This window comes from Coregonus clupeaformis, chromosome 40, assembly GCF_020615455.1.
Source record: "Coregonus clupeaformis isolate EN_2021a chromosome 40, ASM2061545v1, whole genome shotgun sequence".
In the NCBI taxonomy this organism is placed as follows: Eukaryota; Metazoa; Chordata; class Actinopteri; order Salmoniformes; family Salmonidae; genus Coregonus; species Coregonus clupeaformis.
Window position 1 is genome coordinate 31,147,323 of NC_059231.1, and position 134,899 is coordinate 31,282,221.

At 43.5% G+C, this 134,899-nt stretch overlaps 1 protein-coding gene across 1 annotated transcript; it reads right to left on the reverse strand.

Annotated features, from left to right (window-relative positions):
- Positions 1-50,826: 50,826 nt before the first annotated feature.
- On the reverse strand, positions 50,827-121,357 carry LOC121551204 (Krueppel-like factor 12). The gene is made up of 4 exons (XM_045212127.1): positions 120,078-121,357; positions 110,829-110,964; positions 60,371-60,528; positions 50,827-52,913 (listed from the first exon to the last, which is right to left on the reverse strand). Exons 1-4 carry the CDS (start codon positions 120,622-120,624, stop codon positions 52,732-52,734), a joined length of 1,023 nt encoding a protein of 340 aa, XP_045068062.1. The 5' UTR covers positions 120,625-121,357; the 3' UTR covers positions 50,827-52,731.
- Between the last annotated feature and the right edge of the window lie 13,542 nt (positions 121,358-134,899).

Genomic DNA, 134,899 nt, shown 5'->3' on the forward strand with positions numbered 1-134,899 from the left:
TAGTAAAAAAAATACTAGCATATAACAATGGACAATCTTTAAGTAAAAAACAGCATGGTATGTCTAATTAAACAGTATAGTATGTAATGAATATTAATTTCCTCCACTTATCCTCTCTTTTGAGACAAAGTCTCAACCTAAAAGGCAATTAATTACAAGCATTTTCATCAAACAAGCATTAACATGAGGGGAAAGGACATATGAATTAAACATCAGTACATACTTCCTTACCACACACAAAGCAATCGCTTCATTGACACTGTCCATAACTCTACCTTGGTAGCACCATTTACAGAACCCTCATTGTGGGCATGGCCTATGGACATGCTGCACCATTAACTCAATGTTTTTACCTTGGTGTTATGGATTATCATCGTCTTCATCAGACACGTAATCAGGCATAGTATATCAATCAGGTAAATAGGGTTCTGAGGCGTCTCCTTCAGGGGTCAGTAATGGCATGGCAAGAATAGTCTCAATGGCTTTGCTGCACAGTTTCTTAACACAAGTTAATTCTAAGCATTATTGTAAAAAAGATAACTAAGCCATAAATCAACCAATAAAATATTGTAGCTTCCATAACACAAAGTAATGAATGAACCCATCCAAACGGATTCCAATCGTTGTCTGGTTGGTGTTCGTTTGCGAGATCACTGCTAAGCTCTTTCAGATGTTCCACTACGATAGTCAAGTTACCCTCACCCCGGGGTATGAATGTACAGCAATGGTAATCTATCATTTGGCACACTCCCCCCTCCCGTGCTAACAACATGTCAAGTGCTACCCTATTCCATATAGCCGTGAGGCGAGTGGCTTGCAATTCCGGTTTCATTATTGACAATCCTGAAGTGGTTACATTTACAAAATATTCTAAATGATATCCTAATCGATCTAAATCATGGCCATTTTTTTTACAATGCCCCATACCAAGGAATTAACCCGCGCCAAAACCTTTCAAGTTTCGAGGATTGTCGTGACTCAATTGGAATGTCATTCAATTGTGAAATGCTCCTTCTAACCCGTCTTAATCTGCTTGGAATGGTGGAGTTGGTTTTATGCATTACAACAATGGAGATATTTAGTTTACCAAAAACACAGCACCCTGTCAAATTTGTTGGTAAATAAAGATATGCCTTATCACCACAGATCCAATAATGATCAGTAAACGTGGCTGAGCCATATTGATGTGGAGAGCGAGTGTCTGTTTCTGTCTGAATAATGGTGTACCCCACATTCAGTTTAACGGGAATGCTAGAAGCGCATGTTCCATTTATCCAGCTACATCCAATTGGGAAGACACTGTAATTAACACATGTTGACATTCCCAGATAGGATTAATTGAATAGTGGTATGGAGATATTACTTGGCTTGTGACAATGGCAGGTTCGGAATGGTGTTTGCCGTGGTTGAATTAGAATAGGTTCTGGTACATGATGTCTGGGTTCTAAAATAATTTTGGTGCACCAATGTGCACAATCAAATCTGCCTCTCATTTTCTTTTTCGATGAAAAATCACCATTAATGTATTTGTCTCTGAAAGTTTTACCCATTTGATAAGAGCACCTCCAGCGCACATAGAGTGTCATTAATACTGGCCTCTACTGAATACTGTAGGAAGGGTGAGATCGCTGAGTGGGAAAAATACTACACACATAGCAGGAGGTGTTTTCTACCATCTGTTCAGTTTTTACTGTATGATTAAGCAATGACCACCAAGTTTTTCCCTTGTGATTCTAGCTGTGATGCTCGTCAAGTGGATGCATCGACCTCCTGCTTCTTCTGGTGGCGGGGCGGCTATTGTTTGCTTGACTCCCGTCCTGAGCCTGCCGTTGGCTCGAGCTGGAGCGGCTGTTATTTATGTCCTGCCATGGGACTATGCTGGTGTTGTATAATTCAGTTGCATTGTGGCCACATCTCGCTCTGTGCTGTTCTGCTCCTCCCAGGGCCCATACAACAGCTGCAATGAGAAGACTGACCACGAAAGCAACAAACATGATGCGTAGAGTCCGGTCCTAATCCTCCCATGGCCACTGGGGTTGCCTACGACGGGACATCGGCTCGTACATCTTCATCTGGGTTGTGGGGCACCTTCCTGCAGTGGCTGGTGTGAACCCACGTAGACCATTCTGCAACTTTATTCTGGGGCCGCGGGAAACCTGATGGACGACAACGGAGCGGAATTATGACGTGGGGAACCGTGAGCTGCTAGCGGTCAAGCTCGCCCTGGGGGAGTGGAGGCATTGGCTAGAGGGGGCCGCCCATCTATTCGTTGTATGGACTGACCACATGAACTTAGCCTACATTCAGGGGGCCAAGAGGCTCAACTCGTGCCAGGCCAGGTGGGCGTTGTTCTTCACTAGGTTCTGGTTCACCATCTCATACTGTCCGGGATCGAAGAACACCAAGCCTGACGTGCTCTCCCGGCAGTTCGACCCTGTGGACCTGGTGAATAGGGACGACCCCATTGTTCCCAACGCCCTGAATGATGCCCCAGTTTCGTGGGGAATCGATAGGCTGGTCAGAGCAGCGCTATGGCGGGAGCCTGAATCGGGCGGAGGTCCATCGGGGAGGATGTACAGTTGAAGTCGGAAGTTTACATACACCTTAGCCAAATACATTTAAACTCAGTTTTTCACAATTCTTGACATTTAATCCTAGTAAAAATTCCCTGTTTTAGGTCAGTTAGGATCACCACTTTATTATAAGAATGTAAAAATGTCAAAATAATAGTAGAGAGAATGATTTATTTCAGCTTTTATTTCTTTCATGACGTTCCCAGTGGGTCAGACGTTTACATACACTCAATTAGTATTTGGTAGCATTGCCTTTAAATTATTTAACTTGGGTCAAACGTTTCGGGTAGCCTTCCACAAGCTTCCCACAATAAGTTGGGTGAATTTTGGCCCATTCCTCCTGACAGAGCTGGTGTAACTGAATCAGATTTGTAGGCCTCCTTGCTCATACACACTTTTTCAGTTCTGCCACAAATTTTCTATACGATTAAGGTCAGGGCTTTGTGATGGCCACTCCAATACCTTGACGTTGTTGTCCTTAAGCCATATTGCCACAACTTTGGAAGTATGCTTGGGGTCATTGTCCATTTGGAAGACCCATTTGCGACCAAGCTTTAACTTTCTGACTGATGTCTTGAGATGTTGCTTCAATATATCCACATAATTTTCCTTCCTCATGATGCCATCTATTTTGTGAAGTGCACCAGTCCCTCCTGCAGCAAAGCACCCCCACAATATGATGCTGCCACCCCTGTGCTTCACGGTTGGGATGGTGTTCTTCGGCTTGCAAGCGACCCCCTTTTTCTTAAAGTAATGATGGACTGTCGTTTCTCTTTGCTTATTTGAGATGTTCTTGTCATAATATGGACTTGTTTTTTTACCATATAGGGCTATCTTCTGTTTACCTTGTCACAAAACAACTGATTGGTTCAAACGCATTAAGAAGGAAAGAAATTCCACAAATTAACTTTTAAGAAGGCACACCTGTTAGTTGAAATGCATTCCATGTGACTACCTCATGAAGCTGGTTGAGAGAATGCCAAGAGTGTGCAAAGCTGTCATCAAGGCAAAGGGTGGCTATTTGAAGAATCTCAAATCTCAAATATATTTTGATTTGTTTAACACTTTTTTGGTTACTACATGATTCCATACGTGTTATTTCATAGTTTTGATGTCTTCAGTATTATTCTACAATGTAAAAAATAGTAAAAATAAAGAAAACCCCTTGAATGAGTAGGTGTGTCCAAACTTTTGACATCAGAGCCAGCGGCATTACTGTTACCCATGGCAATCCGGTCACAGCCAACAGTTTAGTCAATTTAATTTTCAGCGTTTTATTGGCTCTCTCTACGAGACCTCCACTGGCCGGATGATAACTACAATGTGTTCGCAGGTCAATCTGCAAACTTTCAGAGATGCTCTGAATAACACTATTTACAAAATGAGAGCCGTAGTCTGACATTAATTTGGACAGCAGACACCACCTAGGGATGATTTCCCTTAGTAGGTTCTTTGCTACAGCCTTTGCTGTGACATGCTTACAAGGAAACGCTGTAGCTCAGCTGGTAGAGCAAGGTGCTTGTAACGCCAGGGTAGTGGGTTCGATCCCTGGGACCACCCATACACAAAAAATATATATAATAATAATGTATGCACGCATGACTGTAAGTCGCTTTGGATAAAAGCGTCTGCTAAATGGCATATTATTTATATTATTACCCATTTGGAGAAGACATCAACCAAAACCAGGAAGTACTTATACCCCTGGCATGGAGTAAGCTCAATGAAGTTCATCATTATGTACTCAAAGGAACCTTCAGGCCTTGTGTGGGCTGACATAGGCATCGGAATGCCTCTGCCTGTATTGTTAGTCATACAAATTAAACACTTCGCACAAAATTGCTCTGCAAAAACAGAAAATCCAAGAACAAACCAAAAATTATGTACAACCCAACACCCCCCCCCTTTGACACATGGTGCCAACTTAGCCACATAGGGGAAGTAAGATCTGTGTAAAACGGGAAGGCCGTTTGGCCCCAGCCAGAGGTTCCTCTGTGTGTCAAAGGAACACTTCTTCCTCCACTTTCTCACCTCCCCAGGCCCTGCACCTGATTGCAGATCAGAAACATCCTGTAATGAAAACATATTCGCAGCAGAAACAGGAAGTGAAACCATTTGGAGAGTGTGGGAAACAATTGACATGGCAGCTGCTTTTGCAGCTATATCAGCCATAGCATTTCCTTTAGAGAAATTATCAGATGCATTAGTGTGAGCTTGACACTTGCAGACAGAAATGTGGGCAAGAGAATGGCTTCCAACAGGTTCGCAATCAGTTTAGAATGTGAAATCGTATTACCAGATGAAGTAAGGAACCCACGATGCTGCCACAATGTTCTAAAACCGTGCACCACCCCGATCGCGTGTCTGCTATCAGTGTAAATGGTAACAGTTGTATTCTTAGCTAGAATGCGCGCCCTATTCAGTGTAAACAATTCTGCAGCCTGAGCTGACAGATGTGATGGCAGTTTTGCACTTTCTAGAGTATCTACAGCAGTAGTGACTGTGTATGCCACTAATGGTTCACCCTGTGGTGACTTTTGGGCGGAGCCAACAACAAACAGCTCTAGGTCAGCATTCAGTAATGGCACATCAGAGAGGTCAGGGCGGGGTTTACAGACCTGTTCCACAAGGACAGCACAATCATGTGGTTCCCCATAATCGTCAGTTGGCAAAAGAGTAGCAGGGTTAAGAACAGTACAACGTTTAAGAGTCACGTGAGTCATTGTCAACAACACATTCTGATAATGCAGGAGCCGTGCTGGAGTGAGATGGGCGGTCCGTGCCTGTGAGATAAGAGCATGGACAGTGTGAGGAACTTGAAAGGTTAATGGGCACATTGCAACAATGTTAGCACAAGCTAACACTGCTTCTGTAGCAGCCGCTACAGCCCTGAGACAACATGCCAATCCTCTTACCACACTGTCAAGTCTTTTAGAATAGTTAGCAACAGGCCGTTGCTTCCCACCATGGTCCTGAGTGAGGACGGATGACATTAAACCATTTTTCTCGAAAACAAACAGATTAAATGGTTTAGAGTGATCTGGCAGTCCTAAACAAGGATAAGAGGTTAGCAATTGTTTCAATTTGTCAAGTGCCTGCAGTCCTTCAGGTGTCCACTTTATCTTATCATTCATCGCCATCTTGTGGCCGTGAATGAGATCAGAAAGTGGCTGAGTGACCTCAGCGTAATCAGGTAGCCAGGCTCTGCAATAGCCTGCCATTCCTGTGAGTGTAATCATATGCTGTTTTGTAACTGCCTGCGGTATCGATAGAATTGCAGCCACACACTCCAAACCCAATTTCCTACCATTATATGAAATGTCATGTCCCAGATATTTAACTGTTTGAGAGACAAGTTGTAACTTTTTCTTAGAAACTTTGTGGCCATTTTCAGCAAGAAACACTAACAGAGCTCTGGTGTCGACTTCGCATGCTTGTTGGGTTTCAGAACACAGTAACAGGTCGTCGACATACTGTATTAACATACTCCCATAAACCCTATAAATGTTGCTCCAAAGCAGCAGAAAATACTGCAGGAGATTCCGAATAACCTTGGGGGCAAACCGTCCAAGTCCAACGCTTGTTTAAAAACATAAACGCGAACCAGAACTGTCATTCTGGTGTGACAGGAATGCTAAAAAAAGCATTAGCCAAATCAAGAACTGAAAACCATTTAGCCGACAACGGCACAGCAGATAGAATCGTAATAGGGTTTGGCACAACAGGAGCCCTTGCATAAACTGCATCATTAACAGGTCTAAGATCTTGAACAAAACGCCAATCACCTGAGGCTTTTCGGACAGGAAGAATGTTGGTATTACAGGGAGTGTCTGGACAAGGCACAATAGCTCTTCTTTCTACCAATGAAGCATGAACAGGGGTAATTCTCACAGAGCTTCCTGACTTAGGGGATACTGAGTTCTGCTTTGTCTGTATGTGCCCTTAGGTGTGACAGTAAGTGGTTCAACCCCCCCCCATTCGCCCAATGTCATACTTATCTTTAGCCCACAGAGAGTCCGGGAGACCAACCAACAAGGGTGTCTCATTCTCCACAGAAATCATCTGTTTAGTTGGTTTAGTGCTATCAAGGCCATGTACACCTCATTGAACATGTACAGCCAAAAAAAATGGGACACACAAAGTATGTATGCTGGGGAGAATTTAGACCCATCCACTCTAAGTTCCCAGTCAAATACCAGTATCCTCCCAAGCAACATCATCTGTCTTAGCTACCGAAACATGTGACAACCTGTCACTAAATAAATACAACAAAGCCTGTTCTTTAGTCAATTTAACACTCATAGCGCAAAATTGGGGCCCACTGTACATGTCACTGCACAGTAAGCTCTCTTGGGGTACGGTCCGTGTCAGCCAATTTTGTTCATAATATAAATCTCTTGTCAATGGTGAGAAATGGGCGGTGAAATATAAGCCAGTCTGTGACATAAAACTGCCTTTCTGTTTCCAACAACTGCGAGCAGTTGAGAAGATTTTGTCAGTCGGGTCATAATGTGACCCATCAATATCCTGTACGTCCCATACATAGTACCGATCACATGTTGAGACCGTGTCGGACAGAATCATGAGATGCCATGTTTTTGGTGGGGGTCCCGTCATCCAACCACCCTCTGCTGCTCCCTGCACACTTGGGTTTGGACATTTTCTAGCGAAATGTCCTTATTTTCCAAAGTTGTAACAAACAAAGTTCCTGTCCAGTTGTTGCTGTTGTCTGGCCCACCCGTCAGCACCGGTTCCCCCTCCTCTTCCTCTATCCCTTCCTCTTCCCCTCCGTCCATCATTTGAAGGTCTTCCCTGAGCCTGTCGCTGCTGGCCCTGTCCTTGATAAAAAGCCAGCTGTGTAGTTTCTAACTTCACTCCTTCTTTTTCTATTCTCTGTTTTGTCTTGTCTTCTTGAGACAGTTGCTGGCTCTCAGCGTGTTTACAGTGTTCAATAACCACCTGTAGACTGGTAGTTTCCCAGCCAATGCAGGTCGTCATAACTTGTTTACCAAGGGTTGGCAAAGTCCATTCATAAGGGAAGCTTTCAAGAGGCTGTCGTAGTCATCATTGCGGCGGCCATCAGTCATGCTTACGGTAGCAGGGTCTCCAGCCTATGTTTGTAGTCTTCCAATGACCCTTTAGCTTTCTGCGTGCAACTATGGATAGCTGCCCAATCAGTCATGGGCGGGTAATGTTATTTTATGCGATCACACATTGTAGTCAGTTGGGTCTGATAGGCTCCACCCTCTTCCCATTGGTCATTTTCATCAGCGTCCTTTGTAGGATCTGGAAGTTCTTTAGCAATGTCCTTCATTTAATCCTGTCTCCAAGTCTTCTGGATGTCGACGAGCGGGTGCCATTCGTCATGGCCCTCTTCACCATCCGCAGGTCGCGGATGTGGATTAGGGAACGTTACCAAAGGTGCCTGGAGAAAAGTTCTGTCTGGGTCCCCTTTTGGACCTGTTCTGGTCGTGACCGTTGGGGGTGAGGGACTTAGCTGCGTGGTAGGGGTCGACGTCGATGGTGGACTAAGTTCCCAGAGTCCATCAACACCAGAGACGGGACTCAATGTGGGCGGTGTATGGAACGGATTTCCACAGCTCATGGGCCACCTCCAAGGGGTCTGCTGGTCCCGGAGTTGTATCAGGTGGAGCTGCAGTGGGGGAGACGACTGAGCGAGCTGCTGTCAGACAACCAGGGCTGGTGCTGGTGCAGTGGATACAGGGGTATAATAGGGGGGTGGAAAGACATTATCATCATCATCCCTGTTTCTCCTTATTTTCTTATCTTCCTCCATCTGTTTCTTCTTGTTACTTTCTTTAACCATTATTCCTTTAACTTTCCTGTCTGACTGTCTTTCGGCTTCCCTCTCCCACTTTCTAAACTTACCACAATCTATTCGCCATTTCTTGCCTTTCTTGGTTTCCTCAAACTTCTCTAGTTAAAAATGGCGCCGGTCCAGCCAGTTGAGTTCTCAGTTCATCGCGCAGACAGGAATAAATATATCTCTGGGAAGCAGAAGGGCGGATGTGTATGTTTTATGATTAACGACTCATGGTGTAATTGTGATAACATACAGGAACTAAAGTCCTTTTGTACACCTGACCGAAGGCCCTCAAAGAACTTCACTGGACTTTATGCAAACTGGAAACCACATATCCTGAGGCTACATTTATTGTAGCTGGGGATTTTAACAAAGCAAATTTGAAGAAAAGGCTGCTGAAGTTCTATCAACACATCAACTGTAGTACTTGCGCTGCTAAAACACTCGACCACTGCTACTCCAACTTCCGGGATGCATACAAGGCCCTCCCCCGCCCTCCTTTCGGTAAATCTGACCGTGACTCCATTGTGCTCCTACCTCCCTATAGGCAGAAGCTCAAACAGGAAGTACCCATGCTAAGGATTATTCAACGTTGGTCTGACCAATCGGAATGTTTTGATCACGCAGACTGGGATATGTTCCGGGTAGCTTCAGAGAATAATATCGACGTATATACTGATACGGTGACTGAGTTTATCAGGAAGTGTATAGGATATGTTTTACCCACTGTGACTATTAAAACCTACCCTAACCAGAAACCGTGGATAGATGGCAGCATTCGTGCAAAATTGAAAGCGCAAACCACCGCATTTAACCATGGCAAGGTGACTGGGAATATGGCAGAATACAAACAGTGTAGTTATTCACTCCACAAGGCAATCAAACAGGCAAAACGTCAGGAAAGGGACAAAGTGGAGTCGCAATTCATATCACGTCTACCTTACCTGCACCCTAGTCCCACTTCAATTTGCTTACCACCCCAATAGATCCACAGACGATGCAATCGGCATCACACTGCACACTGCCCTATCCCATCTGGACAAGAGGAATACCTATGTAAGAATGCTGTTCATTGACTATAGCTCAGCATTCAACACCATAGTACCCTCCAAGCTCATCATTAAGCTCGAGGCCCTGGGTCTGAACCCCGCCCTGTGCAACTGGGTCCTGGACTTCGTGACGGGCCGTCCCCAAGTGGTCGCTGATCCTCAACACTGGGGCCCCACAAGGGTGCGTGCTCAGCCCCTTCCTGTACTCCCTGTTCACCCATGACTGCGTGGCCAAGCACGCCTCCAACTAAATCATCAAGTTTGCAGACGACACAACAGTAGTAAGCTTGATTACCAACAATGATGAGACAGCCTACAGAGAGGAGGTGAGGGCTCTGGGAGTGTGGTGCCAGGAAAATAACCTCTCATGCAAACAAAGGAGATGATCGGGGACTTCAGGAAACAGCAGAGGGAGCACCCTCCTATACACATCGACAGGACAGCAGTGGAGAAGGTGGAAAGCTTCAAGTTCCTCGGCGTAATAATAATAATAATAATAATAATAATAATATGCCATTTAGCAGATGCTTTTATCCAAAGCGACTTACAGTCATGCGTGCATACATTTTTGTGTATGGGTGGTCCCGGGGATCGAACCCACTACCTTGGCGTTACAAGCGCTGTGCACTACCAGCTGCGCTACAGAGGACCGCGTACACATCAATGACAAACTGAAATGGTCCACCCACACAGACAGTGTGGTGAAGAAGGTGCAACAGCGCCTCTTCAACCTCAGGAGGCTGAAGAAATTTGGCTTGGCACCTAAAACCCTCACAAACTTTTACAGATGCACAATTGAGAGCATCCTGTCGGGCTGTATCACCGCCTTGTACGGCAACTGCACCGCCCGCAAATGCAGGGCTCTCCAGAGGGTGGTGTGGTCTGCCCAACGCATCACCGGGGGCAAACTACCTGCCCCCCAGGACACCTACAGCACCTGATGTCACAGGAAGTACAGGTGCATCAAAGCTGGGACCGAGAGACTGAAAAACAGCTTCTATCTCAAGGCAATCAGATTTTTAAATAGCCTTCACTAGCACATTATATATATAGATAAAAAAATCACTGGCCACTTTATTAAATGGAGCACTAGTCACTTTAATAATGTTTACATATCTTGCATTACTCATCTCATATGTATATACTGTATTCTATACTATTCTACTGTATCTTAGTCTATGCCGCTCTGACATTGCTCGTCCATATATTTATTTATATATTCTTAATTCCATTGCTTTACTTAGATTTGTGTGTATTGGGTATATGTTATGAAATTGTTAGATATTACTTGTTAGATATTACTGCACTGTCGGAGATAGAAACACAAGCATTTCGCTACACCCGCAATAACATCTGCTAAACACGTGTAAATGACCAATAAAATTTGACTTGATTTTGATTTTGAACATCTTTCCACATTCTGATAATAAAACTTCACTCAATGTGCCTTTTAAGGGAAAATCTGATACTTTGTGCCAAAGCGGTACCAGTTCCAGAATGTCCCTGCCCCACTTATCTGCCATTACCTTCACCCGTCCAATCAAGGGATCGGGCAGGCTTTGTTCTCCCTTGCTGTTCTTGGCTCCCATTGTGAAACTCCACTATACACTCAGACAGAGACACAAACACAAAAAAACAACAGTATTTAATTAGGAATGTCTTCCTTTCTTATCATTCAAAATATCTATTGTTTTGAATTAATAAATATATATACACTACCAGTCAAAAGTTTTAGAACATCTACTCATTCAAGGGTTTTTCTATATTTTTACTATTTTCTACATTGCAGAATAATAGTAAAGACATCAAAATGATGAAATGACACATATGGAATCATGTAGTAACAAAAAAAGTGTTAAACAAATCAAAATATATTTTATAGTTGAGATTCTTCAAATTGCCACTCTTTGCCTTGATGACAGCTTTGCACACCCTTGGCATTCTCTCAATCAGCTTCACCTGGAATGCTTTTCCAACAGTCATGAAGGAGTTCCCACATATGCTGAGCACTTGTTGGCTGCTTTTCCTTCATTTTGCTGTCCGACTCATCCCAAACCATTTCAATTTGGTTGAGGTTGTGGGATTGTGGCCCGGTCATGCAGCACTCCATCACTCTCCTTCTTGGTAAAATAGCCCTTACATAGCCTGGAGGTGTGTTGGCTCATTGTCCTGTTGAAAAACAAATGATAGTCCCAAACCAGATGGGATGGCGTATCGCTGCAGAATACTGTGGTAGCCATGCTGGTTAAGTTTGCCTTGAATTCTAAATAAATCACAGACAGTGTCACCAGCAAAGCACCCCCACACCATAACTCCTCCTCCTCCATGCTTTACGGTGGGAAATACACATGCAGAGATCATCCATTCACCCACACCGCGTCTCACAAAGACACAGCAGTTGGAACCAAAAATCTCAAATTTGGACTCCAGACCAAAGGACACATTTCCACCGGTCTAATGTTCATTGCTCGTGTTTCTTGGCCCAAGCATGTCTCCTTCTTATTGGTGTCCTTTAGTAGGGGGTTCTTTGCAGCAATTCAACCATGAAGGCCTGATTCACACAGTCACCTCTGAACAGTTGATGTTGAGATGTGTCTGTTACTTGAACTCTGTGAAGCATTTATTTGGGCTGCAATTTCTGAGGCTGGTAACTCTAATGAACTTATCCTCTGAAGCAGAGGTAACTCTAGGTCTTCCATTCCTGTGGCGATCCTCATGAGAGCCAGTTTCATCATAGCGCTTGATGGTTTTTGCGACTGCACTTGAAGAATCTTTCAAAGTTCTTGAAATGTTCTGTATTGACTGACCTTCATGTCTTAAAGTAATGATGGACTGTCGTTTCTCTTTGCTTATTTGAGATGTTCTTGCCATAATATGGACTTGGTTTTTTACCAAATAGGGCTATCTTCTGTCTACCTTGTCACAAAACAACTGATTGGTTCAAACGCATTAAGAAGGAAAGAAATTCTACACATTAACTTCTAAGAAGGCACACCTGTTAATTGAAATGCATTCCAGGTGACTACTTCATGAGGCTGGTTGAGAGAATGCCAAGCGTGTGCAAAGCTGTCATCAAGGCAAAGGGTGGCTATTTGAAGAATCTCAAATCTCAAATATATTTTGATTTGTTTAACACTTTTTTGGTTACTACATGATTCCATTTGTGTGATTTCAGAATGTTGATGTCTTCACTATTATTCTATAATGTAGAAAATAGTAAAAATAAAGAAAACCCCTCGCACCAAAGTACGTTCATCTCTAGGAGACAGAATGTGTCTCCTTCCTGAGCGGTATGACAGCTGCGTGGTCCCATGATGTTTATGCTTGCATACTATTGTTTGTACAGATGAATGTGGTACCTTCAGGCATTTGGAAATTGCTCCCATGGATGAACCAGACTTGTGGAGGTCTACAATTTTTTTCTGAGGTCTTGGCTGATTTCTTTTGATTTTCCCATGATGTCAAGCAAAGAGGCACTGAGTTTGAAGGTAGGCCTTGAAATACATCCACAGGTACACCTCCAATTGACTGAAATGATGTCAATTAGCCTATCAGAACCTTCTAAAGCCATGACATAATTTCCAGGAATTTTCCAAGCTGTTTAAAAGCACAGTCAACTTAGTGTATGTAAACTTGAATTGTGATACAGTGAATTCTAAGTGAAATAATCTATCTGTTAACAATTGTTGGAAAAATAACTTGTGTCATGCAGAAAGTATATGTCCTAACCGACTTGCCAAAACTATAGTTTGTTAACAAAAAATGGTGGAGTGGTTGAGAAACAAGTTTTAATGACTCCAACCTAAGTGTATGTAAACTTCCGACTTCAACTGTAGCAGTCTTATAACTTGGTTTTGAAGCTGTTCAGGGCCCTGTTGGTTCCATACTTGGTGCATTGGTACCGCTTCCCATACGGTAGCAGAGAGAACAGTGTACGACTTGGGTGGCTGGAGTCTTTGAAAAATGTTTGTGCCTTCCTCTGACACCGCCTGATATAGAGGTCCTAGATGGCAGGGAGCTTGGCCCCAGTGATATACTGGGCCGTAAGCACTAACCTCTCTAGCACCTTGCAGTCTGAAGCCAAGCAGTTGCCATTACAAGCGATGATGCAGCCAGTCAAGATTCTCTCAATGGTGCAGCTGTAGAACTTTTTGAGGATCTGAGGGCCCATGCCAAATCTTTTCATGCCTCCTGATGGGGTAGAGGCATTGTCATTCCCTCTTCACGACTGTGTTGGTGTGTGTTGACCATGATAGATCCTTAGTGATGTGAACACAGAGGAACTTGAAGCTTTCGACCAGCTCCACTGCAGCCTTGTTGATGTGAATGGGGGTGTGCTCGGCCCTCCGTTTCCTGTAGTCCACAATCAGCTCCTTTGTCTTGCCCATGTTGAGGGAGAGGTCTCTGACCTCCTCCTTATAGGCTGTCTCATCGTCGTCGGTGATCAAGCCTACCACCGTTGTGTTGTCATTTAAACGTAAGGATGATGTTGGAGACATGCACAGCCACGTATTCATGGGTGAACAGGGCATAGAGGGGAGTAAGCGCGCACCGCTGAAGGGCCCCCTTGTTGAGGGTCAACATGGCGGGTATGTTGTTGCCTACCCTCATCACCTGGGAGCGGCCCGTCAGGAAGTCCAGGATCCAGTTGGTGAGGGAGGTGATCAGTCCCAGGGTCCTTAGCTTAGTCATGAGCTTGGAGGGCACTATGATGTTGAACGCTGAGCTGTAGTAAATGAACAGCATTCTCACATAGGTGTTCATATTGTCCAGGTAGGAGAGGGCAGTGTGGAGTGCAATAGAGATTGCGTCATCTATGGATCTGTTGGGGCGGTATATGAATTGGAGTGGGTCCAGTGTGTCTGGGATGATGGTGTGGATGTGAGCCATGACAAGCCTTTCAAAGCATTTCATGGCTACAGATGTGAGTGCTATGGGGCGATAATAATTTAGACAAGATACCTTGGCGTTCTTGGACACATGGTCTATGGTGGTCAGCTTGAAACATGTAGGTATTACAGACTAGGTCAGTGAAGACACTTGCCTGCTGGTCAGCGCATGCTCTGAGTACGCGTCCTGGTTATCCGTCTGGCCTTGTGAATGTTAACCTTTTTAAAGGTCTTACAGAGAACGTGATCACACGGACTTCCGGAAAAACAGCTGGTGCTCTCATGAATGGTTCAGTGTTGCTTGCCTCGAAGCACGCTTCAAAGGCATTTCGCTAATCTGGTGGCTCCCGTCACTGGGCAGCTGGCGGCTGGATTTCCCTTTGTAATCCGTGATAGTTTGTAGGCCCTGCCACATCGGACGATCTTAGTCCTGTAATGATGCAGGATGTTCATTTTCTAACTCACAAGCTACATTCCTTTGCTGTGATTATTAAACTTGTCTCACATGATCTATTCAGCTCTCCTATGTCCTGCTCCCAGAGATCAACCAAGTGCTTTTCACCAACCATGAGCTGATTCACTCACCTGTGAGGAGAACCATCCTACTGCAGTTTGAACTATCCCTGACATCACTATTTAGACATTGGGACAACATTTGCATTTGCCTGTTGTCTTTTCTTTGTGGATTTTGTCTTACACAGTCTAGTGCATTTTAAGGTTGAAGAATACACACTACAGATACACATGCTTGTTAGAGCATCTTTTTTCATTATTGTCTCTCACTTTGTCTCCCATGATCTATTCACAAAGTCCTGCATTTTGAACTAGCCCTGCTGTCACTATTTAGACAAGCTTTAGATTGCATTCTGCTAAGGCACTGGTCTCGCTCTACATCGGTCAGCTATATTGCTGACCATAGTGGGATCCTTTCGATACGCCTATGGGGCCTGAGCATACAAATGCTCCAAGAGAGAAGGGGGAATACTGATGCATGCGTTGATGACAGTTCTACGGTCTCCATCAGAGGCCCAGGTTTTTGGCATAGATGGTAATGGTCTTATTTCTGGACTGCAACATTGTAAGATTGTGCCCTCCACAGCTCTTGATATACATTGATTGGTAGGTTACACTATATTTAGATACTTCAAATACTGCCTGAGACACCTTTGCTATTTGTCTCCGTACTCAATAAATGGTGAAACACTATTTGTGATGGTGTTCTTTGTTCGAATGTACAGTTGAAGTCGGAAGTGTACATACACTTAGGTTGGAGTCATTAAAACTAGTTTTTCAACCACTCCACAAATGTCTTGTTAACAAACTATAGTTTTGGCAAGTCGGTTAGGACATCTACTTTGTGCATGACACAAGTAATTTTTCCAACAATTGTTTACAGACAGATTATTTCACTTATAATTCACTGTATCACAATTCCAGTGGGTTTACATACACTAAATTGACTGTCTAAAAGCCAGACTACGGTTTGAAACTGCACATGGGGACAAATATCGTACTTTTTGGAGAAATGTCCTCTGGTCTGATGAAACAAAAATAGAACTGTTTGGCCATAATGACCATCGTTATGTTTGGAGGAAAAAGGGGGATGCTTGCAAGCCGAAGAACACCATCCCAACCGTGAAGCACGGAGGTGGCAGCATCATACTGTGGGGGTGCTTTGCTGCAGGAGGGACTGGTGCACTTCACAAAATAGATGGCATCATGAGGAAGGAGAATTATGTAGATATATTGAAGCAACATCTCAAGACATCAGTCAGGAAGTTAAAGCTTGGTCGCAAATGGGTCTTCCAAATGGACAATGACCCCAAGCATACTTCCAAAGTTGTGACAAAATGGCTTAAGGACAACATCATCAAGGTATTGGAGTGGCCATCACAAAGCCCTGACCTCAATCCTATAGAACATTTGTGGGCAGAACTGAAAAAGCGCGTGCGAGTAAGGAGGCCTAGAAACCTGACTCAGTTACACCAGCTCTGTCAGGAGGAATGGGCCAAAATTCAGCCAACTTATTGTGGGAAGCTTGTGGAAGGTTACCCAAAACGTTTGACCCAAGTTAAATAATTTAAAGGCAATGCTACCAAATACGAATTGAGTGTATTTAAACTTCTGACTCACTGGGAATGTGATGAAAGAAATAAAAGCTGAAATAAATCATTCTCTGTACTATTATTCTGACATTTCACATTCTTAAAATAAAGTGGTGATCCTAACTGACCTAAGACAGGGAATATTTACTAGGATTAAATTTCAGGAATTGTGAAAAACTGAGATTAAATGTATTTGGCTAAGGTGTATGTAAACTTTCGACTTCAACTGTGTATGCATGAAACGTACATTATGGAAAACGTCTCACACTTAGTCAAGATTTTGGCACCGTTAACTTTTAGAAGGTTAGTAGGAAAGTTATTCATTTATACCACCTAAATATACTCACATTCATTGGACATTTAGTATTTGAAACTCAAATTCATTTATCAACTGCTTTTTCTATAATCTTACAGGCTCTTTATCATTCTCCATACCTTATAATCCAATGCATCCAACATTATGCATGCCCACCATAGTATTGTGCAGCTGCTATTTGAGAACTCATCTGGTTTGGAAATCAAACTCTGGTTATCTTATTGCAGAGCACATTGTACAACTGTTTTCAGATGAGACTGTATTGCTATATGTGTAGGCTTTGCAGTTGACATTTTTAAACCTCCATTCTAGCATACATGACACAAACACACCTTTCTATCTATATGTTTTTATTTGGGTTTCTATGAAAATTTTATGATTGAGTGTTTCTTTAAACCTGCAGCTAGTTACTTTAAATAAGACTTGATTCAAAATTTAATTCACTGACAGAGAGATAGCTAATGAAACACTAGCTTCCTGAGCAGGCACATTGACGTTTACAGTATTAGCTGACTAGGCTAGTCAACTGTAACATTGGCTAGCTTTCAATAAATTGGCTAAATGGTCTACGGAGTTACCTCTTCATATGATCAAGACCATTCGTATTGCATGCTGCATATTTCAAGTGCATTCGAAAACAGATATTTATCTTATTTCAGTCTTTGGGAGCAAATGTTAGTTTCTCTTAACCCTCCTTTAAAGAAAGTATCACTGCCTCCTTCTCACAAATGATCCAAAAAATATAGAAATTAAATAAAGTTGGTTCAACACAGTGGCGGGTCATTTTGACCCTAGGAAAACGGGAGGGTTAACACATTGACAGCAGATCAGAATTTCATGTGAGGCTGTGTTTACATCTTAGATAGAAGTAGTACGGGAGTTCTGATTGGTTCCAAGTTTAGTGGTTTGCAAATTTGCTTGAGCAGACAGAATGTTGAAATATACTTTTTTTGAGCATTTGTATGCATGCACATGTGTTTCAGTGGAGGATCCTCCTCAGTGAATAAAAAAAAAAAAGAAACATTGAAAAAGTTATCCTTTTTAGATAAAACTATACGAAATATATTCACGTCACCAAATAATTGATTAAAACACACTGTTTTGCAATGGTCTACAGTAGCCTCAATGGCACTCTGTAGGATTGTAAGGGTTGGTGTGAGGTGTGACCCAGGTGCGGTGCAGGATATACAGTAGGCAGTAGGCAGAAATGGGGAAACAAGGATCTTTACTGGTGGTCCCGAAGCCAAAATACAAAATAACGGACTTATAACGATAAAAGAAAGTCTGAGCAAATAAGTCTCCAAAAACTGGCTGACAGCCAAAATACGAAATACTACCTACGACTGAAACAAATAACGAAACAGGGAGAACACTTCTCAAGTACCTGTACATAGGTCTCCGATCAGACACCGAGTAGTACTGCTGGACATAGAGAAACTAACAGAGAAAACTGAGCAAGGGAACACAGGGAAGTGAGGGCATAAATATACAGGTGAACAGGTAGACACAGGTGACACCAATAGGATACTGATTAGTCCAGACTGTGTCGGAGGATGACACCTAGTGGGTCGCTCCGGAACTGCGACCCCGTCCTGTAACATAGGGTAGCACCATGGTGTAAGGACAGCTAGCTTCCGTCCTCCTCTTGGTACATTGACTTCAATACAAAACCTAGGAGGCTCTTGGTTCTCACCCACTTCCATAGACTTACACAGTAATTATGACAACTTCCGAAGGACGTCCTCCAACCTATCAGAGCTCTTGCAGCATGAACTGACATGTTGTCCACCCAATCAAAGGATCAGTGAATTAATCTAGTATTGAAAGCCTAAGCTACAGCTAGCTAGCACTGCAGTACATAAATGTGGTGAGTAGTTGACTCAAAGAGAGAGAAAGACAGTAATTTAACAGTGTTCAACAAATTAATTTCTTAAAAGATGAAGGAGAAGCAAGAGAGAGAGAGAGATTTCGTTGTTATTTTTCACTTTCAATTTCACTTATTTAGCTAGGAAATGCAGCTGGCTAGTTTAGTTACTCAAACACCCGGCTCAAACAGAGGGATGCTATGTTAGCTAGCTGGTAATGACTATCCAACACAACACTGGAACTCTTCCAAGTCAAGGTAAGCTATTGGTTTTATTAATTTATTGCCACCGGGGCCCGCCAGTGTAACTGCTTGTAGCGGGTTTACTAACGTATTAGTTCTATTAACTATGTTGACTAGGACGTTCCTTTAGCTAATATGGGGACAATGATGTAGGCTGTGTGTAGCGGTTATGACATGATTTCGCCTGGTCACATACAGCTGATGTGTCGATCATTGAAGTCCACAAACGAAGGGAAAAAGTGAGAGGAGGAGAGTGCATAGAGGCGAGAAGGAATACAACGTAGCTGCTATGAAAGTGAACTGTGTTTATGCGTGCCCAGGGGTATATTCATTCTGCCGATTCTGTTGAAAAACGTTTCTTAAACGGAAGCAAATGAAACTGGGATAACAATACCTGAATTTGTCCAATAGAAACACTCCTTTGCAATTGTTGGACTAATGATTACACCCTAGATAAGCTAGATGCAGGCAAGAGTGTGCAAGGTGGTATTGAATATGTCACTGTCTGTCCATGTGTCACTCTTTGTCATCTCAAATGTTTATCTCGACCTGTGTGCACCTACGTTATAAACTTTAATTCATAGGCTAGGTTGTAGCAACCTCATGATGGGTATAGGGAAAATTTGAGTATCATGTAGTAGCCTAAACCTATCGATGTTACATTGAGTAGCCTAAACCTATTGATGTTAAATGATCCTCATTTATTAAGTGAAATGACACCACTGGTCCTGCTCACACTGCCCTACCCTATGCTTTGACTTCTTTCTCCCCTCTCTCTCCAGATGAAATCTTGCGACTTGTGACGGCCGGCCACCCAACAACCTGCCCGCTTGACCCTATCCCCTCCTCTCTTCTCCAGACCATTTCCGGAGACCTTCTCCCTTACCTCACCTTGCTCATCAACTCATCCTTGACCGCTGGCCATGTCCCTTCCGTCTTCAAGAGAGCGAGAGTTGCACCCCTCCTCAAAAAACCTACACTCGATCCCTCCGATGTCAACAACTACAGACCAGTATCACTTCTTTCTTTTCTCTCCAAAACTATTGAGCGTGCCTTCTCTAGCCAACTCTCCTGCTATCTCTCTCAGAATGACCTTCTTGATCCAAACCAGTCAGGTTTCAAGACTGGTCATTCAACTGAGACTGCTCTTCTCTGCGTCACGGAGGCTCTCCGCACTGCTAAAGCTAACTCTCTCTCCTTCTAGACCTATCTGCTGCCTTTGATACTGTGAACCATCAGATCCTCCTCTCCACCCTCTCCGAGTTGGGCATCTCCGGCGCTGCTCACTCTTGGATTGCGTCCTACCTGACAGGTCGCTCCAACCAGGTGGCGTGGCGAGAATCTGTCTCCGCACCACGTGCTCTCACCACTGGTGTCCCCCAGGGCTCAGTTCAAGGCCCTCTCCTATTCTCTCTATATACCAAGTCACTTGGCTCTGTCGTATCCTCACATGGTCTCTCCTATCATTGCTACGCAGATGACACACAATTAATTTTCTTCTGATAACCAGGTGGCGAATCGCATCTCTGCATGTCTGGCAGACATATCAGTGTGGATGTCGGATCACCACCTCAAGCTGAACTTCGGCAAGACGGAGCTGCTCTTCCTCCCGGGGAAGGACTGCCCGCTCCATGATCTCGCCATCACGGTTGACAACTCCATTGTGTCCTCCTCCCAGAGTGCAAAGAACCTTGGCGTGACCCTGGACAACACCCTATCGTTCTTTGCTAACATCAAAGCGGTGACCTGATCCTGCAGGTTCATGCTCTACAACATTCGCAGAGTACGACCCTACCTTACACAGAAAGCGGCACAGGTCCTAATCCAGGCACTTGTCATCTCCCGTCTGGATTACTGCAACTCGCTGTTGGCTGGGCTCCCTGTCTGTGCCATTAAACTCCTACAACTTTTCCAGAACGCTGCAGCCCGTCTGGTGTTCAACCTTCCCAAGTTCTCTCATGTCACCCCACTCCTCCGCACACTCCACTGGCTTCCAGTTGAGGCTCGCATCTACTACAAGACAATGGTGCTTGCCTACGGAGCTGTGAGGGGAACGGCACCTCCTTACATTCAGGCTCTGATCAGACCCTACACCCAAACGAGGGCACTACGTTCAACCACCTCTGGCCAGCTAGCCCCCTACCTCTACAGAAGCACAGTTCCCGCTCAGCCCAGTCAAAGCTATTCGCTGCTCTGGCACCCCAATGGTGGAACAAGCTCCCCCACGACGCCAGGACAGCGGAGTCACTGACCACCTTCCGGAGACATTTGAAACCCTACCTCTTTAAGGAATACCTGGAATAGTATAAAAATCATCCTTCTACCCCCCATAAAAAAGTGGTTGTCCCACTGGCTATCATAAGTTGAATGCACCAATTTGTAAGTCGCTCTGGATAAGACCATCTGCTAAATGACGTAAATGTAAAATGTAAATGAATGACAGTCATCCAACATGCTGTAACAGGTTACACTGATCCTTGCCATTACTCAGTGGTTATGCTGCCACAATTCAAGTGTGTGAACTGAATCTGACATGTCACAGATAGTACCTCCCCGTCTCATTCCATTTCAGAGTGTTTTATCATACCCACCCAAAAATGCTAGTGAGAGGTTGGCATGTGTTGGGGGTATGATATTTGTGCGTCTGTAACTTCCCCACTCATCATTATTCACAATTCATTCAGGATTATCCGTAATCAAGGTAGCGTCCACATTAACATAGAAATGTTTAGAAGTTGCAAAGAAAAATACATATCTCAGACTGCCCATCTTAATCTTTTCTTTTTCTTGGCCAGTCTGAGATATGGCTTTTTCTTTGCAACTCTGCCTAGAAGGTGAGCATCCCAGAGTCGCCTCTTCACTGTTGATGTTGAGACTGGTGTTTTGCGGGTACTATTTAATGAAGCTGCCAGTTGAGGACCTGTGAGGCGTCTGTTTCTCAAAAGACACTCTAATGTATTTGTCCTCTTGCTCAGTTGTGCACCAGGGCCTCCCACTCCTCTTTCTATTCTGGTTAGAGACAGTTTGCGCTGTTCTGTGAAGGGAGTAGTACACAGCGTTGTACGAGATCTTCAGTTTCTTGGCAATTCATTTCTCAGAACAAGAATAGATTGACGAGTTTCAGAAGAAAGTTATTTGTTTCTGGCCATTTTGATCCTGTAATCGAACCCACAATTGCTGATGCTCCAGATACTCAACTAGTCTCAAGAAGGCCAGTTTTATTGCTTCTTTAATCAGCACACCAGTTTTCAGCTGTGCAACATAATTGCAAAAGGGTTTTCTAATGATCAATTAGCCTTTTAAAATGATAAACTTGGATTAGCAAACACAACGTGCCATTGGAACACAGGACTGATGGTTGCTGATAATGGGCCTCTGTACGCCTATGTAGATATTCCATAAAAAATCTGCCGTTTCCAGCTACAATAGCCATTTACAACATTAACAATGTCTACACTGTATTTCTGATCAATTTGATACTATTCTAATGGACAAAAAAAAAAGATTTTCTTTTGAAAACAAGGACATTTCTAAGTGACCCTAAACTTTTGAATGGTAGTGTATATATGTGTATATATATATATATATATATATATATATATATATATATATTGAACCAGGCTTTCCTCTAGGATTTTGCCTGTGCTCAGCTCTTTTCCGTTTATTTTTATCCTAAAAATACTCCCTAGTCCTTGTCGATGACAAGCATACCCATATGATGATGCAGACACCACCATGCTTGAAAATATGAACAGTGGTACTCAGTGATATGTTGTGTTGGATTTGCCCCAAACATAACGCTTTGTATTCAGGACTGAAAGGAAATATATTTGGCAAATGTTTTACAGTTTTACTTTAGTGCCTCATTGCATGTTTTGGAATATTTTTATTCTGTACAGGCTTCCTTCTTTTGACTCTGTCATTTAGGTTAGTATTGTGGAATCACTACCATTTTGTTGATCCCATCCTCACTTTTCTCCTATCACAGCCGTTGAACTCTGTAACTGTTTTAAAGTCACCATTGGCCTAATGGTGAAATCCCTGAGCGTGTTCCTTCCTCTCTGGCAACTGAGCTAGGAAGGATGCCTGTATCTTTGTAGTGACCAGGTTTATTGATACACCATCCAAAGAGTAATTCATAACTTCACCATGCTCAAAGGGATATTCAATGTAAGCTTTTTTTTTTTACCAATCTACCAATAGGTGCCCTTCTTTTTGAGTCATAGGAAAACCTCACTGGTCTCTGTGGTTGAATTTGTGTTTGAAATTCACGGCTCGACTGAGGGACCTTACAGATAATTGTATGTGTAGGGTACAGAGATGAAGTAGTCATTAAAAACTCATGTTAAACACTATTATTGCATACAGAGTGAGTCCATGCAACATATTCATTGACTTGTTAAGCACAGTTTAATCCATTTAAATTCAGGCTGTAACACAACAAGTGGTGTGAATACTTTCCGAAGGCACTGTATACAGTGGTTCCTCAATTAAAAGTTTCAAGCTTATGCCGCCACAGTTTTTGGTAGATGGTGGCAGATTGTGGTAAACTGTGTCATTCTGTCATTGCACCACACTATCACAAGGGGGAGATAGAACGCTGATCATGCTTTTGGTTTCTCTCCCTCTAAAAACAGAAAGAAAGAATGCTAAATATCAAACTGGCTTTATTTACCACAGTGTGAAAGACTGATAGCCCCTCTATATAAAGTGAGTTTCTGAAACATGGAGTCCTTCTTCGCTGATGTGAAGTAGAAACTGAATGAAAGAGAGTCCAGCGAAGAAAGGGGGGTTAAAAAATGTTTGAAGTATACGTTTTTCAAGATGATTGATGAGAAAAGTATCGTCCAACCCATAGGGTATCTCACTGCACCCTTATATGCCATGTCTTGAAATATGCAGACAGACGGATTAAAAGTAAATTTCCATTGTAATACTTCTACAGCCAACTTTCTAACTCCGCCCATAACTTTTGGACTTAATAACATTCCCAGAAGGCATGGATTATTATTAAATTACTGCAGGCCTGAGACCTTTGGGTTTACCCTTCTGAATGAATGATTATTTAAGTGATAATGCCAGAGAAGCCGGTGTTTGGAGGATATATTGGCACGGTGTTGTTAGGCCCGAGACGATGTCGAGGGCTGGCAAATCGTGCCAATATATCCTCCAAACACCGGCTTCGTGGGCATTATCACTTTTATACAACGGGTTACCAACATATTCAAATAATGATTGACATATTTTCATTAAAAACGTTATTTTGATTAATTTATTCATACTGTTTCATCCTTCCACAAGATATAGTCCCAACACAAATCTAGGGTTGCTAGAGACGCGACCCAATCGTTCAGTCTTTTTGTTCTGTATCTATGGACGCGATCCAGTCGTTCGTTCTAAATGTGCCATTACCATACTCACTGGCAACGTTCTTATCCCTTGCTTAATAGCTTTCCAACTACGGCTAACTTACAGTCACGTCAAAAAGTGCAGCCAGAATAACAGCAAATAAGCTGCATTTGCATTTGTTTAAGCTGTTTTCTAGTGACATTTATTTGGATACATCCATAACAATGAGCTAATGAGGCGCGATTTCATCTGGCATAGAAAATGTGCTCACTCGTCAGGACACTGTTGTTCAGAGGAGCTAGCCAACAACACAGCTACGGTAACACAATCACTTCAAACTGAAGCTGGAAAGACTTCAAATTTGCTGCGTTTCGCTTGACCTTTTTTCAATTTACCTTTTTTTGTATATATCCATAAAAATGATGCCAGCTGATTCATGATTTCAACTGGCTGAGAAATGCCAGTTTCCAGTGCTTCCTGCCTGTCTGTCTCGTCCCGACTCCCGACACGTTCATTACTATGGGACAGCAGGAGATCGAATTTCAATATTGAAACAATGTTGCAAATGTCGGAGAGACAGACAGCAAGGTTTATACAAATCTCCGCTGTTGGAAACGAAATGTTAGTCTAAAATAAATGTGAGATAATGTCTAGATGCTTTTTATAGTGGAGATCAAGTTAATAAATTGCCTGGCTGGGCTGATGAGACAGTGGATTACGCAGTCCGATGGAACAGAGTAAATAGGCATTTTAATGTCATAGATTTAGCTGGTGGCAACTTGTGGAATAGACACTGGCTGAAATGCAGTTTTAACCAATCAGCATTCAGGATTAGACCCACCTATTGTATATAAATTGAAGATAGAAGCCGCCTCTTAATGAGTTCCGAGAGCCAATCCGTTACACAACAAAATAACATACATTTATTTAGGCTAATTGTTTTTATGACTAGAGACAGTAGGCTATTATTCCTATTTTCCTGCATTAATTAATTTGTCAAAATTTCTATTCAACATTTGGCTAAAAATAATGATTTGTTTTTATTTTCTCAATGCAATGCGGCACATTGACAACTCAAATCGCTTCAAAGAGCCTTCTAACATTAGACAACAAATAAATATTCTAAAACAATAACTTCAAAAACAGTCCATTCATCACTGGATTTCTTTAAATTGCTGTGCAGGAGAAGGATGTCATCCACCGTGCCTGGTCGCAGGTTCGCAGCTGGCTTCTCTCTGACACCACAAATCCATCTGAGGTGACACTTTACCTCTGGAACCACATAATTACCAGGTGGACAGCAGGCTTCTTGAAGCGATAGAGGAAATCAACAAGATCCACAAGTATTCTTTCACAATAGCTGGCCTTATGTTATCTGGAGTTTTGAGTTGCACTGTCCCTCTCCGTGGTGGATAACACCCACTCTTCGTTTATGTAATGGCCTGTTAGAAACTACTACTTCATTTAAAGTGTAATTGCGCCATTGTATTTACCCAAGTTCTCCGATGCAGAACACTAGTGCGAGAGGAGAGTTGAGTCCTATTATAAAGTGTAGCCTAATGGCCAATAAGGGCAAACTTGCAATGTATTCAAGGCTTAAGTCCTCTAAAGTTTTAGATTTCTAACTCAATATCACAGACCTGGTTTGCCTTAACAATAAATGCATCAACTGGTAGAGCACGGCGCTTGTAACGCCAAGGTAGTGGGTTCGATCCCCGGGACCACCCATACACAAAAAAATGTATGCACGCATGACTGTAAGTCGCTTTGGATAAAAGCGTCTGCTAAATGGCATATTATTATTATTATAACTATATAAAATTATTATAATCCACATAATTCAAACGAAATGAGTAGTAGCGAGAGGAGAGAGACTGCATATGCTAAAGACAATCAGACAGAATATATCTTTAACCCTGCATTATAACCTATTTTGAACGGAAGCCATGAATGAGTGAGTCACTCAGCCTTAGACTTCTGTTCCTGCTTCTGTTGCCTATTTGAGTGTTTGTTTAATATCCTACTGATTCTGTGATCACCAAGCCTCATGCAACCTGCAAAATGTCGGTTAAAGCAATTTCACGAATCCGGATATTTTAAAACTTTGTTATGCTATAATAAAGGTTTTTAAAAAAATTTCCCATTAGAACAGACTCTCGGGTGTTACTTATAATTTATTTAACATTGTTTGCACTGTTCCAAACGGGCAGAAAACGTATAATGTAATCTAACAGCACCTGTTTGTCATGCAACAGCATCTCTTTGTCACGCCCTGATCGAGAGAACTCTGGTTGGTTGGGTCAGGGTGTGAGTTTTCTGTTTAGATTCTATGTTTAGAGTCTAGTATTTGTATTTCTATGTTTGGCCGGGTGTGATTCCCAATCAGAGGCAGCTGTCGCTCGTTGTCTCTGATTGGGGATCATACTAAGGCAGCCAGTTTTCCTGCCTGGGTTGTGGGATCTTGTTTGTGTTTTGGTGAGTTTGGCTTGGTGTATAGCCTTCCGACATCACGTTTACGTTTGTTGTTTTGTCAGTGTGTATTCAGTTAAATAAACATGTTCGCATACCACGCTGCACCTTGGTCTGACCCGTCTCTCAACGATCGTGACAGAAGATCCCACCAAAAATGGACCAAGCAGTGTGCCCAGGAGCAGACACACTGGACACAGGTGGGGAAGTCATTTTGGACTTGGGAGGAGATATTGGCTGGTGGAGGACCCTGGGCGAAGGAGGAAGCCCAGGCAGGAGAGGAACACAGAAGGCGCCGGCCGAGGAGGAAGCCCAAGAGACAGCCCCAATAAAAAGTATGTCCTGTACCTGTTCCCCGCACCAAGCCAGTGGTGCGTGTTCCCAGTCCAGTACGGCCCGTCCCTGCTTCTCGCACCAAACCAGTGGTGTGTGTCGCCAGCCCGGTATAACCCGTACCTGCTCCCCGCTCCAAGCCAGTGGTGCGTGTTCCCAGTCCAGTAAGGCCCATCCCTGCTCCTCGCACCAAACCAGTGGTGCGTGTCGCCAGCCCGGTATGCCCCGTATCTGCTCCCCGCACCAAGCCAGTGGTGCGTGTCCCCAGTCCGGCCCGGCCCGTTCCTGCTCCTCGCACCAGACCTGTGGTGCGTGTCTCCAGTCCAGCCCGGCCCGTTCCTGCTCCTCGCACCATACCAGTGGTGTGTGTTCCCAGTCCAGCACGGCTCGTGCCCGCTCCACCGGTGCCCAGTCCAGCTCCGGTCAGCAGCTCCACTCCGGAGCCAGAGCAGTCCGCTCCACCGGTTCCAAGTCCAGCTCCGGTCAGCAGCTTCACTCCGGAGCCAGAGCAGTCCGCTCCACCGGTGCCGAGTCCAGCTCCGGTCAGCGGCTCCACTCCGGAGCCAGAGCAGTCCGCTCCACCGGTGCCTAGTCCCTCCAGGGTCGGAGCCTCCCACACCAGGGTCCAGACAGGGCTTGGTGCATCGCGGGAGGATTGCCGATCCAGGCCCAGCCATCAGCCCCTCTCCAGGTTCGGGGTCTCCCACATCAGGGTCCAGACAGGGCTTGGTGCATCGTGGGAGGAAGGAGAGGGGAAGCATCGATCCGAGATCCAGACCAGACCAGGGGCGCAACGGGGAGGCAGAGAGGGAGAGGTCGTCACGCCCGGAGCCGGATCCGCCTCCGAGGCTGAATGCCCACCCGGACCCTCCACTAATGAGTCAGGTTGGTGCGGCCGGAGTACGCACCTTTGGGGGGGGGGGGGGGGTACTGTCACGCCCTGATCGAGATCACTCTTGTTGGTTGGGTCTGGGTGTGAGTTTTCTGTTTAGATTCTATGTTTAGAGTCTAGTATTTGTATTTCTGTTCTGTTCTGTCGCTCATTGTCTCTGATTGGGGATCATACTTAGGCAGCCAGTTTTCCTGCCTGGGTTGTGGGATCTTGTTTGTGTTTCGGTGAGTTTGGCTTGTTTGTGTATAGCCTTCCGACGTCACATTTCGTTGACTTTTGTTGTTTTGTCAGTGTGTATTCAGTTTAATAAACATGTTCGCATACCACGCTGCACCTTGGTCTGACCCGTCTCTCAACGATCGTGACACTCTTGTGTTTTTGACAATGATTTAACAGGACGCCTAATTCATATGATATGCCTAAAATATTTACAGTATATCCACTAGGCTAATAAATAATCACAATTTTCCTTTTGATTATTTAATTAACCTACAGTGCATTTGGAAAGCATCCAGCCCCCTTGACGTTTTTCCAAATTTTGTTACGTTACAGCCTTATTCTAAAATGGATTAAATAATTGTTGTTCCTCATCAATCTACACACAATACCCCATAATGACAAAGCAAAAACAGTTTTTTTTTTTTACATTTTTGCAAGTTTATTTTAAAAACAAAACGGAAATATCATATTTACATAAGTATTTGATGGAGATTTTTTAGTGTACTATGAGATAACTGGGTTAATCACAAACATAGCATTAGAGTTCTTTGTTATTGGGCCAGGAACTTAATTGGATCATTTCACTGTGTGTGTGGGGGTTTGTGTATGTTTCAAGGATTTAGGGACCTGTCATGTCCAACAATCGGTCTTCAGGTCAAGCCCGGGAGAGCCGGGGTTGAACAGAGTTTAAACTAAACATGAGTGTTTGATTGATTGTATTACTATTGATTCTGAACTGAATGAAAGTCAAATTTAGCCGCCATCATAGACAAAGGAAGTAGGCGGAGCGATAAAGAGCGGGAAACTGAAGAGGAAGGGATTTTGAGCTAGAGGAGATATGGATGGGATATATAACTGGGGGAGGGAGAGAGAAAAAGGGTGCTACGCTGCAGACCGGAATCGGCTTTGTTGAAATTGTAATAAAGTCATTCTTTATTCTACAAAAACTCTGGAAGTATTTTGATTTGTAAGAAAGCAGCAGGTTTTCATCAAGGATCTCTCTGTACTTTGCTCTGTTCATCTTTCCCTCGATCCTGACTAGTCTCCCAGTCCCTGCCGCTGAAAAACATCCCCACAGCATGATGCTGCCACCACCATGCTTCACCGTAGGGATCGTGCATGGTTTCCTCCAGATGTGACACTTGGTATTCAGGCCAAAGAGTTCAATCTTGGTTTCATCAGAACAGATAATCTTGTTTCTCATGGTCTGAGAGTCCTTTAGGTGCCTTTTGGCAAACTCCAAGGCAGGTAGACTGGCGGGTAGGAACGTTGGGCCAGTAAATACGTATTTCCCTCATTAAAATGCAAATGAATTTATAACATTTTTGACATGCGTTTTTCTGGATTTTTTGTTGTTGTTATTCTGTCTCTCACTGTTCAAATAAACCTACCATTAAAATTATAGACTGATCATTTATTTGTCAGTGGGCAAACGTACAAAATCAGCAGGTGATCAAATACTTTTTTCCCTCACTGTAAGCATTGTTTTTACATTTACATTTTAGTCATTTAGCAGACGCTCTTATCCAGAGCGACTTACAGTTAGTGAGTGCATAAATTTTTTTTCATACTTTTCCTCTGTCCGCAAGCACAATCAAAAAATACACTTTCTTTTGTTTCCACTGTCAGCAGAAGCTTTAACTGGAATGTAATAATAATATGCCATTTAGCAGACGCTTTTATCCAAAGCGACTTACAGTTGTATATGTGCATACATTTTTACGTATGGGTGGTCCCGGGGATCGAACCCACTACCCTGGCGTTACAAGCGCCATGCTCTACCAATTGAGCTGCAGAGGACCACTAGAAACTAGAAAACAGGAACTTGAAAAAGACAGGAGCGAGGGGAAAAACGCTGGTTGGCTTGACGAAACAAAACGAACTGCCAACAGACAAACAGAGAACACCTGGAGGGGGGTGTGACATTATCCCCCCCCTCTAGGGGCGCCAACTGGCGTCCTACCTGGACGCATACCTGGTTGACCGGGGTGCCGGCGTTGAAACTCAGCGATTAGGCCTGGGTCCAGGATGTCCTTAGCGGGGACCGAGCACCTCTCCTCCAGGCCAAAACCCTCCCAGTTAACCAGGTACTGGAATCCCCTGCCCCGAGGTCAAACCTTTAGGTGGTCTTGAGAAGAGCCGACCGGGATCTCCTCCAGATACGATGACAGCGGCGGAAAAACATCTGGGCCGAGGGTATGCCAACCTCTTCCTCTTGCTCTGGGAAGAGCGGGGGCTGATAACCCAGGGAACACTCAAAGGGCGAAAGACCTGTGGCAGAGCAGGGAAGGGTGTTGCGGGCATATTCGACCCACACTAGTTGCTGGCTCCAGGTGGTGGGGTTGGCGGAGACCAGGCAGCGCGGAGTCGTCTCCAGGTCTTGGTTAGCTCGCTCTGACTGGCCGTTGGACTGAGGGTGGAAACCGGAGGACAGGCTGGCCGAAGACCCAATGAGTGTGCAGAACGCCTTCCAGAACTGGGACGAGAACTGAGGACCCCGGTCAGAGACCATGTCCATTGGGAGTCCATGGATCCGGAAGACGCGCTGCACCATGAGCTAGGCCGTCTCTATGGCGGAGGGTAGCTTGGGGAGAGGAATGAAGTTGGTGGCTTTGGAAAACCGGTCCACAACTGTCAGGTTGGCAGTGTTGCCATCAGACGGGGGAAGACCAGTGACAAAGTCCAGGTATATGTGAGACTAGGGACGGTGATGAACAGGCAGAGGTTAGAGGAGACCAGCCGGAGCTTGCCGTGGAGTCTTGTTCTGTGCACAGATCGTGCAGGCAGCGACTAACACGGAGACGTCAGGAACCATGGTAAGCCACCAAAAGCGTTGTCGCACAAAGGCCAGGGTCCGACAATAGAGAGGAGTGGGTCCACTCCAGGACCGAGGAGCAGACAGCGTCAGGAACAAACATCCGGTTATCTGCCCCCTGGTACTCTGCGGGAATGGTGGAGAGGTCCGAGGCAACTTCCGAGTCCCCAAGGAAGACGTCCTGGGGAAGTGAGCTTGGCAGAATGGGCTCCAGCCCATGATGGTACCAGTAGACCAGTCAATAAAGGGGTTGTGTCATTGGAGACAAGAGAAACCCAATAGCATGGGAACCTGAGGAGACTTAATTAGCAGGAATTGGATTGTCTAGCTGTGGTTCCCTGATACTCGAAGGTTGATGGGGGTGGTATTGTGGGTGACCCGGCCTATAGAATGCCCGTCCAGCGCTCTAACGTACATGGGAATGGAGAGGTGCTGAGTGGGGATGCCCAGCTCGGATGCCAGGGTAGCGTCCATAAAGCTCTCATCGTCCCCAGTCGATGAGTACCCGGAGAGATTTCGACTGGATCCCCTACAGCAAGATGGCATGAAAGGGGGTGCGAGTAAGGGGAGAGGAAAAGTTATCCATATGGCTCACCAGAGTACTCGCTCCTACCGGTGAGCCTGGTGTTTTAGAGGACAGATGGACACAAAATGACCAGCAGTCCCACAAAACAGGCAACTCTTTGTGTGAAGCCTGTATTGCCATTCGGCTGGAGACAGCCTAACTCTGCCCAGTGGCATCGGCTCGGGAAGAGGTGAATTGGCAGAATCTCGGGGGAACTCGGGCAACGGAGCTTGTGGGTACTTCCAGGATGCCTCCCGAGGCAAGGTGGAATCCTTCCTCTCCTTCCTTCGTTCCCGTAGTCGCCCATCGATCTGAATGGTCAAGGCAATGAGCGAGTCGAGATCTGTTGGTAGTTCCCGGGCTGCAAGCTCGTCCTTTACTTCCTCCAATACTCCATGCAGGAACATGTCAAACAGCGCTTCCGGGTTCCAGTCACACTCAGCTGCCAACATATACATTTTTACATTTTAGTCATTTAGCAGACGCTCTTATCCAGAGCGACTTACAGTTAGTGAGTGCATACATGATTTTTTTATTTTTCATACTGTCCCCCCTTGGGAATCGAACCCACAACCTTGGCATTGCAAATGCCATGCTCTACCAACTGAGCTACATCCCTGCCTGCCATTCCCTCCAGGCGAGAGCCCTCCCGGACATCAGTGTGATGAGGTACACTATCTTAGAGCAGTCCGAGGGAAGGAGGAGGGCTGCAGCTCGATGATGAGCGAACACTGAGCGAGAAATGCCCGATAGGTTCCCGACTCTCCAGCGAAGCGTTCCGGGGGAGGTAAGCGGGGTTCTCGGGAAACTGGGGTGGCCGGGGAGGCCGCACTGATAACAGCCGGGTTACTGAGGGGCAGGGAGGTTACCGGCGTGGTAGGCTGCCTAACAGACAACATGCAGAAATGCTCCAGCAATGTGTTAAACGCTTGTTCATGGCATTTGGCCAAGGTCTGGAACACCTCCATGAGACCACGAAACAACTCCTCGTGCCTTCCAATGGTGGCGTTGTGGAGCTGGTCAGAGTCTGCTGGGTCAGTCATGGCCAGTTCGTACTATCACATTTCAGGAGAAGACCCAGATGCAGACAGTGTCGAAGTAACAAACGTTTATTACAGAAACAGGGGGCAGGCAAACGACAGGTCAAGGGCAGGCAGAGGTCAATAATCCAGATCAGAGTCCACAAGGTACAGAACGGCAGGCAGTCTCAGGTCAGGGCAGGCAGAATGGTCAAAACTGGGAAAACTAGAAAACAGGAACTTGAAAAAGACAGGAGCAAGGGGAAAAACGCTGGTAGGCTTGACAAAACAAAACGAACTGGCAACAGACAAACAGAGAACAGAGGTATAAATACACTGGGGATAATGGGGAAGATGGGTGACACCGGAGGGGGGTGGAGACAATCACAAAGACAGGTGAAACAGATCAGGGTGTGATACAGACAGAGAATGGAGTGAAAGTGCACTGTACTGTAAGTACGGAACAATGCTGTGGGCCAGGTGTAAATAGTTTAGCAGCCTTTCCAATAAATTGGAATACAAAAGAAGCCATCCACCCTTGATGGGCTATCAGCAGGACAATAGACTCTTGCCGAGTTTAGGGAATTTAAATGTATTAATGGATGTTTGCGAGGCATGTCACTTCACCCATCTCTTTGCATAGCCCACCACATGCAGTGTTTTCTAACCACATCTGGATGGATCCATAACGAGTTACTTTGGGAATAAATATCACTGAATTACGGAAATATCGGAATAAAGTAGGCTAATACAATTGAAGACAACAAATTGTTGCTTACTGAAACACACAAACATCTAATTGTTATAATAGGATTTGAAGCAATAGCCTACCTGCTTATGGTCAGCAAGTCCAAAGTCTTTGAATACCTACCCTTAAGAGAAGGTATAGACAGTTAGGCACAATGTCTCACAACACTTTGAATTGTTGACTAATGTTTAGGGGTTGAGAAATGTAAATATTAGTTTTATTTACATCAACATTTTAAAGAAATCCCATGCTTTTAAAAATCCCATGTTCGAGAAATATACCACATCAGGAACCACAAAATGTTTGCTCTGCTTCAGCGACATATGTTTGAAAGATTTTCATGGTTTGAGACAAGCATGGGGAATGGTCTTGATAAATCAATCAGATTTTCCTTTTTACTGACTCTCCGTTTGGATATTTGTAAGCCTACAATTACGCTGTGGACGTGTTAGGATTATTTTGCTCTTCACTCGCAGTTGCTTAGTAGACTAGGCCTATTCCCGACTGTTCACGTTGTACAGCGCCATATTTTCCTAACAAAACCCTGAGGCCTACATAGGCTACTGTAAAATTCATTTTCATTTTGGGGGAGTAGAAACACCATAATATTAGTCTGTTCTAACAAAAAAAGGTTTTAAAGTCTTTAGTACAGCCAATATTAAAAACAGTCAAATGTATTTGTGAATTCAATCGCTTTAATTGACATGTTGCGGTTTATTCATTGTTTAATTATTCAAGCCTATTATTTTGTTTTATAACTAAAATGCTTGATTGTATTTAAAGACATGGATGACTTGTATGCTGTGTGATGACATGCACAAATTAATGAATGATTGATTGACACACTGTATATTGAAGTAGGCCTTTATGCCAATAAGTAAGTTACATTAAGTCAGCTACAGTAAACAGGACTCTACGGCCTACATCTCCATGTCATTTCAATAACTTCATTTCAATAAAAACCGTGAACCAACCTGTCCCTGACTTTTCCTAAATATGTGTATTTTACACTCTAGCAGTAGGCCTACATTGAGATAAATATCATAAAAGACTACAACTTTCTGAGCATTTCATCTTCAAAGTGCCATGAAGGTCTGCTGCACCATATGCATATTAACAGTAGAATAGCCTGGACTCAATGAGTAGCCTACCAATAGCCGGCAGTCTAATAAAACAATTTAATATACACAATCACAAAGAAATCCATTAATATTTTGTAAAACATGGTACTAGGACAATTTCTTTCAAAAGAACAGAATAGCATGTTTTAAGATGTTTTTATCTGTGCTATAGTCGCTGAGGCTACAGCTGCGCCATGTCAATTAAATGAAGTTGTTAATTTAGCAGACATCAAATGCTTATATTCCCCAGCCCTTTACAATATGAATATGATGGAACATAACAGAATACAATAGAAAGGATGTTTCCCCAAATCTGTATTTGCTGATTGTCATCAGTAGGCATGGAGCTGCAGTTATTCTAGGAAAACGTTATATTTTGAAAGAGAGACCATCTCTAAAGTATTTTGTGTTGTTTGGCAAAACTAGGTTAATTAAAAATCTTTGAATATGCTCTGTCGGATAAGGTATAGCAATCAAACCTATGGCCTGCATGGACCTCTGTAGGATTATTTGGAAACGTAAGCAAGCACCAACCAGCTTCATAAAGACACCCTCAAAGATGCCCTCTGGTGGTTAAATTGAGCATTAATGGCAACAATGGCTGACAGTAAAATACTATGACGTCATGCACTCCAACATGCCATACCATTCCGCAGCATCCCGCAAGCTGTGCTGCAGTATGACATAACTTTTAAATGAGGACCCACTGTACGTACATATATACCTCAATTACCTCGTACCCCTTCACATCGACTTGATACTGGAACCCGTTGTATATAGCCAAGTTATCGTTACCTGTGTTTTAATTCCTCATGTTATTATTTTTCTATTATTTCTATTTTTTTCTCTCTGCATTGTTAGGAAGGGCCCATAAGTAAGCATTTCGCTGTTAGTCTACAACTGTTGTTAATGAAGCATGTGATAAATAAAATGTTATTTTCATTTGACATTTAACTCCCTGTTGCCCAACAAACCATGTACCACAATCTTTGTTTGATTATTTGTTTCCTTGCTTTTTGGAACTTCTTGGGCTTTTTTCATCCATTATTGGCCACTGTATTATCGCCAGATAATCTCTTGTTAAACCATCAATATGTGCTAAGATCACAGCACAGCTGATTTAAATTGCAAGCATTATTGGCCACCGTATTACCGCTCCTTAAATGCTCAGAGCAGTCAAATACGTGATTTTCCTGTTTTTTTGATGATATTTCCACACTTTGAAGTCGAAATAATACTTTGATATTGTGAAAATGATGATAATGCCCTTTTTGTGTAAGAACTGTTTGAAAAAAACACCTGGAATTTCAGCTTGTTCGGGTGGATGGAGTTTTTGTCCCGCAGCATAACGTCACACAGCTATCTGATTGTAATGGACCAATGATCATTCATCTTGTATTTACATATTCATCTTGTATTTTTGTATTTGCATATGTACCCTCCTACGCTAGAACGAGAGCGAGGCTTTTTCTGTCAAAAACACGTCCTGGATAACATAAATAAAGGCAAATCACCTGGTTGGGACAGTATTCCTCCTGAGGTCTATTTAAAATGTAGGAACCAATTAGGTTCACAGTTACTTGAAATGATTAACACAACCGTTCACAAAGGTTCATTTGAAAGGGATGTAAATACAGCACTAAAAGGTAAGGGCGCCACCCAGTGTTCTCACTATCGCCCCCTAACTTTGATAAACACAGATATTATTTATTTTATTTTTATTATGTCATCCTATCTCGAAACTTACTTACCCAAATTCGTACATCCGGACCAAAGCGGGTTTCTTTAAAAACGATTATCCTCAGATAACCTCCGTTGTCTACTACATATCTTACATGTTTCATCAGAAACCAAAGCTCCTTGGGCAGTTCTATCTCTCGACGCAGAAAAAGCTTTTGATAGACTAGAATGGTCATATCTTTGGTCGGTTTTGGAACATATGAGACTTGGCTCCAAATTCACTAATATGATTAAAATTACTATATGCCATTCCCTCAGCCGTAGTAATAACAGGCAAAACCTGCTCTGTTCCATTCAGAATTACTAGAAGTAGCAGGCAAGTTGATCCCATCTCACATCTGCTATTTTTTTTCTACAGAGACCCTGGCCTAGGCAGTTCGACAATTGAAAGAAATTACACCAATATCTCTCAATTCTACGGATCACGCCATCTCATTATAAGCAGATGATATCTTACTTTATCTAGACAATGGATCTCAATCCCTCTCAAACGCTTTGAAGATCATAGACAAATTCAGCTCCATCTCAAGTTATAAAATAAATGTAGGTAAATCTGCCCTATCTATTGTCAAAATGAATATTGCCACGTCTGAATTTCTGTAATTCAATGCATCCCTTGTCTCCCCCTTCTGGCTATTGGGATAAAATCAATAGTGCGTTTTGGAAATGTATATGGCAAGGTAAGCGATCTCAGATCAAATTTACAAACTTTTGGTGCAAAATGTAAAACCAATTGAATTGGGAATCAAAATGGCATGCCCATCCCCCCAATGGTCCAAATGTGGAATCTGTATCCTTGCTGATATCATGAACAGTAATGGTTTGAGAGCATTCCTAGATTTGAAAGACACATACACATTACCTGGCAACTCCTTTTTTATATTTACAATTTATGGCCTATGGAGTCCCTTGGGAAACCCAACTACCGAACCATCCAATGCTGGGATTTATAAATACATTATCTGGGCTCCCGAAAGGACTGATCTCTATAGTATACAGTATAAACACTTTTGAAAATGTGGACACAGAGGAACTTGAAGCTCTCGACCCGCTCCACTACAGCCCCGTCGATGTGAATGGGGGCGTGTTCGGCCCTCTGTTTCCTGTAGTCCACGATAAACTCATTTTTCTTGCCCACGTTGATGGAGAGGTTGTTGTCCTGAAACCACATTGCCAGGTCTCTGACCTCCTCCCTATAGGCTGTCTCATCGTTGTCGGTTATCAGGCCTACCACTGTCGTGTCATTTTCAAACTTTAACGTTGGTGTTGGAGTCGTGCGTGGCCATGCAGTCGTCGATGAACAGGGATTACAGGATGTGACTGAGCACGCACTCCTGAGGGGCCACTGTGTTGATGGTCAGCATGGCGGAAGTGTTGTTGCCTACCCTCACCACCTGGGGATGGCCCGTCAGGAAGTCCAGGAACCAGGTGCAGAGGGATGTGTTCAGTCCCAGGGTCCTTAGCTTAGTGATGAGCTTGGAGGGCATTATAGTGTTGAATGCTGAGCTGTAGTCAACAGCATTCTCACGTAGGTTTACATTTTATCCAGGTGGGAAAGGGCCGTGTGGAGTGCAATGGAGATTACATCATCTGTGGATCTGTTGGGGCGGTATGCGAATTGGAGTGGGTCAAGGGTTTCTGGGATGATGGTGTTGATGTGAGGCATGACCAGCTTTTCAAAGCATTTAATGGCTACAGATGTGAGATTGAGACAGGTTACCTTGGCTTTCTTAGGCACAGGGATTATGGTGGTTTGCTGTAAACATATAGGTATTACAGACTGGGTCAGAGAGAGTTTGAAAATGTCAGTGAAGACACTTGCCATCTGGTCAGCGCATGAGTATGTGTCCTGATAATCCATCTGGCCCTGTGGCCTTGTGAATGTTAACCTCTTTAAAGGTCTTACTCACATCGGCTACAGAGAGCGTGATCATACAGTCATCCAGACAGCTGGTGCTCTCAAACATGGTTTAGTGTTGCTTGCCTCAAAGTGAGCATAGAAGGCATTTAGCTTGTGTGGTAGGCTCCCGTCACTGGGCAGCTCTCTGCTGGGTTTCCCTTTGTAATCCGTGACAGTTTGCAAGCCCTGCCACATAAGCCGAACTTCTTTGAAGCTTTGCCTGTTTGATAGTTGTTCGGAGGGCGTAGCGGGATTGCTTATCAGTGTCCGGATTAATGTCCTGTTCCTTGAAAGCGGCAGCTCTAGCGTTTTATTAAGTGCAGATGTTGCCTGTAATCCATTGTTTCTGGTTGGGATACAGTATATATGTATGATCACTGTGGGGACAACATTGTCAATGCACTTATTAATGAAGCCGGTGACTGATGTGGTAAACTCCTCAATGCCGTCGGATGAATCCCGGAACATATTCCAGTCTGTGCTAGCGAAACAGTCCTGTCGCTTAGTGTCCGCTTCATCAGATCACATCTTGTTGTTGATGCGAGCTTCGACTGGAAGCCAGTGGAGTGTGTGGAGGTGTGGGGTGACATGGGAGAACTTGTGAAGGTTGAACACCAGGCGGTCTGCAGCATTCTGGATAAGTTACAGGGGTTTGATGGTACAAGCGGGGAGCCCAGTCATCAGTGAGTTGCAGTAGTCCAGATGGGAGATGACAAGTGTCTGGATTAGGACCTGCGTCACTTCCTGTTTGAGGTAGGGTCGTTGTAGAGCATTAACCTTCAGTAGTGAGTCACTGCTTTGATGTTTGCAGAAAACGACAGGATGTTGTCCAGGGTCAAGCTAAGGTTCTTTGCACTCTGGGAAGGGGACACTGTGAAGTTGTCAACCGTGATGGAGAGGTCTTTGAGCTGGCAAGCAATCCCTGGGAGGAAGAGCAGCTCAGTCTAGTTGATGTTGAGCTTGAGGTGGTGGGCCAACATCTAAGGTGAGATATCTGCCAGGCACTCAGAAATGCGTTTCGCCACCTGGGTGTCAGAAGGGTGGATGGAGAATAGTAGTTGAGTGTCATTCGCATAACAATGATAAGAGAGACCATGTGAGGATACAACGGAGCCGAGTGACTTGGTGTATAGGGAGAAGAGGAGAGGGCCTAGAACCGACCCCTGGTGGACACCAGTCATGAGAGGACATGGTGCAGACACAGAACATCTTCATGACACCTGGTAGGAGTGGCCTGTCAGGTAGGACGCAATCCAAGAGTGAGCCGCGCCGGAGATGCCCAACTCGGAGAGGGTGGAGAGGAGGATCTGATGGTTCACAGTATCAAAGGCAGCAGATAGGTCTAGAAGGATGAGAGCAGAGGAGAAAGAGTTAGCTTTAGCAGTGCGGAGAGCCTCCGTGACACAGAGAAGAGCAGTCTCAGTTGAATGACCAGTCTTGAAAACTGACTGGTTTGGATCAAGAAGGTCATTCTGAGAGAGATAGCAAGAGAGTTGGCTAAAGAGTTTTGGAGAGAAGGTAGAGCCTCTAGCCTGGTCCCAGATCTGTTTGTGCTCCTAATGCATAATAGTTGTCATGCCATGTTACCATAGGAGTTGGCTATACATAGGAGTTGTTTTTATAGCACAAACAGATCGAAGACCCAGCTAACATTTGCCTTATTGTCAGAAAAGAAAGAGTGAAACTTCAATGTACTTGAGGACTACACTTGAAATGTTTGGCTTTGTTACAAGAAAGATAGAAAGGAGAGTATGACGTGGTTTGCTTGTGTGGCACCTGAATGTTAGGGCAAGCGGTTGTGAATGATGTTATTGTTATGATAGTGATGTAGGCCCTAACTTGCACTTTGTTTTCAGGTTTGAATGAGACAATGTATTCCCCTAACCTTATTCTTTCAATAAAGTTATTGTTTTATTCATATTATATTACTTGTGTATGTCTTTCCTTATCACATATAAGACTCAATGCTTCATGGAGTTTGATTTGGTGCAGATATGTGTTTAATTTACTATCCAGATAAGAAAGTGTCTGATCACTGAAAATTCAAAATACTTTTTTTAGAAGTACCATCAGTCACTAAAACAGGTGTTCTTTATTTTGTAAGGATCAGAATAGAAATACATTTTACTATGAGTAATACCTTTCAGAGCTTGAGTTGTAAAACAATAACTTGAAAACATGCCATGATTTTGACTTTCATTATAACCTTATTTACCATTTGTTTATTATGTTATGTAAACAACTGACAAGATAATTTATGATTGTAGGCTGGTTTCTTTATTTACTTTCAACAACAGAAAACCTTTCAGAAATGTGTAATTCAAAAGTGTTTACTCATTAGAAAAATGTAAATAAGTTATTAAAATCTCCAGCATCATCACAAAGTGTATTTCGCAAAATGATGAAATAGACTTTGTAATGATACTGAAGATTATACCATGGGCCTCTGAGATGGGTATTACTTACTGTGTTTGGCCTCTGAGACGCAGAGGCCTATAGTCTGCCCTGCAGATAATCATGGCATTCTGTAATGAATAGATGGCAGACAGGGTATTGGCCAGGATGGTCCACCATGCAAACAGGCTGTTCTGGTCCTGCATCTTCTGGTGACCTATTGAAAATAGTACAACAATGACATAGCAAATTAAAATGTGTGATGTATGCCTTTTATTTTGATGACAAAACAAAGTAGCCTACACACCTGTGGAAGTTTGTCGCTTTCAGGGTCCAACAAACAGGTTGAATACCATGTGCCTTTATTTATTTATTTTTTGAAGAGGTAAGGGGTGGGCTCTAGAGGATTCTATCAGCCAATCTGGGCTGTATATGTAAATATGTTCAAATTTGTATCCCCACACCCACACAGTCGGAACTGAGCTTTTCAGGGAAAGAAATTATAAAAAATATATTTTGTAATACAAAGACTGCATGATGGCTTTAAAGTTGATGTCGATGTTAACTTTTAATCCTGCTGTCTCCCAAAATCTTCCAAGACATTTTCGCCCTCTACAGGGTATTATCTTCTGTAGAAATTAAACATACTCATTGAGCAGACTCAGCACAGATTTAACTAATTGACAATCATTCTGTACAACTGAAATAAAGTATATCCTCATTTACCACAGCAATTTACCTTACACATTTTATGGAAAACTCATGTTGGTGTACTTACTTTTTCATTTACAATTTATGTAATCCAATTTACAACAACTTGTCTGTCACGCCCTGACTCAGGGGACTTGTATATGTTGAGTCAGGGTGTGTATGTTCTATGTTGTATATTTCTATGTTGTGTATCTAGTATGTCTATTTCTATGTTGGCCGGTGTGGTTTCCAATCAGAGGCAGCTGTCGCTCGTTGTCTCTGATTGGGGTCAATACTTAGGCAGCCTTTTGGCACTAGTTAGTTGTGGGATCTTGTTCCGTGTTAAAGTATGTTGTGTTGTGCTGCCTTGGACGTCACGTATCGTTTGTTTATTTTTTTGTCGTTGTGTTTATTCGTTAATAAACATGTATGCATATCACGCTGCGCCTTGGTCTGTCCGATCTGTAAACGATCGAGACAGAAGATCCCACCAAACGAGGACCAAGCAGCGTGCCCAGGAAGAGCGAGGAGATATTCGCGGGGAAAGGGCCATGGGCGAAGGTAAATGCCCAGGCAGGAGAGGAGAAATGGCGCCAACCGTGCCGACGACGGAGACCCGAGAGGCAACCCCAAGATAATTTTTTGGGGGGGCACACGGTGTGGACGACGAGGCAGCAGGAGGCCGTTAAAGGGCGGATCTGCAGGTTAGGAGAGGAGGCCACCATGTTACGGGGGCTATTGGTTCAGAGGGAGCAGGAGTTATTCGGTCAGAGGGAGGAGCTACAGGAGGCAAAAAGGGAGAAGGAAGGTGTAGAGGCACGGCGAGAGGAGCTGGTTAGGCAGAAGAAGGAGCGGGGGTTTATAAAGGAACCCAGTCCCGCTCCTCGCACCAAGACAGTGGTGTGTGTTCCCAGTACGGCCCGACCCGTTCCTGCTCCCCGCACTAAGCCAGTGGTGTGTGTTCCCAGTACGGTCCGGCCCGTTCCTGCTCCTCGCATCAAGCCAGTGGTGCGCGTCGCCAGCCCGGTCCGGCCTGTTCCTGTCCCTCGCACCAAACCAGTGGTGCGCGTCGCCAGCCCGGTCCGGCCTGTTCCTGTCCCTCGCACCAAGCCAGTGGTGCGCGTCGCCAGCCCGGCCCGGCCTGTTCCTGTCCCTCGCACCAAACCAGTGGTGCGCGTCGCCAGCCCGGCCCGGCCTGTTCCTGCCCCTTGCACCAAACCAGTGGTGTGCATCGCCAGCCCGGCCCGGCCTGTTCCTGCCCCTTGCACCAAGCCAGTGATGCGCGTCGCCAGCCCGGTCCGGCCTGTTCCTGACCCTCGCACCAAACCAGTGGTGCGCGTCACCAGCCCGGCCCGGCCTGTTCCTGCCCCTCGCACCAAGCCAGTGGTGCGCGTCACCAGCCCGGTCCGGCCTGTTCCTGCTCCTCGCACCAAGCCAGTGGTGCGTGTGTCCAGTCCGGCACGGCCCGTGCCTGTCCCACCGGTGCCTGTTCCGGCACCGGTCAGCTGCTCCACTCCGGAGCCAGAGCAGTCCGCTCCACCGGTGCCTGATCCAGCTCCGGTTAGCTGCTCCACTCCGGAGCCAGAGCAATCCGCTCCACCGGGGTCCAGTCCAGCTCCGGTCAGCGGATCCACTCCGGAGCCAGAGCAGTCCGCTCCACCGGTGCCGGATCCAGCTCCGGTCAGCGGCTCCACTCCGGAGCCAGAGCAGTTCGCTCCACCGTCGTCGGTTCCAGCTCCAGTCAGCGGTTCCAGTCCAGACCCAGACGTCAGCCCCTCTCCAGGTTCGGGGTCTCCCACACCAGGGTCCAGACAGGGCTTGGTACTTCGTGGGAGGAAGGAGAGGGGAAGCAGCGCGCCGAGGTCCAGACCAGACCAGGGGCGCAACAGGGAGGTGGAGAGTAAGTGGTGGTCACGCCCGGAGCCCGATCCGCCTCCGAGGTGGAATGCCCACCCAGCCCCTACCCTGTTATGTTTATGTGGCGCGGTCGGAGTCCGCACCTTTGGGGGGGTACTGTCACGCCCTGACTCAGGGGACTTGTATGTGTTGAGTCAGGGTGTGTATGTTCTATGTTGTATATTTCTATGTTGAGTATCTAGTATGTCTATTTCTATGTTGGCTGGTGTGGTTCCCAATCAGAGGCAGCTGTCGCTCGTTGTCTCTGAATGGGGACCATACTTAGGCAGCCTTTTGGCACTAGTTAGTTGTGGGATCTTGTTCCATGTTAAGGTATGTTGTGTTGTGCTGCCTTGGACTTCACGTATCGTTTCTTTATTGTTTTGTCGTTGTGTTTATTCGTTAATAAACATGTATGCATATCACGCTGCGCCTTGGTCCGTCCCGTCTGTAAACGATTGTGACATTGTCTTAATACAGTATGGTAATTTCTTATCAGGAGGGGAAAATAAAATATCCCTGAACTGTCCACATCTAAAATGTGTAACTAAATAAAGCCAATTGTGATTGAGTTAATATAATCTAGAAATTATATTCTAATTGGCCAATAGTATTTCCAGAATGGTGACTGATTGTAACTAATTCCCCTATAATTTTGTTGCGGCACCCCAAAAGGTTTTTGGAACCAATAAGTTAGTGAGGCTGGCTAATGTATGAGTTTTATACATAAAGAGTTGGACAGCGTGTATATTTTGTCATGATTCTACCTGTCACCAGAGACCTGTCATGGTTCCACCTGTCACCACACTAGAGACTATTATGACACAGGTGTTTTCTATGACTAATTATTTTTACATTTTTAGTCATTTAGCAGACACTCTTATCCAGAGCAATTAGGGTTAAGTGCCTTGCTCAAGGGCACATTGACTGATTTTTCACCTAGTCGGCTCGGGGATTAGAACCAGCGACCTTTCGGTTACTGGCACTATGCTCTTAACCACTAAGCTACCTGCCGCCCTAAGAGAGGTGGGTTTTCTGTTATCCTTTGCAGAAGCTTGATTTGTTTGCCGTGTGCGTTGTCTCCTGAGTGAGTTAGAGTCTTAGTGTTTGTTATTTTCCCAGTTTTACTTTGTACCTTCTGTTGAACGTTTTCCAGTAAAGTATTTACTTTTTTCCTAAACCACTGGTTCCTCGTCTGGTTCTCTTCTCTGCTCATGGGTTCTACCTTACCATGTCACAGCAAGAATCTGCCTCCAACATGGATCCAGCAGAGATCGACCAGCTCAAGAACATTATAACCCACCACGGAGCACTTCTGAGGCGGCAGCAAGAACAACTCTCCCCAATATTAAAGACTTTCCGGGCACTTACCAACTCCCTCCAGCCACTGCACTCCCCCAACCCAGGAGGAGCCACTGCCCAAGTCTCAGCACCCAGTGCTCCAGTTGTCACCGTAGATCCCCCAGGGAACCTGCACCGGGAACCCAAGCTCCCAGCCCCCGAGCGGTATAACGGCCACCCGGGCCAAGATCACCTACATCATCTCTCTACTCACGGGCAAAGCCCTGGTGTGGGCAACGGCAGTGTGGGAACAGCAGCCACCATCCTGCAGCTTCATATCAGCCTTCACTTCGGAGTTGCGACGAGTCTTTGACCACCGAGTGGGTGGACAAGAAGCGTCGATCTGGCTATTGCACCTCCGCCAAGGGCCAGATCAGGCCGACTTCGCCATTGATTTCCCCACCCTTGCCGCCGAGAGTGAGTGGATTACAGAGACTTTCCACCAGGGGCTGTCTAACTCTATCAAGGATGAACTGGCCTCTCGGAAACTGGGGGAGGACCTCGAGTCCCTGATTATATTGGAAATCAAGATCAACAACAGCATCCAAGAACGAGTGAGACAGCACCCCAGTATCCCAGTTCCCCGAGTACCCCAAGCCCCCCGAGCCAAGCACTGAGGAGGCCATACAGCTGGGACGCACACGTCTGAGCCCACAGGAACGCTACAGTCACATGCGCAAAGGCTGCTGCCTCTACTGCGGAGGTCTCGGCCATCTCCGTTCTACATGTCCAGAGCTGACGGGAACACCGGGGCTCACCTGGACAAGGGGAGACCCTGACTAGCTGTGCAGTGACTCCCGGGCTACCCAGTCACCGTCTGTCACTAACCGCGACCCTCCACTGGGACAACCGTCAGCACCAAATCCAAGCCTTCGTGGACTCAGGGGCCGCGGATAATTTCATCCATCAGGACCTCGCCAGATAACTACTAATCCCCTGTGTGAAATGCCCCCATCGCTCTGCAGATTCAAGCTCTCGATGGATGCCCCATCGGCTAAGGCCAGGTGGAATATCAGACCAAGCCCATTCATCTGCAGGTCGGGGTGAACCACTCAGAGGCTCTTAACTTTCTTTTGGTCACTGCTCCCGAGTTCCATATATCCCAAGTCTCATTCCTGGACCGCATTATCTCTACCGCCAGCATCCAAATGGACTCCGTAAAGATTAAGGGTTCCTCAGGTTTGCCAATTATTTATGATGTTTTATAAGAAACTTTGGTGTGGTGGCAGCGCCTCTCATGGCCCTAACCCACAAATCCCAGACCCGTTTTTGCTGGACCCCCGAGGCTGACAGGGCATTCGAGGAGCTCAAGGGACGTTTTACCTCCGGACCCATTCTCGTTCATCCTGATCCTGCTCTTCCCTTCAAGGTTGAGGTGGACGAATCGGACACCGGAGCAGGGGCGGTCCTTAGACAGCGGAATGAGGGGGACAAGAAACTGCACCCATGTGCCTTTCTCTCCAAGCGGTTCTTGCCAGCGGAACGCAACTACGATGTAGGCAATCAAGAGCTCTTGGAAATTAAGTGGGCTCTTGAGGAGTGGAGACACTGGTTGGAGGGGGAACCTCATCCCTTTGTGATCTGGACGGACCACAAGAACTTGGTCTCCATCCAAGAAGCCAATATGTTAAACGCTTGCCAGGCTAGGTGGGCTTTGTTTTTTAACAGATTCAACTTACTGCTAGCCGATCGCCCAAGAACCAGAAAACAGACACCCTATTCCGACAACACTATGTCTCTAACGAGGTGAAGGAACCCAAGCCCATCAACCCCAGCTACCGCATTGTGGCCTCCGTGGTATGGGTTATTGACAACACGGTCCGACAAGCCCAGACCCGAGAACCTGACCCCGGTGGGGACCCGCTAACAGACTTTATGTTCCACGCTCAGCCTGCTCTCAAGTACTACTATGATGACACTCCTCTAAATTAGCTGGGCATCCAGGGGGTAATCGGACACTGGAGTTCCTAAGGCTGAAATTCTGGTGCCCCAACATGATTGAGGATGTGAGATCCTTCATTACGGCCTAGTCCACCTGTGCCCAAAGCAAGTCCTCACGACAGTGATCGGCTGGGTTATCTCCATCCCAAGGGCTGACCACTATCCTGGTTGTCGTCGATCAGTTCTCCAAGGCAGCCAATTTCATCACCCTACACAAGTTGCCCTCCGCTGTTTTATCTCCACTCAGGCCACTAACTGGAGCAAGTTACCCGTCTGGGCCGAATATGCTCACAACACACTGCCGAACTCGTCCACGGGACTTTCTTCATTCGAGTGTCAGTCCGGGTTGGCCGCCCCCACCCCATTTCCTGAACAAGAGGCCGAAGTGGGGGTGCCCTCAGCAGAGGCGTTCAGTTGACGATGTCGCCGCACCTGGACCAGAGCGCGATCCTCCTTGCTTCCCTCCTCTGTCTGACAACAACACCGAAGGCCCCTTAGACTCCTCCGACCGGGTCAATAGGTGTGGCTGTCCACCCTTGATCTCCCCTTAAAAGTGGGCTCTCAGAAGCTCGCCCCGCACTACGTAGGACCATTCAAGATCCTGAGTCGCATCAACCCGGTCACCTATCGTCTCCAGCTCCCCAGGCCATTGAGAGTCTGTCCATCCTTCCACATCTCCCGTCTCAAGCTGGTAAGAACCAGTGCCTGCCCGGGACATCCTGGACCCGGGACTTGTTCGGGACTTCAACCAACTACGTGGTGGTCGCCCTGGCTTTGCAGCTGGCGCTGCTCCTAGAAGGGGGGATATTGTCATGGTTCCACCTGTCACCAGAGGGTGGCAGAGACCCCCTAGAGACTATTATGACACTCAGGTGTTTTCTATTACTAATTATGATTCCCTTTTAAGAGATGTGTGTTTTCTGTAATCCTTTGCAGAAGCTTAATTTGTTTGCCGTGTGCGGTGTCTCCTGAGAGAGTTTGAGTCTTAGTATTAGTTATTTTCCCAGTTTTACTTTGTACCTCCTGTTGAACGTTTTCCAGTAATGTATTTACGTTTTTTCCTAAACCACTGGTTCCTTGTCTGGCTCTCTTCTCTCCTCCTGGGTTCTACTTCAACATGTCACATATTTGACAGATAGACATTGATCATGTCCATTGTCCATCGACATATGACTCCCATAGAAAAGCAATTGGCTCAAGGTTGTTGTTGTTGTTGTGCAAACCAAACCAGAGGAGTGACTGATTTAAACTGTTTTGATTACTCTGGAAAAGTGGCAGCCGAGTGATTGTGATGAGTCATAGTGAATGAGATGGTACTGGGGTATTTCAGTATGTGGAGTGATCAGGGAAAACTAATTGTTTTGGAAGCTTTCATGAAAACCACCTTATATCATTGATAATGCTACGGGATGCATACACTGATAAGTATAGGGGAAAATTTTAATTAGCTTGATTTTACTGTCTGAAAACGCATGTTTTCATAGATGTTGTTTGTAGTGGCATAACAAAGCCTAGCAAAGTGCACTTACAGTATAGACACTTGATATAGATGATTGAATGCCCGCCAAAGATCATGGCCCATCTTATCATTACATTCCAGGACATAAGCTTAGGTTCCTGAATGCCAGTGAATGTGAGTATAGCACTCAAATATGTTAGTGAAACCAAAACCACATACCAGCGACAACACAGTCTAAATGAGTTCTGGTACGAGCATGTTAAATACAAAATGCAACTTTATTAACCTTCATGCCTCCATTCATGTACATGTATATGTTTCAACTCAGTTTAATTTAATTTCACAGCTCCATCCATATGAAAAATACAGAGAAAAAAGCTAAAGGCATTGACAGAATATTTAGACAACTTTTGAAAAACAGAAAGAAAGAACAGAAGAAAAGAAGAAGAAAAACACTTGTTCTATCGACCTTTGAAAAACATTGGGATTCCAAATTGGTTCCCAGAATTCCTTGAGCTAGGGACTCCCTTTGAATCATTGTGGGGCATATCACAATTTTACGGTAAGAATGAAATGCTCTGAATACATTTACAATACAGTCACTTTACATGAATACAGGAACAACAATTACTGTACGCAATAGCAGTAAACTTGAAACAAAGGCATTGGCATCACTATGTAATTCTTCAAAAACAGAGATAAAACAAACACAGAATTGATACAGAAATAAAATAAATATTGAACGGATACAGAAGTGTAATCAGAATTATTTCAAAGGGAGCTCTCCAAGGGTTGGTATTCAGGCCTTTACATATTCAATAGAGCTTTCCCTGCGAACCGCAATAAATTCAACACTGTGTAAAATCAGGTAATTCAAATGTCTCTCACTCTTCTGTGATTTCGCATACTGCAATATGGTTTGGCTGATTATGAAAAAAGCTAAGTAGTTGCACCAATGACCAGGATCGGAGAGGTCAAAACCCAAATGATACGATAACGATAAAATAATTAAATTCTCTAAGTGAAGTTAGTATTGTAAATACATCCATACAAATCATATGGAGCTTCCATGAGACATACATACAGCATGTAAAAAGCTTATATTTGAGGATACTGTATTGAAACGATGGGGTAAGGCTCAGTGCATTGAAAATAAACTGAAAAATGGGAGTCATGTTTTTGCAAAATGGTCTCAGAGTTGATGGCTTTCATTTTTTACAAATACGTCTCTGTCTTAGTATCAATTCAAAGGTCTATATTTGAATGTATATGATACGTGTTAGATGTGAAATAGTTTATGTTTATGCTTTTCTGAGATTCGCTGTGATAGGAGGCACTAATCATTATTGCATAACATTGACCCTGCTTACCGTTAAAGAATTAAGCTCGTAAAAAGTTTTGATTATGCCAAAAGGGAGTGGTAATGCATGCATACAATAAGCCTCTGTGTACACATGCAAAATATTAGTTATTACTTTCAAGTGAAGATAAATTTAAAGAAAATATATGTAAAATTTGGATAAACGATGCTAATGTGAATGAAAACCTTTCAACACAAAAAGAAAACGGAATAAAATAGTTTAATATATTGTTGATATGAATCTGTACTTGTAATTGTAAAATTCTTCAACTCAACATGGTTGGGTGGAGAATGACATATTAAAGTTTGATCAATTTATAAAAGCAATTATCATATTGACCATATTTATATGAAAACGTTCTCTTGTTTTGAGAAAGAAGAAAATCACAAACCAAAATGCACATTTCTGACATCCGATTTGATCATTTATATGAGTATTTTAGATAACAAAACAGTTTAGAATCAATAGCCCCATCTTACTGTATATCAAATCAGATAAATTAGCATTTCTGAAAAATATTTTACATGTATAAATGTATTTCCTTGTATCTAATAATCAAAAGCCCTATTTTCAAATGTATATACAGGCTGTAGAACTGAGTTATAATTTGTATTTCCACTATCACATATATTACAACATTTCAAATATATATATATTTTTACAGAAAATTGTTATATGCAAGATGAAGTGCCCCTCATTTCAGAAAAATACAGTATAAGAATAATAAAATGTGTTGAGAATTATGACTATGTCTAAATGGACTTCATCAATTAAATCATTGTAAAATTATACTTCATAACAAACAAGGTGCTGATGATATGATTGAGCCAAAAAAGGCCAATGAAATATTCACATGTACACAAACAACATATAACAACATAATATGACATATATTATAATACTTCAGCAAACCAAAAGGGAGAGAGACGAATTCTGCATAATATATTTCTGCAAAATATTTTTTTGTTCAGGTAAGGATGTGGTTTTGAATTATAGTACAGTACCACTGGTGTATGCGTGTGTTATTAAATCACTAAGCATATGCTGCAATCTCAAAAACGTTGTCCATAAGCACTTGACTCGACAAAATCTTAACTTACTGGCCTTCTGAAATGAGCTCCTGAAACTGTAAGCATTCAGCATACTCTAATTTCTATGTACTGCACTACAAAAATACTTTGAACATATACAATTATCATATAAGTGGGATTCTGTTGAGAATAGCTATGATAATGATGAACAAGGTCAGATCTATGTCCAATTATCGTAAAAAGGAAAATCTGATAACTTCGTTGTGATAGCAAAAGTTGACGATATTTCTTTCATGTATCTCAGAAAGGTTTATGTAGTGCTATTTGTATGTCCATAGATATCTCTTTCCAACCGGCTGGATAAATTGTCTTTAACTGGTAAATTGCAGTTGATGTCAAACAATATGCAAAATATAAGTGGTTGATGTCATTGCTGTAAGTAATTGAAAGTCGAGCCACATTTTTTTTTCTCCTAATTTTTTCATTTTGGCACTGTACACACTTAGAAAAAATTGTTACAAAAGTTTATTAGGCTTTTCCCATACGAGAACCCTTTTTGGTTCCACGTAGAACCTTTTTTGGTTCCAGGTAGAACTCTTTTGGGTTCCATGTAGAACCCTCTGTGTAAAGGGTTCTACATGGAACTCAAAAGGGTTTTACCTGGAACCAAAAAGGGGTTTTCAAAGGGTTCTCCTATGGGGACAGCCGAAGAACCATTTTAGATTCTAGATAACACTTTCTTCTAAGAGTGTAGGTCTGTCATAGATACATTTAGAAAAACCTGTTCCTCCTCAACCACCCATCATTAATGTGACATTTTCCACACAGTTTAAAGGGAGGGGGTAACCAAAATAAGTGAGCTTGCCTAGAACATTGTGCTGTAGAAATATAGAAATGTGTAGTATAGAGTAGAAACGAAGAAGTGGCACTGGTAGAAATCTGTCTGTGATTGAGGACTTATTTGTGTATGACGTCAGCAACGAGACCAAGGGTACAAGAACATTTCCCTCCTCTGAATGTATTGCTCTTCTATTGAACTCAAGTAACCGAGTGGGTTAGCCCTCTGATCTAAATGTATGCACTCATGACTGTAAGTTGCTTTGGATAAAAGCGTCTGCTAAATGGCATATATTATATTATTATTAACTAAACCCAAGATGTGTTAGCTCTAGACTACTAACACACAAATTATCACAATGCCAATCCCTTTCACTGTAAAGAGCAGGGATACAAAACAAAATCCTTGAACATTATGGAATCATCATATAAGGTGTGAATCTGTAAGGTGCTTCAAAGTCGTTTTCACATACCAGATATGTTAATTTGATTTGTTTTAAAGTTCATTGTACATTGGGGTGTGGATTGATCTTTATTTGTGAAATGGATCAAAGCAGGCATACACAGCAAGATATAATGAACAAGAAACAATAAAAGTCTCGATATTGAAACTATATTTACCCAATGAGATTGCACTTTACTGATTGCTAATCAGAGCACAAAATGCACAAATAAAGTTTTTTTTTTAAATAAAAAGTTTCAAAGAAGCTTAAGGTGATGAACAGCAATGTGGTTAAGTCGTGTGCTAAGAAGAACCATTGGAAGAAAAAAAATAACAAATACCAAAAACAACAAACATGTATACTAAACCTGTATGTATTGCAATATGCGTGGATGTGAACGAGAAGTGAGGTTGCTGATGCTCTCTGTTTGTGGATATACTGTACTCTTTAATCTCAGTTGCTGGTTTGCTGACATTGGGTTGGAGTTAACTCCGCCCCTTACAGTTTCTATATCACTGGCCCACTGGGATGCTTCTGATGCTTCTGAATCTAGAACACTGGTACTAGAACTCATTCTAGAATGCTGACTCTAGAACACTCAAACCAGTTTTTATGGGTACAATCAATGAGTGGATGGCGCCCTCTGCTGCCGGTTGTCCTGAAGCACAGCGAGGCAGGGAGCTGCTGTATGGAAGGAACTGGGAAACAATACTCTCCATGGACGAACCAGAATCTGTGTCTGTTTATTCAATTGGCCAAGGTTTGCCCTATACTTCAAAAACACACATGCACACAGCCCTTCCATCCATTCATCCAGCCATCAAATCCTCCGAGTTCTTTCACATTATAGACGCGAGAAAAGCAGCCATTTTGAACAATATAATCAAAACAAAACACCAAGAAGAACGGTTGCAATTACGATTCCCGTCCAAATGAACGAAGAAGAGCATAACTCCTTCCGAGAAAAACTCCAAAGTGAAACCATCTAAGAACAGTGCTGGGAATAAAGACAGGTTTACGTTAAAACTCAAAATTCAAAAATGATAATAAAAGAGCATTTTCCAGTTCCGACCCTCCTCAGTCACTGAGGATCCAGAACTGACCCTGTTTTTTTTCTCTGTGGACAGACAGACGCCTTTCTGTGCATTTTATTCCGCTCTTCCCACCGCCTCGCAGACAGACGGCGGTGTGTGTCCAGTCCAGCTGAATCACATTGAGGGAGAGACACTGCTCCCCTGGCGGCGATGTGTGTGTGTAAGTGTGTGTATATGCTCCTTCTGATGACATCATCACCCTGCAACTGTATCATACTAGCATGTGTCTCCGTCGGTGCAGGGCCAGGTGGTCTGAGCGCGAGAAGCTGCGGTCACAGTCCGCACACTTGAAGGGTTTGACACCTGTGTGTTTACGGTAGTGGCGTGTCAGCTCGTCAGAGCGGGCAAACTTCCACGTGCAGCCATCCCAGGTGCATTTGTATGGCTTCTCACCTGGACAGGTCAACACAAACAGACAGAAACAGAGACTTGGTAAAGCAGTGACTTTCGCAACATACAATTCATGTGCATGCATTTTTGTATTGCCTAATGATTGATATTTTTCTTCTAAAACGGAAAGTGGAGACATCACAAACATAAAAAAGTAAACATTACTGAGACAGCTTGCAGTTTTGGAGACAGTGCTTGCTAACAAAGAGATTTGCAGTGGTTAATTAACTGTAAATAAGTTAATTGTGTCACCCCACAGTTAAGCTAAAAACACACCAAGGATATTGATGGCCAAGGTACTTAGCAGCTCTGACTATGTCAGCAGTAACTTTATTTACATTTATATATACAGTGAGGGAAAAAGTATTTGATCCCCTGCGGATTTTGTACGTTTGCCCACTGACAAAGACATGATCAGTCTATAATTTTAATGGTAGGTTTATTTGAACAGTGAGAGACAGAATAACAAAAAATAAATCTAGAAAAACGCATGTCAAAAATGTTATGAATTGATTTTTCTATTTTAATGAAGGAAATAAGTATTTGACCCCTCTGCAAAACATGATTTAGTACTTGGTGGCAAAACCCTTGTTGGCAATCACAGAGGTCAGACATTTCTTGTAGTTGGCTACCAGGTTTGCACACATCTCAGGAGGGATTTTGTCCCACTCCTCTTTGCAGATCTTCTCCAAGTCATTAAGGTTTCGAGCCTGACGTTTGGCAACTCGAACCTTCAGCTCCCTCCACAGATTTTCTATGGGATTAAGGTCTGGAGACTGGCTAGGCCACTCCAGGACCTTAATGTGCTTCTTCTTGAGCCACTACTTTGTTGCCTTGGCTGTGTGTTTTGGGTCATTGTCATGCTGGAATACCCATCCACGACCCATTTTCAATGCCCTGGCTGAGGAAAATAGGTTCTCACCCAAGATGTGACGGTACATGGCCCCGTCCATCGTCCCTTTGATGCGGTGAAGTTGTCCTGTCCCCTTAGCAGAAAAACACCCCCAAAGCATAATGTTTCCACCTCCATGTTTGACGGTGGGGATGGTGTTCTTGGGGTCATAGGCAGCATTCCTCCTCCTCCAAACACGGTGAGTTGAGTTGAAGGCAAAGAGCTCGATTTTGGTCCCATCTGACCACAACACTTTCACCCAGTTCTCCTCTGAATCATTCAGATGTTCATTGGCAAACTTCAGACGGGCCTGTATATGTGCTTTCTTGAGCAGGGGGACCTTGCGGGCGCTGCAGGATTTCTGTCCTTCACGGCGTAGTGTGTTACCAATTGTTTTCTTGGTGACTATGGTCCCAGCTGCCTTGAGATCATTGACAAGATCCTCCTGTGTAGTTCTGGGCTGATTCCTCACCGTTCTCATGATCATTGCAACTCCACGAGGTGAGATCTTGCATGGAGCCCCAGGCAGAGGGAGATTGACAGTTATTTTGTGTTTCTTCCATTTGCGAATAATCGCACCAACTGTTGTCACCTTCTCACCAAGCTGGTTGGCGATAGTCTAGTAGCCCATTCCAGCCATGTGTAGGTCTACAATCTTGTCCCTGACATCCTTGGAGTGCTCTTTGGTCTTGGCCATGGTGGAGAGTTTGGAATCTGATTGATTGATTGCTTCTGTGGACAGGTGTCTTTTATACAGGTAACAAGCTGAGATTAGGAGCACTCCCTTTAAGAGTGTGCTCCTAATCTCAGCTCGTTACCTGTATAAAAGACACCTGGGAGCCAGAAATCTTTCTGATTGAGAGGGGGTCGAATACGTATTTCCCTCAATAAAATGCAAATCAATTTATAACATTTTTGACATGCGTTTTTCTGGATTTTTTTGTTGTTATTCAGTCTCTCACTGTTCAAATAAACCTACCATTAAAATGATAGACTGATCATTTCTTTGTCAATGGGCAAACGTACAACATCAGCAGGGGATCAAATACTTTTTTCCCGTCACTGTAGCTCAGATCATCAACCGTTCATGGCGGAGGAGGAGGTCAGAGATGGCAGTGTGGTGCCAGGATAACAACTTCTCCCTCAACGTCAGCAAGACAAAAGGAGCTGATCGTGGACTACAAGAAACGGAGAGGCAAGCACACCCCCATCCACATTGATGGGGCTGTAGTGGAGCAGGTCGAGAGCTTCAAGTTCCTATGTATCCACATCCATAAGGAATTAACATGGTCCACACACAACCACACAGCTGTGAAGAGGGCACGACAGCACCTCTTCCCCCTCAAGAGGCTGAAAAGATTTGGCATGGGCCCTCAGATCCTCAAAAAGTTATACAGCTGCACCATTGTGCGCAACTTGATTGCCTACATCACCGCTTGGTACGGCAACTGCAAGACACCCGACCGCAAGGCGCTACAGAGGGTGGTGAGTACGGTCATCCAGGACCTCTGTACCAGGCTGTGTCAGTGGAAGGGCCAAAACATTTTCAACGAATCCAGCCACCCAAGCCATAGACTGTTCTCTCTGCTACCGCACGGCAAGCGGTATCAGTGCACCAAGTCTGGATCTAACAGGACCTTGAACAGCTTCTACCACGAAGCCATAAGACTGCTAAACAAGACTGCTAAATAGCTCATCAAATGGCTACCCGGACTACATGCATTGGCCCTTTTTTGCACTAACTCTCTTGCACTAACTCTCTGCACACACACTGGATGCTACCCACACACTCACTCATACTTACACTGACACCCCGACACACACATACACACACACACTACATACACCCACACACACATAACATGCACACACATGTATACTGACGCCACACACACACACTCAAACACACACACACACTTTCACACTCACCACATACACTGCTGCTACTGTCTATTATTTATCCTGTTGCCTAGTCACTTTACCCCAACCTACAGTATATGTACATAGCTACCTCAATTACCTCGTACCCCTACACATTGACTCGGTACTGATACTCCCTGTATATAGCCATGTTACTTTTACTAGTTATTGTTATTCGTTATTCACTTATTCACACTTATGCCTTGTGTCACTATTTGTATTTGTTTATTACATGTTTTATCTTTAACTCTGCATTGTTGGATAATGACCTGTAAGTAAGCATTCCACTGTTAGTTTACAAAGCATGTGACAATTACAAAAATTAAAATCTAATAACATTTAAAAATATATATTTGTAGCTAACAGTTCATTCACAAAGTATTAAACAAAACAAAAGCCTTCATAATCTGTCATAACAAAATAAAATAAAACATTATAGACTTGTTAAAATACTCCAGACCAGAAGGTGGCAGTAGTGGTGCTATCTTAAGCTTTGTTTCCATTGGCACGTAGTAGGACCATGTTGCTATATAGCCAATGTTAGCTAGCTGCGTTAATGTTGCTAGCTAGAAGCCCTGTTGATAGCTAGATGGCCACAACTAGATAACCACTAGCTAGCAAGATGTTGACGAAATAATTGAATTCACTCTCCACTATCCCATACTGCCAGTGCCATCTAGCCAAATTTCTAGTTTATATGTTGCGCTACCGAATGATGATGCTAACGATTTAGCTAGCTAGCAAGCTAGCAAACTGGCACTAGCAGTATAATGCCATGATCACGTCATGTCGGAGTAATCGGAGGAACGACTTGTCTACTTCGGAGGAACGACTTGTAGAGTTCATATGCTCGGAACTCGGAAGGAACACAAGAGCCATTCTCACCATTGACAGACAAAATTGTGGCCATGGTTGTTGACATTTTCTGTGGTGCATGACGTCAGAGTTCATCATGTGGGAAAGATCGGGGTCCCGAGATCATACCCGAGTTTCCTAGTCATAATTCTGAGTTGGAGGGGCATCCACGTGCATTTTTCCCAGTAGGAAGGACGTATTTACGAGTTCCTGACTTGACGTAAACATGGAATAAAGTTGGCTAGAGCTCACTCTGTCCAGCACTGCTTTTGGCAGAATAGCTGCTTCACTAGTTGGTGATTTTGACTGCCGACATGCTTGTCAGAGGTGCTAAATACCTTAGCCATCAGTATCCTTGGTGTGTTACTAGCTACAGTGGCTAGATAGCTAGCTTATGGAGGAAGCATTTAGCTAGTGTTTAGCATTATTGCTGGTTACCATCCCATTCGTTTGACTGACTCAGTTAGCAAGCTAGCTATCTAGCTAATGGACAAGTTTTGTGCACATTGTTGTCAAACTTACAATATAAAACATTTGTAAACTAAAAATAATGCTCCTTCATGCACAAAACTCCTTAGCTAGATGTGCAATATGTAACTAGGAATTGCTCTAGAAAAAACTTGCAGATGTATTGTTTTAGTTAAAGTTACATTTCTAAATTTTTCAACTTCATCTTTATCATCTCCAGCACCACCCCAACATCAACATATGTGAAATTGTCGCATTTCTATGTTTTGTAGTAAAAAAGATAGAGGAACATAAGTGTTTCCAATGACATCATCGGTGTGCATTGTGTGATTTCAACCAATTATGAGTAGGCATTGCCTACTAATTGTCTACTAGGTTGACGAGATCCGATCCTCATTTATTAAGTCAAATGACACCGCTGGTCCTGCTCACACTGTCCTACCCTATGCTTTGACTTCTTTCTCCCCTCTCTCTCCAGATGAAATCTGCTCACACTGCCCTACCCTATCCCCTCCTCTCTTCTCCAGACCATTCCCGGAGACCTTCTCCCTTACCTCACCTCACTCATCAACTCATCCTTGACCGCTGGCTATGTCCCTTCCATCTTCAAGAAAGCGAGAGTTGCACCCCTCCTCAAAAAACCTACACTTGATCCCTCCGATGTCAACAACTACAGACCAGTATCCCTTCTTTATTTTCTCTTCAAAACTCTTGAGCGTGCCGTCTATAGCCAACTCTCCTGCTATCTCTCTCAGAATGACCTTCTTGATCCAAACCAGTCAGGTTTCAAGACTGGTCATTCAACTGAGACTGCTCTTCTCTGTGTCACGGAGGCTCTCCGCACTGCTAAAGCTAACTCTTTCTCCTCTGCTCTCATCCTTCTAGACCTATCTGCTGCCTTTGATACTGTGAACCATCAGATCCTCCTCTCCACCCTCTCCGAGTTGGACATCTCCGGCGCGGCTCACTCTTGGATTGCGTCCTACCTGACAGGTCGCTCCTACCAGGTGGCGTGGCGAGAATCTGTCTCCGCACCATGTGCTCTCACCACTGGTGTCCCCCAGGGCTCAGTTCTAGGCCCTCTCCTATTCTCTCTATACACCAAGTCACTTGGCTCTGTCATATCCTCACATGGCCTCTCCTATCATTGCTACGCAGACGACACACAACTAATCTTCTCCTTTCCCCCTTCTGATAACCAGGTGGCGAATCGCATCTCTGCATGTCTGGCAGACATGTCAGTGTGGATGTCGGATCACCACCTCAAGCTGAACCTCGGCAAGACGGAGCTGCTTTTCCTCCCGGGGATGGACTGCCCGCTCCATGATCTCGCCATCATGGTTGACAACTCCGTTGTGTCCTCCTCCCAGAGTGCAAAGAACCTTGGTGTGACCCTGGTCAACACCCTGTCGTTCTCCGCTAACATCAAAGCGGTGACCCGATCCTGTAGGTTCATGCTCTACAACATTCGCAGAGTACGACCCTACCTTACACAGGAAGCGGCAGAGGTCATAATCCTGGCACTTGTCATCTCCCGTCTGGATTACTGCAACTCGCTGTTGGCTGGACTCCCTGCCTGTGCCATTAAACCCCTACAACTCATCCAAAACGCTGCAGCCCGTCTGGTGTTCAACCTTCCCAAGTTCTCTTACGTCACCCCGCTCCTCCGCACACTCCACTGGGTTCCAGTTGAAGCTCGCATCTGCTACAAGACCATAGTGCTTTCCTACGGAGCTGTCAGGGGAACGGCACCTCCTTACCTTCAGGCTCTGATCAGTCCCTACACCCAAACGAGGTTATTGCGTTCTTCCACCTCTGGCCTGCTGGTCCCCCTACCTCTGCAGAAGCACAGTTCCCGCTCAGCCCAGTCAAAACTGTTCGCTGCTCTGGCACCCCAATGGTGGAACAAGCTCCCTCACGACGCCAGGACAGCAGAGTCACTGACCACCTTCCAGAGACACTTGAAACCCTACCTCTTTAAGGAATACCTGCGATAGTATAAAAGTAATCATTCTACCCCACCCCCACAAAAAAATAAAAAAATAATAATGATAATTAGAAATCAAATAAATAAAAAAGTGAAAAAAAACACTAATAACAAATAAAATAACAAAAACAATATATATAATACAAATGAAGATTAAAAATATACTCTAAAAAACTATTGAAAAATTAGAAAAATATATTTAAAAAATGGTAAAGTGGTTGTCACACTGGCTATCATAAGGTGAATGCACCAATTTGTAAGTCGCTCTGGATAAGAGCGTCTGCTAAATGACGTAAATGTAAATGTAATGTAAATGAACTAATTGGTTGATGATGTAAGGGGGTCGATGTTACCAGTATAGAAAAAGTACCCTCTTTTCTCCTTCTCATTGTTGCTTCTTTCATGCTCTCTGAATGGCTCAAAGTCAAGTCGTTGGGCAAGCTGATTATGCATGTTGAAACAGCAAGAGAAGCCGCAGTTCGTCAGACACACATCAGGTGCTCTCATAGACTACACTTATCATAGTATATGTAAATCCGGGACACTCCAATTAGTATGACATGTTATGTTTGGTATGGTTACATAACACAGAAGGTTACTTAAGGCAAAAACAATAAAAGTAGGGTGGTTGGAGTGGATGTGCAGGAGTATAATGTGAACGACTAGCAACCAAATGTTTGCATGTTCGAATCTCATCACGGACAACTTTAGCATTTTAGCTAATTAGGAACTTTGCAACTACTTACTACTTTTTAGCTATTTTGCAAGTACTTAGCATCTTAGCTAACCCTAACCATAGCCCTTTAACCTAACTCATAAACCTAACTTTAACCCTAACCTTAAGCCTAAACTTAACCCGTAACCGTAACCCTAACCCTTAACCTTAGCCACCTAACTAACATTAGCATTAGCCACCTAGCTAACGTTAGCAACAACAAATTGGAATTCGTAACATATCACACATTTAGCAAATTCTTAACGTATTGTATGAATTGCAATTCGTAAAATCTTGTACAAATTGCAATTTGTAACATATCATCTGAATTGTAATTCATAACATACTGTATCATACGAAATGGATAATGGACATCCACAAATGAATACATACCATACGAAACATAACATATCGTACTAATTGGAGTCTCCCGGATTTACTTATACTATGTACCGTCTATCCCTAAGTCCAGGTTGCTTGTTGTGTTTAAAGCTTTTGTGAAGCATCTTCCATGTGTATTGACTTTCCATGCATATTAGCGCTACGGAATACATTATTATTCAGGAAGAGACCTAGCCTTTAATTGATGAAGAGAACTGTAATGTGTTGGTGAAGCCACTGACCAGTGTGCGTCCTCCGGTGTGCTTTTAGATGGGAGCTCTTGGTGTAGACCTTATTGCAGCCCTCAAAGTCACACCTGTGGATGCGTCTCTTCTTGGAGTCGGGCGACTCTGACCTCCGGGGGCGGCGTATGCTCTCAATACTGAATGGTGACATGGAACTGCAACAAGAGAGGAAATGGTGGATCATTAGAGGATCATCTTCATCATCTTTCATTTATATTACTAATTTGGATATTATTAACTGTAGCAATGAGCAAACCCCAACATGACATCTTTACTGTGTATTCATTGACTACCGTAATTCCATCAATAGTGCCATTATATTGAGGCAAGCAGATTTCTGATAATGCATATTGGAGTATCTACTCAACATATGGTGGAGAACGTAGACTCAAAAACAAACTAAAAACTTGTTTTTATATTTTGGGTAATTTTCCCTTCAAGGTCTTTTCCGTCTTGTTGGCTACACATGTACACGTATCCTTAAAAAAAGCCTAGCACTTGTTTGTAATGTATGACACATTTCATCCAAGGTCAGTGCTATCCGGGATCCTTGGACGTCCCTACCCTAAACTTTAACCTTAACCCCTACCCTTATCCTTACCCTTACCCTAACCATAACCACAACCTTTATCTAACCCTAACATTAACCCTTACCTTAACCATTTTACATGTCAACTTCAATGGGGTAGGGACATCCCAAGGATCCCAGACAGCACATACCTTTCAACCAAGCTCCAATTACTCCAATAGAAATACTAGGAAATAGATTCAAGATCACATTTCACAACATGTGTGAAACATGTTCATTCAGATATATTGTTAAAATATTTCAATGGCCTTTAGATGGTGATCTTGCACCTTGGTAGAAACCACCACAACCCACTGGGCACAGACCTCAATTCAACGTCTATTCCACCTTGGTTCAACGTCATTTTGTTGAAATGAAGTGGGAACAACGTTAATTCAACCAGTGTGTGCCCAGTGGGACGGCACAGGAAACTGGATTGGGTAAGACTGTTATTTTGACCATTCCTATAGATTGATCAATCATCTGAAGACAGTTTCATATTTATTTTCTCCATGGAGTTCAATAAACATAATGACTGTTGAGTTGTCTATGTCATCAATAACATTTTCCGTAGCATTTCCTTTCAAATTAGTAGTCAATACATTGAGTACACAATTTATCACAATAAAGCAACTAGCTAGAGTGTGTGTGTGTTGGGAAATGCAGACAGTATTGACATGTGCCATCAGAAAAATGTGCTTCCAGTAATGGTTAGCAGTGGTGGCAGGTCCGCTTAGCTTGCATACTAAACAGTCACTCTACTAACACAATGCTACGGTCATGTTGCACACACATGCGTGACCTTACACACACACACACACACACACACACACACTGCTAAATAGCTACCCGGACTATCTGCATTGACCCTTTTTGCCTCATCACGTACTGTATTTGTATTTTGTTTTAATTAGGTAGCATTTATTAGGTTGGTTATTGCCAAGGCAGCAGCTACTCTTCCTGGGGTCCAAACATATTAAAGCACTCACAGTCCCTGTTGTTCCATAAGGTGTATGTTTACAGTTGAAGTCGGAAGTTTACATACACTTAGTCATTAAAACTCGTTTTTCAACCACTCCACACATTTCTTATTAACAAACTATAATTTTAGCAAGTTGGTTAGGACATCTACTTTGTGCATTACAAGTAATTTTTCCAACAATTGTTTACAGACAGATTATTTCACTTATAATTCACTGTATCACAATTCCAGTGGGTCAGAAGTTTACATACACTAAGTTGACGGTGCCTTTAAACAGCTTGGAAAATTCCAGAAAATGATGTCATGGCTTTTGAAGCTTCTGATAGGCTAATTGACATCATTTGAGTCAATTGGAGGTGTACCTGTGGATGTATTTCAAGGCCTACCTTAAAACGCAGTGCCTCTTTGCTTGACATCATGGGAAAATCAAAAGAAATCAGCCAAGACCTCAGAATTTTTTTTTGTAGACCTCCACAAGTCTGGTTCATCCTTGGGAGCAATTTCCAAACGCCTGAAGGTACCACGTTAATCTCTACAAACAATAGTACGCAAGTATAAACACCATGCGACCACGCAGCCGTCATACCGCTCAGGAAGGAGACACGTTCTGTCTCCTAGAGATGAACGTACTTTGGTGCGAAAAGTGCAAATCAATCCCAGAACAACAGCAAAGGACCTTGTGAAGATGTTGGAGAAAACAGGTACAAAAGTATCTATATCCACAGTAAAACAAGTCCTATATCGACATAACCTGAAAGGCCGCTCAGCAAGGAAGAAGCCACTGCTCCAAAACCGCCATAAAAAAGCCAGACTACGGTTTGCAACTGCACATGGGGACAAATATCGTACTTTTTGGAGAAATGTCCTCTGGTCTGATGAAACAAAAATATAACTGTTTGGCCATAATGACCATCATTATGTTTGGAGGAAAAAGGGGTAGGCTTGCAAGAGTGTGCAAAGCTGTCATCAAGGAAAATGGTGGCTACTTTGAAGAATCTCAAATATAAAATATATTTAGTTTAACACTTTTTTGGTTACTACATGATTCCATAGGTGTTATTTCATAGTTTTGATGTCTTCACTATTATTCTACAATGTAGAAAATAGTAAAAATGAAGAAAAACCCTTGAATGAGTAGGTGTGTCCAAACTTTTGACTGGTACTGTATATTCAGGAAAAGGCATGTGCCCTTGCTCACAAACACACACACACACACACACACGGCAAGGACACATTTTTTAATCCTCCCACATTCAGAATCCACACAGTGTCAACTGCCAACGTGTGTGTGTTGGGGGTGGGGCTGAGGCAGGGAAAGAGTGAGGGAGATGGGGTAAAAGAGAGGGAGGAGAAGGGGGTGGGGTAGAATGTCACTGGTCCTAGTCTCTCTCCATTAATGATTTTCAACCTGGATATCCACATTGCCTTTTCTTTCTCTCCCCATACAGCTCTGAGGTCAGACAGAGAAGTGAGAGTCGTAGGTGTACAGTGAGGGAAAGGAGAGGGGGGGGACTGGGGGGTTACAGTTAGAGGAGAAGAGAAGGGGGGGTGAGGGTCATGCAGGAGAAAGAGGAGCAGCCAAAGTATATTTGGGATTGTGATGTTGGGGGCTAGGAAAAGGAAGGAGAAAAGGAACAAGACAAGCAGTTTTGTGGGGTTTTGTTTTTCTGGAGGGGTGCGTAAAGGGGCTCTTTCGAGGATGGGAAAAGAAAAGAGGTTACGAGGTGCAAACAGAGAAGACAGGGGAGGAGAGAGAGGGGAGCAGATGGGTGCTTTTGGGTGGTGTTGAAGAGAGGAGGCGTGGCCAGACAGGCCCTCCGGTGAACTGTTTCCACCACCCACAGCCCACTTCCTGTCTCACTGACACACACACACATGCACAGATATGCCACACAAGGACACACACATTGACAGCGTACACACACACAGGAAATGAGCGCTTGGGTCAGATATGATACTGATACCTCTCTCTCGCTCTACACCCCTCTCTCTCTCTCTCTCTCTCTCAACCACAGTAGCTCAAACTAACTTCCCCTCTCTCTCTTTCTCACTTCAGTTCTTCCCCCTCTCTCTTTCTTCCCCAAATGTCCACTTCTACTGAGCAAAGAGAAAGCTGAGAGTGTGCCACACAACAGCACAAATATTGCACAATTAAGGTTTAACTATTGGCAAACCTGCATAAACTGTGTAGTCACCCATAGTCAACACATACTCAGATGAAACTGATTAACCTACTCAAAATGATGTATATTTGAGTTAGTATGGAGTTACTTTTGTGCCATTATTATCAAGTAAAACCGCTGATGTCGAGAACAGAATTCTTAGCATTGCAAACAAAAATAATGATATTGAAAGAAAAACATAAACCCAAAAGTATCAAAAGCCAAAAAAAATATTGCAAGGAAATAATTTTGAAATGCGAGAACAAATTCATTGTAAATTGAGGCTAACATTTTTTAAACAGTAACCAGGTTTCCAGCCAACCTTTTTATGCGAGTGAAGTACATGTCGGATAAAATAATGTTATGAGAGTCCTGATGGAAATATACTTTTTTGGGGTAAACTTTCCAAATGTGGGATCTTTTTATGTCGGTAAAATGAATTATGCGAGAAATGTTGGTGGAAACTCTTTTATGCGCAAATATTGATATAATAACCATCATATCGAAGTAAACTTGGAGTCCTGTCATGGACAATGTTTTTTTAAATTACAATTTTATTTTTTTATTACAGAATAAAAAAGAATCCACTTTGTCCATGACAGCCAACAGAGGCTCATCATAACACGTGTCTCTTGGGGTCAATCTTCTCCAGGTGAACATGTTGTGTGGTCCTTCCACTACGACTCATCGGGAAGCATGCAGTTTATTAGGCTACAGATTAAATAAATTATAATGAACTTCACAGGGTGGTGAAAGTGCAAGGTGATGAGCTTGATGCTCCTTTCCAATAAATATTGAGGGTCTTATTCTGGTGACATGATTTACATTTTTAGTCATTTAGCAGACGCTCTTATCCAGAGCGACTTACAGGAGCAATTAGGGTTAAGTGCCTTGCTCAAGGGCACATCAACAGATATTTCACCTAGTCAGCTTGGGGATTAGAACCAGCGACCTTTTGGTTACTCACACAACGCTCTTAACCACTAAGCTACCTGCCGCCCCATCGATGCTTGGCTGCTGTTTGACAAATAAAAATAATCTCGCTCTTTTGTTCAAAGTAATCTCATCATGTAGGCTATACATGTTGGATAGAGCGCATGTGCCAATACCAGGTTGGGCACACTCGCTATATAATGCAATTTATTTGGTGAGAGAGTTGAAATTGCGATGGAAACCCATTTAACTCAATTATTTTGGTACATGGGAATTTAACTGCAAAAGGTATTTTTATGTGTACTACGTCATCAAGCACAGCCTCCCACTACGACTCATCGGGAAGCATGCAGTTTATTAGGCTACAGATTAAATACATTATAATGAACTTCACAGGGTGGTGAAAGTGCAAGGTGATGAGCTTGATGCTCCTTTCCAATAAATATTGAGGGTCTTATTCTGGTGACATGATCATCGATGCTTGGCTGCTGTTTGACAAATAAAAATAATAAAGTATTTTTATGTGCACTACGTCATCACGCACAGCTTTTCATCTGCACAAGTCAATTTGATGGAAACACATCTCTGGTGGGAAAAAGCACATATTGTTTTTATGTTTCTAGAATATTCGCATGAAAATCTGTTGCCAGTTGGATGGAAACCTAGCAACTGAAAAATGTTTTATGATAACACGATTAAAGTAAATGCCTCCCTCACAGGGCTCATCTGCAAAATAGACTGTGGTCTCAGCATGACTCCCTGCTTAAATAAAGGTTACATTGGATTGCGAAAGTATTCACCCCACTTGTTGCCTTACAACCTGGAATTAAAATAGATTTTTGGGGGGTTTGTATCATTTGATTTACACAACATGCCTACCACTTTGAAGATGCAAAATATTTTTTTTTGTGAAACAAACAAGAAATAAGACTAAGTTTCAGATATTTTTTTATAACCCAACCCTGATCTGTACTTCTCCACAACTTTGTCCCTGACCTGTTTGGAGAGCTCCTTGGTCTTCATGGTGCCGCTTGCTTAGTGGTGTTGCAGACTCTGGGGCCTTTAAGAACAGGTATACAATGGGGAAAAAATATTTAGTCAGCCACCAATTGTGCAAGTTCTCCCACTTAAAAAGATGAGAGAGGCCTGTAATTTTCAGCATAGGTACACGTCAACTAAGACAGACAAATTGAGATTTGTTTTCTCCAGAAAATCACATTGTAGGATTTTTAATGAATTTATTTGCAAAATATGGTGGAAAATAAGTATTTGGTCACCTACAAACAAGCAAGATTTCTGGCTCTCACAGACCTGTAACTTCTTCTTTAAGAGGCTCCTCTGTCCTCCACTCGTTACCTGTATTAATGGCACCTGTTTGAACTTGTTATCAGTATAAAAGACACCTGTCCACAACCTCAAACAGTCACACTCCAAACTCCACTATGGCCAAGACCAAAGAGCTGTCAAAGGACACCAGAAACAAAATTGTAGACCTGCACCAGGCTGGGAAGACTGAATCTGCAATAGGTAAGCAGCTTGGTTTGAAGAAATTACTGTGGGAGCAATTATTAGGAAATGGAAGACATACAAGACCACTGATAATCTCCCTCGATCTGGGGCTCCACGCAAGATCTCACCCCGTGGGGTCAAAATGATCACAAGATTGGTGAGCAAATATCCCAGAACCACACGGGGGGACCTAGTGAATGACCTGCAGAGAGCTGGGACCAAAGTAACAAAGCCTACCATAAGTAACACACTACGCCGCCAGGGACTCAAATCCTGCAGTGCCTGACGTGACCCCTGCTTAAGCCAGTACATGTCCAGGCCCGTCTGAAGTTTGCTAGAGTGCATTTGGATGATCCAGAAGAGGATTGGGAGAATGTAATATGGTCAGATGAAACCAAAATAGAACTTTTTGGTAAAAACTCAACTCGTCGTGTTTGGAGGACAAAGAATGCTGAGTTGCATCCAAAGAACACCATACCTACTGTGAAGCATGGGGGTGGAAACATCATGCTTTGGGGCTGTTTTTCTGCAAAGGGACCAGGACGACTGATCCGTGTAAAGGAAAGAATGAATGGGGCCATGTATCGTGAGATTTTGAGTGAAAACCTCCTTCCATCAGCAAGGGCATTGAAGATGAAACGTGGCTGGGTCTTTCAGCATGACAATGATCCCAAACACACCGCCCGGGCAACGAAGGAGTGGCTTCGTAAGAAGCATTTCAAGGTCCTGGAGTGGCCTAGCCAGTCTCCAGATCGCAACCCCATAGAAGATCTTTGGAGGGAGTTGAAAGTCTGTGTTGCCCAGCGACAGCCCCAAAACATCACTGCTCTAGAGGAGATCTGCATGGAGGAATGGGCCAAAATACCAGCAACAGTGTGTGAAAACCTTGTGAAGACTTACAGAAAACGTTTGATCTGTGTCATTGCCAACAAAGGGTATACAACAAAGTATTGAGAAACTTTTGTTATTGACCAAATACTTATTTTCCACCATAATTTGCACAGGTGTCTTTTATACTGATAACAAGTTCAAACAGGTGCCATTAATACAGGTAACGAGTGGAGGACAGAGGAGCCTCTTAAAGAAGAAGTTACAGGTCTGTGAGTGCCAGAAATCTTGCTTGTTTGTAGGTGACAAAATACTTATTTTCCACCATAATTTGCAAATAAATTCATAAAAAATCCTACAATGTGATTTTCTTGAAAAAAAAATCTCAATTTGTCTGTCATAGTTGACGTGTACCTATGATGAAAATTACAGGCCTCTCTCATCTTTTTAAGTGGGAGAACTTGCACAATTGGTGGCTGACTAAATACTTTTTTCCCCCACTGTATATATACTGAGATCATGTGACAGATCATGTGACACTTATTGCACACAGGTGGACTTTATTTACCTAATTATGTGACTTCTGAAGGTAATTGGTTGCACCAGATCTTATTTAGGGGCTTCATAGCAAAGGGGGTGAACACATATGCACGCACCACTTTTCCGTTATTAATTTTTTAGAATTGTTTGAAAAAACTTCTTTTTTCATTTCACTTCACAAATTTTGACTATTTTGTGTATGTCCATTACATGAAATCCAAATAAAAATCCATTTAAACTACAGGTTGTAATGCAACAAAATAGGAAAAACGGCTTCTGTAATCGCAAAAGTCTTGGTTTCTTGCACGTAAATATCAGAAGTCTACTTCCTAAGTTTGAGTTATTCACTGCGTTAGCACACTCCGCCAACCCTGATGTTCTAGCAGTGTCTGAATCCTGGCTTAGGAAGGCCACCAAAAATTCTGAAATTTCCATCCCCAACTATAACATTTTCCGTCTAGATATAACTGCCAAAGGGGGTGGAGTTGCAATCTACTGTAGAGATAGCCTGCAGAGCTCTATCATACTATCCAGGTCTGTGCCCAAACAGTTTGAGCTTCTACTTCTAAAAATCCACCTTTCCAGAAATAAGTCTCTCACTGTTGCCGCTTGCTACAGACCCCCCTCAGCCCCCAGCTGTGCCCTGGACACCATATGTGAATTGATTGCCCCCCATTTATCCTCAGAGTTCGTACTGCTTGGTGACCTAAATTGGGATATGCTTAACACCCCGGCCATCCTACAATCCAAACTAGATGCCCTCAATCTCACACAAATTATCAAGGAACCTACCAGGTACAACCCTAAATCCGTAAACATGGGCACCCTCATAGATATCATCCTGACTAATTTACCCTCTAAATACACCTCCGCTGTCTTCAACCAGGATCTCAGCGATCACTGCCTCATTGCCTGCGTCCGTAATGGGTCCGCGGTCAAACGACCACCCCTCATCACTGTCAAACACTCCCTAAAACACTTCAGCAAGCAGGCCTTTCTAATTGACCTGGCACGGGTATCCTGGATGGATATTGACCTCATACCGTCAGTAGAGGATGCCTGGTTGTTCTTTAAAAGTGCTTCAGGCCTCACCAGGCTGAAGACTCGCATCCCTGGCTTGGTGCGAGTAGCAGGAATGGGCTGGATCAGGCTGACGGCTCGCACCCTTGGCTTGGTGCGAGTAGCAGGGACGAGCTGAACCAGGCTGACGACTCGCACCCTTGGCTTGGTGCGAGTAGCAGGAACGGGCTGGACCAGGCCGACCGACTGTACTCCCTGGCTTGGTGCGAGTAGCAGGAACGGGCTGGACCAGGCTGACGACTCGCACCCTTGGCTTGGTGCGAGTAGCAGGGACGAGCTGAACCAGGCTGACGACTCGCACCCTTGGCTTGGTGCGAGTAGCAGGAACGGGCTGGACCAGGCCGACGACTCGTACCCCTGGCTTGGTGCGTGGAGCAGGGACAGGCCGGGCAGGGCTGTCGACGCACACCGTAGACTTGGTGCGTGGAGCAGGAACAGGCCGGACCGGGCTGGCGACGCACACCGTAGACTTGGTGCGTAGAGCAGGAACAGGCCGGGCAGGGCTGTCGACGCACACCGTAGGCTTGGTGCGTAGAGCAGGAACAGGCCGGGCAGGGCTGTCGACGCACACCGTAGGCTTGGTGCGTAGAGCAGGAACAGGCCGGGCAGGGCTGGCGATGCACACCGTGGGGTTTAGTGCGTGGAGCAGGAACAGGCCGGGCTGGGCTGGCGACGCACACCGTAGGTTTAGTGCGTGGAGCAGGAACAGGCCGGGCAGGGCTGTCGACGCACACCGTAGGCTTGGTGCGTGGAGCAGGAACAGGCCGGGCTGGGCTGGCGACGCACACCGTAGGTTTAGTGCGTGGAGCAGGAACCGGCCGGGCTGGGCTGGCGACGCACACCGTAGGTTTAGTGCGTGGAGCAGGAACAGGCCGGGCTGGACTGGCGACGCACACCGTGGGCTTGGTGCGTGGAGTAGGAACAGGCCGGTCCGTACCGGGAACACACACCACTGGCCTTAACTGGGGATCAGGAACGGGCCGGACCGGACTGGTAACACACATCAGTCTCTCACGCCGTGCCACAACAACTTCCCTCCCTCTACTCGCCAATGGCTCCCGTAATCCGATAGCCTTCTCTCCACATCTCCCTGTGGCAGCCTCCTGCTGCCCAGTCGCCCATGCCGTGTGCCCCCCCCTAAAAAATTATTGGGGGTGCCTCTCGTCCTTCCGACGATGGCCCTGCTGACGCCGTTGCTCCTCTCCTGCCAGGTTCTCCCCCTTCATCGCCCTCCGGTACCGGACGGCCTCCTCCTGCGTAATATGTCCCCAGCCGAGGAGGACATCCACCAGCGTTCTCTCCTGCGGGTGTTCCTGTATACGCTGCTTGGTCCTTTTGTGGTGGGTTTTTCTGTCACGACCGTCTACGGAAGGAGTGGACCAAAGCGCAGCGTTTGTAGCGAACATGACTTTATTAAAGTTAAAGTGCACTGAACGAGAAAACAATAAACAATGACGGATAGTGAAGTCCACAGTACAAAGACTGAAACGGAACAAAAACCCACAACCCTAAGGTGAACACTGACAGTTTAAATATGGCTCCCAATCAGAGATAACGAGCCGACAGCTGACACTCGTTACCTCCGATTGGGAGTCACATGACGAGACAAGACACTACAACCAAAACCAAACACAACCAAATGAACACACCCTATACCCAACACAACCAAATGAATACACCCTGGCTCAAACTACACAGTCCCGGAGCCAGAGCGTGACAACCCCTCATCACTGTTAAACGCTCCCTAAAACACTTTAGCGAGCAGGCCTTCATAATTGACCTGGCCCAGGTATCCTGGATGGATATAGATCTCATTCCGTCAGTAGAGGATGCCTGGTTGTTCTTTAAAAGTAATTTCCTCTCAATCTTAAATAAACATGCCCCATTTAAAAAATACAGAACTAAGAACAGATATAGCCCCTGGTTCTCCTCAGACTTGACTGCCCTTGACCAGCACAAAAACATCCTGTGGCGTACTGCATTAGCATCAAATAGCCCCCGCGATATGCAACTTTTCAGGGAAGTTAGGAACCAATATACACAAGCAGTCAGGAAAGCAAAGGCTAACTTTTTCAAACAGAAATTTGCATCCTGTAGCACTAACTCCAAAAAGTTTTGGGACACTGTAAAGTCCATGGAGAATAAGAGCACTTCCTCCCAGCTGCCCACTGCACTGAGGCTAGGAAACACTATCACCACTGATAAATCTACAATAATCAAGAATTTCAACAAGCATTTTGCTACGGCTGGCCATGCTTTCCACCTGGCTACCATTACCCCGGCCACCAACTCTGCACCCTCCGCTGCAACTTGCCCATGCCCCCCCCCCCACCCCCCGCTTCTCCTTCACACAAATTCAGACAGCTGATGTTCTGAAAGAGCTGCAAATTCTGGACCCCTACAAATCAGCTGGGCTAGACAATCTGGACCCGTTCTTTCTAAAACTAGCCGCCGAAATTGTCGCAACCCCTATTACTAGCCTGTTCAACCTCTCTTTCATAACGTCTGAGATCCCCAGAGATTGGAAAGCTGCCGCAGTCATCCCCCTCTTCAAAGGGGGCGACACTCTAGATCCAAACTGTTACAGACCTATATCCATCCTGCCCTGCCTTTCGAAAGTATTTGAAAGCCAAGTTAACAAACAGATCACCGACCATTTCGAATCCCACCGTACCTTCTCCGCTATGCAATCCGGTTTCCGAGCTGGTCATGGGTGCACTTCAGCCACGCTCAAGGTCCTAAACGATATTATAACCGCGATCGAAAATAGACAGTACTGTGCAGCCGTCTTCATCGACCTGGCCAAGGCTTTCGACTCTGTCAACCACCGCATTCTTATTGGCAGACTAAATAGCCTTGGTTTCTCAAATGACTGCCTCGCCTGGTTCACCAACTACTTCTCAGATAGAGTTCAATGTGTCAAATCGGAGGGCCTGTTGTCTGGAGCTATGGCAGTCTCTATGGGGGTGCCACAGGGTTCAATTCTTGGGCCGACTCTTTTCTCCGTGTATATCAATGATGTCGCTCTTGCTGCTGGTGACTCTCAGATCCACCTCTACGCAGATGACACCATTTTGTATACATCTGGCCCTTCATTGGACACTGTGTTAACAAACCTCCAAACGAGCTTCAATGCCATACAACACTCCTTCAGTAGCCTCCAACTGCTCTTAAACACTAGTAAAACTAAATGCATGCTCTTCAATCGAACGCTGCTGGCACCCGCCCACCCGACTAGAATCACCACTCTCGACGGGTCTGACCTAGAGTATGTGGACAACTACAAATACCTAGGTGTCTGGTTAGACTGTAAACTCTCCTTCCAGACTCACATTAAGAATCTCCAATCCAAAGTTAAATCTAGAATCGGCTTCCTATTTCGCAACAAAGCCTCCTTCACTCATGCTGCCAAACATGCCCTCGTAAAACTGACTATCCTACCGATCCTTGACTTCGGCGATGTCATTTACAAATTAGCCTCCAACACTCTACTCAGCAAATTGGATGTAGTCTATCACAGTGCCATCCGTTTTGTCTCCAAAGCCCCATACACTACCCACCACTGTGACCTGTACGCTCTTGTTGGCTGGTCCTCACTACATGTTCGTCGTCAAACCCACTGGCTCCAGGCCATCTATAAATCACTGCTAGGCAAATCCCCGCCTTATCTTAGCTCATTGGTCACCATAGCAGCACCCACCCGTAGTCTGCGCTCCAGCAGGTATATCTCACTGGTCATTCCCAAAGCCAACACCTCCTTTGGCCGCCATTCCTTCCAGTTCTCTGCTGCCAATGACTGGAACGAATTGCAAAAATCTCTGAAGCTGGAGACTCTTATCTCCCTCACTAACTTTAAGCATCAGTTGTCAGAGCACCTTACCGATCACTGCACATGTACACAGCCCATCTGAAATTAGCCCACCCAACTACCTCATCCCTATATTGTTATTTATTTTGCTCTTTTGCACCCCAGTATCTGTATTTACACATAATCTCTTGCACATCTAGCATTCCAGTGTTAATACTAATTGTAATTATTTTGCACTATAGCCTATTTATTGCCTTACCTCCATAACTTGCTACATTTGCACACACTGTATATATATATTTTCTGTTGTATTATTTTACTTTGTTTTTTTTACCCCATATGTAACTCTGTGTTGTTGTTTTTATCGCACTGCTTTGCTTTATCTTGGCCAGGTCGCAGTTGTAAATGAGAACTTGTTCTCAACTGGCTTACCTGGTTAAATAAAGGTGAAATAAATAAAATAAAAAATAAGGAATGTGCCTGCTATTTCTCTTATCTTTGTTTACGTTTCCCTGGTGTTTGCTTTTGCTGACTTTCTTTTTCAGTTGCAAGTTAGCACATGCATTCCAGTAGCATAGCACCCTGCATCCCACTGCTGGTTTGCTTCTAAAACTAAGCAAGGTTGGTCCTGGTCAGTCCCTGGATGGGAGATCAGATGTTGCTAGAAAGGTTGTAGGTGTGACAGTAGGGGGCACTCTTCCTTATGGTCTTTTGGATGGGATGTTAAACTGACTCTCACTTATCGTAACATAAAGCTTAACTATCGCTACAAAACTGGTTGACCAACAGAGATGCATAATCTACGCTGCCATCTAAACCCCACCTACATGGATTGATATGGGGCCTTTCTACTTACACACTCAAAGCAATTTTCTACATAGTAACCTTATCCACCACTAACATGTGGCACCCACTTGGGTGATGCACAGCACACACCAATGTGTGGCACCCACTTGGTTGATGCCAGAACACTCACCACACATCAGCTAGCACCCCACATAGGGGTACTAGCTGATCTTAAGACCAGAGGGAAGAGTGCCCCCAACTGGCCCTCCAACACCACTTCCAAGAACATCTGGTCTCCCATCCAGGGACCAACCTTGGTTAGCTTCAGAGGCAAACCAGCAGTGGAATGCAGCGTGCTATGCTGCTGGAACAAATATCACAAAAAACTTGCAACAGCAAAAAAGCAAGCAAAAGCAAAAGCCAGGGTAATATAACCAAAGATAGGGAAAATTGCAAGCAAAGTTCGCAATCGCCTTATCATTGATTTTATTTTTTCCTGCATTCATTTATAACTCATTTGTTCTCGCATTTTTAAATTATTTCCTTGCAATATATATTTTTGGGCTCTCAATACTTTTGAAGTTTATGTTTTGCTTTCAATATCATTCTTCTTGTTTGCAATACTACGAATTTTGTTCTCAACTTCTGTCACACCCTGGCCTTGAGAGGCCGGTTGTCTTTAGTTGGTTTGGTCAGGGCGTGAGGATCTATGTTAGTATTTCTATGTTTAGATTCTAGATGTGTATTTCTAGGTTTGGCCGGGTGTGATTCCCAATCAGAGGCAGCTGTCGCTCGTTGTCTCTGATTGGGGATCATACTTAAGTAGCCTGTTTGCCTACCTTACTTGTGGGATCTTGTTCCGTGTTAGGCTTGTATGTGTTTAGCCTGAGGACTTCACGTTACGTTGTTTCTTGTTTTGTTTATGTTTATTGAGTTGAATAAACATGTATGCTTTTCACGCTGCACCTTGGTCTGACCCGTCTCTCAATGATCGTGACAGAACATCCCACCACAAAAGGATCAAGCAGCATTCCCAGAAGGAGCAAACGCCTGGTACTCAACGGGAGGCTACGTTGGTAGATGTTCTCCTCGGTTGGGGGAAAATAACAGAGGAGGAGGCCGTCTGTTATGGTAAGGCATTAAAGGAGGAAGCCCGGGTAGGACAGGATCAACGGTGACATCAACGATGCCGGCCGAAGAGGAAGCCCAAGTCCCCAGTCTGGCCCGTTCCTGCTCCTCGCACCAGACCAGTGGTGTGTGTCTCCAGTCCGGCCCGGCCCGTGCCTGCACCTCGCACCAAGCCAGTGGTGCGTGTTCCCAGTCCGGTACAGCCCATGCCTGCTCCTCGCACCAGACCAGTGGTGCGTGTCCCCAGTCTGGCCCGTGCCTGCTCCTCGCACCAGACCTGAGGTGCGTGTCTCCAGTCTGGCCCAGCTCGTTCCTGCTCCTCGCACCAGACCAGTGTTGCGTGTTCCCAGTCCGGCACGGCCCGTGCCCGTTCCACCGGTGCCTGATCCAGCACCGGTCAGCTCCTCCACTCCGGGGTCAGAGAAGTCCGCTCCACCGGGATCCAGTTCAGCTCCGGTCAGCGACTCCACTTCAGACCCAGAAGTCAGCCCCTCTCCAGGGTCCAGACAGGGCTTGGTGCATCGCGGGAGGATTGCCGATCCAGGCCTAGACGTCAGCCCCTCTCCAGGTTCGGGGTCTCCCACACCAGGGTCCAGACAGGGCTTGGTGCATCGTGGGAGGAAGGAGAGGGGAAGCATCGCGCCGAGGTCCAGACCAGACCAGGGGTGCAACGGGGAGGCAGAGAGGGAGAGGTCGTCACGCCCGGAGCCGGATCCGCCTCCGAAGCTGAATGCCCACCCGGACCCTCCCCTAATGAGTCAGGTTAGTACGCACCTTTGGGGGGGGTACTGTCACGCCCTGGCCTTGAGAGGCCGGTTGTCTTTAGTTGGTTTGGTCAGGGCGTGAGGATCTATGTTAGTATTTCTATGTTTAGATTCTAGATGTGTATTTCTAGGTTTGGCCGGGTGTGATTCCCAATCAGAGGCAGCTGTCGCTCATTGTCTCTGATTGGGGATCATACTTAAGTAGCCTGTTTGCCTACCTTAGTTGTGGGATCTTGTTCTGTGTTAGGCTTGTATGTGTTTAGCCTGAGGACTTCACATTACGTTGTTTCTTGTTTTGTTTATGTTTATTGAGTTAAATAAACATGTACGCTTTTCACGCTGCACCTTGGTCTGACCCGTCTCTCAACGATCGTGACAACTTCAGAAGATTTGCTTGATATTACTAGCACAAAAGTAACTTCAGAAGTTAGCTACCTAAAGGAAAAATTGAGAAGCCTACTGTACTCCAAAAATTACAGCAACTCAAAAACATCCAGAAAATACACCTGTGGGGAAAGAGAGAATTGGAGATCTTGGGATGAGAGGAGAAGAGGAGAGAAGACAGAGAAGAGAAGATTTACAGTGGAAACACTCGGAGCGCAGAGGCATCCAGCAAGAGAGAGGAGGAGGATGTTTACATTCTGACTTCATCACAAAGTGATTCCATGATTATGATATAATTTAGGACGCTATGAATCAGACAGATTTTACAACAGAGGATGAAGGATGGTTTCAGGTTGTAATTCTGTTTAGATTACAGATTTTGAAGGGGCTTTTGTAGGTACTGATACTTTTACATTATATAAATGCCAGTAGTGGGGCGCCGAAACTGAAAAATCTGGAACATTTTGTGATAAAAGCAACACTTTTGGCACGGAGGTAGATTGATGTACCCTGAAGATATTTAGATATGGAGCCAACCCAGATCTGTCCCCTAGGGGGCCGTGGCAGCCATTTTTCAAAATGGCTGTTAACTGTATCATTATTTCACAATTCAGAAGGACTGTTTTGAGATAAAGGCACCACATTTGAAACAGAGGTAGGTGTATGGACCCTGAGAAGATGTAGATATGGAGCCACCCAAGATTTGATTTGGCCCCTGGGGAGCATGGCAGCCATATTTCAAAATGGCCACCAATGGTACCACTATTTTCCAAACCCCTCATTATTTTAGACTTAAAGGTGAGTGTAGTTCACACCTGGAGGTGTAAACTGATTGACTAATCTTAATATTTTTACAAATCGGACCCACAAATGTTTTAACTAGCTGACTAATGTCAAGAGCCATATTTCACCTCTAAATATGGCTCCTGACATTAGCCAGCTAGCTAATGAATATCAAATTAACAACAAACTAACGATAAATGACAAAGGCCCTGCGTTAGACTAGTCCTGTCCAGGGGGTGTACATTGGATGAAGCAAGTGGACGTATCACCATGATCAGACAGCAAGTGTTCAGGCCTCATTTGCAAAAGATGTTCACTCTCTTGTGAATGTAATTGAAGATGTAATCCGGAGACAGGTGTTTTCTCCGTCTCCTTAGCTATCATACTCTAATTCCACTGATTTCAAAACTTGGTCCTCCAGAAAGTGGAGAGCAACACTTATGCAGTTTTACTACGCAATACATTTTAAAAAAAAGCCACGCTAGACAGGATTACCTACACATACTGACCAGCTCAAATAGACAGAAGCATGCTATATGGCAAACCAATCCGAACTCATCTCTCGGCATGTCCAGCCCACTCATTATCTCAGCCAATCATGGCTAGCGGGAAGGTTGCTGTCTTTTTCTGTGGCTAAACCAACTAGGCTCGTAATTTAACAATTGTATTCGTATTTACAGATGGCATACACGTTTTTTTATGAAGGCACATTTAGATTTTTAAAAAGAGTTTACGTTCAAATGGCTCTCCTGTGAAGTAGTGACCAAGGACATACGCCTAGTTTCCTGAAACGAGTCACAATTTACAACATTAATCCTTAAGAGTGTATCTAATCAAAATCCATCAGTTTAAGCTAGATATATCTGTTCTTTGCATGGGCTGTGTCTCAAGCCTCCACATCCGCCTATGTCACCCTTCCACATCTGCGGTTAAAGTGACAGAGCTACAGCGCTGTTTTTCAGGCCAGGAGATATCCCGAAAATTGGTCTTCTCACAAAAACGTCTGTAGCGTCCCACTCTATGACCACTCTATTGAAAGATGAGACTCTCACGAACACAATGTTGTTCTCCGTTTTGCTCTACAAGCCCCACAGGACTCGTCTGAAGTCGGTAAGGCTGATGTGCCAACTTCTGTCTGTAGGGTCCGAACCGTTTGAGCTACAAACTAATATGAACCCACTATGAAAAGGGGAGACTCCCACGAACACAATGGTGTTCCCCACAAGTGTCACGGGACTCATCTGAAGGTAAGCCATACAAACGAATGGAAGTATGGAGGTAGTTTTGTGCCAACAAAAATAAGGCGTTAAATATGTGTAAGAAAATCAAACATATTTACTGAGCATCTCCTAGATATAGAACAAACACTTCCAAACCTTATTCTTTATGGTAATGTTTTGGACTGTCTTTTTTGCCATTTATGAATGTGTTATTCAATGTGTTTCTATGGGATAGAGTAGTAAAGGCCAAATTCAATATTTTATCAAATCATTGTGTGTGGCTATTTCCAAATACCCCGGTATACGGTATATGTGGTATACCGCCCAAACCTAGTTGAAGCTCATTGGCTAAAACCCATTGCTAGGGGGCTGGCCAACGTGGGGGGAAATGTAGAGAAAATGGCGCCGCACAGCTTCCAGTAAACAGTCACTTTCAAACTAGGGATTCCATGGCTAATTGAGGTATTACAGTAATTCTGCTCATATATTATGCATGTATGAACTACACATTGACACATCCATCCCAAAGCGGGAGGTTTAAAAAATACTAACTAGTCGCTAAAGTTCCGGAGCATGTCTTTCAATTAGTCCTTCTGAATAATGGTGCCGCTGACAACCATTTTGAAAGGTGGCTGACACGCCCCTCAGGGGCAAAATCTGGGGTGGCTCTATATCTGAATCTTTTCAGGGTACATAAATCTACATATGTGCCAAATGTGGTGCTTTTATCACAAAATGCACAGATAAAAACAATCACAATTGCTAGTTTTGCCTACCTGCAGTGGACGTTCGAGTAGTAATACAGTGCCTTCGGAAAGTAGTCAGACCCCTTTACTTTTTCCAGATTTTGTTACGTTACAGCCTTATGCTAAAATTGATTAAACATTTTATTTTCCTCAGCAATCTACACACAATACCCCAAAATGACAAAGCAAAAACAGGTTTTTAGACATTTTTGCAAATGTATTAAACAGAATTAACAGAAATACCTTATTTACATTTACATTACATTTTAGTCATTTAGCAGACGCTCATATCCAGAGCGACTTACAGTTAGTGAGTGCATACATAAAAAAAATTCATACTGGCCCCCCATGGGAAATGAACCTACAACCCTGGCGTTGCAAACGCCATGCTCTACCAACTGAGCTACACGGGGCCTTTACATAAGTATTCAGACCCTTTGCTATGAGACTCGAAATTGAGCTCAGGTGCATTCTGTTTCCATTGATCATCCTTGAGCTGTTTCTACAACTTGATTGGAGTCCACCTGTGGTAAATTCAATTGATTGGACATGATTTGGAAAGGCATGCACCTGTCTATAAAAGGTCTCACAGTTGACAATGCATGTCAGAGCAAAAAGCAAGCCATGAGGTCAAAGGAATTGTCCGTAGAGCTCCGAGACAGGATTGTGTCTAGATCTGGGGAAGTGTACCAAAAAATGTCTGCAGCATGGATGGTCCCCAAAAACACAAAGGTCTCCATCATTCTTAAATGGAAGAAGTTTGGAACCACCAAGACTCTTCCTAGAGCTGGCCGTCCGGCCAAACTGAGCAATCGGGGGAGTAGGGCCTTGGTCAGGGAGGTGACCAAGAACACAATGGACAGAGCTTTAGAGTTCCTCTGTGAGATGGGTGAACTTTCCGGAAGGACAACCATATCTGCAGCACTCCACCAATCAGGCCTTTATGGTAGAGTGGCCAAACAGAAGCCACTCCTCAATAAAAGGCACATGACAGCCCGCTTAGAGTGCCAAAAGGCACTTAAAGACTCTCAGACCATGAGAAACAAGATTCTCTGGTCTGATGAAATCAAGATTGAATTCTTTGGCCTGAATGCCAAGCGTCACGTCTGGAGGAAACCTGGCACCATCCCTACGGTGAAGCACGGTGTTGGCAGCATCATGCTGTGGGGATGTTTTTCAGCGGCAGAGACTGGGATACTAGTCAGGATCGAGGAAAAAATGAACAGAGCAAAGTACAGAGAAATCCTTGATGAAAACCTGCTCCAGAGCGCTCAGGACCTCAGACTGGTTCGAAGGTTCACCTTCCAAGAGGACAACGACCCAAAACACACAGCCAAGACAACGCAGGAGTGGCTTCGAGACAAGTCTCTGAATGTCCTTGAGCGGCCCAGCCAGAGCCCGGACTTGAACCCGATCGAACATCTCTGGAGAAACCTGAAAATAGCTGTGCAGCAACGCTCCCCATCCAACCTGACAGAGCTTGAGAGGATCTGCAGAGAAGAATGGGAGAAACTCCCCAAATACAGATGTGCCAAGCTTGTACCGTCATACCCAAGAAGACTCGAGGCTGTAATAGCTGCCAAAGGTGCTTCGGCAAAGTACTGTAAATGTGATATTTCAGTTTTTTATTTTGTATACATTTGCAAAAAATAATTTAAAAAACGGTTTTTGCTTTGTCATTATGGGGTATTGTGTGTAGATTGATGAGGGATAAAAAAGTTAAAATAGAATAAGTAACGTAACAAAATGTGGAAAAAGTCAAGGGGTCTGATTACTTTCCGAATGCTCTGTAGCTGTGACGAACTAGATTACACCCGGGTCGTATGTGAGACAAGATTCTGATAATCTAAGGCAATATTACTTTTCACTAGTGATGGGCACCGATATGAAAAATCTATATCCATATCAGTTGTACTTTTCAAACCAATATCGTATTGGTTTGAATAAATAACATTGCAACTTAATGAATAACACTGCTTGCTGATTGCCCATTGGGCAAGTTGTGAATGTTCTGGGTCCTGACCTACCCAACTAGTTTGAATACAATGGGAAGCCTGTTGATGGCCCATCCACAGTAGAGACCTGCACGGGCATGAATTTTCATTCCGAGCCCTACCCATGCCCGCGAGGTTCAGGCCCTATCCTACCCAGGCCCGATTGCTTTTGTCAAATTTAAGGCCCGGCCCTGCCCGAAACCCAAAATTAGAAAGAACTTCCTCCTTTAGTTAATCCATTTGCTGCTCCTCTCTGTCTGTCATTCGATCAATACCTACGCACAGGCAGCTCGCTCTGCATGCACTCTGCTCATGGCAGCTCTGAGTTTGTGTATCCATAGCAACGGCTCCACTTGGGCTGCTCTGCCAGAGATATTAGAGAAAGCAGGAGAAAGGAACCCCAATGGGCAATGAATGGAGGAACGTATAATGCCCCACCCAGCAGACTGTTGACCAATCGCGTTCACGTTGTCACGCTGCGACACGCGGTTGCTAAGCTAATCGTCACGCAATCCCTTTTCAAAGTCAGGGTATGAGTCAAGAAATGTTCCTATTTTCCTTGAAAGTACGTAATGTCACTATTCCAAAGCTATACAATATTACAAATAGCATGTTAAAATATCTCACATCTTGGAAAATCTTGTAATGTTGTATTTCTTGTTGACGGAATTCATGCTAATGTTGGGTTTTTGAGCTAGCGCCCAACTGACTCCCATTCACTCCTTGAAGGAGAGCTCGCCTTGTCCCAGAATCCGGCCAGAATGCACCGCGCGACCCATTGACATAGCATGGGCAGCGTACACAATGGTCGTTAATACGATTCCAATGGAGTTTCCTATTTCCTCAAAAGTATCTCTGGCTCTGCTCAACGAACAAAGAGAAGGGTAGGTAACAACACATCTGCCACACTGATCCTCAACACGGGGGCCCCTCAGGGGTGCGTGCTCAGTCCCCTCCTGTACTCTCTGTTCACCCATGACTGCATGGCCAGGCACGACTCCAACACCATCATTAAGTTTGCCGACGACACAACAGTGGTAGGCCTGATCACCGACAACGATGAGACAGCCTATAGGGAGGAGGTCAGAGATCTGGCCGTGTGGTGCCAGGACAACAACCTCTCCCTCAACGTGACCAAGACAAAGGAGATGATTGTGGACTACAGGGAAAAAAAAGAGGACTGAGCACGCCCCATTCTCATCGACAGGGCTGTAGTGGAACAGGTTGAGAGCTTCAAGTTCCTTGGTGTCCACATCACCAACGAACTATCATGGTCCAAACACACCAAGACAGTCGTGAAGAGGGCACGACAAAGCCTATTCCCCCTCAGGAGACTAAAAAGATTTGGCATGGGTCCTCAGATCCTCAAAAAATTCTACAGCTGCACCATCGAGAGCATCCTGACTGGTTGCATCACCGCCTGGTATGGCAACTGCTTGGCCTCCGACCGCAAGGCACTACAGAGGGTAGTGCGTACGGCCCAGTACATCACTGGGGCAAAGCTTCCTGTCATCCAGGACCTCTATACCAGGCGGTGTCAGAGGAAGGCCCTCACAATTGTCAAAGACTCCAGCCACCCTAGTCATAGACTGTTCTCTCTGCTACCGCACGGCAAGCGGTACCGGAGTGCCAAGTCTAGGTCCAAAAGACTTCTCAACAGCTTCTACCCCCAAGCCATAAGACTCCTGAACAGCTAATCATGGCTACCCGGACTATTTGCACTGCCCCCCACCCCATCCTTTTTACGCTGCTGCTACTCTGTTAAGTATTTATGCATAGTCACTTTAACTCTACCCACATGTACATATTACCTCAACTACCTCAACTAGCCGGTGCCCCCGCACATTGACTCTGCAACGGTACCCCCCTGTATATATAGCCTCCCTACTGTCACTTTATTTTACTTCTGCTCTTTTTTTTCTCAACACTTTTTTTTGTTGTTGTTTTATTTTTACTTTTTTTGTTTAAAATAAATGCACTGTTGGTTAAGGGCTGTAAGTAAGTATTTCACTGTAATGTCTGCACCTGTTGTATTCGGCGCATGTGACCAATAAAATTTGATTTGATTTGATTTGAAATGAGAGAAGTTAGCTGTTAGCTACTTTTGGTCACGCTAAACTCCAACAAAACACAAATAACTTTATCATCTTTTTAAAAATAATCTTTCCTGTTTTATATTTGACGAGGCTTAAGCACTTCTAACACCATGTTATGATCATAATCAGATATGACTGTACTGCGCAGCAGAGCAGAAGCACATGGCTCATCTTTAAAATGTTAGTGATCAATTTAGTGATACCCGAGCCCTACCCCTACTCTAGTTATTGATTAAAAAACAGACCCTACCAGGCCCTAACCGATGTATAACGTCGGGGGCCATCGGGCTCGGGTCGGGTAGCAGAGCACCAATCTGCAGGCAGTTAAGTATGATAAGTTGAGAGCCTCTGAGAGGGTTTTGTGCCTGCAGGAACAGTCATATATGGTATTTTACATAATAGTGTGGGTTAACAGCAAGGATAAACCGATATCATGCCTTGCTCATATTGATATCAAATGAATTTTCGATATTGGTGCCCACCACTACTCTTCACACAAGCGAGGCTTACCTAGCCACTTGTGTTACAGTAGCACGTCTTTTACAACATTAGCATTTTTACTGACTAAAGACAGTATGAAGACAATCCTGTATTTATACAATTACTATGGTAACACTTTACAATAAGGTTCCGTTTATAAAAGGGTTATAATCAATAATTATATAATAATTTGTAAATGCATTATAAACCATTAATAAACGGTTATATCGCATTGGTCAAAATAGTGCAATAACTGGTCAGTGTTTGCCAATATTTACCTCCAGTTATTAACCATTTATAAATGCACTTACAAATGCTTATAAGATTAACCCTTATGTATCATCATGCAACCTTATTTTCAATAGTTGCACAGTTGAACAATAGCCATTTTCTCTCTTTGGGTGTGATGCATTGGTGCTCTGTCCCAGGAAGAGAATAGGTTGGTTTTCATGATGTGTCTTGACCCACCTTTGAAACCCTGATGCCCTGTCCAAATTTACATCCAGGACAGTATTCAATCATCATTCTTACCAGATTATATCAACACAATTACCACTTCTCTGTGATAGTCCAAGTATGGTGAACGCTCTGGTGTAAAATGGTAACCATAATACCTTTGGTTGGTGAAACAGTGGAGGAGGTATCCTCTCACAATGTTGAATGTTTTGGTCTTCATACCAACAATTCATTGATTGAACACGTTTAACAGTGTTGAATCTTCTCTCATGTGTGTAGTGATGAGTACCCAATACTGCCTATAAGTATGTCTAAGCTCTGAGTGAACTGTCAAATCATCTATAAATGATTTAAAAAAATTTAAAAAATTAAAAATTGGTCATTTAGCAGACGCTCTTATCCAGAGCGACTTACAGGAGCAATTAGGGTTAAGTGCCTTGCTCAAGGGCACATCGACAGATTTTTCACCTAGTCGGCTTGGGGATTAGAACCAGCGACCTTTCGGTTACTGGTACAACGCTCTTAACCACTAAGCTACCTACCCACATGTATAACTGATAAAATGATACCTTATTTTAAAGTGGCAATCGACTGAGTATTTGATCCCCTGCTGATTTTGTACGTTTGCCCACTGACAAAAACATGATCAGTCTATAATTTTAATGGTAGGTTTATTTGAACAGTGAGAGACAGAATAACAACAAAAAAATCCAGAAAAACTTATGTAAAAAATTTAATAAATTGATTTGCATTTTAATGAGGGAAATAAGTATTTGACCCCTCTGCAAAACATGACTTAGTACTTGGTGGCAAAACCCTTGTTGGCAATCACAGAGGTCAGACATTTCTTGTAGTTGGCTACCAGGTTTGCACACATCTCAGGAGGGATTTTGTTCCACTCCTCTTTGCAGATCTTCTCCAAATCATTAAGGTTTCGAGGCTGACGTTTGGCAACTCGAACCTTCAGCTCCCTCCACAGATTTTCTATGTGATTAAGGTCTGGAGACTGGCTAGGCCACTCCAGGACCATAATGTGCTTCTTCTTGAGCCACTCCTTTGTTGCCTTGGCCATGTGTTTTGGGTCATTGTCATGCTGGAATACCCATCCACGACCCATTTTCAATGCCCTGGCTGAGGGAAGGAGGTTCTCACCCAAGATTTGACGGTACATGGCCCCGTCCATCGTCCCTTTGATGCGGTGAAGTTGTCCTGTCCCCTTAGCGGAAAAACACCCCCAAAGCATAATGTTTCCACCTCCATGTTTGACGGTGGGGATGGTGTTCTTGGGGTGATAGGCAGCATTCCTCATCCTCCAAACACGGCGAGTTGAGTTGATGCCAAAGAGCTCGATTTTGGTCTCATCTGACCACAACACTTTCACCCAGTTCTCCTCTGAATCATTCAGATGTTCATTGGCAAACTTCAAACGGCCCTGTATATGTGCTTTCTTGAGCAGGGGGACCTTGCGGGCGCTGCAGGATTTCTGTCCTTCACAGCGTAATGTGTTACCAATTGTTTTCTTGGTGACTATGGTCCCAGCTGCCTTGAGATCATTGACAAGATCCTCCCGTGTAGTTCTGGGCTGATTCATCACCGTTCTCATGATCATTGCAACTCCACGAGGTGAGATCTTGCATGGAGCCCCAGGCAGAGGGAGATTGACAGTTATTTTGTGTTTATTCCATTTGCGAATAATCGCACCAACTGTTGTCACCTTCTCACCAAGCTGCTTGGCGATGGTCTTGTAGCCCATTCCGGCCTTGTGTAGGTCTACAATCTTGTCCCTGACATCCTTGGAGAGCTCTTTGGTCTTGGCCATGGTGGAGAGTTTGGAATCTGATTGCTTCTGTGACAGGTGTCTTTTATACAGGTAACAAACTGAGATTAGGAGCACTCCCTTTAAGAGTGTGCTCCTAATCTCAGCTCGTTACCTGTATAAAATACATTTGGGAGCCAGAAATCTTTCTGATTGAGAGGGGGTCAAATACCTATTTCCCTCATTAAAATGCAAATCAATGTACAGTGGGGGAAAAAAGTATTTAGTCAGCCACCAAATGTGCAAGTTCTCCCACTTAAAAAGATGAGAGAGGTCTGTAATTTTCATCATAGGTACACGTTAACTATGACAGACAAAATGAGAAAAAAAATATCCAGAAAATCACATTGTAGGATTTTTTATGAATTTATTTGCAAATTATGGTGGAAAATAAGTATTTGGTCAATAACAAAAGTTTCTCAATACTTTGTTATATACCCTTTGTTGGCAATGACAAAGGTCAAACATTTTCTGTAAGTCTTCATAAGGTTTTCACACACTGTTGCTGGTATTTTGGCCCATTCCTCCATGCAGATCTCCTCTAGAGCTATGATGTTTTGGGGCTGTCGCTGGGCAACACAGACTTTCAACTCCCTCCAAAGATTTTCTATGGGGTTGAGATCTGGAGACTGGCTAGGCCACTCCAGGACCTTGAAATGCTTCTTACGAAGCCACTCCTTCGTTGCCCGGGCGGTGTGTTTGGGATCATTGTCATGCTGAAAGACCCAGCCACATTTCATCTTCAATGCCCTTGCTGATGGAAGGAGGTTTTCACTCAAAATCTCACGATACATGGCCCCATTCATTCTTTCCTTTACACGGATCAGTCGTCCTGGTCCCTTTGCAGAAAAACAGCCCCAAAGCATGATGTTTCCACCCCCATGCTTCACAGTAGGTATGGTGTTCCTTGAATGCAACTCAGCATTCTTTGTCCTCCAAACACGACGAGTTGAGTTTTTACCAAAAAGTTCTATTTTGGTTTCATCTGACCATATGACATTCTCCCAATCCTCTTCTGGATCATCCAAATGCACTCTAGCAAACTTCAGACAGGCCTGGACATTTGCTGGCTTAAGCAGGCGGACACGTCTTGCACTGCAGGATTTGAGTCCCTGGCGGCGTAGTGTGTTACTGATGGTAGGCTTTGTTACTTTGGTCCCAGCTCTCTGCAGGTCATTCACTAGGTCCCCCCGTGTGGTTCTGGGATTTTTGCTCACCGTTCTTGTGATCATTTTGACCCTACGGGGTGAGATCTTGCGTGGAGCCCCAGATCGAGGGAGATTATCAGTGGTCTTGTATGTCTTCCATTTCCTAATAATTGCTCCCACAGTTGATTTCTTCAAACCAAGCTGCTTACCTATTGCAGATTCAGTCTTCCCAGCCTGGTGCAGGTCTACAATTTTGTTTCTGGTGTCCTTTGTCAGCTCTTTGGTCTTGGCCATAGTGGAGTTTGGAGTGTGACTGTTTGAGGTTGTGGACAGGTGTCTTTTATACTGATAACAAGTTCAAACAGATGCCATTAATACAGGTAACGAGTGGAGGACAGAGGAGCCTCTTAAAGAAGAAGTTACAGGTCTGTGAGAGCCAGAAATCTTGCTTGTTTGTAGGTGACCAAATACTTATTTTCCACCATAATTTGCAAATAAATTCATAAAAAATCCTACAATGTGATTTTCTGGATTTTTTTTTCTCAATTTGTCTTTCATAGTTGACGTGTACCTATGATGAAAATTACAGGCCTCTCTCATCTTTTTAAGTGGGAGAACTTGCACAAATAGTGGCTGACTAAATACTTTTTTGCCCCACTGTATAACATTTTTCACATGCGTTTTTCTGGATTTTGTTGTTGTTATTCTGTCTCTCACTGTTCAAATAATTCTACCATTAAAATTATAGACTGATAATTTCTTTGTCAGTGGGCAAACATACAAAATCAGCAGGGGATCAAATACGTTTTTCCCTCACTGTACCAACATGTACTGTATAACTGCTGAAAATATACCTTTAAAGAAAGTGGAAACCTACTGACCATTTATTGAGTTGCAAACATTTATAACAGCATATAACCCCCTCAAACATGCAATTTAGTAGAAGGATACATTGGGAAAACAATTTTAATTGCAGTGACTCAAATCTGTAGCATATCATTGGTATTAGGGGTGTAACGATTCGTTTTAACAACGATTCGATTTGTATCACGATTCGTGGTTGTCGATACGATTCAAGGACGATATTGACTCATTTAGAACGATATGATCCGAAACGATTCAGTGACTTGAAATCGATTCAGTAACCTTTTAGCCAAAAATTCAACCAGTGTGACTGAAATAAATACCTGGATACTGGACAGTGCAGGTGAAGTTTCCTAGATTCCTGTTTCTTGTAAGGACCGCAATGGTGGCTTGATAATTTCTCGCTCGTCGGCTTCTCCTCTGTCGTCCGCCATGCTATGTTTTGTTGTCTTTGCGCCTTTGCGCTGCTGTTGGCGCGATGACGTCACGGATAGGCAGACTGAATCGAGTAATGTTTAAAGCCTTTATCATTAAAAGTGCTAAGAAAAAACATCCATATAAAGTCTGACGTGCTTAAATCCAATGGGTTATTTCCTAGTATCGATACAATCGATTTATTACATTTTAAAACGATGTTAGATCGATATATGTTGTCCAACAGGCCAACTCGCCGAGCACAGGTCGATGTAGTTGGATCATAGGAATATAAATCGATACATCGATGTAGTAGATGGATCGTTACACCCCTAATTGGTATAGTGAGTAGCCTAGCTAATTCAGATAAACAGGGGGTGTCTCTTTCTCTCCTTTTTAATATTACAAGTCAGAATAGAAATTGACAACAGATTAACTATTTAAAATAAAACATAGGGTCTCATGGTCCCCTTCTGTGTCATCATCTGTTTCTTTCTGGTTAAGCATTTTCTCATCCTGAGACCTTATGTGAATCTGTGGGAAAGAAAAGGAATTTATGACAATTTAGCATAGACATTCTAGCCACACGTAACTCTATCATCATTATCATGATTTATACCGTTTAGGCTTAGCTAGTTGTTATCCACTACTAGCTAATAATAATAATAATAATAATAATAATAATAATAATAATAATAATAATAATAATAATAATAATAATAATAATAGCTAGCTAGTGTTTAACATTACTTGCTAACACTAATAGCTAGCTACCACAGATTAAAGGGGTTAGCTAATTATATATATGTTTTGCTAATACACTAGCTAGTTAGATAGCTGGTAAGTTAGTTGTAAAATTGGAACCACTAGTGTGCTGACAAAGGATGCTAGCTATCTAACTTGCCAGCTACTAAGCTAGAGACAGCAACTTAGTTCAAAGGTTAGATAACTAGTTAGCTAGGGTGCTAATCCAAAAACGTTAGCTAAACAAATTCCATGGGAATTCGGTCACATCGATGTTTTCTAGCTAGCTAGTGAAGCTAACTAGCCAGCAAACATGATCTACTTAGCTAGCTAACAAGCTATATAATGCCAAAGATGATCTTGTGCTTAATCGTCTAGCAGGTTTCCTAGCTAGCTAGGTAGGACAGTCAAATGTGCTAGCAAATGTTAGCTAGAGTGCGAACTCATCCAGCAGAACTTCGGTATCCAAAAGTGCAACAAATTGCATAGACAATTTAGCCTCGCTCCCCTGTCAACATTTTTATCTTGTGAACGATGTTTATTTTGCGCAATCTCTTCTGTCTGGCCTTTGCATACTTCTCATCGCCACGTTCATCCTGATTCTTCACGACGCACTGTCACCTGATGTCAGTGTCAACACAAAATTCTGGGAACGTTCCAGGTCATCTTTATTTCAAGCGTGTTTCAAAGATTGGGCAGATCTCACAAAGTCGAGGGAATTTCTCCGAAGCCAGCAAACCACACCAATAATATGACTTGAGATCTTCAGATGAAGCCTTCATTCCTGGAATAAATAAGTGTACCAATTCATCATCAGGGTTTCAAATGTGGGGCACATCATGGGAGTTGACTATTGGTCTGAAAACCAACCATTTCTGTTCCTTGGACAGAGCAACAATGCATCACACCCAAAAGTGAGAAAATAACTATTGTTTAACTGTGCAACCATTGAAAATAAGGTTGCATGATGATACAAAAGGGTTCAATATTAGCTGGAGGTAAATAGTGGCTCACTATTTGTCAAGCACTGACTGGCTATCGCACTATTTTGACCAATTTGTTATAACCCATTTATTAATGGTTTATATATTTTTTACATTTTAGTCATTAAGCAGAAGCATTTACATATGATTAAATAACCGTTAATAACGTAATTACAAAACCTTTATAAACCCTTTACAAATGGAACCTTATTCTAAAGTGTTATCATTACTACTACTCTACCCCTACACGTACCATTATAATAATAGCCGTATTTATGGAAGTAGTAATACTAGATGTAGTAGTAATAATATTTCCTGAGAGCTGTGGCAAAGCGGCAGCGTGTAACCCTGCCATCCCAGCCTGTGTGAAAGACTGGGGGGGGGTGGCGTTCCTGCATGTGTGAGTGTCTGCGTTTGAGTGTGTGTCACCTGTAATGGGGGCTTTCCACAAAACACTCTTTGTACAGGACAGAGGCTGTACATTCCTCTGGCTCTGAGTCTCTCAAAGGAAACAGGACCATAACAACAAGATGCAGAAAAAACATAACAAGCCCTCAACTGTAGAGAGCATCTCGTATGGAAATGAGGCATAGGAACACACACTTTCATAAGCTTGTGAATGCACACACAAGCACACGCATGTGCATGCATGCATACAAGCACACGCACACACACACACACAGATTAATGGAGTTGGGGTGGGGGCTTACAAAAGCCCAAGGGGCATCCCTGTACCTGCGTACGGACACACACACTCACACACTTCCCTTCTCTCCCTCCACCTGCTCTGCGGCCTCAGGCCCTTGGGGACCGGCCAGAAATCACCAGAGCCTTGTACCCTCTCACTCCCTTCCCCCTCTCTCCCCTTCCCCCTTCTCCCTCATACCCTATCTCCTTATTTTCTTCTTTCCCTCTCTCTATCTCTCCCTCATTCCCTCTTTCCCACAATAGCCCATGCATCGTTTCCACAAGGAAACACATGAATATGGAGGAGGCTGGCCAAGAAGCCCATTTCATATCCATGCTCGCCCTTTTTTCCTATTTCTCCCTCTCTACCCCTTTCTATTTATTCCTCTCCCCCTCTCTGCCGCTCCCTTTTTATTTCGTCCTCCTGCTATTCCTTTTCCGCCACTCTTCCTCTTTCCCTCCCTCTAGCCCTCTTCAGTTCTCTCTCTCCTCATGTATTTATGTGGATACATGGCCCTCAGCTCAACTGCAAGCTCACCCCTTTCACTGACACTCTCTCTCCCGTCCTCCACCTCTGCTGTTAGTAAGCCTACTCACAAACTGAAGACAGTTTGGTTCTAACAAACAATATAATCCTTTATACAACTATACTGAAGAAAAATATAAACGCAACATGCAACAATTTCAAAATGTTTACTGAGTTAGAGTTCATATAAATCAGTAATTGAAATAAATTCATTAAACCCTAATCTATGGATTTCACATGACTGGGCAGGGGTGCAGCCATGAGTGGGCCTTGGAGGGCATGGGCCCACCCACTGGGGAGCCAGGCCCAGCCAATCAGAATGAGTTTTTCCCCATAAAACCCTTACAAGAATGTACCATGGCACTACTATGGTACTTTCACTTATACCATGGTGTAATCTGAATAATGAAAATGTACCATGGTTTTAGCCTTGAAGTATAATGGTACTACCGTGGTACTGCCATTGTACCTAAATATTACCATAATATTGCATCATTTATACCATGGTATAGATCTGAATCATGGAAATGTACCATGGTTTTAGCTTTGAAGTATGATGGTAATGCCATTCACCTAAATAATTCCATGTTTTTTTTATCTGCATTATACATTATACCATGGTAATGCACAATTATGATAAATGGTACCAAACATTATCATATGGTACCATAGGTATTAATTGTGCGTTACCATTCTACAATGGCAGTATAATACATAAAATACATTTGTATTTGTATTTATGATGGATTCTATTAGCTGCTGCCAAGGCATAACACCTTACCCAACACATTCAGTTTGTTCCCTCAGTCCACCACTCCACCACCACATATTTACAATACATCCATGTGCACGTGTGTATAGATTGCGTTTGCGGTTGTGAGGCCGGTTGGACGTACTACCAAATTCTCTAAAAACGACGTTGGAGGCAGCTTATGGTCGAGAAATTAACATTAAATTCTCTGGCAACAGTTCTCGTGGACATTCCTGCAATCAGCATGCCAATTGCACAATCCCTCAAAACTTGAGACATCTGTGGCATTGTGTTGTGTGACAAAACTGCACATTTTAAAGTGGCCTTTTATTGTCATCAGCACAAGGTGCACCTGTGCAATGATCATGCTGTTTAATCAGCTTCTTGATATGCCAAACCTGTCAGTTGGATGGATTATCTTGGTAAAGGAGAAATGCTCACTAACAGGGATGTAAACAAATTTGTGCACAACATTTGAGAGAAATAAGCTTTTTGTGAGTATCGAACATTTCTGGGATTTTTTATTTCAGCTCATGAAACATTGGGCCAACACTTTACATGTTGCATTCATATATATATATTTTTAAATAAGCCATTTCCCATTCAAATACAGTACCAGTCAGAAGTTTGGACACACCTACTCATTCAAGGGTTTTTCAGAATAAAAAAATAATAATTACATTGTAGAATAATAGTGACGACATCTAAACTATTAAATAATACATATGGAATCATGTAGTAACCAAAAAAGTGTTAAACAAATCAAAATATATTTTATATTTGAGATTATTCAAATAGCCACCCTTTGCCTTGATGACAGCTTTGTACACTCTTGGCATTCTCTCAACCAGTTTCATGAGGTAGTCACCTGGAATGCATTTAAATTAACAGGTGTGCCTTCTTAAAAGTTAATTTGTGGAATTTATGTCCTTCTTAATGTGTTTGAGCCAATCAGTTGTGTTGTGAGAAGGTAGGGGGGTATACAAAAGATAGCCCTATTTGGTAAAAGACCAAGAACAGCTCAAATAAGCAAAGAGTAAAGACAGTCCATCATTACTTTAAGACATGAAGGTCAGTCAATACGGAAAATTGCAGTCGCAAAAACCATCAAGCGCTATAATGAAACTGGCTCTCATGAGGACCACCACAGGAATGGAAGACCCAGAGATTAGAGTTTCCAGCCTCAGAAATTGCAGCACAAGTAAATGCTTCACAGAGTTCAAGTAACAGACACATCAACTGTTCAGGAGCAAATAGGGTTAAGTGCCTTGCTCAAGGGCACATCGACAGAATTTTCACCTAGTCGGCGATTAGAACCAGCGACCTTTCGGTTACTGGCACAACGCTCTTAACCACTAAGCTACCTGCCACCCTCCACTTCTTTGCTTCCACTTACAGATCAGGCCTTATCCACTTGTCAAATCAGGCCTTCATGGTCGAATTGCTGCAAAGAAACCACTACTAAAGGACACCAATAAGAAGAAGAGACCTTCTTGGGTCAAGAAACACGAGCAATGGACATTAGACCGGTGGAAATGTGTCCTTTGGTCTGGAGTCCAAATTTGAGATTTTTGGTTCAAACTGTCTTTGTGAGACGCGGTGTGGGTGAACGGATGATCTCTGCATGTGTAGTTCCCACAATAAAGCATGGAGGAGGAGGTGTTATGCTGTGGGGGTACTTTGCTGGTGACACTGTCTGTGATTTATTTAGAATTCAAGACACACTTAACCAGCATGGCTACCCCAGCATTCTGCAGCAATACGCCATCCCATCTGGTTTGGGCTTAGTGGGACTATCATTTGTTTTTCAACAGGACAATGACCCAACACACCTCCAGGCTGTGTAAGGGCTATTTTACCAAGAAAGAGAGTGATGGAGTGCTGCATCAGATGACCTGGCCTCCACGATCCCCCGACTTCAACCCAATTGAGATGGTTTGGGATGAGTCGGATGGCAGAGTGAAGAAAAAGCAGCCAACAAGTGCTCAGCATATGTGGGAACTCCTTCAAGACTGTTGGAAAAGCATTCCAGGTGAAGCTGGTTGAGAGAATGCCAAGAGTGTGTAAAGGTGTCATCAAGGCAAAGGGTGGCTATTTGAAGAATCTCAAATATAAAATATATTTTGATTTGTTTAACACTTTTTTGGTTACTACATGATTCCATATGTATTATTTCATAGTATTGATGTCTTCACTATTATTATACAATGTAAAAAATAGTAAAAATTAAGAAAAAACATTGAATGAGTAGGTGTGTCCAAACATTTGGCTGGTATATTAGGGTTATATAGAGCTATACATTGTGTACAAAACATTAAGAACACCTTCATAGTATTAAGTTGCACCCGGCCCCCCTTTTGCCCCCAGAACAGCCTCAATTCGTCGGGGCATGGATTCTACAAGGTGTCGAAAGCGTTCCTATGCTTCCCACAGTTGTGTCAAGTTGGCTGGATGTCCTTTGGGTGGTGAACCATTCTTGATACACACAGGAAACTGTTTGTATTTGTTTTTATTATGGATCCCAATTAGCTGCTACTCTTTTTTTTTTGGACTCTTCATGGGGTCCAGCAAAATTAAGGCAGTTTCTACAATTTTAAAAACATTATAATACATTCACAGATTTCACAACACACTGTGTGCCCTCAGGCCCCTACTCCTCCACTACCACTTATCTACAGTACAAGTGTGTTAAGTGTGAAAAACCCAGCAGCGTTGCAGTTCTTGACACAAACTGGTGCGCCTTGCACCTATTACCATACACTTCAATCTTTTGTCTTGCCCATTAACGCTCTGAATGGCACACATACACAATCCATGTCTCAATTGACTCAAGGCTTAAAAATCCATCTTTAATCTTTCTCCTCCCCTTCATCTACACTGATTGAAGTGGATTTAACAAGTGACATTAATAAGGGATCATAGCTTTCACCTGGATTTACCTGGTCAGTCTATGTCATGGAAAGAGCAGGTGTTCTTGATGTTTTGGACACTCAGTGTATAATATGATGCTTGAAGAGAGCATTTTGGACAATTCAATTGGGAGGTCTGGGGTGTTAGGGATTTGAGGCCAGAAAATGTCAGATTCTCCAGTGGTTCTATACAATTCCAGAGGTACCTTTACAATATTACCACAGCTAAGTGCGCTAACTTCACAGCAGTACATACCCCAACCAGAAGCCATGGATTACAGGCAACATCCGCACTGAGCTAAAGGGTAGTGCTGCCGCTTTCAAGGAGCGGGACTCTAACCCGGACGCTTATAAGAAATCCCGCTATGCCCTCCGACGAACCATCAAACAGGCAAACAGTCAATACAGGACTAAGATTGAATCGTACTACACCGGCTCTGATGCTCGTCGGATGTGGCAGGGCTATGACAGACTACAAAGGGAAGCACAGCCGCGAGCTGCCCAGTGACACAAGCCTACCAGACGAGCTAAACCACTTCTATGCTCGCTTCGAGGCAAGCAACACTGAAGCATGCATGAGAGCACCAGCTGTTCCGGATGACTATGTCATCAAGCTCTCCGTAGCCGATGTGAGTAAGACTTTTAAGCAGGTCAACATTCACAAGGCCGCAGGGCCAGACGGATTACCAGGACGTGTACTCCGAGCATGTGCTGACCAACTGGCAAGTGTCTTCACTGACATTTTCAACATGTCCCTGACTGAGTCTGTAATACCAACATGTTTCAAGCAGACCACCATAGACCCGTGCCCAAGGACACTAAGATAACCTGCCTAAATGACTACCGACCCGTAGCACTGACGTCTGTAGCCATGAAGTGCTTTGAAAGGCTGGCTCACATCAACACCATTAACCCAGAAACCCTAGACCCACTACAATTTGCATACTGCCCCAACAGATCCACAGATGATGCAATCTCTATTGCACGCCACACTGCCCTTTCCCACCTGGACAAGAGGAAAACCTACGTGAGAATGCTATTCATTGACTACAGCTCAGCGTTCAACACCATAGTGCCCTCAAAGCTCATCACTAAGCTAAGGATCCTGGGACTAAACACCTCCCTCTGCAACTGGATCCTGGACTTCCTGACGGGCCGCCCCCAGGTGGTAAGGGTAGGTAACAACACATCTGCCACGCTGATCCTCAACACAGGGGCCCCTCAGGGGTGCGTGCTCAGTCCCCTCCTGTACTCCCTGTTCACCCATGACTGCATGGCCAGGCACGACTCCAACACCATCATTATACCAGGCGGTGTCAGAGGAAGGTCCTCAAAATTGTCAAAGACTCCAGCCAGCCTAGTCATAGACTGTTCTCTCTGCTACCGCACAGCAAGCGGTACTGGAGCGCCAAGTCTAGGTCCAAAAGGCTTCTCAACAGCTTCAACCCCCAAGCCATAAGACTCCTGAACAGCTAATCATGGCTACCCAGACTATTTGCACTGCCCCCCCCACCCCCACCCCATTTTTTTATTAATTATTCATGCATAGTCACTTTAACTCTACCCACATGTACATATTACCTCAACTAGCCGGTGCCCCCACACATTGACTCTGCACCGGTACCCCCCTGTATATAGCCTCCCTACTGTTATTTTATTTTACTTCTGCTCTTTTTTTCTCAACACTTTTTTGTTGTTGTTGTTTTATTTTACCTTTTATTAAAAAATAAATGCATTGTTGGTTAAGGGCTGTAAGTAAGCATTTCACGGTAATGTCTACACCTGTTGTTTTCGGCGCATGTGGCAAATTAAATTTGATTTGATTTGATTTGAACACCTACACATTCTTTCACATTCTTTCATATGACCATATTACTAACTCTGAGTACTTCAGTATATAGACAGCTTTGTTGATCACAGACAAACATGCATGTTGGCCTTCCTGTTTCCAATCTAACTGACGTCTTTCTGCAGCCAGCTGCTGTGTCCTCTGTACTAGTACACAGATTTAAACAGGAGCATGTGCACACACACACATGCACGCACACACACATAGACTGTTCTCTCTGCTACCGCACGGCAAGCGGTACCGGAGTGCCAAGTCTAGGTCCAAAAGACTTCTCAACAGCTTCTACCCCCAAGCCATAAGACTCCTGAATAGCTAATCATGGCTACCCGGACTATTTGCACTGCCCCCCCACCCCATCCTTTTTACGCTGCTGCTACTCTGTTAATTATTTATGCATAGTCACTTTAACTCTACCCACATGTACATATTACCTCAACTACCTCAACTAGCCGGTGCCCCCGCACATTGACTCTGCAACGGTACCCCCCTGTATATATAGCCTCCCTACTGTTATTTTATTTTACTTCTGCTCTTTTTTTTCTCAACACTTTTTTTGTCGTTGTTTTATTTTTACTTTTTTTGTTTAAAATAAATGCACTGTTGGTTAAGGGCTGTAAGTAAGCATTTCACTGTAATGTCTGCACCTGTTGTATTCGGCGCATGTGACCAATAAAATTTTATTTGATTTGATTTGACACACACAGTTACAGTGACTTCAGTAAGTATTCACACCCCTTGGCTTTTTCAACAGTTTGCTGTGTTACAGGCTGAAATTAAAATGGATTAAATTGAGATTTTGTGTCACTGGCCTAAACACAATACCCCATAATGTCAATCATCGATCATAGTCTGTTGCTGGAAAAACGTACACACCGTTCAAAAGTTTGGGCTCGCTTAGAAATGTCCTTGTTTTCGAAAGAAAAGCAATTTTTTTGTCCATTAAAATAGCATCAAATTGATCAGAAATACCCGCAAAACACCAGTCTCAACATCAACAGTGAAGGGGCGACTCCGGGATGCTGACCTTCTAGGCAAAGAAAAAGCCATATCTAAGACTGGCCAGTAAAAAGAAAAGATTAAGATGGGCAGTCTGAGGTATGGCTTTTTCTTTGCAACTCTGCCTAGAAGGTCAGCATCCCGGAGTCGCCTCTTCACTGTTGATGTTGAGACTGGTGTTTTGCGGGTACAATTTAATGAAGCTGCCAGTTGAAGACCTGTGAGGCACCTGTTTCTCAAACTAGACACTATAATGTATTTGTCCTCTTGCTCAGTTGTGCACCGGGGCCTCCCACTCCTCTTTCTATTCTGGTTAGAGCCAGTCTGCGCTGTTCTGTGAAGGGAGTAGTACACAGCGTTGTACGAGATCTTCAGTTTCTTGGCAATTTCTTGCAATGGAATAGCCTTAATTCATCAGAACAAGAATAGACTGATGAGTTTGAGAAGAAAGTCATTTATTTCTGGCCATTTTGATCCTGTAATCGAACCCACAATTGCTGATGCTCAAGATACTCAACTAGTCTCAAGAAGCCCAGATTTATTGCTTCTTTAATCAGCACAACAGTTTTCAGCTGTGCAACATAATTGCAAAAGGGTTTTCTAATGAGCAATTAGCCTTTTAAAAGGATAAACTTGGATTAGAAAACACAACGTGCCATTGGAACACAGGACTGATGGTTGCTGATAATTGGCCTCTTTACGCCTATGTAGATATTCCATTAAAAATCAGCTGTTTCCAGCTACAATAGCCATTTACAACATTAACAATGTCTACACTGTATTTCTGATCAATTTGATGTTATTTTAATGGACAGAAAAATTGCTTTTCTTTCTAAAATAAGGACATTTCTAAGTGACCCCAAACTTTTGAACGGTAGTGTATGTGTTATGGCTTTACACACCCTGCTATATTGAGGTTAAGAGTTACCTGTCTAACAGAGCACAGAGGGTGTTCTTTAATGGAAGCCTCTCCAACAAAATCCAGGTAGAATCAGGAATTCCCCAGGGCAGCTGTTTAGGCCCCTTACTTGTGATTATATCTTTACTAGCGTCATGCCATTGGCTTTGAGTGAAGCCAGTGTGTCTATGTATGCGGATGACTCAACACTATACACGTTTGCTACCACAGCGACTGAAATGAGAGCAACAATTAACAAAGAGATGCAGTTAGTTTCAGAATGGGTGGCAAGGAAAAAGTTAGTCCTAAATATTTCAAAAACTAAAAGCATTGTATTTGGGACAAATCATTCACTAAACCCTGAACCTCAACTAAATGTTGTAATGAATAATGTGGAAATTGAGCAAGTTGAGGAGACTAAATTGCTTGTCATAAACCCTGGTCAAAACATATTGATGCAACAGTACCTAGGATGGGGAGAAGTCTATCTATAATAAAGTGCTGCTCTGCATTCTTAACAGCACTATCAACAAGGCAGGTCCTACAGGCCCTAGTTTTGTCGCACCTGGACTACTGTCCAGTCGTGTGGTCAGGTGCCACAAAGAGGTACTTAGGAAAATTGCTGTCTGTTTGAACTACTGGCACACAGCTCGGACACCCATGCATACCCCACACGACATGCCACCAGAGGTCTCTTCACAGTCCCCAAGTCAATAACTGACTATGGGAGGTGCACAGTACTACATAGAGCCATGACTACATGGAACTCTATTCCACATCAAGTAACTCATGCCAGCAGTAAAATTCGATTAAAAAAACAGATAAAAATACACCTTATGGAACAGCGGGGACTGTGAAGCAACACAAACATAGACACATGCATACAAACACATGATAACATATGCACTATACACACACGCACACATGGATTATGTGTTATAGATATGTGGTAGTAGAGTAGAGGCCTGAGGGTACACACTTAATATGTTGTGAAATTTGTTATGAATGTATTGTAATGTTTTTAATGTTAAACATAATGGGGTTCCATAATAAATACAAATACAAATACAAAAGTGGAATTATGTTTCGAGTCAGTAAGTATTCAACCCCTTCGATATTGCAAGCCTAAATAAGGTTAGGAGAAACTGTTCCTTAACAAATCACATAATAAGTTACATGGACTCTGTGTGCAATAATAGTGTTAAACATGATTTTTTAATGACTACCTCATCTCTGTGCCCCACACATACAATGATCTGTAAGGGTCCCTCAGTCGAGCAGTGCATTTCAAACACAGATTCAACCACAAAAACCAGTGAGGTTTACCAATGCCTCGTAAAGAAGGGCACCTATTGGTAGATGGGTAAAAAAAAACAAAAAAGCAGTCATTGAATATCCCTTTGAGCATGGTGAAGTTATTACTTGTACTTTGGATGGTGTATCAATACACCCATGGATTTTACCGCTCAGGGATTTCACCATGAGGCCATACTTTTTTTCTTTGATATTTCAATGTTTATGAGCGAATTCATACTTTCTTTTGGTTCCTAGACGTTCAGTCCCTGGAAAATAAAGTAAACAACCTCAGGGCGAGGATCTCCTTCCAGAGAGACATCAGGGCCTGTAACATATTATGTTTCACGGAATCATGGCTCTCTCCAGATATATTGTCCCCGTCCATACAGCCAGCTGGATTCTCAGTACATTGTGTAGATAGGAACCGCAGGGCTCTCCAGAGGGTGGTAAGGTCTACCGAACGCATTACCGGGGGCAAACTACCCGCCCTCCAGGACACCTACAGCACCCGATGTCACAGGAAGGCCAAAAAGATCATCAAGGACATCAACCACCCGAGCCACTGCCTGTTCACCCCGCTATCATCCAGAAGGCGAGGTCAGTACTGTTGCATCAAAGCTGGGACCGAGAGAATAAAAAACAGCTTCTATCTCAAGGCTATCAGACTGTTAAATAGCCATCACTAGCACATTAGAGGCTGCTGCTGCCTATGGAAATCACTGGCCACTTTAAGAAATGGAACACTAGTCACTTTAATAATGTTTACATATCTTGCATTACTCATCTCAAATGTATACAATGTATTCTATAATATTCTACTGTATCTTAGTCCATGCTGCTCTGTCATTGCTTGTCCATATATGTATATATTCTTAAATTCCATTCCTTACATTGTGTGTATTGGGTATATGTTGTGCAATTGTTAGATATTACTTGTTAGATATTACTGCACTGTCGGATCTAGAAGCACAAGCATTTTGCTACACCCGCAATAACATCTGCTAAACACATGAATGTGACAAAGAACATTTGATTTGATTTGATAAAGAACTCTCCGGGAAGAAGAAAGGTGTATGTTTCATGATTGTGGTAATGTACAGGAACTCAAGTCCTTTTGTTCACCCGACCTAGAATACCTCACAATCAAATGCCGACCGCATTACCTCCTAAAATAATTATCTTCGGTCATCATCACAGCTGTGTACAGTATATTCCCCCTCACGACGGCTCTCAAGGAACTACACTGGACTTTGTGCAAACTGGAAACCACATATGCTGAGGCCGCATCTATTGTAGCTGGGGACTTTAACAAAGCAAATTTGAGGAAAACGCTATCAAAGTTCTATCAACATATTGCCTGTAGAACTCGCGCTTCAAAAACTCTTGACCATTGTTACTCCATTCTGCTCCTCCCTTCCTATAGGCAGAAACTCAAACAGGAAGTACCGGTGCTAAGGTCTATTCAACGCTGGTCTTACTCATCGGAATCCATGCTTCAAGATTGTTTTGATCACACAGACTGGAATATGTTCCTGGTTGCCTCTGAGAAGAACATTGACGTATGCACTGACACGGTGACTGAGTTCATCAGGAAGTGTATAGGGGATGTTGTTCGCACTGTGACAATTAAAACCTATCCAAACCAAAAAACTTGGATAGATGGCAGCATTCGAGCAAAACTGAAGGCGCAAACCACTGCATTTAACCACGGCAAGGTGACTGGGAATATGGTCGAATACAAAAAGTCCAGTTATGCCCTCCGTAAGGCAATCAAACAGGCAAAACTTCAGTACAGAGACAAAGTGGAGTCGCAATTCAATGGCTCAGACATGAGACATATGTGGCAGGGACTCCAGACAATCAGGGATTACAAAGGGAAAACCAGCCATGTCGCGTAGACCAACGTCTTGCTCCCGGACAAGCTAAACACCTTCTTGGTGGCTCTCAAAAAAAAGCCTTTGCTTCTGCTTCTGCTTCTGCTGAGCTGTTTGCTGCTTGCAATTCCTGCCTGCCTGCCTGCCTGCAATCAGAGGAGTGGACCTGTGAATATTGAAAAGTTTTTAATTCACAGCAGACTGTAAAGATATTGGAGAGGCAGCTGAGAAATAAAGTATTTTTAGCTTTATGGTTTAATTGAGAATTGCAGTACCTGGTTGATGAATTTGACAATGAATGTATTAACTAGGAAAATATGTTTTCTTGACCAGAGGTGACTGAATTAATGTTCAGTATTATTACAGTTCTCTCAGAGTCAGTCCTTCCTCATGGGAGTTTTCCTTTGGTGGGGAGGGGGGAGTGGTGTGTCCAGGGAGAAAACTAATCGTCTGAAATTTCATTTGTGGTCTTCTACTGCCATCTATTGGAAATATTTAGCAATTGCAGTACCTTAAACATTGTGTTGATCAGACAGACCATCAAAACGTTTCTATAGCCATGGTATAGTAATCCTTACTGAAGTAGTAACTACTCAGAATTGCTAAATATACAATAGTTGTTAGTTAATTCTATCACTTACAACCATAAAATAGCCATTTACAGCATAACAATGAACAATGCAACTGACGGTCTATACCCGTAAACTAGAAACACCATACATTTAGTTAATTATTAAAAAACACTATTTCTTAAGATGGGTAACATTATCTGCCAAAGTAACACCCCCTTAAAGTTAAAATCAGCAGTTGAAACAATAATAAAGTGGTCTCCCGCCACTGTTTTGGTAAAAAGCTGGGATGGAGCTAGAGAAATGTAACATTTACATTTACATTTTGCAGACGCTCTTATCCAGAGCGACTTACAGTTAGTGAGTGCATACATTATTATTTTATTTTTTTCATACTGGAATCGAACCCACAACCCTGGCGTTGCAAATGCCATGCTCTACCAACTGAGCTACATCCCTGCCGGCCATTCCCTCCCTTACCCATGGGTCTCCCGGTCGCGGCCGGCTACGACAGAGCCTGGATTCGAACCAGGATCTCTAGTGGCAGACCACTGCGCCATTCGGGAGCACTAACCACTCTAAAATGTATCGACAGAGCTATGGATGCAAGGACTAAGCATCCATGGTATCAAAATTATAGTTTTAACCATGTTTTGAGGCTTTACACTGTTTGTTTGCATTCACTTTGTTTACAAATATTGGAGTAAAACAAGCTTGAATTTTGGGTTCTGATAGGGAATGACAGTTGAACTAAGTGTATTTATAATGTGTTTCAAGTATACGGTAACACCTTATTTTAAGGTACATATATTAGCCACTAATTAGTAGTTTATAAGGGTGTATATAAGTAGCTAATAAAGTATTTATTCAGTGTTATTAGTAATGTATTAGGCCCTAATTAAGTATTTTCTTATTCAAACATTATAAGTCATATATAACTGGTCAATCATTGATAACTTAATTGTTAACCATAATAAAGACATATTACACTGAACAAAAATGTAAACTCAACATGCAACAATTTCAAAGTTACAGTTCCTATGTGACCTGTTTCAGGAAGCTAGGCTTATGCCGCACGTCACTACTTCACAGGAGAGGCATTTGAAATACCTTCTGGAACGTGAACTTTCATGTGCCTTAATAACAAACTTGTATTCTATCTGTAAATATTAATACAATTGTTAAATTATGAGCCTAGTTGGTTTAGCCACAGAAAAAGACAGGAACCTTCCCGCTAGCCATGATTGGCTGAGATAATGTATGGGATGGACACGCCGGTTTGGATTGGTCTGCCATGTAGCGTGCTTCTGTCTATAATGTGAGCTGTTCAGTATGTGTTGATAATCCTTTCTGCTGTAGCTTTTTTGAAAGAGAAAATGTTAGCTATTCAGAACTACAAAGGTTTTGCTACTTTTCTCAACAACATTGATGTTCTGAATTTAGTAGGCGCTGTCGACAGATCAGCGCTATCAACAGATCAGTTGGAAAAAGTTGTGATGGGCTTCTTTTTGCACACGTCACGGTCAGTGTGAACTGGAGTGACTTGACACAACGCTGGCTAAACAAGCTGTAGCTACAAACAAAACGGAGTTAAATGGTTCCATTCTGCCGTGAAGCATTCATCCATGTATATGGGTCTAGCTACACTTTCAGATATTATACGTTTCTAGTTTTGTCAGAAAGTCGTTTTCATTGCAAGTTAAAGCGTACTGTTCGTTAGCTAGCGAACGTTAGCTTGCTGGCTCGCTAGCTAACGTTAAGTGTATGATCTGTGTAGTATTTGCATTTGTATTTATTAGGGATCCAAGGCAGCAGCTACTCTTCCTGGGGTCCAAACACATCAAGGCACTTACATCACACATAGAACAAAAGATAAAACAGTACATCATATACAATTTTTACACCGCTACATATCCACAACACAAAATGTATACTGTAATACCACAATACAACAATATTACTATGTACTTGTGTATAGAGTGTGTGTGCTAGCGTGTGTGTGAGTATGCGTGTGTCTGTTCCTGTGTGTGTGTATCTCTTCACAGTCCCTGCAATTCCATAAGGTGTGCCCCTTCTGTCCAACGAAATCATTTCTAGAGAATTTGAACGAACAGTAATATATGACTTATAATGTTTGAATAATAAAATACTTAATTAATGCCTAATACATGACTAATAACACAGGATAAAGACATTATTAGCAACTTATATACACACTTATGAACTACTAATTAGTGGCTAAAATGTGTACCTTAAAATAAATTGTTACCAAGTATACTTTTACAAATACACTTCTACTTATTAACCACATTAGCTATTGTAATTAGCCATGTACAGATTACCTTGACTGACCAAGGCATCTTCTCAGCCTATACTATTTACAAAGCAGATATGGCTAGAGCAGCAAATTAGAAGTAATGCTTTTGATAACTCTGCACCAGTGGCATTTCACACTAGTTGTTCACATTACGGTGATAAATACATTTTTCAACAAAATGTGTAATGTGTAGTATATTATGCTTTTGAAAATATACTTTCAATACATTTTGTGGACATTTAAGTGAAATATACTTTTTTGAAAGTATACTTAAGTATATTTTCTTGAGATATGAAAAAGTATACTCTCAGGAAGCATGTTCCTCGGCTGTGCATGTTTCCTTATGTGGAATAAACAATCGATATCATTGTCAACTTTCTCTGCACTTCAAAACTCATTATTGGCACTGAAACTATTTCTTAACATTTTATTGTTACAAGGTGGGATTAAAATGTATTTAAACAAACATTTTTGTTGTTAACAATCTACACAAAATACTCTGTAATGTAAAAGTGGAAGAATTTTTTAAAACTTTTTTAAAAGACTGATAGACATTAAATAACAAAAAAATAGTCGTTGCATAAGTATTCAGAGTGTATACATGTCAGAAATGTTCATTTAGACTGCTTAGGGTTATTGTCCTGTGTGCTTAGGGTCATTGTCCTGTTTTAAGGTGAACCTTCACCCCAGTCTGAGATCCTGAGTGCTCTGGAGCAGGTTTTCATCAAGGATCTCTCTGTACTTTGCTTCGTTCGTCTTTCCCTTGATCCTGACAAGTCTCCCTGTCCCTGCCGCTGAAAAAAATGATGCTGCCACCACCGTGCTTCAGCGTAGTGATCGTGCCAGGTTTTCTCCAGATGTGACGATTTGCATTCAGGCCAAAGAGTTCAATCATGGTTTCATCAGAACAGAGAATCTTGTTTCTCATGGTCTGAGAGTCCTTTAGGTGCCTTTTGGAAAACTCCAAGCGGACTGTCATGTGTCTTTTACTGAGGAGTGGCTTCCGTCTGGCCACTCTACCATAAAGGCCTCTTGGGGACCTTCAATGCTGCAGACATTTTTTGGTACCCTTCCCCAGATCTGTGCCTCGACACAATCCTGTCTCGGAGCTCTGCGGACAATTCTTTCGACCTCATGACTTGGTTTTTGCTCTGACATGCACTGTCAACTGTGGGACCTTATATAGACAGGTGTGTGCCTTTCCAAATCATGTCCAATCAATTGAAATGACCACAGATGGACTCCAATCAAGTTGTAGAAACATCTCAAGGATGATTAATGGAAACAGGATACACCTGAGCTCAATTTCGAGTCTCATAGCAAAGGGTCTTATGTAAGTAACTTATTTCTGTTTTTTATTTTTTATACATTTTCAAAAAAATCTTAACCTGTTTTTGCTTTGTCATTATGGGGTATTGTGTGTAGATTGAGGAGGAAACATTTTATTTAATCCATTTTAGAATAAGGCTGTAACGTAACAAAATGTGGAAAAAGTCAAAGGGTCTGAATCCTTTCCGAATGCACTGTATGTTATCCAAAAGTGTCTGGTATGGTCATTTCTTATCAAGATAAGGGGTAAAATATCCCTGGACTGTCCATATTTGAAATGTGTAACTAAATATAGTCAATCGGGGGGATTTAGTTATTTGCTCTCACAGACCTGTTAGCTTTTCTTTAAGAAGCCCTTCTGTACTCCACTCATTACCTGTATTAACTGCACCTGTTTGAACTCGTTACCTGTATAAAAGACACCTGTCCACACACTCAATCAAACAGACTCCAACCTCTCCACAATGGCCAAGACCAGAGAGCTGTGTAAGGACATCAGGGATAAAATTGTAGACCTGCACAAGGCTGGGATGGGCTACAGGACAATAGGCAAGCAGCTTGGTGAGAAGGCAACAACTGTTGGCGCAATTAGTTCAAGATGACGGTCAATCACCCTCGGTCTGGGGCTCCATGCAAGATCTCACCTCGTGAGGCATCAATGATCATGAAGAAGGTGAGGGATCAGCCCAGAACTACACGGCAGGACCTGGTCAATGACCTGAAGAGAGCTGGGACCAGTCTCAAAGAAAACCATTAGTAACACACTACGCCGTCATGGATTAAAATCCTGCAGCGCACGCAAGGTCCCCCTGTTCAAGCCAGCGCATGTCCAGGCCCATCTGAAGTTTGCCAATGACCTTCTGGATGATCCAGAGGAGGAATGGGAGAAAGTAATGTGGTCTGATGAGACAAAAATAGAGCTTTTTGGTCTAAATCCACTCGCCGTGTTTGGAGGAAGAAGAAGGATGAGTACAACCCCAAGAACACCATCCCAACCATGAAGCATGGAGGTGAAAACATCATTCTTTGTGGATGCTTTTCTGCAAAGGGGAGAGGACGACTGCACCGTATTGAGGGGAGGATGGATGGGGCCATGTATCGCGAGATCTTGGCCAACAACCTCCTTCCCTCAGTAAGAGCATTGAAGATGGGTCGTGGCTGGGTCTTCCAGCATGACAACGACCCGAAACACACAGACACAGATTCCGTCTCTCACAGTTGAAGTGTACCTATGATAAAAATTACAGACCACTACATGCTTTGTAAGTAGGAAAACCTGCAAAATCGGCAGTGTATCAAATACTTGTTCTCCCCACAGTATATGGCTATATTTCAGATACATTTTTGTACATTTTAATGTTGCAGTAGCAGGACCTATGCCTAGCATTTGAGCGAGCGAGAGAGAATATTATTTTGATAGCAAGCTCTGATCCCAATGACTCAATTGCCCCTGCATGGAGAAAAAGAGAACTGTTCAAATTCTCAGCGACAAAAGAGTGATCAAGTTAAGATCCGACATCTGTAGCTATGGAAACACAATTTTCCTAGTATAACATCAGGGTATATACCCCAGTGTAACACTGGTGTCACAGTTGAAAAGCAGCACAAATGTATGTCTGTGTCGAAAATGTTACCCTATTCCCTTTGTAGAACTATGTAGGGGAAAGTGTGTCATTTTGGAAACTCTTTAAGTGAGGGAAACCTTCAGCCTGTGTATTTACTGAGGGTTCATCATTAGTGGGGGTTTAACACAGGAACACAGTCCTGGAAAAGTTTCCTAACAGTTAGTCTAAATAACAGTGTGTGTGTGTGTGTGTGTGTGTGTGTGTGTGTGTGTGTGTGTGTGTGTGTGTGTGTGTGTGTGTAGCACACATATACCATTTGTGTTTCCTACTAGTTAAACCTAATAACAGTCCAACACTGACAATAATATGAGTCTGGCCAGTCTGACGGGTAACAGTACAGAGTCTGGGCAGGGACATATGACTGTAGTTCTGTGTCTGGAGCTTTATGTGTTTAGGGGAGGAGAGCAGACTATGAGCCGCTGGTTCTGATCATCCGATTGGGCTTCAAAGTCAACTAGCTCTCACAGTCTCACGTCAGAATTTGACGTTCATCCATGTTTCTGAAACGTCAAATTTCGAAGTTGTTCCAAAGGTCCAATTTCAAAGTGTTTAAGGTTAAGTTTAGGCATTAACTCCAAAATCTTAAGGTTAGGTATTAACTCTGAATGGTTAAGTTAAGTGTTATGGTTTGGGATTGGCTTTCCTCTCAATCTTAAATAAGCATGCCCCATTCAAAAAATTCAGAACTAAGAACAGATATAGCCCCTGGTTCTCCTCAGACTTGACTGCCCTTGACCAGCACAAAAACATTGTGTGGCGTACTGTATTAGCGTCGAATAGCCTCCGCGATATCTTTTCAGGGAAGTTAGGAACCAATATACACAAGCAGTTAGGAACGCAAAGGCTAGCTTTTTCAAACAGAAATGTGCATCCTGTAGCACTAACTCCAAAAAGTTTTGGGACACTGTAAAGTCCATGGAGAATAAGAGCACCTCCTCCCAGCTGCCCACTGCACTGAGGCTAGGAAACACTATCACCACCGATAAATCTACAATAATCGAGAATTTCAACAAGCATTTTGCTACGGCTGGCCATGCTTTCCACCTGGCTACCACTACCCCGGCTACCAGCTCTGCACCCTCCGCTGCAACTTGCCCATGCCCCCCACACTTCTCCTTCACACAAATTCAGACAGCTTATGTTCTGAAAGAGCTGCAAAATCTGGACCCTTTCTTTCTAAAATTAGCCGCCGAAATTGTCGCAACCCCTATTACTAGCCTGTTCAACCTCTCTTTCGTAACGTCTGAGATCCCCAGAGATTGGAAAGCTGCCGTGACACTCTAGATCCAAACTGTTACAGACCTATATCCATCCTGCCCTGCCTTTCGAAAGTTTTTGAAAGCCAAGTTAACAAACAGATCACCGAACATTTAGAATCCCACTGTACCTTCTCCGCTATGCAATCCGGTTTCCGAGCTGGACATGGGGGCACCTCAGCCACGCTCAAGGTCCTAAACGATATTATAACCGCGATCGATAATAGACAGTACTGTGCAGCCGTCTTCATCAACCTGGCCAAGGCTTTCGACTCTGTCAACCACCGCATTCTTATTGGCAGACTAAATAGCCTTGGTTTCTCAAATGACTGCCTCGCCTGGTTCACCAACTACTTCTCAGATAGAGTTCAATGTGTCAAATCGGAGGGCCTGTTGTCTGGAACTATGGCAGTCTCTATGGGGGTGCCACAGGGTTCAATTCTTGGGCCGACTCTTTTCTCTGTGTATATCAATGATGTTGCTCTTGCTGCTGGTGATTCTCAGATCCACCTCTACGCAGACGACACCATTTTGTATACATCTGGCCCTTCATTGGACACTGTGTTAACAAACCTCCAAACAAGCTTCAATGCCATACAACACTCCTTCCGTAGCCTCCAACTGCACTTAAAAACAAGTAAAACTAAATGCATGCTCTTCAATCGAACGCTGCTGGCACCCGCCCACCCGACTAGAATCACTACTCTCGACGGGTCTGACCTAGAGTATGTGGACAACTACAAATACCTAGGTGTCTGGTTAGACTGTAAACTCTCCTTCCAGACTCACATTAAGCATCTTCAATCCAAAGTTAAATCTAGAATCGGCTTCCTATTTCGCAACAAAGCCTCCTTCACTCATGCTGCCAAACATGCCCTCGTAAAACTGACTATCCTACCGATCCTTGACTTCGGCGATATTCATTTACAAAATAGCTTCCAACACTCTACTCAGCAAATTGGATATAGTCTATCACAGTGCCATCCTTTTTGTCAAATACATCTGCATATACTACCCACCATTGTGACTTGTACACTCTTGTTGGCTGGTCCTCACTACATATTCGTCGCCAAACCCACTGGCTCCAGGCCATCTATAAATCACTGCTAGGCAAATCCCCGCCTTATCTTAGCTCATTGGTCATCATAGCAACACCCACCCGTAGTATGCGCTCCAGCAGGTATATCTCACTGGTCATCCCCAAAGCCAACACCTCCTTTGGCCGCCATTCCTTCCAGTTCTCTGCTGCCAAGGACTGGAACGAACTGCAAAAATCTCTGAAGCTGGAGGCTCTTATCTCCCTCACTAACTTTAAGCATCAGTTGTGAGAGCACCTTACCGATCACTGCACCTGTACACAGCCCATCTGAAATTTGCCCACCCAACTACCTCATCCCCATAGTGTTATTTATTTATATTACTCATTTGCACCCCAGTATCTCTATTTGCACATCATCTCTTGCACATCTATCATTCCAGTGTTAATACTAATTGTAATTATTTTGCACTATGGCCTATTTATTGCCTTACCTCCATAACTTGCTACATTTGCACACACTGTATATATATATATTTTCTGTTGTATTTTTTTTTACTTTATGTTTTGTTTTACCCGATATGTAACTCTGTGTTGTTGTTTTTATCACACTGCTTTGCTTTATCTTGGCCAGGTCACAGTTGTAAATGAGAACTTGTTGTCAACTGGCTTACCTGGTTAAATAAAGGTGAAATAATTTTTTTAAATAAAAAACACATTATATTTTGTGTTGTAGATATGTGGTAGTTGAGTAGGGGCCTGAGGGCACACACTTGATGTGTTGTGAAATCTGTTGTGAATGTATTGTAATGTTTAAAAAATTGTATAACTGCCTTAATTTTGCTGGACCCCAGGAAGAGTAGCTGCTTCTACCTTTCTATCATTGGATTCGAACATGCAACCTTTGGCACCAGAGGCAGATGCTTAAGGCCATCCACCATCCCCATCCACAACAGCCTATCAAACTCAAAACCAAAACCTACTTGATGGTAACAGCACTTACTGTTGCCCTTAGTGGTCGGTTTCCAAGTCAACTCCCAATGTCCTCAGACATGGATGGACGTTGAATACTGACTTGTATCACGCGTGACTTGGCTGGGTTAAAGTATGAGTGCTGGGTCTGGAGGTTTCTAGGTTTAGGGGGTAGGGAGAGCAGACTGAAACCCTGGTTCTGATTATCAGACTGCACTAGGATGGGGAAGCCCTGACTCATCTTATTATACACAGATGGACTAGACACATAGGGAGGGTGGTAAAGCCTATACAGAGGGACACATAATACACAAACACACACACACAGAACACACACGCTTGTACTTACTTCTGTACGGCCCGTGCTATAGACAGAGCAGTAGATCCGGTCTCGTTAACGCTGTCCAGTGTGACATTGGGCAGGTCGTCATCGTCACTGTCACTCTTGATGTGCCGTGGCGACAAGCCGTTGTGGTCAGTGCGTGCTGCCATGGAGACAGACAGAGAAGAGTTAGTCCCATATTTTATATTCTGTACTGTAACATGTGATACTGTCAAGAGGTTACATGAGTTAGACATACAGATATACTATCTTAATTTGATCACTGTGGTAGAAGATAATTTTTCTTGTAGCGTATTAGAGGTTTAAAATGTCAGACTTGATTTACAGTGGGTGTCGAAATTATTGGCAAGATTCGCAAAAAATACTGTATAAAATAAAATACTAATACTGAGCTATATTGTATGCAAAAAAAGTGGGAAATATTATTATTTTATACTAATATACACTGAATGGACAAACATTAGAAACACCTGCTCTTTCCATGACACGCTGACCAGGTGAATCCAGGTGAAAGCTATGATCCCTTATTGATGTCACTTAAATCAACTTCAATCAGTGTAGATGAAGGGGAGGAGACAGGTTAAAGAAGGATTTTTACGCCTTGAGACAATTGAGACATGGATTGTGTATGTGTGCCATTCAGAGGGTGAATGGGCAAGACAAAATATTGAAGTACCTTTGAACAGGCGCACCAGTTTGAGTGTGTCAAGAACAGCAACGCTGCTGGGTTTTTTCACAATCAACAGTTTCCCGTGTGTATCAAAAATGGTCCAACACCCAAAGGACAGCCAGCCAACTTGACACAACTGTGGGAAGCATTGGAGTCAACATTGGCCAGCATCCCTGTGGAAAGCTTTCGACACCTTGTAGAGTCCATACCCTGAAGAATTGAGGCTGATCTGAGGGCAAAAGGGTGTGTTCCTAATGTTCTTAGGGCAAAAGGGGATGTTCCTAAGGTTATGTACACTCAGTGTAATTGTTCAGAGAAATATATTTTATTTGACAAGTAATATTATTGTTCTCTCAAAAAGATAGTGGTAAACATGATAGGCACCCCTGTTTTCAATATCTTTCAATACCTCACCTTTCGAGGATAACGGCACTGAGCCTTTTTCTAAAGTGTTTTATGAGATTGGAGAATACATTGGGAGGGATCTTAGACCATTCCTCCATACAGAATCTTTCCAGATCCTTGATATCCTTTGTCTGCGTTTATTGACTGCCCTCTTCAATTCAAACCACAGGTTTTCAAAGGGGATCAGAGACTGAGATGGCCATTGCAAAATGTTGATTTTGTGGTCAGTTAACCATTTCTTTGTGGATTTTGATGCTTGGGGTTATTGTCTTGATGGAAGATCCACTTGCGGCCAAGTTTCAGCCTCCTGGCAGAGGCAACCAGGTTTTTTGATAAAATGTCCTGGTACTGGGTAAAGTTCATCATGCATTGACCTTAACAAGGGCCCCAGGACCAGTGGAAGCAATATAGGACCATAACATCAAAGATCCATCACCATATTCTACAGTAGGTATGGGGTTCTATTCTGCTTATGCATAATTATTTTGATGCCAAACCCACTACTGGTGTGCGTGGCCAAAGAGCTCTATTTTCATGTCATCTGACGATAGCACCGGTTCCATTCCAAGTGCCATTGCCGTTTTGCACACGCCAGGCCTTTACATTTGTTGGATGACATGAAAATATAACTATTTTGCCACACACACCAATAAAGCTCAGTATTTGTATTTTATACAGTATTCTTTGTCAAGGGTGCCAATAATTTCAGACCCCACTGTATCCTAAGAATTGTTTTTATCAACCCCTACAAAAATGTATATTATTTATAATTCCTGCTGTGAGAAACTAGTCAAATTAAGATAGGATATATGTATGATGTTAGGGTTTGTTTGTACTGCCATTAGACACAAACACGGAAGACAAAGACAGAAGTTCCATATTACATTATACTGTATACTGTACCATATACAGACACAGACAAGCCGATACACTTTACAAAAAGTTTTGTCTATCAACAACCACTCCTTAAAATACAGTATATGTTTTAATCATATGTCATACTGTATGCATCGAATAACAGTCCAACATATCAGACAATGTTTTTTTAGTTTTCTGTAAAATAATTTGCTCTTACTGTACATGGTTTCCAGTTACTTGGATTTTATTTGATATTTTCCCTCTATGTTGCTACTTTGGTATTATTCAAATGACCTGTCTGACACCGATTTCTCATTCCTAGTCAGAATGCTCTGACATACTTTCTTTGAATTTCATTCATAGTCATGTTCAATACATTAAATTTCACTCAAAGAAGAGCTTGATGAAGGCCACGTCACTTCACTCATAGAAAACCAAATGAATGTTTTTCAGAATTGTAATACTGTAGCTATATTTTCTCTTCTTTGCATCTAACAGCAATCAAAGCCCCAGCCCTCTTACCCTTTCTGCAGACCAAAATAGATACTGAAAACACCCAGTACATCCTGTACGGTAGACTGTCTGAACCTCTCTGTGTGTGAGTGTGCGAGCGTGCGTGCATGCGTCCATGTGTGTTCGGCACCACAGGGAGTGAAAATGCTCATGCCATGCTACAGGCCGTTAGTCTGACGACTCACACAGAAGTCTTCCGCTGCTCTGTCGTTCGCTACATTCTTTAGTATGACACTGCCATCATTGAAGTTGTTTGTGGTGACGAGGGGCACGAGGGTCGTTGTACAAAACATAGTCATCAGTGTTTGGATCGTCTCTAACCAAAGCAAATGACACATTTTCAAGCTGCCGCTTTACCCACGTGTGCTCTGGCTCTAGCCCAACCCATCGGTTTCTGGGTCAATCAGACGGCCCCGAATGTGTTCACATTCGGTGAAGGTTCGGGGAGGTACTCAGATCCAGACTCACTGCGGAGAAGACAATAACGTCCATGGGCGTGGCGTAGCGATTGGCAGGAGCAAGGAGTATGGGTAGCCATGCAAACAGGCTGTCCTGCCCTCAGGCCAGTTGTCTGGCATGATTGACAGCTCCTGACAGGAAGTGCCTGCAGGGTCTACACTGAGGATGGGCCCACCCCAGAGACACCCCCACATGTGCAGACACGAACATACACTAATACACATATGCACACACACATATTATTAGCCACTATCACCCCCGCCTTGTAGATAAAAAGCTGGGTGGTGCAGTGTATTTGGGCGTTGTTGTTGTCTCTGAGCAGTGGGTGGGGGACGTCGTGATAGTGATAGCCCATCAACTGTGTGTGTGTGTGTCTACATGCCCACAGTCCGTGTGGGTTGAGCTTTAGACAAAAACATCACTGTCTATTTGTTCAAAAGCACATCTCTCCTACAGCAGACTAATGTACAGACATCTCTCTTTTATTAAAAAATATATTATGAAAGCTTGTGAAATATTATTTTACAATAAATTCTGTAAAACACATTCAGGCTTTTGCCTTTCATGTATAGAGGAATGAAATGATATGTTAAGAAAGACTGAGCTCTGCTCACTGTGTAATCCTGTGGTGGGTAACAGGGACCACAGTGTGTACATGGTCTTCAATATAGACCACTGTTAGTTGTTTTAGAGCTGGGCAAGAACAAAAGCCTGCACTCCCCGCAATAGGCCTGCAGTTTCCCATTCCTGATCATCCACAGCTTCATTTTCCTCAGTTACCAAGCTCAATTCTACATGTGTAAATTCTCTTTTCATTGACCAGGCCAAATGTGACCCTTGACCTCCAGCCGATTGGAGCAATGCTCTATTGTTGCTAATGTTCCTTTGAGAATGTCACAACTTCTCCAATGGGCGACTCACTGGTTATATGACCAGGGCCTTCAGCTATTCTATAGTTAAGCATTCTCCTGCTCTCAGAGTACTGCCAGGACAGAGGCAGAGCAATGCAATGAACAAACTCTGACCAACCCAACAGAATATCGCTACAAAATGTGTGACAATTCATCTACACCTTATTACAATGTCAATATATGGAGCACATACAGTACATGGTAAAATACAAAATACACACTTGCATTGGGGTTCAATTCCATTTCAATAGTCAGTTCATTGAGAATCATAGAGGAAAATTGGAATTGGAAACGGAATTTCAGTTTAATTCTTGAATTGACTGAATTAAAGTAGAAATTGAATGCACTCTGTACCAATCCTGGTATATGTATTTGTATGTATTATGGATCCCCATGCCTTGGCAGCAGCTACTCTTCCTGGGGTCCAGCAAAATTAAGGCAGTTATACAACTTTAAAAACATTACAATACATTCACAACAGATTTCACAACACATTAAGTGTTTGCCCTCAGGCCCCTACTCAACTACCACATATCTACAACACAAAATCCATGTGTACGTGTGTGTATAGTGTGTATGTTATCGTGTGTGTGTATGCATGTGTCCCTGCCTATGTTTGTGTTGCTTCACAGTCCCCGCTGTTCCATAAGGTGTATTTTTATCTGTTTTTTAAATCAAATTTTACTTCTTGCATGAGTTACTTGATGTGGAATAGAGGTCCATGTAGTCATGGCTCTATGTAGTACTGTGCACATCCCCATAGTCTGTTCTGGACTTGGGGACTGTGAAGAGACCTCTGGTGGCATGTCTTGTGGTGTATGCATGGGTGTCCAAGCTGTGTGCCAGTAGTTCAAACAGACAGCTCGGTGCCTTCAACATGTCAATACCTCTCACAAATATAAGTAGTGATGAAGTCAATCTCTCCTCCACTTTGAGCCAGGAGAGATTGGATGTACACAGAGAGCTAACATTAATAATATGCATGTCAATGGCCAGCCATGCTGCCCTGTTCTGAGACAATTGCAATTTTTCTAAGTCCCTCTTTGTGGCACCTGACCACACGACAGAACAGTAGTCCATGTGCGACAAAACTAGGGCCTGTAGGACCTGCCTTGTTGACAGTGCTGTTAAGAAGGCGGAGCAGCGCTTTATTATTGACTTCTCCCATCTTAGCTACTGTTGTATCAATATGTTTTGACCATGACAGTTTACAATCCAGGGTTACTCCAAGCAGTTTAGTCACCTCAACTTGCTCAATTTCCACATTATACATTACAAGATTTAGTTGAGGTTTAGGGTTTAGTGAATGATTTGTCCCAAATACAATGCTTTTAGTTTTTGAAATATTTAGGACTAACTTATTCCTTTCCACCAATTCTGAAACTAACTGTAGCTCTTTGTTAAGTGTTGCAGCCATTTCAGTCGCTGTAGTAGCTGACGTGTATAGTGTTGAGTCTTCCGTATACATAGACAAACTGGCTTTACTCAAAGCCAGTGGCATGTCGTTAGTAAAGATTTTAAAAAGTAATGGGCCCTCTGGAATTCCTGATTCTACCTGGATTATGTTGGAGAGGCTTCCATTAAAGAACACCCTCTGTGTTTTGTTAGACAGGTAACTCTTTATCCACAATATAGCAGGGGTGTAAAGCCATAACACATACATTTTTCCAGCAGCAGACTATGATCGATAATGTCAAAAGCCACACTGAAGTCTAACAAAACAACTCCCACAATCTTTTTATCATCAATTTCTCTCAGCTAATCAGTAATTTGTGTAAGTGCTGTGCTTGTTGAATGTCCTTCCCTATAAGCGTGCTGAAAGTAGTTTACTGTAAAATAGCATTGTATCTGGTCAAACACAATTTTTTCCAAAAGTTTAGTAAGGGTTAGTAACAGGCTGATTGGTCGGCTATTTGAGCCAGTAAAGGGGGCTTTACTATTCTTAGGTAGCGGAATGACTTTTGCTTCCCTCCAGGCCTGATGGCACACACTTTCTAGTAGGCTTAAATTGAAGATATGGCAAATAAGAGTGGCAATATCGTCCGCTATTATCCTCAGTAATTTTCCATCCAAGTTGTCAGACCCCGGTGGCTTGTCAATGTTAATAGACAAAAATATTTGTTTCACCTCTTGGTACACAGTGCATTCAATGTTAGAGAGGGGTTTACCATAGTTCATAGATGCAATAATATACAACAAAGCATGTCCTATACACTCTCTCTAGTATGCTGTCTATCTGGATGCTACTCTCTCTTCCCCCATCTACCAGCTCAGCTGCTGTCTCAGAGCAGTGCAGACAGTGGCCATAATGGTCTCTAATAATATGGGTCTGTAGGCAGGAGACAGACATGGGGTTATTGTAGGACCCGGGTTCAAATATTATTCAAACCCTTTCAAAACTGTGATGGATTGAGTTTGCTTTGGGCAATTAAACCAAAGGCATACAGTAGTCTCCAAAATTGCCAAACTCCTCCCACTGGCACTCCAGACAGACTCAAGCAAATGCTCAAAGTATTTAGAAAAATTTCAATCACTATTTGAACCCAGGTCTGAGTATTACAGCAGAAAGAAAACACAGCCAATACTAAAACTACAACTCTGTCTCTGATTTTCCTTTATAGGGTCTTCCTTCCCCCCAAGACTGAGAATCTACATTCTCAGCAAGACCCCTAATTACACAGGCTGATTAGTAGAGACGTTAGTTGGAAAACGTGTATTTGGAGCGAGGGAAGGGGACACAAAAGAGGAGTACATGGTGGAGAGGTGGGAAGAGCCCTGGCGCATTTCTTTCTTTCTCTCTCTTTCTTGCCTATTGTTTCCAGTCAAGCCTAGTTTCCATGGCAACCTGCTCCCGGAGACCGATATGAGAGAGGAAGGGCACATGCCCCTCTCTCTGAAAGAGGATGGCCAACCTGAGTGTGTGTATGGGGGGTGGGTGGGCGGTAGGGCCGTGTCCGTGTGAGAGAGAGTGAGAAAAGAGATAGAGCGAGAGAGAGGGAGAGAGAAGAGAGCTGTTCTTTCATCATTCTCTTGATCCTACACTTCATTACAGTCCAGTACAGATAATGCATACAGCAACAGCAATTCCCAAGGAGACATTACGAACATTACTTATTGAGACTAATATAGTGACACTTAGGGATTCTTACATGTCTGCAACTCAGTATGATTGCCAGTTATCAATACATCAGGAACAAATGTCACATCCTACAAAGAAGCACAATAGTGTGGAGCTGTGGTCCAGTGTTAACACTCCTGGCTCCATGCACATATGTGACACCCCGCAGGAGACTGGGGTTCAATCCCAGAGTGTTCCCTTCTCTCTGTGTCTCCTCCTCATCTATCTCCAACTGTTTCAAATCTGTCTGTCAGTAAAATATGAAAGGAGAGTGACTCTCCATAAAAGGAGAACAATAATGTGTCAAATGAGGGGACAGGTCATGTAATCATACAAAGAAGCATATTAGTGTGCATTCCACTATGTGTCTATAGTGAAAGGACGGTACAGTACTTTGGCTCGCTCTGCAGTGCTTTTCCAACCAGAGAAACAGTTTGTTTGGATATACATTTTACATTTACATTTTAGTCATTTAGCAGACGCTCTTATCCAGAGCGACTTACAGTTAGTGAATACATTTTCTTTTATACTGGCCCCCCGTGGGAATCGAACCCACAACCCTGGCGTTGCAAACGCCATGCTCTATCAACTGAGCTACATCCCTGCCGGCCATTCCCTCCCCTACCCTGGACAACGCTGGGCCAATTGTGCGCCGCCCATGAGTCTCCCGGTCGCGGCCGGCTGCGACAGAGCCTGGATATCATTGCAGTACTGCCAAACCCAATGACTCTACAGTTGAATGCAATGTTCTTTCTGTAACGTCTTACGCTATATCACCCATAAAACACACACACACAAATATGCACACACACAAATGTACACACACGGTAACTGTACAGTACAATACAGTACAATGCAATGCTCTGTGTGCCTCATGTTCTGGCTGTATAACCACAGTGACTGTGTCTGCCCCACCCCAGGGCTGACCCCGATTCCCATGCTCTCCTCTCACACACTGGATGGAGCTGGTGGTGTTGCTGTGTGTGTGTGTGTGTGTGTGTGTGTGTGTGTGTGTGTGTGTGTGTGTGTGTGTGTGTGTGTGTGTGTGTGTGTGTGTGTGTGTGTGTGTGTGTGTGTGTGTCTGTGCTCTCAATGTACACTGCCACCCATCTTCAATATCGGTCTCCACCCTATTACGCAATCCTTGTTTTTCCTCTCTTTCGTCCTCTCTCCTCTCCCAGAATGCAGACACCCAGCGTTTAAAGCGCCCGTCTCAGTGGACCCTCCCGCATACCCAATGAGTGGGTGTGTGTGTGTCAATCTGCCAGGGAGTGACGGACAGCAACCTCAGATAAACAATGTTATTTTACAACAAACTGCTCCCCAGTGTACAGCCTCCAGTCCACTTGACAGAAACACCCAAAGTCACTAGTGGTTTACACACAGTGACTATAAAACCACACCCTGTAACAAGCCTGCCTGCTCCAAAACTCTCTCTCTGTCTCACTCTCTCAAATCCTCTCTCTCTCTCAAATCTAAGTATAACCCAGACCCAGATGTGTGCTTTAGATTAGGGGAAAGAAATACGGCAGCCTGCCTGGTCCTCGTTACTTGGACTGGAGGCAATAGGACGGCCGAGGAGAAAAATCCTCACACTTACAGACAGAAAGCTTTTCATCCTCTAAATCTCATCTGCTCTCAGAAGGAGTGCGTTATCTCCTGGGGTCCCTCTTTAGCATAGGGCACACACATGCCTGTCATTACACCGGATGGTGTTGTGTCTTTCTCTGTCTCCTCTCTCTTTTCATTTCTGATCAGAAGTGTTCTCATACTGTATTGTAGACATTGTCTGTTGAGACAGAAGGGAGGAGAAGGCAGGACTATGTATGGGTGGCTAACTTTATCCCAAGTAACTCCATCTATGGCATTGGGATGATAAGGCAGGAAGATGTTTAGTATGATGTTTGTCTGAATGTCAGGCTGTTGCGTTCGGGTACAAGACAATACATGCAACTAAACAGTCATGACACTGTTGTGACACACAGGGCTTATAGTGTACAGTAACTGCAGTACATGGCAAGGTAAGATGAAGTGTTACATAAGTATCCTTGTCCCACTTTTGTCATATACTGTACATTCCCGTAAAGAGTAAAAAGAGAAGAGCGAGGGAGGAGAAGACCGAAGACAATTTGGAAATGAGATGTGAGATCACAGAGAGAAGGTAGTCTTCTGCCTTGTCTCACATGACTCTTCAGGATGACGTGAGAGAGAGAGAGAGAGAGAGAGAGAGAGAGAGAGAGAGAGAGAGAAGAGAAAAGAGAGAGAGAGAGATAAAGAGAGCGACAGATAGAGAGAGAGAGAGAGCACGCTCTTTGTCTCACCTTTGCAATGGTGGCTCTTGTGGTCGTCCAGCAGAGGTAGCATGATGGCATTGTTGTGGAGGCTGGAGGGGGAGCGCACGGCCTTGGTGTGCATGAGGGGCAGCGACTGCACCACCACAGGGATACGATGCACTTGGTGGCCCCCCATCTTACCCCCTACTCCTCCTCTGCCCTGTACCCCTCCAAGGTTCAGGGGGCTGGAGCGTGGCGGCGGCACGGGGTGCATGATGTGCAAAAACTGCTGTTGATGATGATGACCCCGGACAGCAGCTCCAGGGGCTACCAGGGGCCCGGGTGTGAGCACGGACGAGGCGGAGGTGATGACAGACAGAGAGGAGAATGACAATGATGAAGAAGAAATGGAGGGCGGAGAGAAAGCCGAAGTGACAGGAGAAGCGGTGGAGGTGAAGGACGGGGGTGAGGGGCGGGGCTTGTTGATTGACAGGTCAACAGGCTCGGTCTGTGTCTGGAAGTGGGGATCATGGGAGAGCAGGTCCTCAGGAGGTTCAGGTTTGACTTTGCTTAGCAGGAGGGGGACGGTGTCCATCGTGGGGTAGCTGTGTACTTTGGGGGACTAAAGAGGAGAAGAGAGACACATTTCTGATTATTGATCCAACATCTGTATTAGTCATTGGTGGTCGTGCCTTTGCTATGCATACCACTTAACCCTGCCAAAACACACACTTTTGACCTTTGGGGGATTGAGGGAGGAAAAGAAACACATGAGTCAAAAGATCCATGTTCTATACATGATCTACATGTGTCATGATTTTGCAGCAATACATATAGCCCATTGGAACTACTACACAAGCTGTGGCCAAAGACATATTCCAGTGGCAGAAAATTATTGCTGCCTTATGTCCCATAAAGGATGAAGAGGACTGAGTAAGTATTGGAACTAGCTAGTCTATATGTACAACGGTGTCCATATTAACAGCCTCAATCTCAGCAGGACTTGTTTCAATTTCAGCAGGACTTGTTTCAATCTTTCATTCTAAGGTAACATAAATACATAGATGATGATGTCCTGTATGATAGAGATATAATGACAAAACAGACATGTGTATGCACTGATATTTACTAGATTAGAGAGGGTGAAGTATGTGAACATAGTAATATCCTCTTGCTCATGGAAGCCGTCAACTCCCAAAATGATTCATCTGTCGTAACTATGATGTCATAGACCGAGAGGAAATGATGGAGAACGTTTGGTCTCTTCTCTCTACTGGCATTTGTTACTTTCTCTCTTGAAGTGTATGTCTCTCTCTTTGTGGCTCTTGTCATCTCTTATTGTGCTTATCTCTCATTCTCTCTCTTTTGGCCCCTCTCTTTCCCTGACTCTTTCCACCCCCCTCATTCGCTCTCCCTCTCTTTCTCCACCTCTCGCTCTCTCTCGCCTGGTATTTGTCTCTTTCTCCCTCCTGGTTTCTATCCCACAGGAACACAGCTCTCTTTGCTCTCCCATATCTCTCCTAAATCTCCTTTCGTGATGGTGGAAAAACATAATATGGGCCATCATCTGTCCCAGGCCTCTTAAGGTTCAGTGTGTCCCTCCATGCACCCCATACTTAACACATCCCAGGCCTCTAAGTCACACTGTTCTGTCTGTCCAGAGGCATTTCATAACACTGTTTATCTCAACTTAACTATCTAGGACATACCACTGTCAACTGCTAGCCTGCTACTGTCAATAGACAGGACTCTCTGAACATGGTGGCTGCATGAAAGGCCCTATTTTAAAACATAACTATTACAATGTTTTAAGAAGTAAATCCACAACAGTATGTGCATGAATAACCCTGTAGAACGTTTTAATAGTAATTTATAAAATCCACAGATACAAACTATCCATTGTATTTATCAGTAATATGTTACCAACAAGGTTACACTTTACTGTAGGTGTCCTTTCACATTCACATAACCTTTATAACAGCTACATAACACATTATAACATTCATCATAAGCCTTCGTTAACAGTTATTGAGCAACGGCATGTTATGTAGCTGTTATAAAGGCTTTATGAATGCATACAAAGGACACCTACAGTAAAGTGTACCAGATAAATGAAGCTATGTGTGAATGTTACATTCCCCAAAAAGAAACCAAAAAATGATCTCTCAAACAGAAAGGGGAACTAACAAAGAGTCACTAAAAACAACCAAAACAAAACAGGTAGGGGTTTCGAAGAGGTTCTCAAAGCCACCTATGTCCACTGAAAGTTGCAAGCAACAAGAAATATGGGTCCTAAAAGACACTCACCATAAGTGCCCACTAAATTTGCACAAGAAAAGGCAAACGAAAATAAAAACCAACACCAACCTATAATATGCAGTAAAAAGAAAGTGGAGCAAACCAAATAGGGAGACCCAAAATAAAAGGCTTTGTATTCACAAACTTAAAGAGGGAACGCTAAACAGTGGTCTAGGTCTCTCATGCCCACTGGAGCTCTGGGTGAAACTAATGACAGACTAACGAGGCTACAGGTGCAACACATCCTGACCAACAAGGATGATTCCAATCAGGGCAAGCCACACCCAAACAGAACCAACCTCTATAATCCAAATCGAAATTGAAAACGATATTGAGCAAAACCCAAATGCCTATAACAGTGGAAAACGTAAACTGGTATATAAGTATACTTGTTTACACTGTATACAGGGTTGGGGAGTAACGGATTACAAAAATACCTGTAAATGCAATTCGTTACATTACCAACAAAAAAATTGTAGTCAGATTACAGATACTTTTGAAAAACTAGATGATTACTTCTAGGATTACTTTTAAATTCAGAAAGGATGTTTGCCAAATAATTATTTGACACCTTTCTGTTTTCTCAATGACATTCAAATCAGCATTGAAAAAAGGCAGCAAGTTTAAGTTTGTTCTGCCTGAGCGAGTCTGACCACAAGTCAGAGAACACTATGATGACACACCAAATGTGTTTGATGGATCGCAGGAAAAGAGCAGGAACAGGCTTTTGTAGGATACTTCCAATGGTGCGACAGTTGTCGGAATCCAAAGATTATCCAACTTGAATAAACTCTTAGAGGTAATGACTACAGCAGTGGTGTAGCCTACGGGCGATACAGATGTCACTTAGGCCTATTAGGCTACATAGCGCATTGATGCGAATCACACTGCTGCTCTCTCATTTAGCTATTTGCACCTTACGGATTGTAGTTGTTGTGGATGGCTGTTCACAAATGTATATGTGTATTTAACCTCTATGGGATCGGTGTCCCGTATATGGGACAGTTGAGCTAACGTGAACTAATGTGATTAGCATGACTGTTGTAAGTAACAGCAACCTTTCCAGGACGTAGACATGTCTTATATGGGCAGAAAGCTTAAATTCTACATAATCTAACTGCACTGTCCAATTTACAGTAGCTATTACAGTGAAAGAATACCATTCTATTGCTTGAGGAGAGTGCACAACAACAAAAAACGTATCACGGCAACTAGTTTGATACATTCCCCTCTGAAGCTAAATAATGTACTTACATTCAGTAATCTTGCTCTGATTTGTCATCCTAAGGGTCCCAGAGATAAAATGTAGCATAGTTTTGTTTGATAAAATCCATTTTTATATTCAAATGTAGGAACTGGGTTCTACAGTTTGAACCCCTGCTGTCTCTGGCTCCACACCCACCCCACCTGGCCATCTAGATGTGTGAAAGTTTGTGTATAAACTAATGATCCATCATGTATGACATTCCCGGGAGTGTGCAAACGTACATTTTGTATTACCATTTCATTTTTGTATGTTCTCTATAGTTATGTACTTGAAAATGTATCATTTGACCAATTCGGCACATTTGGGCAGACTTGATAAAAAATAGTCCAATATTGCATCAATCTGAAACGTTGCACACACACTGCTACTAGTGGCCAAAATCTAAATTGCTCCTAAACTGCAATTTCATATTTCTCTTGCATTTCAAAAATGATGGAACAAAAAACAGAATAGAAAACGCATGTTTTTCTATTATCTTTTACCGGATCTAATGTGTTATATTCTCCTACATTAATTTCACATTTCCACAAACTTCAAAGTGTTTCCTTTCAAATGGTATCAAGAATATGCATATCCTTGCTTCAGGTCCTGAGCTACAGGCAGTTCGATTTGGGTATGTCATTTTAGGCAAAAATTGAAAAAAAGGGTCTGATCCTTAAGAGGTTAAACCCAATAATGGTTGAATTGAAGAAGTTTAAGCTGCCTATCAATCATTGCTTTTGCGACATGGGGTGTATTCATTACGGAAACTGTTCACCGTTTAAGAACCAAATGGAAGCAAACAGAGCAAAACGAGAGTTTCTATTGGACAAATTCAGGTAGGTCCCTCCCCGTTTCGTTCCGCTTGCTTCCGTTTAAGAAACGTTTTGCAACAGAAACGGCATAAAGAATACGCCCCAGTGGACAGCCAGTGAAAAATGCGCTCTTGCAACAGCTGTGTCGTGCGGATCCCAGCCTATGGAATGAAAGTTTATACCACTCCCACGTGGTATTGTGCTGCATACTGTAAAAAAATAAGTTGAATTTAAGAACACCACGAGTGGGGCTTTTACTACTCAATCTAATTTGTGCTGATTTAAAAAAAAGTCCATAGGCCTAACAGACACATATTCAAACTCAAGCACTTTTGATAGACAAACAGCTGCAAATTATTGAGATATCAAAGTGTCACCAACAAAAACGTAAACAATAGACCTATAGCAAATGCAGCATATGGAATACATTTTTCACATGCAAATAGCACTTTTTGGTAGTGCTCAAAGCATGCCATTCCGAGAGCAGCATTTATTTTTCAACTCGAAGCAATGAGCCCAAACAGTCCTCAATGACAACAAAGTCCTTAACAACAGAGTAGGCTAATTAGTCCTTCGTTTTTGGGGTATGCTCAGGTAAAACAATTTGGCTAATCGATATTTAAATATTTCCTTTCAAGTCCTATTTTTGAATATCAAGGGGTATTAAATTAATTGGAATGACTGAATATCTGACAGACTCTGTTGTTGTTTTTATGTAAAGATATAAGAAATATTTTATTATCTGTAGTAGAAAACAGTGGGTTAGAAGAAGCCTACATAACCAACCCATAAAGTAAAATGCAACATCCATTTATGGTCAGCTATCTAAACTCTGACATTGATTTATCCTGCAATAGATGTTCAATTGGTAATGTTAATTTTTGTCTTCTTCTAATGCCTCTTAAGCAGGTTGACATTTTTTTGGATGATACTTGTCCTTAAGGCAGAACTGAGTTATTTCTGCAAGATGGGCCAGCTGCAAAGTCAAAATTAGCTATATTAAACTGTTTATGATTTTATTTTTTAGCTTTTTGGTCTTAATTTAAGGTTATAGTTAGGCATTTGTGTGTTTATGGTAAGGGTTGGTGTCACAAGTGTAGAGAGGAGTAGGCAGGAAGCAGTCACATGTTTAGAACTACTGAATTTATTAAAGCGCCATAGCTTAAAGTGGGACGAAACCCACAGTGCAAAATATAAAGTACTCAGGAAATAGTAGGAGAGATTCCTCTCAGGAAAACACGCAACATATACAATGACCGACAAAGACAAATGACAGAGGGAGTATATATACAGTGATAGAGTGGGGATTGGAACCAGGTGTGTGTAATGATGACGAGACAAGTCTGGGGTTGATGAGTGAAGGCCGTTTGCCAGCAGCAGGTTCAGCAGCAGCTAGAAGGCAGGCGATGCCGAACACCTGAGCTGGACAGGATGGGGAGCAAAAGCGAAGGCTGGTGTGACAGGACCCGATACGATAATTGACAGGGAGCTGTAATCTGCGTGTCACCTCATTTATTCTCCTCAGGACTTTGAATGGCCCAACAAACTGCGGGCTCAGCTTCCGCAGTGCAGGCGGTGGGGCAGGTCCTTTGTAGAAAGCCAGACCCTGTCACCGGGGTGAAAGACCGGGGCCACACTGCGGTGACGATCGGCCTGCGCCTTCTGCCGGAGGACAACGTGCTGGAGACGGGTGTGCGCTGTGTTCCATAACTCCTCAGTGCGCCTGAACCAATCGTCCACCGCTGGAGCCTTGATCTGACTCCAGTGCCATAATGCCAGGGCCGGCTGATAGCCTAGAACACACTGAAAGGGTGTGAGGTTAGTGGAGGAGTGACGGAGGGAGTTTTGTGCGTGTTCTGCCCATGTCAGAAATGCAGCCCACTCCCCCGGCTGGTCCTGACAGTAATTACGAAGGTACCTACCCAGTTACTGATTTACCCGTTGCACCTGCCCATTAGACTGGGGACGGTACCCAGAGGTGACCTCCAGTCATTTCATGAAGGCCTTCCAGACACGGGAGGTGAACTGAGGACCACAGTCAGACACGATGTCCTCCGTGATCCCGTAGCACCGGAAGACGTGAGAGATGAGAGCCTCCGCGGTCTGCATGGGTGTAGGGAGACCAGGCAGAGGAATCAAATGACAGGCTTTGGAAAACCGGTCCACAACGACCAGCACAGTGGTGTGCCCCTCCGAGGGGGGAAGGTCTGTGACAAAGTCCACGGAGAGATGGGAGCAGGGTCATTGTGGAACCGGCAGCGGGTGGAGTTTGCCATAGGGGAGGTGTCTCTGTGCCTTGCTCTGTGCGCAGGTGGAGCAGGTAGAGACGTAAACCAGGAAGTCCCGGGCCAAGGTGGGCCACCAGTACTTGTCGGAGAGACAGTCGATAGTACGGGCTATACCCGTGTGCCCCGACACAGGTGCTGTGTGTGCCCAGGCTAGGAGACGGTCCCGCACATCAGAGGGCATGTAGATATGCCCCTCGGGACAGTGGGCAGGTGAGGGCTCTGGTCTCTGCATTTCGAGAGAGGGTAAATGTGCCCCCACGGGAGGGTAGAACCAGGCAGTAGGTCGATAGTGCAGTCCTATGGGCGATGAGGGGGCAGGCATGTGGCACTAGTCTTCGAAAAGGCCACCTGTAGGTCCTTGTATTCCTCCGGGATAGGGACGTGGGTGGCCTGCTCCGGACTTTCCACGGAGGTGGAACAGATAGACACCGAGAGACACCTCCCCTGACACTCCTGCGACCAACCCAACAGCCTCCTCTCTGTCCACGATATACTGGGGTTATGCAACTGTAACAGGGGAGACCTAAAACTATGGGGTGTGCAGGAGAGTCTAAGATGAGGAACGTGATGCGTTCATGGTGGTTGTGATCAACTGTGAGGGAAATGGGGATCGTGGTCTGGCTCACCAGTCCTGTTCCTAGGGGACGGTTGCCTAGGTCATGGACTGGGATAGGGGGTTGTGAAGGGACTAGAGGAATGCGTAATGATAAGGCCACTGACCGGTCTAGGAAATTGCCTGCAGCACCTGAGTCCACTAGGGCAGGACTCAGTGGGGGACCAGGATAGTCCGGGAAGGTGAGAGGGAGGAGGATGGGCTGGGTGGACAGAGTGGAGCAAGGCACATCCACGCCTACCTGGGAAGGTGCAGGAGCGCTCCTCGGCCTGTCGCTTCCTCGCCTGGTTCTCCTTCTGGGACAGGTGTTCCAGGGGTGGTCCGACTCCCCGCTGTAGGAGCAGAGACCCTGTTGACGGCGGCGTTGACGTGCCCACCTCCATGGGCTCAGTCTTGCAGGAGGTTCCTGGGAGAGACCCGAACCCCTGGGATGGGCGACGACGGGCACGCAGGAGATTATCCATGCGGATGGCCATGGCGATGAACTGGTCCAGCGTGAGGTTCTCATCGCAACAGGACAGCTCGGTGTGGACATCTGCCTGTAGCCCACTGTGGAAAACCGTCAACAGGCCCTGGTCGTTCCAGCCAGTGGACGCAGCCAACGTCCGGAAATCCAGAGCGTACTCAGACTCTGTCCTGGACCCCTGGCGCAGATGGAGGAGATGCTCACCTCCCTCTCGGCCCTCGGTTGGGTGGTCGAAAAAGGCATGGAAGAGTTGGATGAAGCGTTCATAGGACTGTACTTCTGGACCGTCCCACTCCCAGCCGGCGTGCGCCCACTCCAGAGCCCGGCCTGTCAGCACTGAAATCACCAAGGCCACCTTGTCCCTTTCAGAGGCCGTCCCGGCATGACGTGCAAGGTGGAGGTCACACTGCAGTAGAAACCCCCTACAGTGAGCTGGGGTGCCGTGAAACCACTCCGGGAGGGGCAGGTGGACGTTGCTGATCGGACCGAGTGATGTAGATGTGTTCATGGTGGTTGGGGTGGCTGGAACGACCGTGAGGAGTTGGGAAGGTGGAGGTGTAGCCTGCAGTTGGCATACGGTCTGGATCACCTCGTCCATGGCAGTCCCGAGGTGCTCCAGGCACCTGAAAGGCCGCTCAGCAAGGAAGAAGCCACTGCTCCAAAACCGCCATACAAAAATGCCAGACCACGGTTTGCAACTGCACATGGGGACAAATATCGTACTTTTTGGAGAAATGTCCTCTGGTCTGATGAAACAAAAATAGAACTGTTTGGCCATAATGACCATCGTTATGATTGGAGGAAAAAGGGGGTATCTTGCGAGCCGAAGAACACCAACCCAACCGTGAAGCACGGGGGTGGCAGCATCATGCTGTGGGGGTGCTTTGCTGCAGGAGGGTCTGGTGCACTTCACAAAATAGATAGCATCATGAGGAAGGAAAATTATGTGGATATATAGAAGCAACATCTCAAGACATCAGTCAGGAAGTTAAAGCTTGGTCGCAAATGGGTCTTCCAAATGAACAATGACCCCAAGCATACTTCCAAAGTTGTGGCAAAATGGCTTAAGGACAACAAAGTCAAGGTATTGGAGTGGCCATCACAAAGACCTGTCCTCAATCCTATAGAAAATTGGCCTTACTGCCATTATATATAAACACACTGAATAGCACACAAATACATGGCAAATCAGGTAAGCCACATTTGAATCTGAAGTACTTTTAGTGAAATGCATCAGAAACTTCTTGGGAAGTTCAAGAAAACATCAGGAAGGATCATGAGACAATAATTGTGTACGCTTTTCAAAAACTGTCATAATAGCTTGTAGCTCACACCATTCAGACTTTATAGCCACTCTACCGCTCTACCACAGCCTCCTTTCACAGCAGCAGCTAATAGCGGATTTAGTGGATTGAGACAGATCCAATGCAAGTACCCAGATGTTTCTAGCTCAAACAAAACCGGAAAAATTGCAGGGGAAAGGTTGGGGAATGGAGCTCAACTATAAGAAAAGTAACAGCATACAGTATGTCGCGCTGCATATTATAATTTCACTTGCAATGCATTAGCTCACAGCGCAGTGGAAAATTACGCCCAGAAGCTCCTGATCAGTCTATGAATGGTACTCGTAATTTGCTAAGTACATAGCAACTCCACCCCAGTGTAGATGAGCCAAACAAACAGCAGCTACGTTAGGCTAGCTGTTGTTTTCAAAGACTAGCATTTTCAACATCAAAATTCCTCCATTGATCACGTGACGTCAACACATGACGTAATCTTGCCTTCATAACATATTCCATGCACTGTATAGCCCCTCGGCTATTGTTGCGTTTTCTCTGAATAAGAGGATATCTAAAACTTGATGAAGAATATAGAAATTATGTAATGAAAAATGCTGAGAAGGCTGGACTGGTAGGGTTAACATGCTTGTTGTGTGTTCTCTGTTTGTGTGAACTTTATAGGCGGACAGTGATAAAAAGTGCCTGAGGCCAAAGGACTCTGAGGCATCGGACCTTTGGAGACTGAACTTGAAATATTGTGTCTCTTCTTTTTGTCAATGCAAGCTATTCAGCTTTGGATGGCTACTGTAAGCATTGGCTTTGACTTGTTTTGTTTCTTTCAATATTGCCATATTTCCTACAAGTAGCAGGACAGAGGGAAAATGTGAGATAGACAAAGATATTCTATTTCAAATGATTAGGAGATGTTTTTGTTTTCATAATCATTACGCAATTTAATCTGTCAAAGCAATGTACTTTACTACTGTCAGAACAATGTACTTTATAAGCACTGGATCACTGACAATCAGACCTGGGTTCAAATATTATTTGAAATCATCACTTTAGCTGGGATTGATTCAGCTTGCCTGGCGCAATGGATGGCACCAATAGAATAGTTGCACAACTGTAAACCCCGCCCATCTGGCACTCCAGGCAGACTAAAAGTATTTGAAAGATTTCAAGTAGTATTTGAAGCCACATCGGCTTTGGAGTTTTGAAAATCAATAATTTGCTACAGTCAAAAGGCTTTGGCAGAGGAATTGACAGGATGTCATATAGGCCGATAGGCTGTGGTTCCTTCATATTACCAAGAGATGGCAAAAGATTGCTGTGGTTTAAAAGGTCAAAATAACAGGGTGGATAAGGTTGCACAGAAGTGAAAAACATAAACTGAAATGTGCATATTGGTGTAGGCTTTGTATGGATCTCAACCCAACTGAAATGGAAAATGTTTTTGAAACCTCAGCCACCCCCAGTTTCTATTTCACAAAAACACACTCAGTCGCACACACACATGTGCATAGTCGCACACACACATGCGCATAGTCGCACATGCATGCATACACAGTGACTGACTTGGACAAAAATAGGTGCTGGTACTCATGAAGGGTGCCGGTACTGTTTATATTTTGGTGCAGGAGCTCCACAATACTTTTGAGCTAATATTCTATAAGAGAAAGCAGTAGAAAATTTGAGGTGCCGGTACTCAGCTCCGGTGAGCTCCTGCCCAAGTAAAGCACTGTGCATACACAAAAACGCACACATGTTCACTTGTATTATCCCTCAGACATGCATACATATACATACACACGTACACACACACACAAACAGTACACACTCTGTAAAAATCGTTTCAACAAATTATTATTAAGTAACTTGTTCCACTGTGATGAGTGTGATGAAAGGAGGCAGGCACAGGAGGGTAATCACCGAATACAGCGTTTAATCCTTCGTTGACACACAAATGCGCTCAAATAGCGATCAACGAAACAGGCACAGGGGAAACTCTCATCCCTGGCAACAACAAGGTAAGGGTAGCTCAACCGAGCTACCCACAGCTCACTACAAACAATCACCCACACAGGGTAAGCAGAGGGAACTCTTATACAATGACTAATGAGGGATAAGGACCAGGTGTGTGTGATTGATAAGACAAGACAAATGGAGTGATGATAAATGGATCGGCAGTAGCTAGTAAGCCGGTGATGCCGAACGCCGAAACCTACCCGAACAAGGAGGGGAGGCAGCCTCGGCGGAAGTCGTGACATCCACAGACTTTTTTTTTTGTTACTCAACTTTTGTTTACTCAACTCATAGTGTGGAAATATATATAAAACACAGAAAAATCACACTTTTGACTGCCTTTGTTTTCCATTGTGCCCCTAAGTTTATTACTGGTGATGGTTATAGAACTCACCATTGAGTTTTGTATCAAAAAGTGGGTTGGGCCTCTTTGTATGTAAGGAGAGAGCAGTCTTTTCTTGTGTTAATCTATAAAGCACTCATGCGGAAACGTCCTATCTATCTATCATCATTTATTCAATTTAGACTTACAAATGACCAAACCCGGTCTCAGGCTTGGATAACACTGCACCCTTTCGGTCTCCAGAGAGTTGGGTAAAGCTACTTTTAGTTTTTTGCGCCCTTTATGCAGAACAACTTACAGAGCTCTCTGAAATGACATGTTCTGGTCCCCCTTGGTAAGTCCGGAGTAATGATCAGAGACCTCTATGTTGATAAATGTGTCTGTTTTTCTTAATATATTTTGTAATATTGTATATTGTATGTGTTTGATGTATTTACAGTGCCTTCAGAAAGTATTCACACCCCTTGATTTTTTCTTCGTTTTGTTGTGTTACAAAGTGGGAATAAAATTGATTTAATTGTCATTTTTTGTCAATGATCTACACAAAATACTCTGTAATGTCAAAGTAGAAGAAACATTCTAAAATGTGTTTAAAAAAAAATAAAAAAAATACAACACTAAAATATCCTAATTAGATAAGTATTCAATACATGTTAGAATCACCTTTGGCAGCAATTACAGCTGTGAGTATTTCTGGGTAAGTCTCTAAGAGCGTTCCACACCTGGATGGTGCAACATTTGCCCATTATTCTTTTCAAAATTCTTCAAGCTCTGTTAAATTGGTTGTTGATAATTGCTAGACAACCATTTTCAGGTCTTGCAATAGATTCTCAAGCAGATTGAAGTCAAAACTGGAACTCGGACACTCAGGAACATTCACTGTCTTCTTGGTAAGCAACTCCAGTCTAGATTTGGCCTTGTGTTTTAGGTAATTATCCTGCTGAAAGGTGAATTCATCTCTCAGTGTCTGGTGGAAAGCAAACTGAACCAGGTTTCTTCTAGAATTTTGCCTGCGCTTAGCTCCATTCCATTTCTTTTTAATCCTGAGAAACTCCCCAGTCCTTAACAATTACAAGCATGCCCATAACATGATGCAGCCACCACTATGCTTGAATATGGAGATTGCTACTCAGTAACGTGTTATATTGGATTTGCACCAAACATACACTTTATATTCAGGACAAAAAGTTAATTGCTTAGCAAAATTTTTTGCTGTATTACTTTAGTGCCTTGTTGCAATCAGGATGCATGTTTTGGAAGTGTTTTATTCTGTACAGGCTTCCTTCTTTTCACTCTGTCAATTAGGTTAGTATTGTTGAGTAACTACAATGTTGTTGATCCATCCTCAGTTTTCTGCTATCACAGCTATTAAACTCTGTAACTGTTTTAATGTCACCATTGACCTCATGGTAAAATCTCTGAGCGGATTCCTTCCTCTCCGGCAACTGAGTTAGGAAGGACGCCTGTATCTTTGCAGTGACTGAGTGTATTGATACCCCATCCAAAGTGTAATTAATAACTTCACCATGCTCAAACGGATATTCAATGTCTGCTTGTTTTTAGTTTTCACCCATCTACCAATAGGTGCCCTTCTTTGCGAGGCAATGGAAAACCTCCCTGGTCTTTGTGGTTTGTGGAATCTGTGTTTGAAATGTGTCTGCTCTACTGACGGACCTTACAAATAATTGTATGTGTGAGGTACAGAGATCAGGTAGTCATAAAAATATAATGTTAAGCACTATTATTGCACTCAGAGTGAGTCCATGCTACATATTATGTGACTTTCTTACTCCTGAACGTATTCAGGCTTGTGATAACGAATGGGTTGAATACTTATGAACTCAAGACATTCCAGCTTCACATTCGGTCCAAGTTAGCTCCAAAAAATCTGTCAATTTAAAATGATGTGTTTGCTCTACTTGTCTCATATGTTAATTCAACTATGAATTATTATTTGGGCATCTTAACTAAAAAAGGCTATGCAACTGTCTACACACACAGTGCTTTTAACATACAATGTTTCAATGTACATATTTGACACACATTGACATACATGATTACATTATGCATGTTCATTTATACAGTAATTGTATATGTCCTCACCTGGGATAAGAACTCACAACCTCTTGGTTCATGGCAAACCGACTTTCCTGCTTCGTCTATATCAATTATACGTTAATCTGACTATTGTCTCATCATTGATTTGTTTGACTTATTTCAGCATTTTTTAAAAAAAATTTTTTTACTTTTAACAGAGCTGAGATTTACTTTGAAGTGCAAAATCTAGCAATACAGTTGAAATCTGTAATTGACACAGACATGGTGGCATAGCAGGACGATTGGAATGCTGTGAACCAAGAGGTTGTGAGTTCAACCTCTTGGTTGCCGACAAATTTTTTTGTTCAGCTAACACAAAAAAAAGGCTGTGGGACTAGTTACTTAAAGGACCAGTGCAGTCAAAAGCGTGAATTTACTGTGTTTTATATACATTTCCACACAATGAGGTTGGAATAATACTGTGAAATTGTGAACATGATGATAATGCCCTTTTAGTGTAAGAGCTGTTTGAAAACACTGCCTGAAATATCTGCCTGTTTTGGTAGGATGGAGTTTTGGCCTTCCATGGTGACATCACCATGTGGTAAATTAGTTAATAGACCAATAAGAAAGAGAGTTCCAAACCTCTCCAATTACATCACATTTTCAGGTTTTCCTCCCTTCTCAGACCATTCCCAGACAGGCCTATGGACATTCTTGCTTGAGAAATTGCTCTTTGCTAAGAAGCTATTTTTGTTGAAAACAACCAGAGTAAAGTACTTAATTGTTACCTAGAAAAGGTTTGATATTGATATAAAAATGGCTGCATTGGACCTTTAATAATAATTTGTTGAAACAACTAGATTATTTTTTTTTACAGTGTACACACACACACACACACACACACACACAAAAACACACACACACACACAATCCACCGGGACCCGCCTGCTTGCCTGCCTCTGTGCTGATCTAATTGTCTTTATTAGGGGATACTGGTAAGGCAGGGCTGATTTTCCAGGCCCATGCGGGTGAATTCTCTAATGAGGCAGACTATTTCCAGCAAAGCCTTGGCCCCCCGCCACCCAAATCAAGACCATGTTTCTGCAGTCTAAACCGTGTGTGTGTCAGGGGTGTGAACGTTTAAATGTTTAAACAAATTTGTGGTCGTTAATGTTAAGAAAAAATTCTGAACTGAAAACCAATGTTGTTTTGCGAGGCATGCAAGATAAGACATTGCGAGATACAGATTACCTAGACACATGCGCACGGTTCTTTCTGCCTGTCCCCTCCTCTCTCTACCTACCTTGGCTAGCCTGCTCTTTCTGATGCGAGAGTGTGTTCAGTCTTCGGTCTGTTGCGTGTGGAATATCCTAGCCTATTCATTGCAAATTGAGAAATCATGTGACTAAACTGAATAAAATAAGAAGAAACTATACTATGAAACAAAGATAAATGATAT

Excerpts from the sequence above, each read along its gene's own strand:
- LOC121551204 (XM_045212127.1), bottom strand. The coding sequence starts at position 120,624 with ATGGACACCGTCCCCCTCCTGCTAAGCAAAGTCAAACCTGAACCTCCT. Across the intron at positions 110,965-120,077 it reads CAAGAGCCACCATTGCAAAG|CACGCACTGACCACAACGGC; the intron begins GTGAGACAAAGA and ends TCTCCATGGCAG. Across the intron at positions 60,529-110,828 it reads ATAGCACGGGCCGTACAGAA|TTCCATGTCACCATTCAGTA; the intron begins GTAAGTACAAGC and ends CTCTTGTTGCAG.